We start from the raw sequence: 144179 nt of genomic DNA, 5'->3' as shown, positions 1-144179 counted from the left end.
ACAGTTGAAACCAGCTGAGGATCTGACCCAGAAATTTCATAACACCTCTGAAAACAGAGAAGAAGCTATAAGTTCATATAACAGGAATGACTGGTAGATCGTAAATCATATTTGGGCACTTTATAAATTCAATAAGCTGTTTATTGAACTGAAGTCAATGATTTGGTATGCAAATACACAGGATTGCTTCTTTATTCAGATGTAAATACATAAACACAAACTAAGAATTAGGAATTTCAAAGAAGCCAGGAGTAAATGACTCTTTGGTACTACATGTTTCTATTTGCCCAGTGAAGCAACTATGGAACCATTTTCAAAATGCCCTGCCATAAGGCAATTCTCATTACACATAAAAAATATTTAGTTTAAAACTTTAGACTTTTAGAAGGGGAATAAACAGAGTCTGATAGCTGACAATCTTTCCTCTGGCCACAGAATAGGTCAGTAGTGGAGCAGGGTTTAGACTTCAGCATTCCTCAAATTCCCTTCCCGTATTCACCCTTCTAGAGCTGGGTCTCCTAATCTTGGAGGAAAACATCTAGTGACATACCATCAAAACAAGTCATTGTTTTTTTCAGGGCAAAATAATGGGACTGGAATTTACAACTAGCAGAACCTTTGCCATGTTTGATCATCAACATAAAACTCTGTCTGACTCCTATAGCCAGATTTCCTCAAACTTGGAACTTTTCCACTAAGTGTAATTGCACAGCCCAGTAAGTCACCCTTTCCTAGGTCACCTCATCTGAGACACTGACTAAACCCTCATTCACCTTCCATTTACAAAGAAGAAAGGGAATGTCTTTCTGAATTTATTATAATCATTACTCAGACATGTATGCTTGACTTTAAACTCAAACCAAAAACATTTAAAAATTGCTTTTAAAAAGAGAAAGACTATCGAAAGATTATAGCTTTTCACATTCATTTAGGAGCTATAAAAATGCATATTTTTTCTGATTTATGACCAATATACAATATTTGGCCATGTTCTGAAGGGCAAGAGAGATTGTCTGGACAGTAACCAAAATGTTATCTCATTCTCTGACTACTTTAAAATATTAATTAGGGTGAACCTAAGCTTGTAAAATGGAATAATCATTTTAGCACTTTTATCATAACTTATAACATGAGTATTGCATGCTAATGAACATGAAATATCATCACTGCTATAAAGTACCTGAGGACAACTACAGTAACTTGGAAATGACTCATTTCAATGAAGACAAATAAGACAGACGAGAGAAAACAGAAGGCATGTGATGGTTATGTAAAAAAAAAAAAAAAAAAAAAAAGTTCCCTTCTTGAAGATTTCCTTCTTGAAGATTTATATTCTATTAAAGTCATCGTTATGTTCTTAACACCTCATTCAGAGAAAATAGGGTGATTTATTCCACTCTGAAGCCCCTTGACCTTGTTATGCTAGGAAATTGTTTCATGTTAGAAAAACCATAAACATCTTTTAACTAATTTCTTGCTAAGTGCATCTGAGCTTCTAGTGTAGACATCTGTAAAGTAGTAAACTCCAGTTAAAACTGGGAGCACATGTAGGGTTAACCATGAAGACGTTGTTCCCTGGAACAGGATTATGTTTATGCTTATTACCATTTTACTTGAAATATACTGCCACATTTGTAGACATGGTATGTTTTCCCAGGAAATATATGTTTTCTGAAACCAAGTGCCCCTTTTAATTCTCTCTTTTCATTAAGGTTGTTGATTCTAGATCCTGTGGGAAAGGAATTCTTGTAGCAATTTTAGCAAGTGCCCAGATCTCATGTAAACATTTATCCTCCTACAAGGGTTGACACTATTTTTTTACAAAGATTTCCATCTCTTTTATTTTCTTTGGTTCTTTGGTGCTAGGTTATTCAGTCCCATTTGACATTTGATCTTTCCCATTTTCCCATTTTTGGCCAGCAGTTCATTTGATTTGTGGGGTCAATGCTGTTAATTTTTGGGGTACCATTCCTGGATTTAGAATTAACAAAATATAAGCAGAACTAGGCTTAATTTATTGTCTCTGCAACAGAATTTCATTCATTCTTAAAGGGAACAATCTGCTAAAGTGCCAGAGATACATTAACAAACTTTAATTAATCTCCTAGAATTTCAGTTTAAAAAAAAAAAAAAAAAAAAAGTTAATCTATTTGCATAATTGAAGTACTGTCTCTGGTTAAATCTCAGGTACTGAACAGGCAGGCTCAGCAAGGATCCTGCATGTGCTTAGGAGTACATTAGTGTGGTAGGAATTAAAAGTTTGAAGACATTTTCTTTCCTGTAAGAAGTAAGTCCTTGTGTAGAATCACTATTCCTTTAAAAGTCGGATATTTTTTGCTAAATTCTCAAGTTAAACTGCTGAGTTGGGCCTATTTGGCAGATACAAATGACTTTTCAAAGCCAAGAACAATTGAGAAAAATCATGAACACAGAGAACTGTTGGAAGGTTTTAAATAATAATTGGTCTAGGTATAATGTCAGATCTACACTTGTTTGCTTGAAGGTTAGTCAAACAAAGAAGTAATAAATGATGACTAGTCCATAACTATAATGTGAATCATGACCAACTGTGTGTTTGAAGAACCTCACTACATACAAATTTATACGTGGCATTTTTCACTATGTCATGATAAATGTGGTGCTTATTTGCCTTTCCTGTTGCCTTTGATATATATTCACTTCACTGTAAGTAAATTTGCATCTGGCACATGGATAATAATGAATGGTCATCAAACTTTAATTATCACCTGAACCTTAATCATCATCTGTTTATAATAAACACTTTTGGACAAAGCTGTGCCTATAGTCCAGGATGTGCCACTATTTCAAGTCTGAAGACTTGTCTTGGATTAACAAGTTGTTATGTCTACTGTGCAGTCTATCACTGTGCCAAGTGAGTGGTAAGCCATTTTAAAGTAAGGCTGAGCAGGAAAAAAAATAAATAAAAAGAGGAGAGGAGAGGAGAGGAGAGGAGAGGAGAGGAGAGGAGAGGAGAGGAGAGGAGAGGAGAGGAGAGGAGAGGAGAGGAGAGGAGAGGAGAGGAGAGGAGAGGAGAGGAGAGGAGAGGAGAGGAGAGGAGAGGAGAGGAGAGGAGAGGAGAGGAGAGGAGAGGAGAGGAGAGGAGAGGAGAGGAGAGGAGAGGAGAGGAGAGGAGAGGAGAGGAGAGGAGAGGAGAGGAGAGGAGAGGAGAGGAGAGGAGAGGAGAGGAGAGGAGAGGAGAGGAGAGGAGAGGAGAGGAGAGGAGAGGAGAGGAGAGGAGAGGAGAGGAGAGGAGAGGAGAGGAGAGGAGAGGAGAGGAGAGGAGAGGAGAGGAGAGGAGAGGAGAGGAGAGGAGAGGAGAGGAGAGGAGAGGAGAGGAGAGGAGAGATGGTATTTCAGTATTTAGTAAAGAGAGAGGGAGAGAGGAGGAGACCATGATGTCATTTAAAAGTGATTCATAAGCTCCTGGAGGTCTTTGCCTATTGTTCAAAAGCCTAGAAGAAAATTCCAGGCATTAAGGCAAGAAAATGTTTAGAACTGTTTTACTGCTGTAGGCAAAAGTTATGAATGACCAGATTGTAAATGGTGTAATTAATGTACTTAATCCTAGTGAAGAAATAACAGAAAATGAAGACTTCCCAAAGATGTGTGTTGAAAAGACCATTTAATAAAGGAGCAGGCTCATCCTCAAAAGCTAGGATTTATGTCCTCTAATTGTCAATATCCATACTATTTACATCCATGGTATTTGTTTATACTTAGTCAGATGAATCTGATCTAAGGTACTGAATGCACGTAAACCAAGTTTGTGAGGCCTAGAAAAACACAGCATCCAGTCAAATACCATATAGACTGCCCATTTGAAATGTCTCATTGATGATAAGAGATTAAAATAATTCATCTGTTAATTAAAGTGAATAGGAAGTAGCTAATCCCTCCACACTTCTTTGCAGATCCAAACCCACCTTTCTTTCCACCATTAAATGCTTATAAGTTTTTTGTTTGTTTGTTTGTTTGTTTTTATCTATGCACCATCTTCCTTGAAATTTTATTTTGTTTTGTTTCATTTTAATCCATAGAATCTTTTTTTTTTTTTTTTTGATCTAGTCATATCCTGGAAAATATGTTATTCACAATCAATTTATTTCATAATATTTCTGTGAGATATTCTGAAATATTTCAGTGAGGTATTCAGTTTAGGCTTTGCGTTTCTTTCTTCTTCAAGAGAGCTTAAGAAAACCTATCCTGCTGCACCACAAGTCTCCATGATCTCAGTTGCACCACAAGACTCATGATCATGAGTCAGGTGATATCAGCTGTAATCACCTCTCCAGGATAGGAAGAAATGAAGGTTCAGCCCTTTCTAGTTTGCCACCCACCCAGGTCCTGGGTGGGGAGGAACAAGAGGAGGTGTGGGAGCAAGGGCTCCTCTCCAACTCTGCACCCGCCTCTAGTCTCAACCCTTGAGTTCTATAAAAATGAGCACTTCACGTTTCCATCCTAAGCTCCTCTGAGAAACACAAACACTTTTAATGTCAATGCTTTAAGGAAAAAAACATTTCTTCACATAGGAATGTCAGTCTCACTTGCACTTTCCCAGGGAACCACCAAAAGTAGGTGCTTCACATAACACAGAAGAAACATCATAATTCCTGTCAGACACATCTAGAGTCATGACAGATAAAGATTGTTATGAACCATTGGCATGAAGCTTATTAAATCTTTCAGAATTTATTAGTATTCACTACTATAAATGAGGATATTCTTGGCTATTATATAAGCATCCAGCTACCTCTTCATCTCAGTAAGTCTTCATCCTTAACAGTATCCTTTGCAAGAAGATTTAATATTTACCTGCTCTATTTGACAATATATTTCTTTTTATCTATTTTGAATTTACCACCTTCTAATTTCATAAAAGTCTCCATATTCTTGTGTTATGAGACAGGGAGAACAGATGCTCCTGATCTGCCTCTTCTATACTGTTTATTATTTTGCATATTTTTATCACATTCACTTATTCATCTTTTTTTTCTCCCAGTGTTTTCAATTTCTCTCATATGAGTTTTTGCACTGCTCTATTCATTGTATACCTGAAGATGAAAAATGAAATAATTTTAAAATAGTTAAATCAGATAAAAAGGCTGAAGCTTACAAAAAAAAAAAAAATAAAAAAAAAAAAAAAGATAAAGTTAAAAAGAAAAAAAAAACTTCTTTAGTGAGACCGAGGACAGAAAATATTAGTGAAAAAATATGTTCTTTGAGAAAGGCCCCAGTAAAGAAAATGAATAGATTAAACATGAATATTATTTTTATTATACTTATATATAAAAATATAAACATACAAAAGCACTTACTCACATACACAGCCCTAAATTTTTAAAGGTATATAAGCATATACAATACATTTGGCTTAGATGGGGGAATTACGAATCCTAGGTCAATGAAACAGTTAAGTCAGAATTGTGACTACAAAGATGTGGCAGTTCATGATATATCTCAAAGTGTTCTGGCAACTGAAATAGATTTGCCATATTATTTAAGTAGAATGGAAATTAATATGATAGAATTTTATATAAAATAAAATGTTTGTGGTATTACAGAGCAAACAACATGGTGCCTATAAGTCTGTTCTGTTACCAAGGAAATTAAAGATGGGTCTTACACCAGCTGCTGAAAACCAGCCTTGCGAATATACACAAATAAGTAACTTCACTCAAACACATTTATTTTGGCCATGTTAGTTTCCTCATCTTTAGTCAGGGTCTCTGCTTCATTTGATTTATTACAATCATTTCCCCCCTAAATCACAGCCTGAGACACCTTTCTGAGCTGAAGTAGATAAATATTCTAGTTTTCTACAAGTAATGCCATATATTTATCTATTTTCTTACTCTGGAGTTGTTCTTTTACATTATAAATGCTAGTGAATGCACTGTATTTGAACAATAAAACTGTAATTCAGTCCAAAATCCCAGCTTCTGTACAAGCCATGGATTATAACATAGTTTACAGTGATAGCACAGTCCTTGACAGCATTAATGCCTTAATTCACCAGTATCTTCCAACCTGTCTATATTTCATCTATATTTGACCAACACATAAATGAATAAATCATAAATAGAAAGAAAGCAAAGATATAAGAAGCATTTTCCAAAACTTTTTGTGAACATGCCCACTTCAAAAAATAGATAAAAGTAAAACCAGCAGTAAATGACATGATTTAATCTCAGCTTCAGTTACCACTCAGCAAAACACTTGGTGTCAGAGCATCCGTTGCGTTGCACCAAGTTCTTAATTACTGAAGTAGAAAGGAACTGGGGAACTGCAGTGAGTGACCAGGCTGGCACTTATCATGACACCTCCACACAGCCCTGGGAGAGCTCAGGAGGGACAAAGCTCCTGTAAAGAAGAAAAGGGAAGACTATGTTTTAATTTATTTACCATCTTGTCTAAACCAAAGGACAGGTCAATGGATTCAGCTCATTTCTGAGTCATTTGTGCGTTATCCTCTTGACCAGGGCATGAATATTCTTGTACTCTGCTGAAGTTAGGGCATCCTTTTCCAGAGAAGGAAAAAATCTTTTATATCCTGTTCTGGTTTTGGCTGGGATGGAGCTGATTTTCTTCCCAGTAGCTGCTATGGCACTGTGTTTGGGATTTAGGATAAGAATAATGCTGATAGCACACTGATGTTTTAGTTGTTACAGAGCAGTGTTCACACAAGCCAAGGTCTTTTCAGCTTCTTGTGCTGCCCTGCTAGTGAAGGTGCTGGGGGTGCACCAGGAGCTGTGAGGGGACATAACCAGGAAAGTTGACCCAGACTGGCCAAAGGGATGTCCCATACCATGTGGGGTCGTGCTGAACAATAAAACTCGGGGAGTTGGCCAGGGGTTAGGGGGAGCAGCCGCAGCTCAGGAAGGGGCTGGGCATCAGACAGCGGGTGGTGAGCAATTGCATTGCGCATCACTTCTTTTGCATATTCTTTTATCACCGTTATTGTTATTGTTATTATTGTTATTGTTGTTATTATTTTCCCTTCCTTTTCCATCCTATTAAACTGTATTTATCTCAACCCATGAGGTTTTGCTCTTTTTGTTTTTTCCTGATTCTCTCCCCCAGTGAACAGCTGTGTGGTACTTAGCTGCCTGCCAGGTTAAACTCCAACTGTTTCTCTGTTCACTAGCACCAGAATCAGCATGGTTTGGTTAGTCAGCAGCATCTGTCCACTGTCTGTCCAGGCAATAATGCTATACAACAGCTTTAACTGGAAAAAGATGTGATTTTTTCAAGCCCAATGACAGTGAAGATAAGGCCAATTTTTTAAAGCTGCTAGTGAAGAATGATGCAAAATTGGTAACGTTCTGCATTGTAATGACATTTCTTTGACAGATAAAGCTCATTTTCCAAAATATGGTGTAATGTATACTGAGCCCCTATCCATTACTATACCAGATCTAAAAAATAAGAGTGCTGAAAGGGAAAAAAAAAAATGTTAGTACTGTATGAATTCTGAAGATTACCTATTGACACCTGGAGATTTTCCTATTACAGATGATAAAGTAAAAAAAAATGGCAATTTTTAGGAGTCAAACAGATGCTAAAATTTAATTCTCCATTTAAAAAACTGAAGATAGATCAAATTTGTTTTTAAAATGTAACAACATGATAAAATTACATTTTTGAAAGTTCACATTTCTTCAAATGGAAAATATACTAAAAGTGATTCCTCTAGCAGTTTCAATTTTAGTTTAAAAAAAAAAAATTTTTTTTGAAGTTCAGCTGTGGAGATGATAGTGTTGATTTATCCCTGATAGAGCAAATGGATGAATTATTGAAATCCAATGCAATGTTTCAACTTTGATGAGTATGAATTCTAGAAAATACAGGTCTAACCTATATTTATATTTACCTTATTCACTGTTCTTATATGGTCAAATATTTCTACTTGTGCAAGGAAAGCAGGTGTTTGGCTGTGTATAAGGAAACAGTGTATGCATATCCTTCCAAGATCAGATTTCACATGAAGTCAATACGTTTTAGTATCAGAGGAGTTGAAGATTGACACATTCTTGCTAGCAGATTTGGGGACTGCACATTCAAGGTATGTTCAGCTCCACTAGAAAGGAGCTTGCCAGCTGCAACAGCATGGCAGAAAGACCATTAGTTTGCATATGTGATATAATGAAGAATCTAAATCTTTGAATCTAAAAAGCCAGTACTTGTGTTGCCATTTCAGAGCATTTTTTCACACAGAGGATCAGCAGCAAAATTAACTCATAGCAAGAAGCTAATTCTAGTTTGACTCACCCGCTCCTGTCCACAGATGCTCAGCAGAAGGATTATCTGAAGGTCTGCTGGAAGTTCAAAGTCTGATCCAAAGCCCATTAAACCATCAGTCCTTTGGGCCCCTAAATGAGAATGAATCATCCACCCTGCAGCATTTTCACACTTACAAATTTGCTCAATTGATATTAACTGATCAAGACAAGGAGCCAAATATTTATCACACATTGCCCTACCCAGCCTTGACGTCTGGTTCAATAATATGTCTGTGCTGTATAACAAAAAACACTAAAGCCTGAGAAGTTATTTGAATTCAGGTTTCTGGTAACTCTTAGTTAAACATTTGGCAACTGTTATTATAGAACCTGACAAGACGTCATTCTTGACAATGAAGAGAGAAAACCTGGGGTTCTACACAAGGACCTGTTTAAAACAATGACAACAAACATTGAAACAACACATTTAAGAGGTTGCAACAAAGACTGACTTGGTAATTAAAAGAACTTTCTCAATTCAACAAATTATATCACTTTGAGCTTCGGTGTCAGCTGTTAAAATTCCTCAGAGGGACATTTTTAATAGGGAATTTTAGTGCTTTTAATAAATGGCAAAGCTGGCTACGCTGGAGACCAAAGTACAAGACCAGCACAAGCTGTATCAGAGCTGGCCCCTCTCAAGCCCTGCTCTCTCTTGACCAGGGCAGACAGATGACCATTAGAGACGAGAGCCTACATGCCTATCCCGCTCTTGGTCTTTCTGTCTGCTGACATTGCCAGAGGGTCGTTTTCAGATAGAGACAAGGGTGCATCACTAATGCATAAACATGTCAAAACTAGACTGCTTAAAACTCTGTTTTATTACACTGGAGCTTGCAGCAGTGATCTGGAATGAGTGATGAGTCTGGGTTTTGGGTTTGAAGATGGCCAAGTTTTCATTAATTTACATCATTTTTGGCCTTGACCATTCACTGTTATGTTTTTTATTTTTTTTTGCTGGCACAGTTCTGATTGGTCCCCATCCAACTACCCATCTCAAATTGTGTTTACCTCATACTTTTCAAGAGAGGTTTTATTAGCATTGTCTAGTAGTGAGAAAGGAAAGCTCAAAGAGCCCAATTTAGTTTTTAGTCAGAGAATGCCATGCCACTGATGTATTAAAAACAACCATAGTAGGTCCTTGGAACAAAAACAGAGGAAAATAAGAAATAAAGGTGATAAAATAAGAAATGAGAGAGGAGATTCTTCCACAATTAATAGAATACAGGACTCACTACTAATCTAAATCCAGTTCAAATACCTCTGTGTTCTAGATGAATTTATTCTACACATACAACATTTTTTCACTATCAGCTGTTCTGTCACGTCTTTATAAAAATGTTGCCTGTCACAGATCTATCTTACTCTATGTCCTATACAAAACATTTGCCCATTCTAGGTGCTGAATAGATAATGAAGTCATTATTATAGTTTCTGGTCCATTCTGTCATAGAGTTACCCAGTTTATTTAGCACAAAAGTGGCTTGTGGACATAGATGCCACATTCTTGCAACCCTTCCTGACTGCCTGTATTTTTGACAATGAAGTGCACAAGCCACATTTCTGTTGGTTCCTCTGTATGCTGCCTATAGGCTGTGCATGCTATCTACCCAGGCAAATAATTATGCAGACCCTCCAATAAACAGTATCCAACAAAGATACCTGTTCATGTCCCCAGGCTGGATGGCCGTGCTCACTGGTCAGTTCAGAACTTAGGGTCCTATTCTGTCAATCTTTTTCAAAGGTATTTTTACAGTGATGTGTTCCTAATGCTTTCCCCACCGTTCTAGTCTGAACCCTATTTTATATGGAAATGTTGTCTTGTCACAGAACAGATCCATTTTTTTTTCCAGAATACTTAAAAAAATGTCTATGCTGTGTAATAAAACCCAGAAAGAAAGCCCAGCTATGGAAGAAAATGGGAAAAAGGGATCCCAGAAACCCTGTAATATACTACCAATATACTACATTGGCACATGTAGTTTGATGTTTAACGTCAAAACAAAACTGAATGGACTCATTTTCACTTGTGAATGTCAAGATGCATATATTAGACTATATAGAAATAGCCTGTGGCGGAAAAAAAAAAAAAAAAACAAAAAAAAAAAAAAAAAAAAAAAAAAAAAACCTATAATGATAGTTAAATTTTTGGATTAAAAATAATAATATATGTATATTTTTTAAAAGCTGATATGCAGAAGCTTCCCAAAAGAAAGAAAATCTAATTTCCATTTTGTTCTAATCTCAAAGCTTACAATTAAATCTCAAGAGATTTCTATCTGGTGTAAAAGACTCCACAGTGTCTACTACAGGATCATATATTGATGTCTTTTTACTGGCTATAAGAATTAAAAATAGCTGACAAATTGAAACAGCTTCATAACAAAAACATTTTATATCTCTGCAGGTTGAAAACATGATTGAAGAAAGCAAGTAAATGTATTTAGAATTTCAATTGATGTTCAGGGAAAAAAAAAAATAAGCATTTAAGTATGTGCTTAGCTTTCAGCAGGACAAAGCATGAGCTTTAAGTTAAATTTGGTTAATATGCTTTCCTGAACACAGATAATTTTCTGCATCAGGTTGTTAATGAGCAAATGGTAAGTGATACATTTTTTCCTTGCTACAAGTACAAATGTATCATGATAATTTCAGACTAGCAAGTAATAAAACTATATTGTGAGAAATACCTTACTAAGAAAATCTACTTTGAAATGTTATATAAAAATAACAGATTGTTCTGCATTTGATTTCTCCAAATGATCTCATTTAAATGTAAATTTTAACTAAGTTATGCTTCCCTTGGTGGTATTACTGTTTAAACTAATTGCTGGCTGTTAGAACTCAAAATCATGTGTGTATGCAGCTGTGAATAATGAATTTCTATCATCTTGCTAAAGAGCACAGGTTTTTCTTTCTTGATATCTCTTTGTCTTCATGGTATCTATCAGAACTAGTTTTTACACAGAATGAAATTAAAGAACCATCTGAGAAACATTAAAAATAGATTTTGGAAGAGCTTAGGTGAATCTCTTCTGAGGGCAACGATGGTAAACTTGCAAAATTTGTCTTAAAAGTCATGTTAAAATCATTTACTTAGCAGAAAATGAACTCTAAAAAATATTTGCTGTCTTGTTTTTATTTTTTTTTCTTAGAGATAATCAATTTGGTTTTGACATAATTTACAATACAGGGAGCAGAGTCATCTTCACAGATTGCAGATAAATGGTATTACTATATATCTCATGATGGTGAGAATTTCACAGATATGCAGTGAGGGAATACCTCATGTTCAAGGCCTTAACAGATCAGTTCTTAGGTCTGTTTGTGCCTTTCAGGTGTGACCATGTGCAACGACCAAGATTTGCCCCAGACAAACACAAGTGTAAGTCCATTTCCTTTTGTGGCTTTTGCAGAACTGTTCATAGTCAGACAAGTGTGCAGTCATTCAGCATCAGATCCAGATTTGCCTGTTCACTGCATACCAATGCATGAGATTAACTGGATGCCCGGTGTGCTGTGAAAGGAGAGAGCACAAATACACATGGTGCAAAACGTGTCCTCTAGATAGGTGTCCTCTCTCTTTATTTTGTTTTGTTTTGTTTTGTTCCCATAGTACAGTGATTTCTTTCCAAAAGAGAACAGCATCTATTACCAGGAAGTATAGCTTACTGCATGGGATGCATGTGCATAGTAAGCGTAGACCCACTCTTGGGATCCCAGGTATAACCCTTCAGCCATTCTTATCCAAAACCACACTGCTGTGCAGGCTGACCTTGGAAGCTCTGCCAAACATCTGGACATGAGTTTGGTTTCCCTTTTTCTGCCTTATAGTCCTTCCCTTTATAATGTGTATCTGAAACCTACCTTGATCTTCCACTGATCTGGGTTTACAAAATCTGCCAGCACTCCTCTTGGCTCTTCTTCTCTCTTTTGGTTATTAGTAAAAACATCAGGAAAGAGAAGCTGTTGGTCCATCACTAATTTCTAAAAGGATTTTAATGTTGTGCCTGAGAAAGAAAAAAAGAATTATAATCAATTGATATGATATTGAAATGACATATGATACAGTCAGCGAGTGGCAATGATATAATCTCTTTTAACTTTTTTGATTTCACAATATGGGTGACCTTGGAGATTTTTGATCTACATTCCAATAGTATATTTGCAAAATGCAGAAAATATTTCCTAATAGGATTGTTTTAAGTGTAAAATTCAACCTTGTAAGATTTATGGTGTCTATTTTCCGACCCCTCCCCCCTCAAAAAAAAAAAAAGAGAGAGAGAGAGAGAGAGAGAGAGAGAGAGAGAGAGAAAGAGAGAAAGAAAGAGAGAAAGAGAGAAAGAGAGAAAGAGAGAAAGAGAGAAAGAAAGAAAGAAAGAAAGAAAGAAAGAAAGAAAGAAAGAAAGAAGGAAGGAAGGAAGGAAGGAAGGAAAAAGAGGAAAAAAGAAAAAAGAAAAGTGTAAATTCTGACTATTTGTGAGACTATCACTTTGCAAAAAACTTGTCACTTGAAAAAACAAACGAATGAACCCAATGTACAATTTGCATGTATTATTTAAAAGCCAGACTACTTAAAAGCACAGCCTTCCTTTACAAAACTCCTGCCAGCAAAGCTGAAGTATTTTACTTTGTCCAGTTTCCATTTTTCTGCCAAAGCTACAAAATAAATTAATTCATTTCTCATGCTGCCACTTTGCTTTAAATTAAGTTTCCAAATATTCATTTAACTTAAAATACAAGCTGATGATGATAAGTTTAGCTCAGAGGTGGAAGCTTTAATGATATAGGAAACTAGTAAGTGGGCAGAATCTTTCAACTTGGATTACTGGTTCAAACCCAATCAAACTAACCTCTTACAGGATGGTTATGACATTCATTGACACCCTGCACCTCATTCCTTGAACAGGAAACCACTTACTGGCAGACATGCTGGCAATCTAAGCAGAACAAGTTGAGATTTAAGAGGTTTGGAAACTGAATCTTTTCCAAGTGTCGAAGAGCGCAGAAGGTCCTGTTGTTGCTCAGATGACGGGCTCGGCTCCCAGGCTGGAGTCACTGGGAGTACTTCCACTTCCCACACAAGCTTGGGTTCACAAGAAAAAGCTGAATTTCAGCTTCTCACAGCAGTTGGTCTGGGAATACTAACAAAAGTAATGTCATTTCTTTATTGCTGCGGTTTGTTAGCTGGCTGTAAGCGTGTTTAAGACTCCTTCACATAGTGCTAGAAAACTCCTAATGTAGTAAAGACAGGGGCCCTCCCTCAAACAGTATAAGTTTTATGGTTGCCAAACATATATAGATAGCTTGATTATGCTTCAGTAGTTACCAGGTCACCATATAGCAAACTTAAAGAACTGCACTCTTTTTTTATGTCAGTGTTTCCTCACTTGTAAAGTGTAAAGGAAAATGCAGATTTCTCAGAGTTAACACTGGAACATTTGATTTAAAGAATAAGGCTGCTCAAAACAAATAAGAACACTTCAGTACTGCTACATTTCTCTGTTTTCTAGTCTTCTAAAACTAATGGAAATGACATGAAAATATATCAGAAATATATAATAAGAGCTTGAAAATGAATCAAGAAACATAAAACTACAGTTCTGACCACAGCATTATATTTTCCACATTACATAATGTTGTTTCTGCATAACTTAAATTACTCATATAAAATCAGGGTTAAGGCAACTTATATTGAAATCTTATTAATGTTAACTTCAAAGGTTCCTATTGACTTGAGTGGCTTGGGACAGACCTGAAAGAGATTTTATTTTATTTATTCTTGATCTTAGCATTGTCACTGCGGTATTGTCTCCACTGGACTACATTTATCAGTAGAGTCAATAATTGTTATATTTTAGAATTAGAAAAGAGTGCAGAAAATCTGTTGATTTGAATGAGAAACCATTAGGTAGGACCTGCAGCAAGGAAACTGTAAACCTCAACCCTCCTTTTGAAGAGTTGCTTGAACACCCTCCATAAATTGTAGTTGAATATCTTTTATGTTTGTTTTTGTGGATTGCCTGTGTAGCTATGGAACATTAGTTAAATAGAACCAATATAGATATATTATTTTGTATTATTGAAGGCAATTTTCTTTAATTAGCATAATAAGAGGAAAATTACATATCTTACTAAGGGCCACTTGTGTCATTTCCCTGTACACACAGGTCTTTCCAGCTGATTGTTTTCAATCAACCTATAAAGCACTATGAACAAAACTGCTCAAGTGTAGCAGTCTTACTTTCAGCATTATTCATTTCATACATGACATATTTTCAAACATGGTTTCTGAGACTCAAACCACATGAAAAGATTTCTTTTGACTCTTTCAAAAAGTTTGTGGTCTGTTTGCTTGCAGTCATCATGGAAAGACTTATTCAACAAATGCATGTTTTTAGTGTATTTTGTTTCCTTTTCCTTCTTGTGAGTGAAGATGAAAGAAGAACCTAATTACTGTAGGATTAAACTTCTTTATATGAAGGACATTTTGCTGTGACTTTGAACATTAATATCACTAGAAAACACAGAGACAATAATTCTCATTTACCATACAGGTTCAGATGATGCAATGTGCTGAATTAAAGAATGTAAAACTATAATTATATACATATGGCTTGTCAGAAAGTAAAAGGAATGTCATAATAGCTGCTAATTAACTTTTACAGGCATGAGCAAAGTTGGTTATGTATTTTGAATTAGGAGAAGGTGAAAAACAGTATTTCATCTGAGCTGTGAAAAATAGTCATATGGGCACTTTTCCTCAGATAAACCTGTATCTGTAACTTGGCATGTCAGTAATGATTAGTGGTCATGTTCTCTGATGCACTGTAACAGACCTGTTTGTCAAATAATGTAGGGTGAGTAGCAGTTACAGAATCATAGCTCTGAACTTTTTAAAAAATGTGTTGTCATATATTCACTTTAAAAGTAAATCTAAGGATCTGTCAATAAAAAATTAATGTTGGCAGTATGGTCTTTCATTTATTATCAAATTTTTTGGTTTTCAAGAGAAATAAAAAAATAAATTTAAAGAAAAAAAAAAAGCCACCAATTATTAAAACACACCAGAAGTTGTAAAGTTTTGTATGAATACTTTCAGCTTATCAAAAATGTATTAAAAAAAAAAAAAAAAAACAAAAAACTTTTTTTTCCTATATGCATAGTTCCTTTCTTTCTGTGTAGTTGAAATTAAATTACATTTCTCAAACGGCTACAGCAGAAAACAAAGAATCTTCTGACGTGTTTTTTTTTTAATACATATCCACAGTTGAGCAGCCATGATTCACAAGCTTACCATAGTAGAAAATAAGGACATCCACACTAGGACAAGTAGCTATGTAACTCTATATTTGGCTAAAAATTCTCATGTAGATAAGCCCTAATTACTTGTCAAGAGCCACACTGATATTTTATCCATAGCAAGCAACACCCAGCTTCACCAGAAATCTTATGAAGACACTGGAGGAATGTTGACCAAAACCAAAAATACAAAAATGTCTCTTGCACTATGAATTCAATCAAATTCTATATGTACCAGTCTGCTTTCTTTTTGAGGAATTTAAATTTAAAGAAAACTGAAAGTCCTATCTGTGTCAAAAGACATTGCCCTTTGTTTCAGGGCAAAATCCTGATTTTTATTTTAAAATGACCCTCCTATAAAAATCCAGACTATCATTAAAATATATATATTTGATCCAGCCAAACTTCCAATACAAGATTTTTTGCAGTTGAGTGTTTTATTTTTTTATTCAAACAATGTTTTCAAATTCTATTTAGATTTTGGATCCTCAATGCCTTTGCATGAAGAGATCACTCATTGAAATTGTGATCACCTAATTTTCCACATTACAAGCAAATCAGTTCTCTTCATGGCATAAGAACATGCAGGATTCATCACAGCTTTGCCTTGTAACAAAATATTCATGACATAAAGCCCAGCATATGTATCAACCACATTGCTTATGTGCCCGTAATTCTGAGATATGATGTTTACATAGCAGTTCATAGGCCTTTGAGCCAAACATTTCTGTTATTCATTACCTGGCTTTCCATTCTGTTCAGTACATGTGCAAGATTTTAGCAATCAAAGTGACATGTTATTTGCTTTTTATAATAACTAGTATCAACATCCCCCTCCAAGATGCATCCTTCCCAAGTAAGACTTGCAAGGAACAAATAAATACTACTTAATCTAGCGTTTATTTTGCAATGACCACAGGCAAGGTCACAGGGAGTTTGAATGAAACCATTTTTCCATACTTGTGCAAATTCAGTGCCCATGCTTTTCTGAGCAAATCAAACCCAAACTGCTTTTGCTTAGAGTTTTTAAACGTGAATTATGCACAAAAAGCTTCTCTGGCTTTGATTCTCCACTTGGATTACCTGCAATTGCTTGCAAGTACTTAGATGCAAATAAGCACCAATTTCCTTTCAAGATCAAAGATTTATTAGATGTCAGATTTTATCTCTGACAATCAGAACACTGTATGCATAAGCCTATTGCTGTAGGTTCTTACATTCAGATTCCCATGTTCCTTGTGTTAAACAGAAAGTAGGTTGTTGCCACATAGTAAGTGAATGAGCATAACAGTATAAGAAATCTATAATTCTCTCTTGAGGGTTCAACAAGGGAAGTAGGGAAAAAGATTGGATTAATTCTCCTGAAACAGTGTGGTTGGTCATTATTCTTTATGTGGATCAATATGAATCGAGTCTGGGCTATTCTAAAATGTACTGTTACTTTCCAGAAGGCAGTGAGCTATTTTGGTGGTGTACTCAAACCATAATAGTTACATTTGTCAGATTATCCATTATACCTCACATCTCCATAAAAATTCTCAGTGCTCAGACATGCTGTTGAAATCATCTTAAGTACTTTTGCTTGGAGGTGAGATGATGTAGTTAGACCTATTTTGGGTGACATTTTAATGATAACAGGATCAACCATTCTTAAATAATAATAATAATAATAATAATAATAATAATAATAATAATAATAATAATTTAAAAAATCCTGAGGACAATTTGGTCATAATTATCCTTAATCGTTTGGGCTATTTTAAAAATTATCTTACCATCTAATCTGAGAACAATAGAATGTTACAGGATTAGACATTCAAACATCAGATGCTTCTTTACTATTACTATCAAAGGTTTTTCTCTTCTAATTACGAAGCTTGCTTTCTTAGCACCAGAATACTCAGTGCTCATACGTATATACTCAGGATGCATCCAGCTATATTCCCAGCTGTCCACTGGGAATAAGTTTAACAGTGGTTTAGATGTCTACCAGTCAGATCCTGTAAAGGGCTGAATAACTTCTGGAACTGTCAAGTTCTTTCTTTTAAGGACTAGATTTTTTTTTATAGGTGTAAACTCTTACTGAAATAAGAAGGAAGACTTCAGTGGATCTATGATAATTGAAACCAGCTAATATTTTACCCCAGCTTTCAAAACTTCAGAAGTTGAGATCTTTCAGCAACATGTTACAGGTTGGAGCCATGAGCAATAAAAGTTAAAAATTCCCTTATGACCTCTACTATGTGCTGAGAATGTATATTTAAAAAAGTGTTTAGAACTGCATAATGTATGCTGTGCAAATGTCCTTCCTGCTTTTGACATTGACACCGATTGTCTCAACCCGTTGCAGAATGTTTCCTGCTTATAGCTAACTTCATTTTCATTTATCTTCACTGAATCTAATGATAGGAGGTAAAATGTGCAGTCATTTGGACCAAAGCAGTGTGCTTATATGCATTCCCAGTAAATGGTGTCAGGGAATGAAACAAGGATGTCCAGAAGCAAAGGAGAACTGCAAGAAAGATATAGAGGGCACAGAAAAGTCAGCTTTTTGAAGGGAATGTGCAAGATTATTGCAATAACCTTTATATGAAGATAAAGCATTTGACCTTTATCTTCACTGCAGCATTTAAAGGATAGGTGAAATGTTTTGTTTTGTTTTGTGTTTTTTTTTATTTTATTGTATTCAAAAGACAAGAAATAAAATGTGTAAAAAAGCAGTTATTTTCAGTGCTAACTGTACCAAGAAAGTAAAACCTATTTTCTTATACAATGTTTAGTAGGCACTGCCGCTCAGTAGATGTCAGTCAAAAGGAGTGAAAAGAGTTGTGAACAGTGACTAAAAATCCCTTCTTCTCTCATTTGTTCAGATTTCAGCCTCTTTTCTCTTGAGATGTCATAATTTCATTGTATCTCCAGTTACCATAGAGTCTTTCAGGATGGACAAGAGATGAATGCACATAAAAGAACAAATGACTAAACGAATGAAAGAAAAAAAAAAAAAGACTTTCTTTTTTCTTTTTTTCAAGATCAGTATTAAATGATATCTTTGTTCCTTCAAAAATAAATGCAGTGGAATAAATTAAAGCAATGCTGACATTGTGACATGAAAATACAAGGTCATTATTCATTTATTATACCCTACTGAGTCATAGAAGTTACGGAAACGTGCACAGTCTCACAGCATATTACCTAAGGTCCTTGATCCTGATAACATGCACTTTAAACACGGAAGTCATTCCATGTAACCATAGTAGAAAAACTGACATGCTCAAACTTAAGCAGCTGCATAAACTTTTGTGGGATGGAAACCCAGACGCATGGCAGCTAATATGAACACAGAAACTAATCTGAATTTCCGTATATTAGCCATGCAGAAATAAATATTAAGTTTACTTCTACTGGAAATGGCAGCTTAATTTCCCTTTATGGATATCGTCACACAAGGAGATTAAAGTAATATATTAAATTGGCTAATGTAAACCCTTTAAATCATAGAAATTCTATGCCGCATAGAAATAATGCTGCCTAAAGGTAATGTAACACACTTCCTCAAGGTATTTGCATTGAATCAACAGGGTGTGCAAACATATAGTATCCCTGTGAACCAGGTCAGTTAGTTAAGTGACTGAATGTGGATTTGGGATTTGGATTTTCAAATAAATCTGAAGGAGTTAGACCATTCCTCTGCCACTCTCTCTTCAAAGCTAAGTGAATAAATGATTTAAATGCCCAATTTTTATTGTCTTTTCCTTTGACTTATCAAAAATCATAGCCTAGTGCTGAAATCCTGGTCCCACTGAAGTCATCTACAAGCCACCCATTTGATTTCAACAATGCCAGGATTGCATCTGGGCCACCTTACTTTCCCCACTCCAGAATGAGCATTTTCTAGATGAGAACTGTTTCTGCTCCCATTAATGATTTTATTTAGAGCCAGATCAAGACACAGGAGATTAGCTTGACTTCAATCCAGCTTAAGGTGAATGACCTTTAAGGGGAACAATCACATGGTGAAATAAGACCTGGATAAAACAACCCCAATAAAAAGCACAAATTTCTGCACAGGGTTTTTATTATGCTTCCAATAGGCAGAAGCCAGTATTGCTGATCTGTGCTGCCACCCTGTGTCACTCAGCACCCTGCCTGCCTCTTGATTGCAGTTGCTAATGGAGTATTTTCCATACAGCTCAAAATCACTGTATCGTCTCCTTTTTCCTTTCTTTGGTATTGAACTTCTCCCACAGCAAACATCCCACACTAAATTTCCATTCAGTCAGCGGGATTTATATTCCAGATGGAAGCATTTGTCATCAGTTTGGTTCAAAACACACGTGTGCATTAATAGTTAAATAAATAAACAAATAAATAAATAAAAAGCTTTCATCGTACCAAAGTCAAACTGATATTTATTTACCGCTAGGGACAGACATTGTCGCATGATAATTGTCAAATAGGTTATGCCCTAATTTAATAGGAAAACCACAACTGAAAATGATGGATAATGTTTTCATTATGTTTATTGCAAGGCATTGCTTAATCATACTTATAGTTCATGATGGGGAAATATTTTAATAGGATTTCACTGGGCCAGTCTGGGGACAAAGACTGTCCTTTCATTTTCATGTGAAGTCCTTCAGGCAAGAAGATTCTGATCTTTAATCATGGCCTTTAAATACAACTACAACTAATAAACACATAATTTATATATATGTATATAAATTTTACTGTAAATTATAACTTTTAACTCATTACAGATGTGCAAGAGCTTGAATGGACATGGGAAAACCTACTCGACTGCTGTCTTATAGGACAGTCAGTGTTTCTCTCTGTTGAAAAGCTGAAGGATGCAAAGGGCAGAAACATATATTTATTTCAATCACAACGTTCTACTTCTTTGAGAAAATATTCTATTAAGAGAAGCCTACAATGTTAAAATTAGCTGCCAGCTGAACTCCATGGTGCCTTCTCCATTTGCAGATAGGAATGCTTTTAATTAAAGTATGATTTTTGCACTCGGCAATGTTCACTGGCCAGTGAGTGCCTATACTTTGCTTGCATCTGAAGCTGAGAGCTCTGTGATCACTTCTAGTTTGTCCTTCACTTCAGATCTGCAATGGCCAGAGCAGGCAGCTTTGCAGAGCCTCTGCAGCTTTGCCTCTGACTCTTCAGGTTGTTTGTTCAAAGCTCAGTCATTTTCCCTCTGAATTGCCTCTTTCTCAGACTGCAGAACAGGACATTTCTCATGGGTCCTCTCTGCTTTAGAGAAATATTGACTAGGTACCTATTTTTTTATAATAATTTGCATTATATGTCACAAAACTATGTTTACAGGCTTTTGAGTGGTATACAAGCACACAGAAAACATGAGATTGTTAACAATTGTTTATTAGATAATTGTTAATTAATGAGTACTGTCTTTGATCACTATTATTTTTTCCAGCATCCTTCAGTGCTAAGAATGGACAGTACTCAGGGAATTTGTATTGCTTAGGACACTCATTGCTGTGATTTTATTTACTGCATGCCATTTAAAGCCTTGAGGTTGTACAGGATTCCCATTTCTTCATGGGCTTTTGTGTGCTATTCACTGCCATTGCTCAGTTTTTCACAAATATGCATTAATTCTAGGAGTACCTGCACCAAACAGTGGAGTGTTCGACAAGCCAGTCACAAAACCAGGACTGTTATAAATGCATCAAAGTCATTTCACATCTATTCCTAGGGAAAGATTTTGGCTATGGTATGAGAATCACATTTTCTGTATCTCAGACAAGTGTCTCGGAATGGTAATGTACTTTGCTGTTTAGCTGTACCAAATCACATCAATTCCTATTTGGAGTGTGTTGTTGTCTTGTACCATGCAACTGTGGCCTTATCTTTGCTATGCTGGGAAAAGGTAGGTATTGGTCTTTGTATTAATGAAAAAAAGAAAAAAAAAAAAAAAAAAAGAAAGAAAGACCATCCATTTTTGTTCCTATCTTGAAATGCCTGAAGCCTGATTTTTCAGGATTGTCAGCATTTTTATGGCATTTTACAGCACAGTTCCCTTTGGCTCCATTTGCAAACCCATCAGATTTTGCTTTAAATTTCAAGTTAAATTGATCTCACCTCAAAACTCTGTTATGCCATGGCTAGTTTTGTGGAAAGGTAAACAAGAAAAACCCAGTCTCAACCACATATTATGAATTTTGCATGGTTTCAGTGGAAATCCATGTCTCAGCCCAGACCTTTTAAAAAGCAAGTTAGAAATTGCACATGCAATAACTGCACTTGGTTTTCAGAGAAGACAATGAATAATGCTGGAGGCATTTTATCATTTTGCAGTGGTGTCAAATTTTAGCTCTCTAATATAATCCTACCTACCTAATGAGATATAAATGCACAGCTTTTCTCACTGCCAACTGTGTCAACAGCAAACTCCTTTTGGCCAGCAGCACGGTCAATAAGGCGATGTGAGTGGAAAAAGGAAGGAAGCTCAAACCAACAGTGTGACCAACAAGAAAGCAAGGGTTAAGCTGAGGCTTTGCCATAAGACGGGGTGATAACATCAGTTTTAAATGAGACAAGGGTAGAGGCAGTACTGTAATACAGCACAAATCCTAATAAAACAGGGAGCATCTGCCCTCTAGAGGATTAGCGACCAACAACCAGCAATTGCTCTTTCAAACTCGCAAATCCTTTGTTGCAGCTTGTGAATGGTGCGAAATGGTTCAAGTTACTGACATTCCCTTCCTCCTCCTGGCATTGGTCCTGCTGTGCTCCCATGACTGTGGAGAAGTCAGAGAGGAGGCGGCTCAGCAGTAGGTGCTTTCCCAGAAGCTGTCACAGAAAAAAAAACTACTATAGGTCTAACCACTGAAGCTATCTGGAAAATGATTCAGACACTTCTGGAGCTATAAACTTGCAAATTGTGACTTTCCTGGAACAAAGCAGAGCAGATGTCATTTTTCAACACAGTTTCTTGAATAACAATTCTGCCAGTCTCCTCAGTTCCATTTAAAGATGATGTTATCACCCTTTCTCCTGGCATTGCCTCAACTTACCTCTTGTTCTCTTGTCCCTTCCCTGGCCAGAGCTGATCTCCTTAGCACAAGAGTAAGCACCACTTACAAGTGTAAGCACTGCTGCCCATGGACTAGGGAAGGTTCTCCTCTGATGGGCACAGCAGGTTCTGGGTGGAGAAGTTTTTCCTTGTGTGGTACCACAGAAGGGCTGCTTTGCTGCCAGAAATGCATCCTCGGTGTCCTTCCCACAGGTGGCACAAGCCTCCATCTGCTTCCTGTTGCATTCTACAATATTCCTTCTACCTCCTCCTCAGTCTCAGAAGGCCTGGAAGACAGGGGAGTTTATGATGTTTTCACTAATTCAACATCTACCATGGTGCAGACCTAAAATTCTCCACTGCCAATATCAGTTCCCTGAAGACTGAACCACTCATACCTGTGAAGAAAGCAAAATGATAGTTCCAAAATCAATAATCTGAAGCAGTATTCCCAAGATCCAGAAGCAAGGCTAAACTGATCATTTAAGAGAAAACATTTGAAAATGTACGGCATGTAATGGCACTTTGGAACTAGTTACTATTTTTATTTTAGAAATATGTGCAAATTCAACTAAGGTTCCCAAAGGCCTAAATTTTAAGGCTGAGTTGAATTTTAATTGCTTACTAACAACATTATGTAATTCTCTTATTAATCTTATCTCAAAACAAGCTTACCCATGAGATATATTCCAAAGCCAGTTTGTGTAAAATTGATATTTTTGAAAATGAAAATATATTTGATTTCCTAGCTGGAGTTAACCTCTTCTATACTGAACGATGTATTATGCAGTGTTAGAAAATATGACTGTCTGGTTCTGCAAATAGATACGGCCCTTCTTGTGATTACATCAAGCCTCCCTCTGAAAGTGACGTACCAGAAGAAGATCTGGGGCCAACATTAAGACAGCAGAATCTATAGTCTAAAACTGTATGTTTAGTATTTTATTTAACGTGTTTACATGTGTATGATCTATATAGGGGTGCTTGATACAGTACATAACACACAGGTAAATATTTTATCTTAGCCAAACACAGCTAGCTGAAGGCAAAACGTGTGCTTGGTGAGCTATTAAAAGAAAGATATCTGTAAGCAGGCCTGGGGCATGTACATTCAGGGATTTTTACATGTACAGTGATTTTTCTAATGATAAATGTCATATTTCACATTCAGAGCATACATTATTCTGTCTATTGAAAGCCTTGTCAGTTCTCTTTTGAATGGCAAACTGCACATGCTTGAACTATCACAATGGCAAAGCTGAGCATAATAACGGGACACAAACTGCAGGGGCAAAAGCTCTAGCCTAGAGGAGCACTTCTGTATGCCAGGGTTAGACATTGCCTCATCTGAGTGCAATTGTACCCTAACACATACTTAAAAATTGAATAAGTCAAAGTTATTATCATGTTCACTTTTATGCTCAGCTGTTGCTGTAGGATATAGTCTTCTGCCACTTATGTGCTGCCCAGATGCAGTTTTTTTAGGTATTCATTTTGTAAGGTTTCAGACATGTTAAGTACAGGAAGGTGAAATACATAGTATGGCTAAAATGAAAAATATTATACATATTTTACTGACACTAAGTACTGGAGATCACCTGTGGGTTCAAGGATTCAGTGTTCACAGTTCCACATTTTCAATTAAAATCTTCTACTTCCTTTTTAATTCCCTTTCGTCAAAGCCTTACAAAATGTCAAAGCATGCAGGATTTTTTTTCTATTTTTTATTTTATTTTATCTGTGACTACATACCTTGTAGTTATAGTGCAGTCCAGTTCTGGGTACCATTTATCCTGATAAAATGAAAGGAAAAAACAGCATGCAAAACCTTCCTGTGCTGGTCTTATTTGCAGTGGTCCTTGATCTGATCAGCAGTTTTCACATCCCCTTCATTTTCTGTTTGTTTGTGAAAGATATGAAGTGACAGTTTATTCTCAGTATAGGGAACAACCTGAACTCTTGATAAAGCTCTAGGAGGGGTTTCTGCTAAACAGTATCCAAGATTTTTAGTGGGAGGTGTCCCTGCCCGTGGCGGAGGGGGGGTGAGGGGGGTAGAATTAGGTGATCTTTAAGGTCCCTTTCAACACAAACGATTCTATCTATCATTCTGTTATCCAAACAGATAAAAAGCTGTGACATATACATTCCGCATACATATGGATTCAAGCCAAAGTGAAGTAGAATTTTTGGTTGCTAGTTTCTAAAAATGTGGGAGATTGAAACTAGCATGTTAATTTCATGAGTTCTTTTTACATAGGTTGCTATGATTTTGGACAAAATAAGCAAACGTAGTCTTCAGAGAATTTGATGGTCCAATGAAAGATTCACTCCTGAGTTAGCTTTCATGCTCCCAAGAAAAGTAACTTTAAAAAAAAATAAAAATAAAAAAGTCAAAATATATAAAACCACACAGGTGACTAAGAAGTCTTTGTTCAAACTATACTTATTTGTTTGGAAAATCCATTTAAGCAAAACAGATACTTGTGAAACTGTCTTGTTTTGAAATTCATCATGTAGGGTTAAGATAAAGACATTTGAATTTCAAATACATACAAATAGATTTGTGTATCCGTAAAAAGTGTCCCAATCCTACAGGAACTTCAGAGGAAGTTTCACTCATGTATGTCAGGGAGGGATTTACTACATAGGTGCTGCATGATTATGACAAAGAAATGAATCTTTTTCCTGACTCCCATTGACTAATTAATGGAATTCCATTAACTTATCTGTAAATTAATAGTAGCAATCTTAATACTTTGTCCAAATGCAAAAGTGAGAGCTGGTAACTGAAGTAGAGATTATAGTGATGTACAAGTCACCCTTAATCTTAGCAAGGCCTTTTTGTAAGTCAGTGGCACAGTTAAAAGATTCCTGGAGTTGCAGTATAGAGTCTTCAGTTTTAATAACTACTAAAGCCATCAAAAATAATAACTTGGTTCTTTTTCATATTATTGGTGCAGGCTGCTATCCAACACTAAGCTTCTGTAGTAGGCTGCCTTCAATTATTAAGCAGTAAGAGGTGGCAGGTCTTTATCAGGAACAGAGATGAAAGAGAATACTTTGCTTTACTACAAGATGGAAAAGACATGTTGCTGAACATAATGAACTGTATACTATGTGGAGTACATCATAATGGGCTCTTTATTTGGGTTACATGTGGAAGATGAAACAAATATGTTCATACATTCCAGAGACATCTTTTCAAAACTTCAAACCACCTCATTTCATTCACTTTGGATAATATTTTACATCTGACAAAGCATAGGATCATTTAGCAGATTAGGTCACATTGCCTATTTGAAGCTTTTATGGATTATTCAAAGGAGAGAGTCTTACATGTTCTGAAAAATGTAAGTAAAAGTAAAACGTGCATGATAAAAACTCTGGCTCAGTTCTGCAACCTTACTTATGTAAATCTGCCAGTAACACTTAGCAGAAAGCCACTGCTATGGGAATGAAAGCTACTCATACCCTTGCCTAAATGCAAGGATTGCACAGACTGCAGCTGTCCTTACGCAGGTATGCTCTTCTGCCCTTCTGTGAGTACAGTGGCGGTAACAGTATTTGTGCACCTCCCTTTCCAGATGGCTATTTGTACAGCTGTGGATAAGTAGAAAGCACCATAAAAATAATAATAATAATAATAATAATAATAATAATAGTAATAATAATAAAAGCTATAGGGCAAATCTTCAGTGGTGTGTGCTTCATAAGATACTATTTACTTCAGTATGATTGACTACACCATATGCAAGTTAGAAGATATTTTTCGCCCATGCAACTTAAAAGATTAACTGAAAACAATCTTATTGAGCAAATTGGGAAAAAAAAATGCACCATCTTCAACATTTCTGAAGTGTTTTGACTCTGAATCTTCATAAAAATTACACGTTTTAAGTTTTACTTCAATAGCACAAGATGATAGCACAAAATACAGATATTTAATAAGTCTTACAATTGTGTCTCATGTCTAGAATGTGATTATAAGAGTTGGCCAACTGCAGCATGATGTAGACATTAACAGTGGAAGATACAGATGGTTTCTGTTTAGCACTTGTTTATAATAATGAAGTGTAAGTGAAGTTGCATTTTGTGCTGCATGCTAAACAGCTGCGTAAGAGCCAGTAAGAAATTTAAAACCAAGTATGATTTAAATTATAACATTGCGTTGCTTTTCTCAGAAACAGCCATTGAAGTGGAGAATGTTTTGATTACTTTAACTTTATGTCATTTATACACTTGTTTTTAACTTGGTTTTCTAGGACAGTTAGGTTTTGCAGCTCATGCTTTTCTTGTCTGTCATTGTGTTCCCCTCTCATCCACCAACTGACTACTTGTAATGGAACATGGTGAGAGCAGAAGTCTCGGATATTAAATGCCATATTTTGTTAAAAGAGACAGATGAGCAGCAGAACAACTTAAATGTTAAGATGATGGAAAAGCAGGAAGAGCTCATCCATTTTATACTCAGTTTTTTGAGCAATCTGTCCATGCATCATCATTCCAGATCAAGTACAGTATATGATTTTGTCCCTTCCAACTTCATCCATTCTGTGATTTTATACTGCTGGTACCGGCAATGGAAAACCATAGTCAAGATGAGAGGCTCCTGAGACCATCACAATACGGGAACAGATAACAGGAATTGGTTTACTTCATTGTACAAGATGTGGCCAACAAGAAATGATATTTGGTTTTTCTGCTGCTCACAGAACAACTTTACATTCCTACCTCTTCCCACAACAAACTTCTGATAGCTGAAGCAGCCAGAGATGCAAATATGGCATTTTTACTCTAAGCCTGTCAGAATACATCCAGCTGAGTACACTAAGTGTTCAAATAAACATTCAAATAAGAAAAGCTGAAGATTAGCAAATAATTGATTCTCTGGCATTTGGAATTCAGAGCTGGCTACACCCCATTTATTGTTCACATCACATACATATTAATTCACTCTCAGAATCTCTTTTGGAGTGTACAGGTTTGTCTTGAAACAAAATCAGAGTGAGATTATGGATATGGCTTGCTCAAAGACCTCTTCTACAGGCAACTGGAATAAGACTTAAGATGGTTAACCTGCCATCAGCTTCCACAACTCAACAGCTTAGTCATGGGTTGTTGCACACTCAGATTTCTTCAAGGCCCTTCTCCCATGCACAGGGGCATGCAGCACAGTTTTGTATTATAAAATCACTGCCCCAGTAAGCTGTAATACAGCTCTCTCACTACTTCAGGTAATTGAAACTAAAATTCCTCTCACCTTAACTATGTTTTATGGCCTTATAGGGATCTGAAGAGACCAAGGGCCAAGTGTGGACCTTAATTTTTATGAACCTTCTCTGGCTTTATATTTAGAAGACACTTTTTATCATAGGGGTGCCCTGCTACCGACACTTAATTATGTTAAAAAAGTGTAAGAAATCTGAGGGTTAAATATTTTTTACCTTTCTTCCCTCCTCCTCCCAAAATGAAAGGTAAAAGATAACAAGAAGCAATTCTTTCCTGCATGTGACAGCTGAAATGTTTAAAGATGCAGAGCAGTTTTCAAACTACTCTGAACAGAATCAGACATGTATTAAGTCCCACCTCTCCCCATAATGTGTTTTACTCTACTAAAGCAAGACATAAATTTAATTCTTTTCCATTACTATGGCTCTACAGGATCTAGAATGTGGTTTTGTAGGTGCGGGCAGATAGCTGCCTTAAATTAAATTTTTAACTCTGCATAAACTCCATAACTCCTTTACGTAGGAGAATACACTTTGGCATGTATGTGTACCTGCACTCTTAAGGTCTTTGTCAGCAGTGTGACAGGAGCAGGACTGAGGTACCTTATTAGAGCTGTGTGAAAGACCATATCTACACAACATTAATCTCTCTTGTGGCTTGTCTGACCCTAATGCAACACATAAGTTAAGAAATGAAATAAAACCCAGCTAGGGCTAAAAGAAAATTCATAAAGTGGGGACACTCCATAATAAGTGTCAAGAATGGAGCAGGTGACAGAGTTTTCTACTTGCTTATCCTCTTCTTGTTTTTGTGGATTATCATTTTTTGACAGGTCTAAGAAGATAACAGCAGAATTTATTATTAGTGAGGATTTTGTTTTTCTTCTGTCGGCAAAGATGGACTCTGATGATTCATTATTACTTATGTTACTGTTACCTTTCAACAGCAAATGGCATTACTAATGGTTAAAGTGAATTTATTCTAAAATGTTTGTAAAGGATGAATGAAAAGACTGATAAAACTATGTAAGTGATGTAGCTGAATATTTCTGGGTATTATAAGCAACCAGCAAAGGAAGATCCTTCCAAACAGAATTGCCCTTAGAAAGAAGTTCTGTAGCTTATAAATTTTTAAGCCATATTAAATGGAATAAAACTCTGCCACTTCATAATTCATTGTTTTTCTTTGTTAACCCTGAGATTGATTCTCCTTCAGCTGTCATTGTTAACAACTTCCTCATACAGAATTCGGATATAGCATTAAATTGCAATTTGAAGGCAGCACACAACAAGATGTGTATGAAGTTCTCTTTACCTTCAGAGACACTGAAATGTATTTCCTTTCTGTAATACATACACCATAGATGTTTGTTCATTGTCCTTTGTATTATAAAACAAAGAGTTTTATTTGAGGAGCAGGTGTTGCGAAGGTTTCCTGCTGAAGTAAGGAGCTGTATAATGCTTAGCTAGACACTATGAAAATTCCATTGCTTAATGTAACAAAAAAGGAATCCTCTCCCCTTCCCTCCTTCTGCATCTCAGTAGCCTCTTTTGTTCAGAAAACACAGCTGCAAAGTTCATGTAACCATTTTCTGATAAGTTGTTAAACTAGTGTATCAACACCCTGCCTTCCTGTCTCACGCTGGGCCAACATGACCAAATAAAGAAAGAAGTTGAACCACAACGCCGAGGAAGACTACGGCCTTCATCTTCACGACCACCAGAGGGACAGAGACGACCCCCTAGCAACAGTGCGCGCAGTCGCAGAATACACCAAGATGTGCTGCGTAATCCTGAAATCACCAAGATATAAAAAGGGACCCTGGGGAGGGGTAAGGTGCGCGCCGTTGGCGGAGCCGAGACTCCCCGGCCGCCCAGCGCTGTTTTGCTTGCTGTTGCTTACTCAATAAATTCCTTTCTATTATTAATGCAATGCTCTCTGAAAATTAATTAAGAGGGAGCTTATAACACTTTCCATTCCTGTATTTGTGATTTTCTATAACAAAGTCTTTCACTTAATGATAATCCTTTGCAATATCCTTTTTCCTACAAATAATATTGATGTGACACTAGCTTCTTTCACTTTTGTGCACACATAAGAACCAAGACATTTTTTTGTTAAAGAACCAAGAATTTTTTTGTCAACCTTCACCTAACCCCTACCTTCCCTCTATCTTTCTCTCTCCTTCCTCTACCTGAATTCTTTACCGTTACAGTATTGGTTAGCAGGGCAAGCAATTCTAATATTTAAATCTTCTAATAAAGATTTAATAAAGAAAAAGATGTGAAGGAGGATAATGAAACCAATCAAAGTGTAACCTGTTAAGTAAGGTGTTCATCTTGACTGTCACCAGGTATTCTGGTTTGGTTAAGGTAATACTAAAACACAAGAAGCCCTTGTGTTATGCTACATTAAACCAGGATTTTAGCAAGACACAAGATTTTCCTCTTTCCTTCTCTCATATAACTGGTTGGAGACAAAATCTATTCCTAGCACTGCAGCAAAGGGAGGTATCTTCAAATCTAATTGTGTGATAAAAAGTCCAGCATTAATCCTGCACAGGGTCCCATAGCCCAATGCAGGGTGTATTTCTACCTTGTAGGATGTCTTTAAGAGAAAGCGTAAAAAAAAAATCACACTGAACATTACCTGTGGTTTTTATTCCCTTTCCTACTGTAAAGTCTTTGTGGTGAACACACTTTCTTCACTCTACCATGTACACATTTAATAACCTTCCACCTGACTCTGACAGGCTTCCTGCTAACAGGCAGGCACTCTTTGCGTACCCCCAAGCCTTAGCTTCAGGCTAAACAGGCATTTCTGAAGAAAAAGAAGAAGAAAAACAAGGGCAGCAGCACAAACATCAGTTTCTGCCTCCTCTGTCTTTTACTACAATTTTGTCTAGAGGGAAACACAGGCAGAGCAAATTAGGAGGCATGCTGAGGCCTGGCAAACCAGCTTTGTAAAATACCGATTTTAGTGACTTGCTGAATATTGGATGAGACCTGTAGTGCAGAAACCTTGGCTAGCTAATTTTTCTATTATTTTTATTTTTTATTGAAGAGAATACTTTCAAAAATATTAATATGAATAGTTTTGGAAATGAAATTGATACACGAGCAAAGGGTACAGCGATGTTCAAGATAAAGTTGAAACTGCAGTCATGCTAACATCCTCTCAAAGAACTATACTCACTAGATCCTTTCTCAGAAACACAGAAACATGATGGGTGGTGTGTGAAGGGAACAAGGGTATTTGGGATGCTGAAGTTTATTCTTTTCAGCTCAGTGGATGCCTCGCAATTGTCATGAATTCCCTTCACAGAGTCTTTATTCATGGCCTTCAGACAAGGGTTGACAGACAGTCTTCTCATTATTCTTTCCACTGGCAAAGCAAAATTTCTGAATACAAACTATATCCCCTTTAAATTTCTAAATTTTATTTTATTATTTTTTTTTCCCTGACCTTTATAGGGAGTTTTATGTTTCTTATACAGTAGAGGGCTATACAGAAAATCATGTCTCTTCCCTGGGAGTGTGAAGCAGTCTCCTTGGTTTGGTTGGGACAGAGTTAATTCTCTCAATGGAAGCTGGTATTGCACTGTGTTTTGGATTTAGGATGGAAATAGTGTGGATAACACACCAATGTTGCTAAACAACTCAGTCTAGGACTTTTCAGCTTCTCACAGTGCCCTGCCAGCAAGGAGGCTGGGGGTGTGCCAGGAGCTGGGAGGGGACACAGCCAGGACAACTGACCCAGACTGACCAAAGGGCTATTCTGTACCATCAGATGTCATGCTCAGCAGTAAAAACTGAGGGGGAACTGGCCAGGGCATGGCTGCTGTTTTTCTTTTCTTTGTGTGCTTTTTTTTTTTTTTTTTTTTTTTTTTTTTCTTTCTTATTAAACTGTCCTCCTCTCTCTCAATCTGCGAGTTCTCACACTTTTACCTTTTTCGATTCTCTCCCTCATCCCATTGTGGGGGAGTGAGCAAGCAGCTGTGTGGTGTTCAGCTGCCTGCTGGGTTAAACCACAACAGGCAGTCACAAGGGAAATAATTTTTATTAACTTTAGCCCTGGGAAAACTCTGGAAGAAATGTGAAAATGCAGTCTGCTCTGTGCAGGCAGAAATTTTGAGATCCAAGCATGTTTGGTACAGGACACCATAAAAATACAGTTATCCAGTTGCAACAAGCACCTACTCTAGGTGTTTTTCAGACATTTTAACTTGGTAAAATTTGGGTCTTATTGGCCAAAAAGCTAAGAAAAAACACTCTCAAGGACCAAGGTGTATTTGGTCCCTTTCAGGACCAAACTCTGCCCCAGAAAATAGAGTGAGATTTCTTAGTTAAACCCAAACTAGTATTTTAATTCTTGAATAGTTTTAGATGAATCTTTTGAAATAAATAGCTAGTACAGGCACAGGAATCTTTAACTCAACTATGTAATTTAGGTAAACTTGTAAATGATTGAAAACAAAATCTTTTGAGGGAAAATAGCACCAAGTAAAGGTATCCCTCTACTCAGACATTGAAGATGAAATTGTCACCTTACTTTCACCAATTAAAAACTGATGTAATTGCAGTTAGTTAGATTTTACATTAAATAAGTGAAAGCAAAATCTGATCATGGTAATTCAAACGGTTTTAAGTGATTTGTCAAGATGAACCAACTGAGATGATTTTATATCTGTTATACTTTTACATAGCAGTGAGATTTTTCTTAATTGAGAATTCTTAAGATGCAAAAGTCATGTTTAAGAAATTAATACATACATATGTGTGTGTGCGCCTGTACATTCACAAATAATATAGTGTTCTACTATTATATTACCAATGCATCAATAATCTACACAGTAAGAAGAAGAAGAAAAAAAAAAAAGGACAAAATAATAATAATAGAAACAAAACACACATCACTTTCTGTTCCATTTCCCAGAAGAAAAGTTCTGATGTGCAAAATACATCATAGACAATAGCGGGAGAAAGAAAAATATTTTAAAGTTGTCTAAGAGGTAGTATGAAAGTCCTCCATTTTGTGATTAAATTTTAGTTTAGGAGTGACTTTTGATAGATTTTGAAACTCTGCCCAATCAGACTGGTTAAGTTTGTGAAAGGTTGCTTGTCAAATGCTAGTCAGTGATACAAAAACAGACAGCCAGTAAATCATCCTTGCAATATAAACATCAACTAAAAATAAATAAATGTCTGCAGCAGAATGTCAGCTTGATTCTCCATTAAGATGAATCTTACAAACAATGAAGCAAACTCAATAATGATGACAATAAATCTGTAAAAAGAGACAGTCACTCATGGCCAAATTAGGAAAGTGTTAGTAAAACTAGGGAACTGAATAGTCAACAGGAAAATAAATAAACAACTATATAAAAGACAAAAAAAAAAAAAAAAAAAAAAAGCTGACCTTTATAATAAACATTGATGCAACTTATTTTTTTTTCTAACTATAAGTTCTCACCAGTACTTGTTCTTCATGGTGTTAATCACTATAAACGTGTATACTGAAAGCAGCTCCCGCCAAACTGGTGTGCCTTTAGTTTAATCTGAAAAAAACATACAGAGGACAAAAGGACACAGGAAAGAAAAATAGAAATGCAATAGGTTAAATGAGAGGAAATCAGGTATAAAGAAAATAGGCAGTGAACAAATTACACTCACTAGTACAGAGTTCCTAAGCTTTACAAGTTTTACTGAATCTTTCCACTAGGCTTAAAAATGAATGAGAAAAAAAAAAATGTAATTAAGATAGATGATAGGTTATATAGGTTAATGCACAGCATCTAAACTTTACCTAGAGCAAGTTATTGGCTGTGTTATTTAATTTAAAAATTAATTAAATGGGAAAATTATATGGAAAACGCAAAAGAGAAAAACAGGAAATGAAGGACCAGAAGCCACATCGCTAGAAGGGAGATGGACGGTGTGCATTAGGGCAGCACAACCAGCAGCAGGGGCAGAGAAAGTGAAGGGCAGTGAGAATCATGCAGTGATGCTGAAACCTGCAGTGAGACTGAGCACAGGCAGCAGCGGGAGGCAGACAGCAAAGGGGAGGAAAAGGTCAGAGATGATAGAGACAAAAATTCCCTGGATGCTTTAAATTCCTACATTTTATTTTATTTTATTTTATTTTATTTTATTTTATTTTATTTTATTTTATTTTATTTTTCAGTCTACATTGAAGCAAAGATGTGAAGACAAGCAGCTTGGAATGTGCCAAGCATCCATTGCTCATACGGAATTTATTTAAAATCCCACGTACTCTCTGCTTTCAGAATCAGGCTTCTGATGTCTAAATGGCTAACCAGACTTACGTTTAGGAAGGCGGGCTTGGTAACTTGGTGGCCGAACTTTGCAGATCCTGTCCTTCTTTGAAACCTCATGGAAGTGAGATATGGAATCCATTATGAAGCTATGACCTACAAACCGTAATAATGTGCAAAATGGAAGGAATAGAAACCTAAGCACAGACTTCCAGCATACCAGCACTTTACTAGTGGGTACAGTGGTGTCTGCTGAATCTTCAGAGGCCCCTGTTACCACACAGACTGGAGTACATTTCTGCTAGCCTCTTTATCTAAGGTGTACCATTCCTGTATGAAAGGTCTTGTGCAGGAGATAATGACTCTGCATACACAAATACAAATGCAGGATTCAGCCCTGGTTTTGTTTCCCCCTTGTTTTTTGTTTGTTTGTTTTATTTATTTTTTTGTTTGTTTTTCCCTCTCAAATTGGTGGAATATGAAATTCACATTTGATATCCATGGGCAGGGACACCTGCAGAGCCCTTGAAAGACATATAATGATGTCTTTGTTGTTGTTGTTTGTTTGTTTGTTTGTTTGTTTCAATTTGAAAAAGCAAACAAGCTTTTCTCAAATATTCCCTTTACAGCCATCACAACGTTTGATTTTCCTGAGAACTCCCCAAACGTGCAGAGACACTACACAGACTCGGTTTTATTTTTTTTATTTCTTGTCATATCCTCCCCCCTTATCCCCTACCCCCAAAGTCTCTCCTGCCTCTCCCCAAAGTCAAACGTTTTCGGGCCGTGTTCCACCACCACCACCACCACAGTCCAGGACCTTCCACCCGCTGTCCCAACGCCGCCAAGGCCCCCCCCGGGTCTCCTCACGGGGCTCCCCCGGGGCGGGCCGGGGCTGCGGGCGGAGCCTCCCGCCGCCAATGCAGGCCGCGGGGCCGCGGCGCCTGCGCTGCTCCGGCTGTGAGCCCCGTCCCCGGCCTGTCCTCCGCTCCTCTCTCGGGTCCCGTCCTGCCGAGCCATGTGGAGCCGCTACCGGGCGGCCGGGGGGCTGCTGAGCCGCGGCCGGTGAGGGTGGGGAAGGGGCTGGGGGGAGCGGGAGGGAGGCAGGGAGGCTCCGGCTGCGGTCGCGTTTTCAGCGGCTTGCCCTCCGCTGCCCTCACCCAGCACGGGAAAAGGCCTCGCTCCCTGGTGCGGCGCTGCCATCAGACCGTGTTTGCTTTAACGAGAAGTGTTGTTTCAGGTCTCTGAATCAGAAGTCGTGGAGGTGGAAGAGCGTTTCTGCCAGCGAAAGAGCGCTGCAGTACAGGGTAGGAGAGCAAATCCATGGCTTCACTGTACGTCAGGTAGGCATTGCCTTTTCTTTGCGTTTTCTCTTGGTGGGGAAGTGTCAGAACGAGGCCAAATGCCTGCACACAGTGCAAATATTTACATAGATGCTTTGGTTAGTCTTTAAAAACCGATACATTAGTTTCTTATATTTATCCGCCTGCAACTAAGTTCTCTGGATACCATTAACACATGATCCTGTAGGGACTTTGTTGTCATAGAGTAAATGATGCGCTGTGGGAGTATGTGTGTCTGTCACAAATGTTAAATGTTGTGTGGTCTTCTAAAAGTATGGGCAGATAATTGATGCTTCACCGTGTGTTGTTTCATAGAAGACATTAAAGTAAATTTTATTCCCAGAGTTGCTTTTGATTGCTTTGTTAACAACTTGCAATAGCAATAATATGTGGAATTTCTTTTTACTTCTTTTAAAGAAAAAAAGCAGAAGCAGAGAACTAAGGTAATCTGCAAACAGTTACTGGTAGCAACAGAATTAGTAGTAGAATTGAGTTCCTTGATTCCTTGGTTTTTCTTTTGCTGCCCTATCCACTGATACTTGATATGCCTTCTCTTTTAATTTACTATCAGATTTTTTTTGTCTTAATATCTATACTGGAAGGGTATAGTTCTCTGATTTTAGTATAGTTTATTTGTTTTTATTTATATACAGTTGTTTGTTTTTTTTTCCATAAAACACAGAAACAAAGACCTTATGTAATACTGTATATGGTGTCATTATGTACAGGATCAACAAACTGATCATTGCTATATTATTCTTAATTTATTTGATCTTATGGAAGACACACTCTAATGTAGATGTTTTCTTCTAATACAGGTGACAGCTGTTCCTGAGTTGTTCCTGACTGCAGTCAAGCTTAGTCATGACAGTACAGGAGCCAAATATTTACATGTGGCTCGAGAGGACTCCAATAATCTATTCAGGTAAAACATTAGTGTATGTATAGCATGTTCCATCTCAGCATCAATCTGTGGTTTATAAACTGTAATTCAACTTTGTAACTGGATTTTTCTGTAATAACAAAGATAGTACTTACTTTGTGGAACTTCCTTAGAATTATTCACATTGGAACAAATGTTTTGAGAGCTGTTGTTAAATATGCTGCTCAAAACAGGGTCAGCATTTAACTCAAATGAAGTTCTGAAATTTATTCAGGTAGGCCTTGAAAACTTCCAAAAGCAGAGATTCTAAAACCTCTGTGGGTAACTTCTTATCAGTGTTTGACTGACCATATGTGAATTATTTTTTTTTCTTCAATACCAAGTTGGAACCTTCTTTGTTTTTATTTATGAACGTCATTACTTGGCCTTCTCTTGTGTGTACCTATGGAAAGAATCTGTCTCCATCAGAACCTCCTTGTATGTATTGGAAGGCAGCAATTAGACAAGATTCCCATGTCTGCTGGTACAGTCAGTCTACCAGATTAGTTGGGCACAGGTGGTCCTTGGTGAAGCCATAATTAGAGACAGCCTTGGTTGGCTGTCTCTAATCACCTTCTTCTTTTCTGTCTGATTCCACGTAACTTCTGGGAGGATCTCTTTTATGGTTTTACCAAGCACTGAGGTGAGATTGACTGGTCGGTAGCTCCCGGATAGTTCCTTATTACTATTTTTTTAAAGAGTAATATTTTTCCTTATTTCTCTTTAAAAATGGGTATGATACTTCCCTTTCTTGAAGTGTGATGGACTTTGCCTGTTTGCTCTGACTTTCCAAATATGGTGGAGAGTGGCTTAACAATGGTCTGCCAGTTTCCTTCAGGACACTGGGATGTTTCTTATCATGTCCTTTGGAGTCATGGATGTTCAGGTTCCTCTGAACTTGATCTTCTCTTACGATTTCCTGCCTTGAGGTGTGGGAACATGAGAGGTGTGGGAAGAGGGCTTGCCCTTGAAAACAGGCAAAAAAAAAATTGAGTACCTTAACCTTCTCTATATCAGTTGCCACTAATTCTCCTGTCTTATCAGTGAGGTGCATTTTCTTTAGTCTTGTTCTGATCAGTGGGCTTGTATTCTTCATGTTCCTTGCCAAATTCAGCTCCAGTTGTGCTTTAGCTTTCTTTATTTAACCCCTACATTCCTGACCAGCATCACTATATTATTCCCAGGGTATGTGTTCCTGCTTCCACTGCCTATGCATTTCTATCTTCAGTTTGATTGGGAGGTCCTTCCTCAGCCATGCAGGTCTTCTGCCTTCCCTTCCTGATTTCCAACACATGGAAACTGAGAGCTCTTGCACTCCAAGAAAGAGTGCCTTTAGGAGCTGCCATTTTTTTCTGCTCTTTTTATCCCTGAGGAAGTTTTCCCAGGTAGTCCCATCCATTAATTCCTTAAACAATTGAGAACTTGCTCTCCTAAAATTCAGGGTCTTGTGTTTACTGGACTAGCCCATATCCCTCAAGATCGTAAATTCCACCAGATGTAATCACTGTAGCCCAGGCTGTCACCGTTCTTGACCTGTCCAATTAGTTCACCTGTGTTGGTAAGCAGTGGGTCAAATAATGTTGCCCTGTGGTCATGCTGTCTGTCATCTGGATTAAGAAGTTATCTTCAGTGCACTCCAAGAATTTCCTGAGCTGCTTACAGCTTGCTGTGGTGCTTTTCCAGATACCAGGTTGATTGAAGCCCCTCAGCAGGATCCTAAGAGCAGGATGCTTCCTGTACTTTAAGTAAGAGTGCTTCATCAGCATCCCCCCCTTGATCAGATGGCCTGTAATAAACACCAGCCATGAGGTTTCCTTTGTTGGTTTGGCCTCTGATTTTTCACCCATAAGCTGACAACCTGTTTTTCATTGCTGTTTTTCAAAGGCAGTTCCATGCATTCAATTTTTTTTTTTTTCATAAAGGGCAACCCCCATACATCTCCTTTTCTGCCTGACGCTTTTGAATAGTTTATAGCCATTGATTGTGTGCTTCAGTTGTCCCACCAAGTTTTAGCAATAGCAATTAGATCAGTTTTCCATCTGTGCAATGAACTCTACCACAACCACTCTCTCAATCTCCCTCCTCAAAGAAAAAGGAGGAGACAATACAATGGAAAGAGCTCAAGGGTTGAGATAAGGGCAGGGAGATCACTCACCAATTACTGTCTTGGGCAAAACAGACTTAGCATAGGGAGATGGATGTAACTTACTGCCTATCACTAGCAATATAGAACAGTGAGAAACTAAAAGCAAAGTAAAAACACTTTTTTACGCCCATCCGCCCTGTTCTATGTCCTCCCCCTGAGCCATGCAGGGGAATGGGAAATGGGGGCTGCAGTCAGTGCTCCTTCACAGTCTCTCCCTCCCGGTCCCTCTCTGTCCCTGCTCCACGAAGCGTCCCTCCCATGGGATGCCATCCTTCCCAAACTGAGCCTGCAGGGGCTGCCCACAAGTAGCAGCTCTTCAGGAACTGCTCCCACACAGCTCTGTCCCACGGGGTCCATCCCCCAGGAGCAAACTGCTCCAGCACAGGTCACCCACGGGCGGCAGCTCCCCCCAGACCTCCTGATCCTGCGTGGGCTCCTCTCCACGGGCTGCAGCTGCGGCCCGCGGCCTGCTCCTGTGGGGGCTCTCCATGGGCTGCAGCCTCCTCCAGGCCACATCCACCTGCTCCACCGGGGGCTCCTCCACGGGCTGCAGCGTGGAGATCTGCTCCATGTGGGACCCATGGGCTGCAGGGGGACAGCCTGCTCCACCAGGGGCCTCTCCACAGGCCACAGGGGAACTTGTGCTGTGTACCTGGAGCACCTCCTGCCCTGCTTCTGCACTGACTTTGGGGGCTGCAGGGCTGCTTCTCACTCCCCTCTCCCAGCTGCTGTTAACACAGCAATTCTTTTTTCCCTTCAATCTGCTCTCACAGAGACCCAACCAACATCACCCATGGCTTGGCTCTGGCCAGCAGCAGGTCCCTTTGGAGCTGGCTGGAGCTGGCTCTGATCTGACATGGGGCAGCTGCTGGACTCTTCTCACAGAAGCCTCCGCTGCTACCAAACCCTTGATGCATAAACCCTTGATGCATAAAAAAAGAGAGAGAGAAAAAAAAAAAAAACAACAACAACTTTTTTTCAGCTACTAAACTGAGTAGTAGGGGGGAAAGACTGTATTTCCCAGTAGGATGTAAATCTAACTGTTAATATTGGCTACTGTTGTAGGTTTATGAATTACTTTAGTTACACAGGTTGTCTGCTGAGCCACTTCTGGCTCTAGCGCTTAGTTACGTGCTGAAATATTTTGCACTACTTACAGAAATAGAAGTGCAGAAGTGTTACCCCTTCTAGCAGAGATGGCTGAGCACTCAACTCAGTCTTTCATAAAAGCTCTCTAACTCTGCATCCCACTGTAAATCAGGTTAATTACTAGACAGTGATAATATTTCCATAAATCTAAGCTGCAGATGGGAGGTGGGTGCACTTCTCATCGCAAATAAATGTGTTCATCTCTGTGCTGTCTGTCTTACAGTATACAGTTCCGAACCACTCCAATGGACAGCACTGGGGTCCCGCATATCCTTGAGCACACTGTGTTATGTGGTTCTCAAAAGTATCCTTGCAGAGATCCATTCTTTAAAATGTTAAACAGATCGTTGTCCACTTTCATGAATGCATTCACAGGTGAGCCTGAAGTAAATAATACTGTTTAAATTGAATATGGTTTTACTGCAGCAGAACTTTCTGTTGGCTCTCTTTATTTTCCCTTTGGAGAGCCATTATTAAGTGTGAATGAGAGACTCAAAATTTTGAGTGAGGGAATAAGAAACTAACAAGGCAAGGCAACAAAGTAAATCTTGTTTGTTTGGCAGTTACAAAGGCCCAGTAGAGCTGGATTTTTATAGTATACTGTAAGACATTTAAATTTTTGTATGTTTGGCCAGCACAAAGTTTTCTTTACAAATAATTACTTCATATGTCAATTAGTAAATTTCTTCTCTTCCCGTTATTTATATTGATGAGTGATTAAATATAAATGAGAGTAAAATGCATCTCAGTTGTTGAAGTTCTGTTCTTTTACCTTTATTTGTACACAGCTAGTGATTACACACTCTATCCATTTTCAACACAAAATCCCAAGGATTTCCAGAATCTCCTGTCAGTGTACTTGGATGCAGCTTTTTTCCCATGTTTGCGACAACTAGATTTCTGGTAAGTTGTGGAGATGTATGCAAACTTTAGATCTAAAAAAGATTTTAAGACCAAAAAAACAAAAACCTCTTGAACTCTCAAGCAACATTTCCCGTATTAATGTTTTTCAGGCAAGAAGGCTGGAGGTTAGAACACGAGAACCCAACTGATCCTCAGACACCTTTAGTCTTCAAAGGAGTTGTTTTTAATGAAATGAAAGGGGCATTTGTAAGTTTTGTGCGTTTTTTTTTTCTTTAGATTTTCTACACAGCTTCAATTACAGGTTATCAACAGCTTTATTGCACCAGAGATTTCTGTTCTTCCTTTATGAATCTTAAGTCTTAGTAAAGACAAAACTGTTACTTGTTTATTCTTGAAGGTAGCCCATTGAAAGCTTGTTTGCATATAGAAGAGAACCTTGTTAATGGGTGTTATTGTAGAATTTTTCTTTTAAGTTGACATAACATAGCTAGTTTTATGAAAGTACATGGGTATCAAAATACTGCATAACAAAATGCTTACGTAGGGAGTTCTTGTGTAAGTTAGGACTGAGGTCTTATTGAGCACCTTTTATTTTTAAAATATTTTGATGACTTGTACTAAAATGTGGTGTTTTCCTCTTAAGACAGATAATGAGAGGATATTTGCACAGCACCTGCAAAATAAACTCCTTCCTGATCACACTTATGGTGTAGTATCTGGTGGGGATCCGTTAAGTATTCCTGATCTTACATGGGAGCAGCTCAAACAGTTCCATGCCACACATTATCATCCAAGCAACTCCAGGTATCTGAAATTTGTGACTAATTTACTAGGTTATATAGTGACTTAACACTGTATTTTTATCTCTGTGAGGGAGCAGTATTTCTGTACTCATTGTCAGCATTATAACCTGTACCCTCCAGCTTCAAAGCAAGGAATCACATCTTCAAAGCAAGGAATTTGCTTTAGGAAGAAAAGTAAAAGGTGAATTGGAAGTAGGGACTTCTGAAGATAGGTGGCTGATGGGTGTTTTCTAGACTCCTTTTGCCTGCTGGGTTATGAGGATTTGTTTGAAAGTTTTTATTTACAGATAATTTACCATGAACTTCTGTGGTTTGGGGGAAAATTGAACAAATACAAAAATACAAAATGGTAAGTATTTGGAAGTAATGGTGGAAAGTTACCGTACAAGCAGCACAGATGAGTCTAGGGGTTCCTAATCCCCTTCAAATCAACCCAGATTAAAAGTTAAAAGACATTACAAATGCATGGCTCTTTATTTGCTCCTGAATCACATTACTGTATTGGGCTCTAAATAACAGATATCCATTTGAGTTAGACACTAATTCTGTTGGTACTGATAAGGTCATTAAGCTAAAAGTCAACTTACTTGAAATATGAGGTTGATGTGGAGGGAAATCTATAGTATTCTTTCTTCTGTACTAATTTTGTGGTAAATCTCTGCTGAGCCAGAGATTTAGTTTAGTCTGATCATTTATGGAGCATCAGCTTATGACGTGATCGTGAATTTATCATCCTTTATTTTCTCATCATCTCAAGTATTCATTTGTACCTGAGTTTAGATTTTAATCAAGTAATTAATTAATTAATTTACCTGAGATATACCCCATGCTCATATTTAATCCAATGGAAGTTAGCAATGCTTCTCGTAGGTACGACACTGTACTTCAGCAGTGACCTGCAGAATCCAGCCCTGTTTTATGGATAAATTGAGAAATGTATTATAGTATTTTATACATTGTGTGAGGACCATAAGAATCTTGTCTTCTGAAACATTAGAGCGTTGGGATTCTGGTTTCAATTACTAGTATTTTTTTGTTACAGGTTTTGTATATTGCTGCAACTAACTGAATTCTTGTCTTGTGGACGCCAAAGAATAAAACAGAAGCTGAAAAGCGTTGTGAAATTTTACCAGCAGATCTGTGGGTTTTATGTATGTGGCAAAATGCGGTGGGTCTTAGAACTACAGACCTTACAAAGCATGTTGTCTTCTAGATGTAACTGAATCACTGGAAGTTACATGAAATTCAGAAGAAAAAAAAACACCATGAATAAATAAATACGTATAAAAGCTGTTCCTACAGAGTTCCTGTAAAATATGATGTTTAATATCAAACTTCCATTTCAAATGCAGATTCTTCACTTATGGTAATTTTCCACTGGAGCAACATTTGAAACAAATTCATGAGGAAGCATTGGTAAAATTTGAAAGAATTGAATCGAAGACTGACATCCCAAAACAGAAACTCTGGGAAAAGCCTGTGAGTATTTAAAACAAATAAAGAATAATTTTTAAAGAAGTGCACGTCCAATCTTGGAGTTGCAGAAACTGAGTATAACTGAACCCAACCTGCTGGGGTTATTTTGTTTGTTTAAAAGTGTGTTCGTGTGTTTAAAAAAAAAACACATCATTGTATACTTTTCAATTTCAGTAATAACTGCATACAGTTGTTTGTTTTCAGTATTCAAATGTACTTGGCATTTGGAGAACAAGCATTTATCAATTTAAAGCATCTGGAGCTAGGTATTAAAAAAATATATTCATACTTATATTGATACTTATATTGATACTTATATTGTCAGCAAATGTACCCAGCAAATTTTAAATTTTACCTAAGATTCCAAACATTGCTGTTAAAATAACTTTTTTTTTTTTTTTTTAAAATAACTTTTTAAAATAACTTTTCCACTTCATTTATTTATTTATATTCATTTCCTCACTGGCTCACTTAAGCTTTTCTTTGAAATCAAGCTTAGAGTGTTAACTATGGCCGGATTTTCTTAATCCTCTTCTCTATTTCTGCACTTGTAAAAAGTGGAAATACCACTCTTAGTTTTTCAAGATATACTGAGTAAATATCGCGCGTTTATGTATTTATCTATGAGAATCTGTGAAATTATTTTAAATCTTTGGAAAGAAGATGCTATGAAGATACAGTCATTTTTTTATTTGTAAGTCTGATACAAGTTTAGTCTGCATCATATGTACTTATTATACTTTACAGCGAGAACACCGTGTAACATGTGGCTTAGACTCATTTGCTGCCGATCCTTCCAAGCAGACGACTGTCAGTGTCAGCTACTTGTTGACAGAGTAAGTCTATGAAAATAAAATTTTCAATCAAAAACTTGTTTTAGAACTTTCAGGAAGGTGCAGGTGTACGTAACTGTGCCCCCATCCCTCTTTGCAAATGCCACCTTCAAGTTAAATAATATTGTGGGTTAATACAAAACCTACTTTAGTAAGTGAAAATTTAAGTACCAGGTAAAACATGTCTTGTCCTTTTCTTTAGCAGGTAGAGCTGAGGATAATCAGCCATTATATTACAAAACTATTCAGTGGATTAGGCTTTGGGAACACTGGCTTCTTGTCTTTGAACTGCCTTCAATGTGCAAGCTTTTTCGTATGACCCAAATTCTAACTTCATCCATCCTCATAGCCTAATTGAACTTGCAGAGCTTTACTGCTTGTTATGATGAGTAATTCAAGTTTATGAACACATAACTCAACATAAACCCGGAACTCTCTTGGATTCCTAAATTTTGGTCTGGTGTTCATAGGAGGCAGTTATTTTTCCCTTGCCTCCCCTGTATTTTTTAGTAGAAGTAATTATTCAGAAATTAACTCGGTGTTTGGTGTGACGTATTTCGAGCTTGATGTTTTTTAAGAACTAATAATTTTTCTTCAGTATTACAGACACCTTTGAAACTTTCACACTAAGCCTGTTGTCTTCACTGTTGGTTGATGGACCAAATTCTCCTTTTTACAAAGCTTTAATCGAGTCTGGTGTTGGTACAGATTTTTCTCCTGATGTTGGGTAAGTGTTACAAGTTTCATTTCATCCCTATAAGCAGTATTAGAAGAGTTACAAATTAATATCAAGTTGGGAAAAGTCATCTCTCATGCAGGCAACGTAGGCCACACCAGAAGAATCTTAAAGGTTTTTCCTGATGAACTACTATCAAGTGTAATTTTTGGCTTGTCAAAATAATTCAGTGGAAGCTGTGTTAGTGATAACAGTAGTACAGCTTTGTTTAATGTTTATCAGCAAGAAAAATGCATGGATAAGAACATGCTATGCTTTCAGTGTGCTAGTTGCTTGTAGTGTTTTGATCTTGTGCGTTTAGTATTACTCAGAAAACTGTTAAAATTAGTTCTTGCTCTTACTGTGTACTGTTACATTTGCTCTTTTGCTTTAATCCTGTGATTTAGTAGTAGGTAGGTTTGGCATAAATGTGCTTCTGTACAATTAGGTGATATTAATTTGCCATTGCCAGAATATGAAAGGATATGTCTGCCAGTATTTATTTGTTCAAACTGCAGCTTTTGCAAACAGTCTTCTGAGCTAGCTCTCCACGGCAAACTAGATGGGTGGATTCTCTTAACCTAACTGTAGGCTCGGTTGCTCATTATAGTTGGACTTCAGTGTCGGCAGAAAGAAAGAATCACTTTCAGGGTGTGATTCATCTGATTAATTTTAAAACTGAGGATGACAAAAATCATGCTTTGTCTCTGCTGTCTCAGATGTTTGAGTGGGAAACCTAAACCTACTAATCTAGTATGTTTGTAATGCCTTGGGGTACTCTACATGGCTTGAAATCGTCTCTATTGGGAATGCTACAAGACCTGTGTCATGAATTCCAATGCTATGTACGCGTCTTAATACCACAGGGCATTATATCTGTTTTCAACCAGTGAAGTAGTGATTCAGTTGTTTTATAGTTCCTCAGTTAAGCCTTTTTTGGGCTAACTATACTAATTTGGTGTTGATTTATGTAGTGAATTGTCTAATATGCATTGATAACTCTGCAGATGAGTCAATATAAAGACAAATTTTGAGTCCACAGATCCTTAATTTGATATCTGAGTCTGTCATTGAACTCTTCTGTAGTTTTTAGATGTGGAATAGTGAATGCTTAGCATTGAACACCTATTGCTTTTTGTTTGTTGTCCTTGGTCTGAACAGCTACATGCTGCATATTTCTGCAAGTATCAGTTTGTCTCTCTATAGTGGAGTTCTTATTGTTAACTATGTCTGACAGGGCTACAACATTTTGTTGTTGTTGTTTGGTAGTATTGAAAATGATTGCAGCAAACACAGAACACCTTCACCATTTGCTCTGCAAATAATGCTTTAAATGTACTAATTTAAAAGTTCTGTTTCACTAACTTGCTTAAGTAGAATATATATGTTTGGCTTTACAGGCAGCTACAATTTTCGCTTAACAAAAGAGACTTTATTACCTGAAAGTACTTACTGATGAACTGGAAGATGAACAGAAAAGAATAGAGCTTTTCTTCTGTAGTTGTTTGTCTTTCTCTAATATAATATGCCATATGTTTTCCTAACAGTGTGCTACTACTACTTAAATTGAACAAAAAGCGCTTTAAAGTTCAGTTTCTTGTCTCTTTGGTAATTATTATTCTGTCTGGCTTTTAAAGTCCTCTTTTTATGCGAAAATGATGAATGAGTGTGTTTCCCCTTCTACCTTTGCTATAAAGTTTAATGCTGAAGTTCTAGTACTTGTAACTGAGTTTAATATTTTGTTCCAGGTTTAATAGCTCAACAAGAGAAGCCTATTTCAGTGTGGGTCTACAGGGTATTGCTGAGACAGACATTGATACTGTGAAACAGATTATTGCTGAAACAGTTGATGAAGTTATTGCGTGAGTAATATTAAATTTATAAGAATACTGTTAGTTCTCTCATACAGTCTTTTACAATTAGATATTTATAGTAATATAATAATATATTAATGTATATATAATAATACAGGCACACATATTAATATACCTTAAAATTGTAGGTACGTTTAAAAAAAAAAAACTTTCTTCAGTACTAAATGCACTGAAGAAAGTTATATTGCTCAATATTCTTAAAATTTTTATCTGCTACTTCCTCTGTTGTAGCATATTCATCAGCATAACCTTCAGGAGTTTAATGATATTAGTGCTGTTTTACTAAATGACACAGCATGATAAGATTATTTCATATCGATTTTAATTCAGTATGAAGGTCATCATGTTGTAATGCTTCCTTTATTGATGTTATAATTCATTTTCATAATTTTACTTAGAGTGATTAGTACTAATGGATATGATTTCCTTTTCTCTTTACCCCTTCCCAAAGGAAAGGATTTGAGGAAGACAGGATTGAAGCTCTACTGCACAAAATTGAAATCCAGCTGAAACATCAGTCTACAAGTTTTGGACTTGCCCTGACATCAGTAAGTCTGTGTGTGTGTGCTTGTGTATGTTGTGCGTGGTTTATTTGTGTTTGTTTCAGACATAGGCGTGGAATTTGCATTCTACACATTAATAAAATATGGGGTCATTTTGTAGGCTCTTAATACCTAAAACTTTTCATTTTATGGCTTTTTTTCTCTTTGTCATCTCTTATACATCTCTCCATTATTTTCAGTAGTCTTCTAACCATTGCTAGACTCTACTCTGTAGGACTTAATCAGGCAGTTAGCCTGTTGTCTTTGGCTGAATAGTAGCTTTGATTGCAGTAGGACTGATTACTTCTGTAAGAGAGGAATGTCATGCTGGCTCTTGGTATGTTTTGGCCAGTTGCCCATGTATTTTTATAGAAATCAAATCAAATGACTGTATTTTTCTTTGGAATTTAGGGTTGTGCCACTATAATTTAATATAATTGCTAGCCCTACCATTAGAAGGACCTTCTTCTCTGTGATTTATTTATTTAAAACATCAAGAGGAGAATTCAGTAAGCCTGGAGGTTTCCATTTGTTTCTAAATTGATCAAAACAGTAGAAATTGCGTTCTTGGATGGTGGCCTGTTCTGGCTTGCTTACTTTTTATCTGTGCAACTGTTAAAAACAATCAGTCTCCTGATACTCTTTTGTCCTTTTAGATAGGTTCCACAAGAAAAGCTTATGGAGACTCAGGTTTCCAGGTAGAAGAGATCAGCACTTCCCTCTCCATTTTCCTTCCTTGAAAAGTTGTAAAGAGCAATGAATTCTCCTCTTAGCCTCCTTTTCTCCAAGCTAGACAAACCAAGTGTCCTCAGCCTCTCCAAACAGAATGTGTTCCACCCTTTTTACCAGCTTTGTTGCCCTCTTCTGGACGCATTCAAATATCTTAATATCATTTTTATATTGTGGAGACCAGAACTGTCCACAATATTTAAGGTGAGGCTGCACCAAAGCTGAATATAGCAGAAGAATCCCCTCTTTTGAGCAGTTGGCTATTCAGGGTTTTATGCACCCCAAACATGATTTGCCTTCTTGGCTGCCAGGGCACATTGCTGGCTCAAGGTGAGTCTGCTGTCAGCCAGCACCCCCAGGTCCCTTTCTGCTGAGCCACTTTCTCTAGCCACTCCTCTCCCCATCTGTACTTTGTCCACCATTTCTCCATCACAGGTGCAGCACCTGGCATTTGCCCTTCTTGAATTTCATGTCATTGCTTATTGCCCAATGCTCCAGTCTGTCTAGATTCCTCTGTGAGGCTCTCAGCCCTCCAGAAAGTTAACAGCACCTTCCAGTTTAGCATCAACTTGCAAAGCTGCTAAGGATGCATCTTAACTCCTGTGTCCAAATCATTGATAAAAATATTACACAGAATCAGCCCTAGAATTGAGCCCCGGGGAATACTGCTAGTGAACAGATAGTTTCATCTGACTGATAAGGTAAATGAGGAAACTGTTATTTATATACTGTTTTGCATACACCTCCTGTTCCCCTTTTCCTTCTTTCCCTGGCTGAAAGTGAATTTACTTTGAATCTGAGAGAGGAAAGAATATTCCAATAAATTTCCAGAATACAGACATACACACCTATGCAAAAAGAGGAAACGGGGGGGGGCGAGGGGGGGGAAAGTAGTTTGGTATGGTAAAATTCGAGGAGGGAGTGGAGGGGACAGAGGGACAGGTGATGATGACATAGTCCTTTAGTTTGAACAAACACTTCAGCAGCATCCCCCTCCTCAATCTATTAGAAGTATGCAATAGCTATTACTTATCATCTATATATCGATAGTAGATAAGGTGGTTTTGGAACACAGATGCTGCCAGTTACAGAAATATATATGAATTGTCCTGCCTACTTAATTACCCTTGCCCTTCAGTATATAGCTTCCTGCTGGAATCAGGATGGGGATCCAGTGGAGCTTCTGAAGATTGCAGATAAAGTCTCTCGGTTCAGGCAGTGCCTCAGAGAAAATCCCACATTTCTTCAAGAAAAAGTTAAAAAGTATTTTAAGGTAGGAAAACTTGCAGGAAAATATCTGCAGTATTGATTTTTGAATCACGATTTTGTATTTAAAATTAATTTGAAGGGATCTGAGTTGTTCATACTGTCTATTTTTAGATGTAGATGAACAGCAGCACTTTTGAATAAAGCATGTTCATTTTAAATAGTTGAAGTGAAAACTTTTTAAAACTGGAAAAATTGGCCATTGGACGTTTGGAAACACACACATTAGAACACTGAGAAAATACTAATGTTTTAATGTTTAAAATACTGTGATGCCTGATGTTATAGAAAGACACATGAGTCTTTCCTAATGAGAAACTAAGATGTGGACAGCAGTGTGGACCTAGTAATGTTCACTGACTGCTGTGTGAATTTTGCTGTCAGCACTAATTGCTTTTTGCTCTATTTTCTTGTTTTCCTATCTATATGTTCTACTAGAGTGCTTTTAGATTTAAGGACGGTAAAGGTATTATGACATTGGATACTTCTGAATCCTTGCATTAGCTAATGGCAGAACAAAAAAAAAATCCAGTGATAGCAGTGCAAAAGTGTCTTCTGTTGTTTTTGTTGGTGGTTTTGTTTTGTTGTTTTGCTTAAATTCTTCGGGTTGTTTTGAAGGACACATCTATTATATGGAACTGCCAACCTGATTTACTAGTGAGTGAATGGTGGTTTGCATATACTCAAAGGCAACAGGACATGGTGGCATCAGTTGAAATCTGATTTCCTAAAGGCATAATTAGTGTCTAGAAGTAGTAGGAAGCTATTAAGCTTTTGGCTTTTGTATTAAGAAATATGGGCATGGTATTTTTAAGAATGCCCTTTACTATGCAGTTCTGCTGAGGGGCCTAAGACAAAAGCACGACTCCTCAGGAAGTAATGAGGATAGTTGGGTGTTCTGATATCCAAAGATTATGTACTTTATATTACACACTGTGCCTGGAGATTAATAAAGCAGGAAGGCTGTGAGCAAAAGAGATGCTGTTCATCCTATCCATTCAACTGTGCTTAGTTGATTTTGCATTTCACTCTCTAACTTTGTAGTCAGTTTCCTTAGTATTTCCATATAAGCACAGGGGAGATAAGCTCATAAAACAGAGAATCCGATTACATTGTCCCAAATTATTGGCAGTGAATCTCTATGACAGATGTTGCTGTTTGACTCCTACTTTTAAATGGACATTTTTGAGGTCACTGTCACTTGAATAGCCTCCCATTATTCTCTAAAATGGAAGGTGATTGAGTAATTTTGTGATTAAAATTCCACAATACAATATAAACAAAAAGAAATTCACCAACAGTTCTAATACTTGCATAATGCATGGAGTTCTCTAGCAGCAAGACTGATGTAAACCATTTCTGAGCAGGATAAGGCATGCCCCTTTTACATCATATAGGATTTCTGTGCACTCAAGCTTGGGCAGGTTGAATGAGGTGTTTAATGAAACCCTGCTGTATTTAACTAGATTCCCAATCTTAGAACATTCTCCAGATATAACTTCTGGCATACTGCTCTGTAGCCTTATATGCAGTTGTTTAACCTTGATTTAATTAAACTAATAAGTACTGTGTGTTGTTAAGGGAATCTGACTCCACACTGAAATTTCACAGAAGGTTGTTCATGCTTGTTCATGTGGTAAACTGTCTCTCTTCCCCAGCCTAGCAGCAGACTGCTGTTCATTAATTGAGAAGTTTAAATTGCCTATTTGTGATACTTTTGATAATACATAAACCAAATGATGCGTATCTTTTCTACTTCTGATGAAGCAATAATCTGAGGCAAAACAGGTGAAAGTAGACCTCAGAATTAATAATGCTTTGTTTTGGGATACATTTCTGCAGGATAATCCACATAGATTGACTCTGTCAATGAGTCCAGAAGAAGACTACTATGATAAACAAGCAAAACTGGAAGCAGAAAAACTGAAAAAGAAGGTCAATGCTCTTTCTGAAGAAGAAAAAAAGCAAATCTTTGAAAAAGGTTAACATGCTTTTTCATCTTTTTGTTTGGGTAACTGTTTAAGAACACAACCTTTTTTTTTTTTTTAATGTTCTGTAAAATGCCTGAAATTCTTAGATATATCAGGCATAACCCAGCATTTGTTCTGAAAAGGATGGTATTTTTTCATTGGTGGTGGAGGTTGGAAGTTTGTGTATATGTGTTATGGGGCTATACAGTTTACTGGTCATTCTAAATTGTATTATGGTTATACTCCATTAGTTCTAACACTCAGAAAACAGAATGATCAAAGTCTCCAGTAGGACAGAAGAAAGGAAATTATTTTAAAATATTAACCTGGTTCTTTCGTATGTTAGCTGCACTAAGTACAAGATGTATGCCATGATTTATCTTAAAGCTCTTTATTTTTGAGTGTATGATGTTTGTTCCATGCTCCTATAAGATTTACATTTTGTAACTGTACTTCTCTTTTCTACGTAAAGAGCTAACTATAGCAATAGCTTTTGACTTCCTCTGAGGAATAACTTAAACTTGGAAATATGGAGCAGTTATGTCATTTTGTAAAAACTATGTTCTAGTCACAGAGATTGTGTAGAAGAAAGGTGGAGTTAATGTTTAGAAGCAGTGTTACTGGGAGGGGGAATAAGGGAGCAAACTTCTTTCAGAAGAGGTCTCCTTCTTACAAAGGTAAGTTTGAGGCTACTTATAGGCAGCCAGGTAGAATCTGAAAGAGGATGAAAGTTGTGAAAACACAACTTAGGTGCATTGGTGTACAGACTGAGAACTTGAGAAAGATTTCTAATCGGTTAGATTTTTACTGCAAGGTCTCTGTTGCCTGGGTGGTGTCTACAGAGCTGGACAACAGGGCAGGCTGGCAAATATCACTTCTTTAGGGTTTTAATTACATGTAAACAGCATGCAAAAGGAGATGGAGGGGCTGGAAAGAGGATTTACAAAGGTACACTGTTCTGTTCGCTGATATATGATAATATTCAGAATTTTTCAATACAGTGTTTGAAAGAAGAGTTGATAGAAAATGCTGAACTTCAAACTCTTATGTTTTTCTGATCTGCATCATCTCAGTAGGTTTTGACAGCATTTTCACTAGAAGGTAAAAGTTACAAACACTAGTATTCTGCTTTCTTTATTAGGTTTGGAATTAATTGATCTTCAAAGTAAACCTCAGGATACCTCTTGTCTCCCAGCTCTAAAAGTGTCTGACATTGAACCCAAAATCCCATTCACTGTGCTGGAGACAACACTCACAGGTTGGTATATTTTGTCCTGAAAAGAACATTTGTATTGTTATCTGGCTACTTGCCAAGTTGTTCCTCTTCTTTGCTCTTTAAGAAATGTGTGTACCTGCTAAGCTGTAAACAAACACTAAACAGGAGTAGTTTGTGGAGAAGGAAAAGTCAGTCATTTTGGCCTGAATTGTTTGTTTTTGCTAGTTTGTCAAAGTTGAGCTAAATATGATATCCAAAACAAACTGTGATAACACTGTGAGTCAAGTAAAAGCCCTGACCACCTAGCTCCTGGCTTTGTTGTCAGTGTTAGCTTGCCAAAGCCAAGCTTCCAGACTCTAAGGCTGTCTTTTTTATTAGGTTTCAGAGCTATACTGGAGTAAAGTTTTAAACACAGAGTACCTAGAATCCTTTGAGTGAGATTAATAAAAAAATAAAATAAAATCTGAAAGTGAATCCCACTTTACTGCCCATAGCTTTTCATCTAGTCCATCTCCTTTTCATCTAGTCCACCACCTGGGCAGTACACAGTTTGCAGTGATCTGCAGAAAATTCTTGCCATCACCTCTGAGGGGTGATGTGGGGCTGTTTCCAGCTGCAGTTCAGCTGCCTGCTCTTCAGTAGGAGTTTGGCAGTAACACTCCTGATGCAAGCTCCCTGCCTTCTGCTTTCTCATTGCCTTGCCTGCCCTGCCCTGCAGTTAGAAAAGTCACTAGGTGGTATGCTCAATTACTCTTGAGCAATCCCCTTGCTTTCCGAGACTTCAGCTTGTTACAGGGTGCAGCTCTCCTGGCAACGTGTGCATCAAGCCTTTGGTAGTGTCTGCTTTCCCTCCCTCCCTATTTTTACAGAATATGGTGTGAAGGAGCCATGAAGAAAAAAATGGTCATCCATCATAACATCATTGACAGTCTGCTCTAGTTTTGCCAAGGCTGTCCTGTGAGTTGATAGGAAACAAGAAATTTTAGATCTCAATTTTGTTATGGTTCTGTCAAAATCTTGCAGGTAATATTGCTCTACATTATATTTTTAACAGATAATTTTCTGCTAAAATTAGCAGCAAGTGTCAAGTGCTGCATAATTCTGATGCTGAAATGACCTATTTTGTGAAAATCCTAATGTGTATTCCCAGTACCCATTGTTACCCAAAGTTAGAATAGAATGTACAGTTCAGGAACTGTTTTTCCTCAACTTTTGAAGTGATGAAGGTGAAAATATGGGAGGAAAAACTACTTGAGCTGTTCAGAAACAAATTACCATTCCATTATTTGAATATTACCTCTAAAATGCATACTCTGTCAACAGAATTCTCATTAAATTGTCCAGATATCCTTTACTTTACCATGGGCAGAAACAAACAAACAAAACCAACAACCCTTCAGTCCATCATACAGTGCAATTTTTGAAGCTTAAATAAGTGGCTCTGAAGTTACAGAAAGTAACTCTGACAAGAAATGCTTTTGTTTTTCAGAAGGAAACTGTTGGTTGTTCTTTTCTTGTTTTTTGATCCCTAGCTGATGAAGTTCCTGTCCAGTACTGTGCTCAGCCAACCAATGGTGTGGTATATTTTAGAGCTGTTTCCAGCTTGAACACTCTTCCTGAGGAGCTCAAACCATATGTGCCGCTGTTCTGCAATGTCATTACAAAGTGAGAGGTTTACTTTGCTAGAAGCTAAAGCAGTAAGATGTAATACAACTTACTGAAATAATACTTCTTTTAATAATTGAGGTAGTTGTCCTTTAAGGAAGGAGGTGCTGATAAGTTGGTGTGCTGCTGAAACAATGGTTCTTTCCTCTCTCCACTGAGTTGCCATCTACTTTGCCATTTTCCTTTAGTCTCTGCTTTGCCTTGTTCCCTAGTGTCAACACAAGCATTCCCCAAATAGATTGGAAACTTGATCTAAATGAAAAATAGCCCAGGAGAAATTGAAGTTTTCACTTTTTGGGGGGGGTGTAGCGTCACAGTGGTCACAGAAACACTGACCTTATCATAGGAGCAAGAGTGGCACAGGGTAGATGAAGTGACATGGACCAGAAGGAATCTGTTTTTTGTTTTTGGTGGTGATACCGGCTTATGTGATGTTGCTACTGTAGTTCAACATGGATGTTGGGTGAACAGTGTTGGGGTGTTGTGAAGTCTGTACATAAAGCACACTTACTATGCCATTTTGAAATAGCAGTGGGTTTTAGCTAAAGAGTTTGTTGTATTACTTCTTATTTTTTAATATAAATTGCGAAGTATTATGTTTGTTTGATAATGCCCCAAATTACTTACTTGCTAAATTTGTATTGGCCTAAGCAGTATCCTTTGCATTTGGTATATGAGTTGTGGTTTTGCCATTTAATGAAAATAGAAGTAAATCTCTGATTATTTTTCACAGGATGGGTTGTGGAGCCCTTGATTACAGGGAACAGGCCCAGAAAATAGAGCTTAAAACAGGTGGGATGTCTGTCAGCCCACATATCATTCCAGATGATTCACACCTGGATGTGTATGAACAGGTAAATTAATCATAAACATCATGATGTTAAATTACAATAACAGCTCTGTAGTTAAGGGTCAATCACGGCATCCAGTAGAGGGTCAGCTAATGTGCATTGAAAGCAGTGTATAAAAGGGCTTGTACCTTTTTGTGTAAAATATACAGTTGACAATTACAGTATCAATATTTTGTGTTAAGGGAAGTGTTTGCAGTTATCTCTTTTAAGATAGTGTTTCACTAGCTTTTGTCAACATGTTTCTGAATGCTGCAAAAAACTTCGGAAACAAAGCGCAGAGGAGAGAAAGGCATAGTATTGCACATAGAGATTGCTGTCAATGTGTGTATGTCACAATCCTGAATGTTTTCAGTATTGTCAGATCTTAGTATTGGGCATAACAGTTTTAGCAACGTCTCTTAAGATTTTTCAGACTTGCTAGGGTCTATTTCCTGTAGCTTGCTCCCTATGGATTGTGAAGTTGAGTTACGGGGGATCCTTTGCAGAAAGATTCATCCCCAGAATAGTTTTACCTGTACTTTGTGGAAAAATAAAGTCTGTTTCTGAACTGCTGCTTACTCTTGAAAAAGAGTAATTGACAGGCTTGTTTTGTGTGAAGATCAGTCATATTTCATGATTTTAGTAGCACAGCCTGTATTAAAGTCGTTTTATGTTGTGAAACATTGGTTGGTACCACTGCATCACTTCAATTAAAAAGTTCTTGTGCATTACTTGTTCCATTGCTGAAGTTTTTTTTTCCTGTATGTGTTTCTTTTTTTCCTTCAGGGTGTGCTCTTTTCATCTCTGTGCTTGGACAGAAACCTGCCAGACATGATGAATTTATGGAGTGAAATATTTAACAAGTACTGTACATTGGGTTTCCTTTTTTTTTCCCTTGTGTGTTTGGGGTTTTCTTTTTATTTACCTCTCCTTCCCCAACCATTCTCAACTTCTTAGAGATTCTACTGTGAGATTTGCTTTCATGACTGTATCTTTGAGTGGCTTCTACTTTCTAAATTACAGATTCACAGACTAGCTTATGTTGGAAGGGACCTCTGGAGACCATCTGTTCTAACCCCCCTGATTAAGCAGGGCCACCTAGAGCAGGTTGCTCAGGACCACGTCCAGACAGCAAATCTAAGCATGTCATCCTTTGTATGACTATGTAGTGGATTAATTGGAAAAATGGTGGTCTAAAAGCTCTTTGTTGAACTTGGGATAATGAACGAATGAGTCAGCATTGTGAAAACACATTGGCGCGGTTTCGCCTGAGATGTAGAGAACTCCTTCTACTCTTTTTCAGCCCGCGATTTGAGGAGGAAGAACACTTCAGAGTGCTGGTTAAGAAGACTGCCCAGGAACTGTCAAATGGGATTCCAGATTGTGGGCATTTGTATGCCTCTATTAGAGCCAGCAAAAACCTTACACCTTCTGGAGAACTGCAAGAAATGTTTAGTGGGATGGATCAGGTGAAAAATTAATGTCGTCTTTTAGTGAGGCCCAAATCCTCCACTTTGGAATTAGAGTGCTAAATTTTTGCTGGTTCTTTCTAAGTGGCTTCATCTGTAGTCTTTCTGCCTTCCTGCACAGGTGAAGTTGATGAAGAGAATAGCAGAAATGCCTGATATTAAACCAGTACTACGCAAACTACCACGCATTAAGAAGTATCTATTAAATAGTGACAACATCAGGTGAGTTCCAGCTAAAACAAAAAGGGGACGTTTGGTTAGAGAGAGGCAATGGCCTATGAAAGGGCATTTCTTAACGTGCTTTATGGGATGTTGGGGTTTTGTGAAACAGAAAACCCAAGGAATTCATAAAAAAATGTTTTTAGTCCACATTTTCCTACCTTAAGAACTTGGTGGTAGTTATGGTTTATTTTGTTTGATTTTTAATATGTTTATGAAACTTACGGCAAATTTCAGATGTAGCTGTTGCATCAAAAGTGATTAAACAGTTTGTTGGGTTTTACAGAAATATTCCATCAACATTTCTGCTTTTTTTTTCTTGAAAAGTGCCCAAGATAGAAATACTATTATAGTGTATTATATCAGTTGAATATAGTTTTTTGTTTTTCTTCCTTACAGAAAATAGTGATATTTTGAAATCTGCTTTATGTATATATTGGAAAAAGTAAGAGGACGTGTTTAAGTGCTTAGTATCAGAAGCATTAGTTTGAAAAATACTTCCATTTGAGGTGACATCAAATTGCAACATATTGTTTGCAAAGAATAAAATGACGAATAAAGTTACTGAAATACCTGTGCTGTTCAAACCCATGGGACAAAGGAGGTCATTAGTTTCCTTATGAGATGTTCCTATTTTGTAAAATCTGTGTAGTCTTGTCCTGTGCAGAGAAGGAGGTCACAGCTACTGCTGTCATCAATAGTGAAGTTGGTTTGGGCCAAGCAAAGGAACAAAGTAATTTGATTTTTTTTTTTTTTTTTGCATGCCAAGTGCTACATTATGAGTATTTTTTTTTTATTTCTGTGATAATGATTATCAGTGATCACAGATCTCACATTCTGACAATTTAACAAAGTATTTAGGAAGACATAGAGGTGCAAATTATATTGGACTATACAAAACCACAAAAACATTACAAAAAAAAAAAACCTCAATATGTGCTTTTAACAGATGTTCAGTGAATGCAGCACCTCAACAGATATCAGAGGCATCTAAAGAAGTAGAGAAATTTATAAAGGGCATAACTAGAAGTAAAAAAGAGAGAAAACCTGTTCGACCCCATGTGATTGAGGTAGGAAATTACTTCATTTGTGACTAGTGCATCAAATACCGTTGGATTTGATGTTGTGTAAAGACAGTTGTGCAATCAGAAGATCATTCGATCTAAAATATTGTATCCATGCATAGATGTCTGAAGAAATTTGCAAGTCAGCTCTGTGATAAGCTGCTATGTTTCCCCACAGTACCTGTCTTCATCCTATAAAATTGACAGCTGATCTACAGGATTATTGTTGTCTAATGTTACTCTGAGGTGGTTGCTTTTGCGTGGGATGAAGGAAAATAAGTTTTTCTGTTCTCTGTCACATAAAACTGTAATTTCTTTTTTAGCTTTACTTGGCATGTTAGCCAAAGGAAAATAGGGAATTGTGCAGTTCCTTAATTGTTTAGGAATCTGTTTCATTATCTGGATGGACATTTGGCACAGAGGGTACTTGGCTCAATCCAGTTGACAAAGGATCTGCTTCGTGAATGTACATCTGTATTAATTTCTGAGACTTGAATAGGCTCCCAGTTCACTACCCATGAAGGAAATAATTGCCTGAAATTTTGGGGGGCTCTTTAATCTCTCTCTTGGTGTCTTTCAGTACCAAATTACTCTTCAAATGAAATTTATTTAGCTTTGAAATATAAATGATCGAGTAGGTTGCTTATGTGTGTGAAGACACATGGGCTGATGGTGGTTTCAAAAGCTTACGCAGGAAGTTCAAGGGAGTAGGGACTGTATTTATTGTAATCTTAGTTTCAATTGTTAAATCACCATTTAATATGAGGGCTGTGTCTCTTGTAGAAATCTTCAGAAGTCAAACCGGTGGGAAGCAAAATGCTTAATTGTTTGCAGATCACAAGGAAACTAATTAACGTAAGTACATTATCGGTTGAGGATAGTGCTACGTGCCCTTCACTTCTACACTCTTACTCTATTGTTTCTCTAAAAGATTCATCAAACTTCTTCTTGTTTCTATGTCATCCTTTTTGTTGTCTTCCCTTTGGTTCTGGTTTGAAGATCATTTAGCTGACTTCCTATCTGTGCATGCAGGAAATTCCCGCTTATGCTGTTTCTTGCAAGTAACATTTACAAGATTTTATTTTTACCTTGGTTTCTTCCACGATCAGATCCATGTGGTGTCACTCCCAGTCAGCCCTTTTCCTTCCTCTACTCCCTAAATTATTTTGAATGTGAATAACACCTGATAAAAGAATATCTGTGACAATTAAGTAAAAATGAAAATTTTTATTTGACTATATGGGAGAAACACAACTTGGTGTATCCTGAGCATTGAGCTAAAAGGCAGGGATTGCTCAGCCAAGGTGGTTCTTGCTTACAAGTCCAGCATGTAGTACTGGGCTGGGCCCAAGCAGCCAGAGATGTGTGAGGGGCTGGGGAGCAGTTTTGTGGAGTTAAGAAACATTTGGGAGCATTGAAATGAAATTTTAAGATTCTGGAGGTGCTTAGGGCTCTGCTTATGCTTAAGTAAGCACACAAGCAGGTGTATGTGTGAAAGAGACAACGAAGCGAGTGCTGCAGGGACCTGGAGACATGAGAAGGACTGCAAGTTTTGAACTGGGAGAGTCCCCATCCCTGGAGGTATTTCAGAGGCATGTGGACATGGCACTAAGGAACTTGGTTTAGTGATGGGACCTGGTTGGTCACGTTGATGGTTTGACTTGATAATCCTGAAGGTCTTTACCAACCTAAATGATTCTGTGATTCTAAGTAGAAGTCAAGTTTATTGCAGGGGATGTGTGAGCAGAAATTCAGGTAGCTGCTGCTGCTCATAAAACAGTGAGGGAGGGTGTCTTTTTCTGGATCCAGTTGCAATATCTAAAATTGAGTAGAAGGAGTCAGATATGATGGACATAGAAGTGGAGAGTTATGAACGCTTGGTTCAGTCCAAGTAAAGACATGTTAAGAAGTAAAGACATGTTATTACCAAAGCTCTTTGGTAATAACACAAGGCATGGACAGCTGAGATGCTGGTGAGCAGCGATGGGTAGCCAATGTACAATATCCACATACTTAAGTTTTCCTAAGGCAGTTGTATTATTGGATTGCTAACATAGGGGCAAGATGAATGTCACTGATTGCAGTGCAGGTCAAGTGGCAGCTTTACCGTCTGTGTGTTTGGTGGCACTTCATAGTCCTCAGATGGCTAAATTGTCTCCTATCTGCTAACTGTGCCAATAATACATTTTTCTCTTAGGATCCTACTTTCAAACCATGCCAGATGAAGACCCATTTTGTACTTCCTTTCCCAGTGAACTACATTGGGGAATGCATTCGTACAGTTCCCTACACAGCTACAGACTATGCAAGGTAGGAAGCAGAATCAGCAGGGAGCTTTGTATGTGTGTCGGGTAATGCAAAACAAAACAGGACTGCTGAAAATGGAGTGTCAATAAAAAAAAAAACACATGCTTTGTGGTGTGTTTGTGACAAATTCTTTTCAGACCAATCTTCATGTTGCTAGGTCCATAAATGCGCTGTTTTGCCAAGTGCTGAGATTAAGTAACTAGGGGTTACTAACCCCTAGCTTCCAAATAACAGCCCTGCTTACCTGGATGTGTCTGAGGTGACAATCCTATTGCACTAACAAAGTTACAGGTAGGAGGCTGCTTTTGTATTTGATTACAGTGACATAAGTGGAATAATCGAGCAATGTTCCAAAGTAGCAACAACTCTTACAATGATGTGACATTGCTCAGCTGTTACTAAATACTGAGTATTGTTATTGTTGTAGATTGGAAGAAGCAGTGCATAGTAAATGGGGATCTTTTTGAACTTCAGAGGCAGTTGAGAATATTACTGTTATCCAGTTCATTTAACATCTTTGCTGTTAATATTTCTCTCATTACAGCCTTCGAATTCTGGCACGGTTGATGACATCTAAATTCCTACATAGAGAAATTAGAGAGAAAGGAGGAGCTTACGGTGGAGGTGCTAAACTTAGCCACAACGGCATATTTACTTTCTACTCCTACAGGTAACAGCATTTGTTCGTGTTCATGTCTGAGGGAACTACTGACTGCACTTGTGTGTATCTTTGTTTGAATTTGTTTTGATTTCACTTAGTCTTGAAAGAGAGATACAACTATGTTGAATCAAAAGAAAGTGATTCAGCACTGATGATGTTGAGATTAATTGCTTAATGTATATCAGTTTTGTTAATAAACCCCTCCTCTGGTTTCTGTCCCTGGGAACGTCTAACTTATCTCTGCTGGTAGCAACCATTGTTGTGTCTGTGTACCAGGTTTATGTAAGACTGGTTTTCATTTATTTCCTCATGAGTTAAGGATGTCCTTCATATTTATTTATTTATTTTTTTAAAATAAATAAGAAAATACAAGGAGAAAAAAAAAATGAGATTTTGTTATGTTTGAGACCATGGAGTAGAAATGATGCTGTTTCCTAATGCCCTGGTTTTGAAAATACACAGCTTCCTTGGCAGTGTCTGGAAACACCAGAGATTCAGCAGAAAGAAAGCATTGCTGGTGATAAGCTAAAATGGAGAAAGTCTCTTTTTTTATGCTTTTTGTTGTCAAGTCTGGAACAGTTAACCAGCTTCGGTCTTACCAAACTACTTTCAGATGAAATTTAAATTGAAAGCATTAAAGACTAGTTATAAAATCCCCCCTGGAAATGTCATAGAGTCCTGGCTTAAATAATTTTCCTAGACCAAAGGTAGTCCATCACAGTACTTGGACAGTATTCCTGCCTAAAATCTGAGCAGTGTTGTACCTCTGCGAAGTTTCAACGTGGTGGGACTTGTCCTGGTTAGTATTTCAGTAGTTGTCAACCTGTTGCACTTGTTTTACAGAGAGCAAAAAGAGGTGTAGCAGGAAGAGCAACTTAGAGAAGATAAGGTGGTATACCATAAATATTACTGTTGTTGTTATTAATGGAAGTTAATGCTTATTAAGTTGCAACAGTGAATTGATAGTGCATTATAAACGCTGTTGGCTTACTATCTTTTGAATACCACTTCTCTGCACACTGCCTTGAAACTACTTACAGGCAAGTGAACTTGCTGCACTTGTGTGTTTGAAAATTCAAAAAATGTCTGGTTTGTTGTAATACTTGCTTCCTCTAATAAAAAATCTCATAAACAAAAAGTAGGTTTCTCATTTGATATAATCCACATGTATCTATGTTTGTGTAATGAATAGTAAACTCTAAATTAAGAACAAAATAATTACAGTATTTCACTTCGTAAGACTGAAGCCCTTAATTTTTACCTTTTTTTTTTTTTTTCTTTAAGAGACCCAAATTCATTAGCCACCTTGAAAACATTTGAAAGAGCAGTTGAATGGGCCAAATCTGGAGAATTCACACAACAAGATATCGATGAAGCTAAGTTAGCAGTATTTGCTGCTGTAGATGCACCAATAGCTCCTTCAGATAAAGGTACGTTCTTAAGTTTTAAAGGAGAGAAAACAGTTAATTTGCTAAACTGAATCATATGTTAAAATTTGTACTTGGCAGATGTAAGACAACTGTGGTTTCAACAAAATACTCAGTTCCTGTTATTCTCTTTTCAGAAATAGCATACATTCAGTCTCTCCACTGAAGTATTCATATTCATGCTTGTCCTTGATGTCAGGGGAATACAGTTAGAACATGGAGGTATATTACAGAAACAAATTTAGGCTTGGAAAGGGAGTCAGATGCTAGCAAGCAAAAAAATTAAATATTTTGTCTTTTGATTAAAAAAAAAAATAAAATTTAAGAATTATTTTCCTGACACAATTGTACATTTTGACTACAAATGTGTAACCGTCTGTGCATGCTTTTTTTTTTTTTTTAAATAAATTAGAGCATAGCAATGCCACAGTGGAGGGTGTTACCTTCTTTACATATCTGCACGCATATCACAGTTGGTAGTATCTTCACATCTTCTTTTTAGTTTGCCTACATGTTGCATTGCTTTCCTCACTTTTCCCTTCCTTCCCCAAGTCTCAGCTTAAATTCAATTCAAAACTTGCTAATTTAAAATACATTCCTTTCCTTTAAGTAATTATAGGAATAAAATTAATGTTATTTTAATATGTATTTGTATTAACGCTAGTTTGTTAAATAACACTTGAAAACGTGTTGAAAAGCTGATTTCGTGTTCTTTGAAATGAATTTGGTTTTGGCCTGGGCAATTTAATTTTAAAGAAAAAAGTAATTATTTTTAGGTGCAGATATGAGTGAAATGAACACATATTGAATGTTGTAATTTGTGAGAGCAGTGATTTAATTTTAACATGTGCTGTAGCAGCTGTGACAAATTTAGTGAAGAACATTGTTCCATAGACCTAGGATCTGTTGCAGAGACAAATAGCTATCCCTTAATACTACCGTTATTTATTAGGTCCTGCATAGGGTCTTCAACAACCTTATCTCATTTTATCCTGCCTTTGGCAGAAGTTTGGATGAGTTAGCTGTCTCCAGATGTCTTCCCCACCTACTCTTTTTTTCTGTAATTATTTTCATGTTTAAAATCTTTGCTATGGTTATTCTGGAGTTCTCTGGTTATAGCTCCGTGCATAACATTCATGTTAATATTGATGCTAAAATACTGTAGGTAAGTATTCCAACAAAAGCAATAAATATTTGTATGCAGACTTCTTTCTGTATGTAGCTTGATCAAAAGAAGGTGATTAAACCATTGTCTTGGCATGTATATTACAGCTGATTGAAAATTTTAAGAGGTTGTTCATACAAGCTGCATGAAATCCAGTTTGGCTAAAACATTTTAGAAAGTATTGAGACTTTTTAGAATGAATCTTGTTAGCATGTTTTGTTTTGCATTGGTTTATTTCTTTAGGTTTTCTGGATCCCAATTACATTTAGGTTTTTGGCAAACTTGCCAGACTATAATACAAATTCTAAATAGCGAACTCCTACTACCTCAGAAAAATAAACTTATTTACTCAATTCTAACTTTTGACATTTGATTGACAATTAATTTGTCTCAGAACAATGGTCAAACTTCTTCCCTTCCAGTACATCACTGCAGTATGTGGCTTTTTTTGTTTGTTTTAGGTATGGATCATTTCTTATATGGGATTTCAGATGAAATGAAGCAGTCACACAGAGAGCAGCTTTTTGCTGTCAACAGTGATAACCTGGTTGATGTATCAAACAAGTAAGTCTATGCTCAACTTCAGAGAAAAAAAGATGCTTGAAAAACTGAACAAATCAGAGAAGTTTGTTAAAGTTACCATAATTAAGTTCTTGAATTTCCTTGGTCTTCTGTACTACTTCCACTATTTGTTTTTGTAACCTTAGAGAGATGTTAATTATATTCTGATCATTGAATTTTAGCAGATGTAATTCACCTACAACTTCAGAATGTAGGAGGGATTATTTTACTTTTCAAAAGCCTGGAAAGGGCCTGAAGAAAGAGTACACTCAGACTTCCAGCTCCTGGCTAAAGGAGCTGGTTCTTCTGGACTCCTAACATAGTGTACTTCTTTGGACTTCTGACTTGCACTTTAGAGTTAAAAATTTCACACAGAAGAAGATATGTTTAAGCGGATTAGGCTAGTTATGGCCAGATGCTATTGACTGTTGTACCATCATTAATGAGGGGAAAAAATGTAAATCCAAAAGATGTTATAAAAGCAAACAATAACAATAGGTGCATATCAGACAGCACTTTTTCCTGAAATTAGTCTTTTTAATTGTGTAACATAGTTACAGATAACCAAACGCATTAACTTTTCTTTTATTTCTTTTTGCAGGTATCTTGCAGTTGGGAAGAGCACGCGGGGTCTGGCGGTACTTGGCCCAGAAAATGCAGATATTACCAAAGATCCCTCATGGGTCAAACGATGAATTGCTGCTGAACATCCAGGCTCATTTAAAACAACCAACCTTTGTGACTAAATTAATTATTTTTTTATATTAACTTTTAACTGGCCCATGTTCCAACTTAAATGTTCATTGCTGCTTCTAACAACACGCAACAAACCAGTTAAAACCATGTTGTCAAATCTTCTAACCACACAGTATTTGAGAGCAAGAATTATTTGCTCTGTTAGGACAAAGACCATAATATTTTACTCAAGAGACTCATATGGATACTATATAAATTAAATATTTTTGTATATGTAGAACTCCAGAGATTTAAATGGTATTTGTTTGAAATCATGTCTGCTGTTGGATATATAAAAAATTTAAAAAAATGAAAAAAAAGTCTCTCAAACTACAGCTTCCATTCTTTGGTATGCTAATTCCAGCTGCCTTTGCTGGAATTAATTCCTTTGTAGGTGGAATAACCACCTATAGCTAGAAGAGCTTTTGACAGTGCCTTCCACCTCACAGCAAGTTTGTAGTGAATGGCAGTGTAGTGGGCAAATTACTAATGAGTCTGTGTACAGTGCAGATTTTATCTTGTTTATTTGGGGAACATTCAGTCAACTTTTGGTATGAAATGGTTTAGTACTTTTTTGGTCATTATCTAGTTAACAAATCAGCATAAGAAAAGAGTTTGGTTTAATTTTAAAATTAGGTTAACAAATAAGGTTATTTCTACCCTTTGCCCTCATTATGAAGAGTTTCTATAGCCTTAACAAAGGTAAGAGAAAAGAAACATGAAACAAGTAAAAGTAGAACAGTTGCTTTTTTTCCCCCCTTCACTAGGTAGGGAATTAAGACTGGTGCTTGTTTTCCTTCATTAGTCTGTAAAGAATCCTTCATGAAGGATTTTTGCTGTTTGTGGTTAGAAGCAGGTGAATATGTTTTGACACATCAGACTTAAGATGTTTGCAACAGTACTTTATTTCACTTCAGATACATTAAGCACATCCTGTAACTCAACATAAAACTAGCCATCTACACTTATTTTTGGGTGTAAGTACTCTGAAACGAAGTGCAGTAGGTGAGTAACTTACAGAGTGCATAGAACAGTGTTGCACTTTTTTGTTAAAGGATAGTATGAGTAAAATGGTGCTTATTCCTTAGATGCTGGGATTTGTTTCAAACGTAACACAAATATAGGACAAAATTCATGTGACGTGACTGTCTTGTTTCACATAAAGTGCTGGTACAATAACTTAAATGTTACAAAACAAAGCTGTAACGATTCTAAAGCATTGTTACTCACAATGTGCATCTATGACAACAATCTAAAAATGATCTCTTTAGATGGCTCCGGTTTCTGCTTCCTTTGGGCTGTGCATAGCAACATGCTCCAGCTGGCCTGAATCTGAAACATCATAGCTGGTCTTGTATTTGGCCAGGATTTTCATCAGTGGTCTCAGCTTCAGCCACCATTGCTCCATGGGAATCCTATGTCTGTGGTGTGGCGGAAGGAAAAAAAAAATACTTACTTAGTAGCCATGGCAAACAATGTGTAGCTCATTTGAGAACACTAACATTAATACTCTAACAAAGAGGATCAAATATTGCTATTTATTGGGTTGCATTGGGTTGGTGCATATAAGCAATAAGTATTATATGCACCAACCCAAAATGGGAAGAAACAACAACAGAACACTGAAGAAAAAAATTGGATTTTACTGGATAGTTTTTCATAGATAAAATGCCATCTAAGGCACAAAAACACCACTCTACTATTCTATTACATTTTATCAGAAGTAAACCAATTCCAGACATTAGAGCAAAGATGAAAAAAAGACAGTGGGCTCCCAGAATTCATAGAAGAAAACTTCATAAAGTATAAGGACTAGAAAGCATAAAGGGAGTTGTTCAAAAAGACAAGTGAACAATCACAGTGAATCACTGGCTGAATATAGGCCAGAGACAGAAGCACAATAAAACAGTTGGCAAATGCTGTGTGTCAGCACCATGAAGAAGATGTTCATTTGATGTGGTGAAAGAAAGCCTGTGCTGAGATGTTTAAAATGTAAGCAGCATATACATACACAAAGTCTGTTTCATTCTTCAGCTCAGCCACTGGTTGGAAAACAAGGTTGCGTCTACGCATTCCCAGCAGACAGACTGAGTCATCAGTATTGGCAAATACTTTTCCTAAAAAGAATGAAATAATTCAAGATTTTTTTTATTCACATTTGTATGGCCAAATACCCTTGTTCTGTAATTAAAGTGAATGGGGTGCTTAATTTCAGTTACTGAACATTTAACATAACATTAAAACATCAATTAGTACTTTAATAGGGTTAGGAAATCTTCACTTTTTACATTTAGCTTTGATGATTAGCCATGAAAACAGTGTAATTAATCAACAAGACTGAATTTTAACATCCAGTTTTAAATTAGATTTTAGTAAATAGTGTTTTATAAAAATTCCCAAAGAAGACATATTACCTTCTTCTGTCTCCCATGTAGCCATCATGAAACAAAAAGGAAGAACAGATGTAACTTAGGTAGTCATCAATTCCTTCATGCATAATAAACTGCAATCATACTAGCATTTTTTAAAGGCAGGTAAGAAAATAGCTATCTAAAATACTGACCTCACTTGAGGGGTAATGGCTATCTAAAATACTGACCTCACTTGAGGGATAATATAGCAGGAAGCATAGCAAGACGTTACTGAGTAAGATGGAAAGAGGTATGTTGACTAAACCTATCATGCATTCATGTGTTTGTGTATGGCAGTAGTCATATACTAATATCTAACTGAAGGCAGTAAAACGAGAGATAGGACCAAGTGTTTCTGCACCTTTCCTGTAGGTTTCTTTCAGCTTTTTGGAGATCCACTGCATAGCTTTTGCAGAAATTTTTGTCCCAAAGTTTCTATCAAATGGCGAAGGCGCACCACCCTGTGTGGAAATTTAACTGCAGGTTAATTCAGTTATCGAGTCAGTATTTGTCTTCTTATTTTACTAGTTTAATGGCCTGCTCACATCTCCCCCACTTTAAACAAACAAACCAACCTACCACATAAACCAAGATAAAACACTTAAAATTTGTGTTAAGCCAGTGTAGAATTCTCACTGAATCAATACTACTTTTCACTTAAGGTAAACAAAGGCCACTGATTTCCCTTTCCTCCATTTTCCCTCAGTGCTGATCATAAAGCACCGCCTAGCTCTCACACTGCACTGGGCAACCCAGTTTCAGCATAATATAAAACAGGAAACAGTTGAAGAAGGTGTCAGAATGAGTGTAAGAAACTTAAGTGCTGACTGTAATCTAGGAAGTTGGGGAAGCACAACTCTATTGCAGCTAGAACAAGGAAGGCTAGAATGTTGTGTACATAAAACTAGGATGAAACAACTGGGTTGGGAATTTTTAAAATAGTGCATTTTTTAATTAATATTATTTTTTATGGCTGCTTTCATTCAAAAGTATTAAAACAGCCTTTATACGACTCTGGGAACGACGTTATATTTTTTAAGCTGTCTATATATGAAGTCTGATTTTTGTGTTCATTTTCAATGCAACAGATGGAACTGAAATCATTGAACTATTCAGAATAACTTCACAAACAGTAGATCATTTCATCAATGCTGCTCTTGACCTTAAAAATAAATTGTTAAATTTTATGCAGAAAGTGCCAATCTCCGTGTTGAAGAATCTAAAAATAAGTAATGGTAAAAGGACTATGCATACAAGTTTAAATGACTTAATGTGAACAAGAGTTATTTCACTACTAGCACTTGAGAAATTTAGCTCTACATGTGTTTTTACCTGTACCTCAGTCTTGGTAATTACCATAGCCAAATTAGAAACTTATTATCTGCCCACTAACAATCAGCATAATGAGTTAAAGAGAGGGAAGCTACAGAGACCACAAGGAGAAGCTGAATGCTGTCTCTTCTACCAGAATAATCCATCTGCACATAAAATTCCTTAACCAAATTTCTTCTCTTCCAGAGAGTTCCAAAGCCAGATACATTATGTAAGGGTAGAGATGTATGTTCTAAATATGTATTACAGTAATAATGATAGCTGTAATGTCTATGATTTTTTTTGTTAACATAGACAGAGGGAGAAAAAATAATTATTAAGAAGCTAAAGGTTGTTTTTTTTTTTCCTACATTTTAAGGAAGGAGCTGCAATAAATTGTGATGCTAACAAACACTTCAGAGCTACCTATGAGCAAAAATCCACACACTTTTTAATTCTGAGTCAGACTTACTTGAAATGCTTGAATAGTGTGGGCCCTTTGTGCATACAGTTAAGCTCGTCTGTAAACTCTAAAGTCATTTTTACCTGCTGCATGTGGCCCAATACATTTTTTCGACAGTCAAACACTCCTTTTCCTTCTTCAGAATACAGCTGATAGATGAAGTCAGTTGTGTAGTTCTCATTGCAGTTCTCATTTCTGTAACAATTCAGGCCAAATACTCATAGCTAATCAACTGTTAAGTAGTCAATGTCTTTACAGATACTGAATGGCAAACATCTTCCCAGTTTCTTGATAGCAGCGGTCACTGCTTGGATAATTTCATCTAATCCCATAGGTTCACTTCGATGTTTCATGAACGTATTTCATGTAACACATTCATGATTTTAAAACCTGCATTACTTCTAGTATACCAGCATTACTGGCGGGTCAGCTGGAATCCATTATTGAATAAGGTAGCGGAAAATAAAATGTATGTCTGACAACTTAACTATGCAGTGGAAAAACTGCACAAACAGAAGTTATACATACTGGCAGTAATGTCAGTATCTTGCCATTTATAAAAGCATGGATGATGAATAACACCTAGTCTGCTCCTTATCAGTACTTTAAATGTCAAGTATTTTTTCACCCTAATCACCACAAGCAGAAAAATGTAAATAAGTGTAATAGCTTCCTCATACAATTTATTATAGTACTAATTTTTCAGCCCTTTGCTACTCAGCACACTGAAGGTAAATGCTAATGAAAGAGAGAGAGAGAAGCTGCAGACTGATTCAGGATGCCTTAGAATGGATAACTTTAAAACATGTTAAATAACAAGTTTTAAAGTTTTTGGTCTTTGAAAAATGGTTTATCCTGTGTTATCTTGTAAAATCTAAATAGAATTTTTATAGTAAAGGCTGTATGTGTATGCTAGTTTTCACTGTCTTTATTAATAATTACAGTTAAAAATCGTTGAGAAAATAGGCTGAAAAGAGAATCAAGTATTAGATTATAGAACAATTATATTTACAAAGAAAGAAGGACGTTTTGGGCTTCAGCTCCTAGACAGCTCCCAGACTTGCCTTCTGGAGCAACAGCTTTGCTAATAATCTCATGCTAAAGGAATAATCAAGGAATACAGACTTGAATTGTCTTCACTAGTGGCCAAACAGCCTTGGCTGTGAGTGCTCAGCATCACAGATTTCACTTACTACAACTATTTTTGCTTACCTCAGCACTAGACCACGCTGGATACTGGTTTTCATCTTTTCAGTTAAGTGTTCCACATTAGCCTAGGAACAACAAAGGTATTTTTAAAGCGATAAGCACAACTTTTTAAAAGAGCTTGAATGAACCTACGAGCTTATCCTGAGAGCTCGTGTAAAGACTCCACATCAAATAATATGTGCAAATTCAAATAATCAATTTTAGAGATCCAGGAAAACATATTGAGTATGGCTATTCATCTTTGGTTAAAATGAACTTCTTCCTCTGCATCACAAATTTAAATTGTGATTTAAATTCAAATCACAAATTTAGATTTTAGTAGGCACATTAAAATGTTATTTTTTTAATGCCATACTGATAGAGCACCAAGTTGGATTACCTTGATATACATAAAAATACATTGTCACATAAGGTCTAATCCTGCCCTTACATATCCTTACAATCCTTGCAACAGTCCTATATGGATCCAGCAATGTATTACCACGTCAGTACTCCCGTGCATGACATGAAGAGTGCATGCCACTGCAAAATGAGTGGGGAGGAACTACAATTCACTTTCTATCTTTTAGGAAATCTGTATCTGCTCAGGTTTGTATTAGTCCATGACAGCAGCTAGCACTTCAGAAGTGTAAAAGCCTTGTAGTAGACAAGTTTCACATCAGCTTACCCTCTGCAAAGTCATATCCTAATCTGTAGCCCTTAAATCCTAAAATCTTTATTTCAATAACACTTCAAAAATGCTCGTAATATCAAAGTCAATATCTAATCCACCTTAAATCCTGTTCATTCCCTGACCTGAGCAGCCTTCTGACACAATGAGCTGAGGCACAATTATAATGGAAAAGGTATTTCTTTTTATCCTATATTTGTCTGTCTTTTCAAGCTGCTGAACTTTTTTCATTTACATGTAGCTTGAATTTCAATCAGAAGAACAGAAATGAAATGATTCCCTAATAATATTTAGTGGTTAATACAAAAAAAATCATCAGTTAACTGACCCTGACGCCAAGAACAACTGGGTGTATGTTCCTTTAGCTAATATGGCATAAAAACTGGAACTATTTGACGGTGCTACTGACAAGCACAGCTTTTAGCTATAGTATAATTAAAAATAAACTACAACAAAAAACAACTTAACTATCTACTTCAAATATATACACGTATGTTCAACAGTTTTAGGATCTACTTAAAAATGAGGAAAACATTTCTCATTTTGCATACCTGGAGCTCTCGAATATCAAACTGTTCTTCAAAAATATAAGCAGCGTCAGCTCCTGCCGCAAGGGCCCCCATATTGGCCAGGTATCCACAATAACCGCCCATGGTCTCAATGATGAATACACGACGTTTGGTACCACTAGCTGACTGTTTGATGCGATCACATGTCTACTCAAAGATAAGATATTAGAAATTTTAAATTCTGAATTTTTATTTTATGTCACACATTTTTGTGTCACATTTTGATTTTAAGAATTTTATTAAGAGATACATTTTAAAAGGCTCCAATATAATATAACCCATTTAACTACCATAAGTCATTTTCATAAGTAATATATTGAACATCACACTAGCAAAACATTTTATTTTGACGATCAACACTTGTTTCATGCAAATACTAACAAGAAATGAATTTGTCTTGTGCATGAACATAAAAATTGTGATAGTTTTCTAACAGAGATATTAATACATATATTAGAGCTTTTTAATCAGTTTGAGCATAAGTAAGTTTCTCGTCTTTACTTTGCTCCATTCATTACTGAAAAGTTTTTATCATTTTACTATTGATTTTAAAATTTACTGCACTCCTGACTATGCTCAAGTTTAAAAAAAAATATGTAACTGTTCATACTCTTGGGTATGTTCTGCTCTGTGGATTACTTTCCAACAAAGATATCCACAGAAATACTATTCAAGCACTACTGGAGCTATTGTTCCTTTTTTATTTATTTGCATCACACTCTGAACAGCCTAAGAAACATTCTCTACTAGAAGAGTTGATGCTCACATAGCACCAATACTACCAGTATTTACTACGGTTGCTTAAGAAACTTGGGAAAGAGTAGCAGAGAAAATCTTCAGGGTTATAGGACCTAGGAACTGACATTACTATGCATATCCATGCTATAAGAAGCTAACTGACAAACTCTCACTTCCTGGAATGAAAATATTTCTACAGCAACTGTTCAAAGTTATTTTTAAGTCATTGGACAAAAATACTTCCTTTCAGGAAGAGATTAAGAAAAGAAACATATTACTTCCTCCTTCAAAATCAAAAAAAATTTATGCTAGACTTGGTAACAAGAATAATTTTGGAAAGTTGATGTATAGTCAGTTCCATTTGGTAAAAGTAAGAAATTAAAGTACTTAGCAATTGCATAATTTTGAATCTTGAATTATAGTTTTAAGAACTCCTCATGCCTTACTAATTTTCTGAATGACCAACTACAGATCCTGTTAATATTTATTTGTTTCACACATTTTTACAACCAAAAACTTCATTCAGATAGCAACAGGACTTCAAGAAGAAATTGTGAGCTATAGGAGCTTCAAAAATATACCAAACAGACCACAATAAATACTGAATTGGTACGTGAGGAAACTTAAAAAGACTAAAACTTTTATCATAGTGTTTAAAGCATTCAGAAACTAAAACTAGTATGCATTTATTTAGGTCCAGCTACCAAAAGATGCATGTAACTTAATCTATACATCTTTATATTTTCACACATATGTAAACGTATACCTCCACCCCCCATGAACCCATACACACACTCAAGTGCAGAATTCACACAGATGTATTAAGAATACTGATTAACACTCTGTTATGGAGAATGTTTCTGAACACTTCTGTTTATCATAACCTAAACAAGTTTAGATAAAACTTCATTGTTTTTTTCAAGGTGACATTTTCTTTTACCCGTCTTGGATTTTAGTGTCCTCAAGCTTTCCTGTTCCAGATGTGCTTTTGTAATTGTTGCAGAATGCTGATACTTGGTATATGGTAAACAACAAATTTATAAAAGTCCCTATTACTTGTAACAATAGCAGGCACATTGATTTTAACTCAAAAAAAAAAAAAAACCAAAAAAAAAACAACACACCCACCCCCACGTGCCTAGAACTGGATTGATAATACATTGATTTCCTTCTGTTTGAGAGACCTAAAACATTTGTAAACTTCAAGCAAGTTTTCCTGCTGCTGGTACAAGAATGAAATTTTCTGCTTTGGGGATTACCCATTTTAGATGTATTTAGAAGGATGTCTCTTGTAATAGTAATGCAGAAGAAACTGTCTGCTATTCTTGTTGTCTCAGAATGACTGTGACAGAAATACTCAAATGGCACTGATAGATTTTAAAGAAACTCAGGCAGCTTTATAGGAGATACAAGTGTTCTTATTCAGTTAGCAGCCTGACTCAAGACTTAAGAGGATTAAGTTCGAGGACCCAATATGCATGAAATCAGACTGGATGAAATGTGATCTTTTCTAGCCTTAAGACACACAGGTATCTCTGTATGTACAGATGTTTTTATTTAATATGGTTAGCAGTAATCTTCTGCAATCTAGTAGCCATACATTTCAGTCTTCTACATGCCTGCTCTAGACAGACAGACCATCTTTATAAACTGTTGCTGTGTTGCTTTCTAAGCAATACCAATCACCGTAATGGCAAATGGTGGTGTTAGGTACTAAAACCAGAAGGCAATTCCTTTTTATGAACGTCTCATGTTTTTTACTGCTATGATATATGGATTATCATACAATCAGTTTAACTTGTCACGTTGCTAGCTCCTTTTATCTCAGCTTTTTCATGGTAGAATTTCAAATCCTTACTTTAATTGACTATGATGAGGAAAAAAAAAAACACATAGCTTTTTACATTGATGCTGTATTTCCTGTTTTAGAATAACTGCCAGTAAAAACTTTGTGTGTACTTGTCTACACAACAATGGATTTTGACATAAAACATTAGCATAGATTTTTATTTGCTACTTTCAGGGAGAGAGATTTGTAACTGGTATTAACCCAGGAATTTTTAATGCATGGTTATGGGGTCAGCTTCAACGAAACTGAGACTATAATAGCAAAGACTACTGCTATGGTAGAAGCCCTTTGTTTCTTGTCCATATTTCACTGCCTTGACACTACCTTCTGTGAAACCTTACAGTGAGCTTGGTCAAGTAATTGATCAGGATTTTAAGTTACCTTTCATTTTTTTCCTCCCCATTGCCCTGTCTCTTAAATAAGCTTCCCCTCCTTAAAAATCTAGGATAAAAATTGTTCTAGCCCTTTTTCCTGATGGTCTTGGAAAAAGTAGAAGTGAACCTATACAAAATTGGAAAAATAACATTCTTAGAAATTATATTTACCAAATTCTGTCTTGGACTTCAGTCTTGATTCTGTATTTTTAATTCACATCCTACTCCATAGGCTAGAAAGGCCAACACTCAAGAGTCTGATGCAGTTTCAGGACTCTTAAACATGGAGGTATGGTGATTCTTTCTGGAGAACTTTTTCAGATTCCATTGCTAGCTGTGTTGTCATACAGACTAAACCAGCTTCATGAAAAATCTAATATTCAAACCTCCAAATCAACAATCTTTTATCTTTTTAAATAAACAAAACTTTCTGAAATTTAATAGATCACTTTTTTTTTTCTTTTAAACTGAGAGCATTACTGAATGCTGTACAAATTGCAATTAAAAGTACTTAAAGCAGTGAACTAAGAGGAAGCAGTAGTATGTATATTTTTTTTTCCATTGTGTTGTCGTGTTTTTATTTTTACATGTGCCTATCAGCCACACTTAGAGGCTGGGTAAGGCAGAAGCAGCTAATGGAGTGACTAGAGGACTTGTGTCCTACCTGTGAATGTGCTGATGCTGTTTACCCATTCTACATCATAGGTTGTCTTCATTCCAGGGATGTAGTATTGCGTCTCCTACTGACCAGGTCATACTATATTCTGATGCAGCTATTTCATTTAGCTACAAGAGCATTTTTACTCTAATAAATAAGTAATTCTGTACCGGAGCAGGAAAAAAAATCAGTTTTCAAGATGATTTCTCAAACACCAGGATCTCCAAGCAGACTTTCTTGGCCAATTGCATAATTATTCGTTTAGTTTCATAATAGGAGGTTTGATAGACCCCAAAGCTATTCAGTCATTTGTTTGCATTAGTCCTCAACCAGTTCCCTTTTTTGTTACTCCAGCAGACTTGATGAAATGGTAAAGCACTAAAGACTTGATATAGTAGTTGTACCTGAGGAAAAATGCTACAGCAGACTAAAACTAGAAAACTGATTGTTCTGATCAAAATGGAGAACTTCACCCATAGCAAGATCTGGCTTCAAATCAGCATCAGTGATGAACTTAACTGCTTACACTATGTTTATACTTGATCTTAAACCTATGTAGTCCATAGGATTATTCACGTGTTTAGTGTTAGCACACACACAGATGTTCTGTTATGCTAAGTTCAGTCATTGGCCCATACAATAAATATGGTATTTATAAAACATGTGCTTTCTTCTTTCAGCTAAATAATGTTGAGAAGCTACTTAGGATTAAAAAAAAAAAAAAAAAAAAAGAAATTCACAAAATCTTTTATTTTCAGTAAAAGCAAATGCCTTAAGCACTAATGCAGTAGTCTTGGATAACAAAATAGAATCCCCGAAAGCTAAACACTGACTATAATCAACTTAAATTAGGTTCATATTTAATCAGTCTTGGTAAAGTTCTTAACTGTAAAACATAAAAATTACAGTGACAGAATTATTTTAGAACACTAGACATTTCAAGGTCTTTAGGTATCCTGATGTTATGTATGTTACCATATTAACTTTTAAAATATACACGGTCTTACCTCCACAATAGCATTCAAGGCAGTGTCAGCACCAATGCTAAAGTCTGTGCCTGGCACATTGTTGCTAATAGTAGCAGGCAATACACAGATAGGTACGCAAAACTCCTCAAAGCGGGAACGTGCCTCATGTAGCTGCAGACAACTTTCATAGGCCTGAAGCAGTGGTACAAATATGAGTGATACATTCCTTGTCTTTGGATTGCTCTGCTAATGACTCCTTGCATGTGATGGTAAATTTGGCTGTCCATTGGCCCAAGTGAGTACAATTGGTGAGATTATTGGGGGTGCATCCTGTACAGACCACAACAGTGCACTGAGGTTGCATTGGCACAATGCTCTTTGAAGAAATGCAGATGATTAGTGCAGGTAAATATGGAGTGAATATGAAGTGTGCACAGCATTAGAGGTCTGAAGCAGTTTAGCAGAAAGAAGACAGCACAAAGATGGACTAGAAATCATTCAACAAAAAGCCACTTAAAGAACAAAGTTTGATACGTGTTAAGAAGTTCAGAAAGTTAACTAGGAAAACACCTGCAACATGAAGGAAATGCTTAAAAGAAATCTGTTTTTTAACACTATGTTATCCTACAAAGTCAAGACACACCTATTTCCACTGAGAAAAAAAAAAAGAAAAAAATTGCCTTTGCCTTCCAAGGTTCTATCAACATCACACATGTGCTTCTATTCATGTAGATCACACAGAGGTCCAGAAAAATCCAAGAACATGTGCACATGGATGAGCTAAAGTTTGCAAGTACATTTCAAAATTGCTTTGTGAAGCAGCTGTAGGTATTTAGGAAGATTCCAAATTACAAAATAAATCTGCATGTGAAAAGGATTGTGTTCCTAACAGATGTAAAAATAATGCTTGAAATTCAAGCTGTTTTAAGTCAGTAAATTTTTTTTTTTTAAAAAACTTACATTATTCCAATTCTACCTAATCCAAACTCATTCAGCATCTCTCATGATGTGTGACAACTTTTTAAACTACCTATGTAATGACTCTCCACAAGAAAGTCTAATTACATAGTATGTTCCCGTTTTGTTAATCCTTTTCCCAGAAAAGAATGACGTTCACAGAAGTCTCATCTTTTTTCAATTTCTCAAATCAGTTCAGAGAAGCAAACTATGGCAAATCAAATTATTAGGTAGCTATTTCCACAAATATCTCCACAGCTACTAATTTAATCAATGACTTGGGAGAAAGCGATGGGAAAAAATTCACTCATGAGAGCTCTGCTTAAAGGCTCTTTTCCCCAGATGGAGCAGATCCCATTCAGTGAGATGACAGATCATATGTCATCGGGTGAATGCAGTGCAAATTAAGTTTCTAAAGTCTATGTTGACTTCAGATAAATTTTGGAAGTGCAACTTTAAACTCAGCTCAGTGCTAGGATGCATTTCCAATTTAATATCTCAGTCTAAAAAGCTGCTGTTTCAGATCTGCAGCTCTGAGTAGTATAGCCAAAACAGCGACATTATTTATTTATTCCAAACATTCTGATTTGTTTATTATTTATTTTTTGAGTGGATGAGAATGAATTTTCACTGAGAAAATTTCATTGAGCAGTAATTGCTTAGCTTAGCTCAAGTCAGTCAGTTGCATTTTTTGTTTCTAAGGAAAGAAAGTGACGTCAAAACCATAAGGTTTCTTAGAGATCTGCAAAGAAACGCTGATGAATTTCTCTGAAAAGTTTTACAATGAGACTTTTGGGAAACCATGTTGAAGGGAAATTTAGAGCAGTAACTAACACAATTGGTTAGTTATGATATGGTAAGATATGTTTTTACTTGCATTAAATTTTGCCATTTCATTTGATGCAAGTGATTTTAGCAAACATACCCAAAGATTGTACCTCCACCAAGCATAAGCATCAGATAATTATACACAGCATCTTAGCATCACTGCAGAAAACACAAAAACATTTTCAATAAAGGGTAATTTAACAATTTTGGAAGGTAAATGATGGGTGGTTGTAATCATTGCTTTACATTTTATTTTTTTAATGAGGAAAACAGTAAGATCATAGAGGAATACTGTACCACATCAATAACATGTTTTAATCATTTCATATCCATTTACTGTATTATTATTTAGAAGTGTATTGGCAGAATCAAATGTGTTTTATAAAAATACAAGCAGTCAAGCACAGACTGTTCTGTTGACTTGTGTCCATTAAAAGGGATGGATTTACTGCCCCAGCTCCATATCCACATTGCTAGGACCAAGCTGGATGAAAACTGAATTGGATAATTAGTTTGGCGAGGTTAATATTCAGCCTGTTCAGCTGCCTGATTCAGATTAATGTACAATCACGTATGCTAGCACCAGCATAGGGATGATAACAGGAGAGTGGTCCATTTTTATTTTTTTTTTTCAATGAAACTGCACGGACAATCTAATAAACTTTCTTCACTCCAGTGAGAAATTGTCTTCTTGTGGCTGTTTGCTATTCTTTTTCTCATGACCAGTTGATCAGCTTGCACACCCTTCCCTTTGAAGGATGGAATGAAAATGCAGACTGTCAATTCTCTGAGCATATCAGAAGATTTCAGCCTCCTCTTTTTTCAAGTTCCTTCATTCTCCATCTCTAGCTGCTACCTTTACTTTTCATTTCCACATCTAGTTCTATATGTCCTAAATCACAATGCATATTCTCCCATACATTGTTCTGGATTATTGCTCTTTCCGTCACTGTCCTCTAGCCTTTGTAGGCTTTATTTTCAAATTTAATTTTCATTTTTTCCATATGTTTTCACATTCTGTAGCTAGAAGTCTGACTTTTTATTCATTCTTCTACTTACAGAGTAGATTTCAAATTTTTTAATTTCACTCATAAAAATGTGTTGATAACCTCTATTTTTGATGGTTATTCAATAACCCAGTAATGTATAGGTTATTTCTATGTAAATATGAAGGCTAACACATTTCTTGTCATATTACAGAAGTCTGATATCCAAAATAGTACTCTACTTATTTCACTGAGTTAGCAACATGAAATTAAGAACACAGGTACTTTTATTACCGTGGTTAATTTACTGCTGCTTCTTTTCAGAGGAAAATTCAAGTTAACGTTCTCATCCTGTAATTCTAAATAATTTATGTCTACCTAGATACAGAAAGCCTAAAGGATACCCTATTCACATATTGAAACTTCCACCTTTCCCCAGGTATTCCAGTACTGTGGAATACTGACAATTTCTCTGACAATTGTTCTCACTGATACTTACACTGAAGTGAAAATAGAGCATATAGGCAAATTTAAAATGCTACTCAAGAGACAACCCAAATTCTACCACTCTACTGATTAAAAGTCTAACATTGTAAAATACAATTGGGAAAAAAATAATCAAGAGCATCAAAGAATCTGTCACAGAATCCAAATTCTAGTTATTGAGAAACATACCATCCACTATCATGACTTAGGACACAGCATGCTCTTGCCTAATAACTCATCCAGAAGATCTGTAACTGTTCAAGTATTTATAGATCATATACCATCTTTAATGCCAAGTTTAGGTAAGTATAAAACAAAGTAGTCTGATTTGTGTTCGTTTATTTTCTTTTTTAAATGCAACATCACCACATTTGCAAATGTCTCAGGGTACTATTTACATGCCTTGACAACTCTCAAACAACCTAACACTGACAAACATCTATTAATGCCAAAAAGCAACAAGGCCTCCTTACCCAGAAGAGTTTACTTACCTTACTGAACGTTGTTGAGAACATAGAATTGTACAAGTACCACAGAAAAACTAAGTGTGGTAACACTTTAGTGTGCTAATCTGAGAGCTAAAAGACACTAATCTGAAAACACTGAAAACTTGACACATTTACTCATCTAACAGTGTCAATAGGAATGAAAATTATATGACTTGTATTGAGCCTATCAGTCACACTTAACAGGGGACAGCATCGCTATCGAACCTGATCTGAACATGTGACACAGGAATGAAAGGAAACATTTTTCATTACCAGTCTTAGTGGATCATATTCAAACAGTCCGAGCAGAAAACTGAAAAAATACTAAGCAGGAATCTTTCCTTAACACAAAAGTCTGCTCCTTTCCAAGGAAAAAAAAAAAAAAAAAGAACAAACCTTAACCTTCTATTGGCTTGAAACTAAATCCTGCAAAGCTATCAAAGCTATTACATTTTGTATATATTTCAGAGAAAAATCTCAACAAAGTAAAATGCAAGAACAAAACGAAGACTATCAGTAAAATACAACACAAACAAGTTTTCAACTACTGCATTGAAAACATGGAGACACTGTCAATTTTTTACCTAATGAAGTCTAACAGTATCTAGAAACCTAAGTATAAAGCAAAACACATCAACAGTATAGGGAAAGGGAGAGAGAGGGAGACCCTACTCTACATGAAATAACCTATAAAAAGAAGGTAGTTAGGTAAACATACACAGGTTATGAAAAAAAGGAGAAAAGAAAAGTAGGTGTCATGCACAGTCATTTTACTCACCTCAATTTATGATCAATCATTTTGGATAGATATTTTTATTTACCAGAACTGGAAAAAAGTCAACCTTTATAAACCTACAGTCTTGTTCAAGACAACAGTTTGGAAAACTGAAATTTCTTAACTCAAATGAGAATTATCTTGAGAAAAATAAACCCCGATGTTGGTATGGTAAACAGAAATAAATAGGGCAAAGTTATGTTAATGCTCTTGAGGTTGATAGCTTTTGAGGAATCATTGAAATTTTTCGAAATATTATCATGATTAAAATCTTCAAACAAATCTATATGACAGAAGAACCAATATTACATTTCAAAAGCAATCTGAGATTCTTTTCCTACTTTACACAAGCATCATGGTTATTGTTTTTAGTTTGTTTGTTTTTAAATGTAGCTCAACATGTATAATCAATGAAAATATTTTGGCTCCAACACTACTGGATATGCATCCACAGATTATACTAAAAAGAAAAATAAAACCAAAGGAAGCGTAATGTTCCCATTGTTATTGCTTGGATAACATTATCTCAAAATATATAGGAACAGTATTGCTTTTCTTAGAAGGTGTATCATTGATTAATGCTTCCTAAGTGATTCAGGTGAACTGTAAACATGCGTGCTTGATGTGTTATTTGTGTGGCACCTGATAATTCTCTGAGAATCCAACTGAATTTACTTTTAATTGATCCATTCTTAATTTACATTATGTTACTGTTGTATTTTGCTGGTTTTTTGTTTTTTTTTTTAATATAATATGTCTCAGCTCTTTATGTTAAATCTGTTTCTTTTATTAGTAGTGTATACAATTCTTATTACAGAAACGGTTACATAAATAAGGATTCATTTCTGAGCAGAACAATATTCGCTTGGGATTTGTCACAGCTGGGTATACTGACACTTCACATATAACAGGGATTTTTTTTTCCTTATTCTACAGTGCAAATGATCATCAAGTCCTAGCTTTAGGTTTCTTTCTTTCCTATATAATAAATACATGCCATCCTATTTGGTAGTTTACAAATTCAAAGGTCATTGTAGTTTTGGATCTACCTCTGAGATCACAAAACTTCTCTCTTTTAACGAAGTATCATGAATGTGTCTATACTGAGTAATTTTATTATTTTCCAGATTAGATTTCCAAAGTTCTGGTCTATAAAAATATCCAGTTCTAGCCAATTCAGTCAGTTTTAACCAGAACTGCTGTATTAGTAAGCGCACACACCAGAATAGACTTACATCAGTTATAGTGTTCAGAGCAGTATCTGCACCAATGCTGAAATCTGAACCCGGTACATTGTTGGATACTGTTGCAGGAACCATAACCATTGGAACACAGAATTCGTCATATTTCTCTCGGGCAGCTGACAATTCCAGGAGTCCGAGGTATGCCTGTTGGGCACAGGCATTGGATGAAAAATTAGGACAAATAAAATAAAGACAAGGTTGGAATGATAAAATGGAACGGGCCACAGGGGGAGCCATTTCTACCACGACACACTTCAGCAAGTCAAAGCATTAAGAATCCACTAAAATGACAGATACACAAAAAAAAACAGAAAGGGTTAAAAACATGTATGCATTTGAAAAGAAACAATAAACAGAATACTCATTCATTTCAAGAAAATATGTAATTTAGACATGAAGGTGCTTTGTACAACAAATATACAAAATAATTCCCCAATCTTCAGGTACTATTACCTGTTGTTTCAAATCATAGTATTCCTGAAACAAGACATCCTTAAAAAAATCACTTTGGTAAAGTAAGATGAACTTGAAATATGGACAGAAAACAAAAAAGAACGCTTATCTTCATTTATTACAGATTTTTAAATGCACTGTTTGAGAAGAGTGGCTTAAATAAGGGACCACAGTACAATTATGACTAAAGCTTAAGAACTTTTTGATTTGTTCTGAGTAGTGATATGGTATATAGACTTGCTTGTACTGCTGAAGTTATTACTTTTTTTAAATATAGAAACAGCATCGCATCACCTCATCTTATTTATCCATTTAGCTTACCTGTTTTTTTCAGTTATTAGTCATTGCCTTGAATGCCAACTTTCCACAGAAATCAGTGATTAGTAAAAACTGATCCTAAACGCTATATTGTGTATAAAATACAGCAAATCAAATGCACTTTACATGAAGATTGGGTGAAAATTAAAATGGTCTATTTCTTTTGTTAGGAATTCTATTCTACTTAGACATCAAGTTGAAACTTAATTGTACCTCAAATCCACCAATAACCATAAGAGCGTTAATGTTGTTAGTGCGCATCTGGTCAGCGATCTTCTCCAAATACTTAGCAGGAAGAGTACTGAAAATTATTAAACCAAAAGAAAAATAAAAACAATTTACAGACTCTGCAGCAATAAGAATTAATTACTAAGCCATAACGGTAAACCCAGCAAGCAATAAAATATTTTTCATTTTAAATACCTATTCATAAATATATTTCTTTCTGGCTGCCTCTAAGGAATCACATCAGCTATGAGAAAAATACAGGTTTGCAATACTTTTAAATAATTTCCCTAGGAAATTTTTCAGTTGAAGAAAAATGACAACTCCCATTGTCATTCTCTCCTCAGAGCTGATACAGTACCATCAAGATACCCAGATTGGAATATAACATTTAAAAAAAATAAAAGAATTAAAACATTCAGTGAAAGGAAAAGAGAACTGAAGTATACACAGGTTATATAACATTCTAGAATTCACCATAGCGATTGGAAAAATATTGATGTTACCGTTTGGTACCAAGAATCGATCCTCCCTGGCCAGTCCAGCCTCCAACATCTCCCCAGCTGATTTCCTTTATCTTTGAATTAAAGTAAAGGAGATTTTGTTACACAATTATTCAATTACTTTTCTTGACATGCAACAAACACAAGGTACTACTTAACATAAAGCTGTTGGACCGAGTTGTTGGGCACTTTGGCAGCACCAAAAATGAAATTGGCAGAAGTATCAGTATCAAGAGGTTAAATAACTTAAATTCTCTTTAATTCTTACCAGTCCCTTCTCATTCTCTCTCTTTCTCCAGATCACAATAAACTTTGCCTCCTTGATTCATATCATGGTCCTGTTTTCATATCCTCTCTTACTGAACATGAAACATACAAGTCTAAAACTAGGTCTTTGAGGTTAGTTTTGGGACCTACTGCTCCAGCTAATAGGTAGAAATTGCTAATCTTGTATGTATTTTCTCCTTACGCCATTAACTGATGCATAACATTTAAAACAGAGGAGCAGAAGAATCTGACTCACCTGGAAAAAAAACAAAAGCTTCCTTCCTTAAAAGGCATCTCTGCAAGTTTCTTATTGTAAAAGAACACAAATGCAACAGCAATTCTTCTGTTATTCTGTGGAAAATCTACCATATGCTAAACATTGACCATCACCTGAACTAATTCTGTAGCTCTGAAGCATGTGATCAGTAATATTTAAGCATAAATGAAATAAAGCAATAACAAATAAATAGGTTTATATAGTTGAGAAATAGTTACAATTTGGGTTTCATATGTCTTCATTAAATAACTTACTGAATTACTTTCCATGATAGTATCACAGAACACGCAATTATAACAAAGAGCATGCCTTATAACAAAGGCAGTAGAGTGGGATGAGGTACATACTACTGTACTATCCACACAAAATACTGACCTTCCCTCTAGAAAAACCTTCAAATCCATCAATGACAGCAAACATTTTATGGCCTTCAGTTATGCCAACTCTCACTGCAGCCCTTACTGCAGCATTCATTCCAGCTGCAGGAGCACCAACATTTAAGACTGCCACATTAAAATTAGTCTGCAAGAGAAAAATAACAATCTTTAATAAGCACTTTCTTTTTTTATCATGCTTATATTTTTCCCATTTTCAGAATGCCACACAGAGACATAAAAAACAATCTGTTTTTTTGAAAGTCTTATTTAAAAACTTCTATTTGCTTTGCAGTTTGTTACGCTATTTTTTTTTTATAATCTAGCTCAGCTAGGTTCAAGAAAAAAAAAAAGAAAACAAAATAGACTAAGTTATTCAACCATTTTCATATTATCCAAACAGTTGGATTTTGCAAAATAGAATATCCTAGAAAAGAGTAGGAGCTGATGTATTTCATTCAATCACTGTAGCAGTTAGTGTCATCAGTAGACACACAAATTGGAACAGATTACAACTTTAATTTAAAAGTATCTGCCAGACTTTTAGAGCAGCTAGCAGCAGTAGCAGCAGTAAACAGGATCATTCAGCATCTTCCACATTACCGTAGGTAATGTAAGGTTTCAGATTATGGCAGATTTAAAGCATTTTAGTGACTCAGAGTAACTGTTTATATATAGTGTTACCTCCTCCTGCAAGTTTAATATGTGTTCCAGGTAAGTGTCTCATCTATTCAAAGGGAAAAGTCTGAGATATCAAATATACATTTGTAAACTAAAATACACGCAATGTAAGAGAGAAAATGTTCTGCTTAAAACAAGACGTGAAATAATATTTTGCTACGTAATATATATTCCATGATCTTGCATTTAGATTCCATATGTATTTGTTAGTTATTGTGTCTAAATAAAGCAATTCTGTAAATGTAAGCATTACTGACTGAACAATGGAAAGGACCACAATCACACGACCTAGATATAAAATAGGATGTAAAACTTCTATCTCATTACAGCAAGCCCAGTTCTAAAGACAAAATAATTTTCAAATTAAGAACACTATCCTCAATGGAACTATGTCTTCACACTGATAAATCCAAAACCTTTCAGACCACAGATTCTTTTTCAGAGTTAAAGCTTCAGTACTTGCATTAAAAATAAAAAGAAAAAACGTGTATGGGTAAAAAAAAAAGCAACAGTACTACTATGAGTAAATGCTAGCAAGCATCTTTCAATTGAACTGCAAAGCATGAAATGCAAATCATACATGTATGCATTTACCAGAACAGGCTTTAAACAATAGCAAACCTAGAAAAATGCAACAAAATTTAACAGCCTGAGCTTATACACCAAAATTCATCACAGCTCAATGATCTTAAATTGTTTACAATCATTAACATGACAAAATTGTAACAACTTAGTACTGGAGCAAATTGCTTTACTCTGGAAAATGGGAATAAAGAACAAAAAAAAGAAAACCAAAACAAATGAACAATAAATACAGAGCAGTTGTTAGGCAACAATCATTGAATCTTTTCAAATAAAAAAAATACAGAATTTTTATTTATTTATTTTTAAACTTCAGTGCAATCAAAGAATTGTAAAAAAGACAAAGGAAACGTAAGAGCAAAATATCTGCATGCAGCAACACTTCTGAAGCAGAGCACTGAGTAGGCTCTAGTGATCTGATCAGCTTAGCCTCTTCCTCAATTCTTGTGACAGGCTCATTTTATCTGCTTTTTAATTCCCCTTTTATTGAAGCACAGATTTGGCTGGTGTGGTCATAGCCAAGTACTTCTGTTAATTATTGCAAGTGACCTACAATTCCTTCCATCACAAAAAGACATAGTAGAACTACTGTGAAACGAAATAGACTAATAGAAATAGACCAATGCTAACAATCCTAAAATTACACTGCAATGTAAACAAATAGTCTGATCTGGCAAAGCAAATGCTGAATATCCACTAAAAATAATCCTGAATTCTTTGGTCTCTTGAAAATCACTAATTTAAGGCCTAATGAAGGTCTGTGTGTATGTGTGTGTGTGTGTATACATACATACACAATACACACACACACATTTTTAAATTAAGTTTTTGACAGGTATATTTGAAATAACGTCAATCTATATACTTATTTTTACTTATATTTAGATAAAGTAAAAAAACAATTTAAATTAAACTACAATTTATTTTATCCTCTCTAGTAGCTTCTATTATAACTTTTAATTTGCAATCAAGTTTTCTTTATTGTGCAAAGATTTCCCTGACAGATTACACATTACTTTTTGTCAACCAAAATGGCTATTGTGATGATGCTATTACCTATCCACAGAATTTCTAAATCAAAATGAACTTTTCCTATTTTCAATGCAAATTTGTGCTTAGTAATATGGAGAAGGTACTATTAATCATTACTTAAATATTTCATTGAAAAAAAATCCTCAAAACATAACAGTAATATAATCATGCAAATAAGGCAAAAAATAGTCACAAACCACAATTAAAAAGGAACTAACCAGTGAGGTGACATAGTTGCAAACTGGTGAAAAACAGAATTACTCAATAAACCATTAATAGGGAAAAATTAAAAAAACAACTGCCTGAAATTTATTTCAGACACCATTTATCGACAACTTCCTAATAAATCCAGCTTTTCTCAGTCTGTAAGTTGTATAAAGGAAATAAGAGGTAAATAGCCACTACTGCCTTGTGCACAGTGACTTACTAGATCAGATAACCATGTGTCTCATCCAATCTGTTCAATGAATTCCTGTACTTGCCTCTGTTCTTGAGTAGTTTTGCCCCTTTGAAAGGAAAGGCTAGAATTTTTTCCATACTGTACCCTTCTTTCTACCAAGATTTTTAGTCTCTTAATTGTGATTACATCACCTTTCCTTCTCTCCATGTCTCCTAACACAAGTGATGACAGTAACCATTAGGACCAGATACTGTAGCAATTGGGAAAAGAGACATATCCAAGACATATTCACAATAGAAATTGTCTAGGATAAAAATTTTTTAGTTAGACTTGTATCATTTTAAAAAATGTTAGCTATTATAATAATCAGGTGGTGTGTTACAATCACCTTTCTGCCATTATAATATTTGACTAATTTTATAAAATAACATACGATATAGAATTGAAGACAATTTTTAAGGGGGTGACGAAGAAAAAGTTGATTTGTTAATATACCCTAGGGGCAGACACACATTACACACTCATAAAAGAACTCTCACCTTTGGAAGCTCAGCATCTGGTTTTTTGTGTGACAATAACTTGTAGGTGTTAAGGTTGTTTTCAAAGCTCCTGAAGAATAAATAAAATAAACAAACCCAGTAACACAGTATTTTTTTTGAACACAGTTACTTTAAAAAGAGTAAACTTTTTCATAAGCTGATATAAAGAATAAGAAGTTAACAGAACATGTTTTTAAAGATAATATGCAAAATCTTACAAATGTTAAAACTAAGTCAACTCCCAAGTAAGAAAGTTTTAATATCAGTGTTCTGGCTTCACAAAAAGCCTTTAGAAAGCGAGACAACATAGTTCCCATGAAACTTTGTTATCACAAAGTGTATTGGGAGGGTGATAGGTCTTCTAACAAAAAAATAATAATAATAATCTTTTGGAAAAAGGTTTCCTTTTTTTTTTTCCCTCCACATTTTGTTTAGCCTAGACCTTGGTTGAATGCGAAGCAACACTACAGCAAAAAAATAAATAAAATAAAATATAGCCCCGTTTTCAAGAGCATACCTGCCAGTTCATAATATGAATATGCAAGGCTTGTCTATCTCAAACAAACAAAAATAAAGCATGCATCCTGTATTAGGGTAAGAATTTCAAATTCCACTGCTAATCTCAAGACACAGCACTTATTTGAAATAACTGTATATAGATAATGAAAAAATAAATAGAAGATTCTAGAGGAAACATGCCTTAAATACTGAAGGTATTCAAGGCACTGAATTTGACAATGCAGCAACTTCAGCTACAGTACTAGATTTGAAAAGTTTTTTTTGTGCAACTAGTAGCAATCACATTGCTTTGTATACGTAATACAATATTACTGAGTAAAACAGATTTCTGAGAATGAACACTTTCTGTACTTTCTAAACACTTAATTGAAAAATATTGTTTTAATTATAAGTATGAATAATCAATCCTCACTCTAGCAAATCAAAGTAACTTAAAAACAGCTATCCAATATTAGGACTAAAGTTATTACAAACGCAAAACATGGTAATAATTGAAAATGAGGGAACACAGAAAAACACTCTGTGTTACACACTTTGTAAGATAACATGAAAACATAAAATAACTATATGTAAGGCAAGACAGTTTTATTAGATGGGTGATAAAACACTTTACTATTAAGCAACTTGAAACAGAATATGCCCTTTTGACACATAAGGGTGCAGAAGGTCTTTCCCCAACATTACTGTTGGAAAACTAATGGCTGCTTACAAATAAATTCATCTTACACAGGATTGGTTTCAAAATCTTGAATAAATAAACATGTGGTTGCTACCAGCCAGTTCATACATGACAGCAGCTCTTTTCCCTGTGGCTAGTTATCCTAACATCAGCCACTAGAGTCTCACACGGTACCAAACTAGTTTTCTTTGTTTTGTGTGGCAGGATTTTTTGTGTTTGTTTTACACAGATAAATGTTTCTATTATTCTTTTTAAGCAACTCTTCTTCCATCTTCTCTACTATATTATTCTAAATACACAAAAACATTTATAAACTGATTTAAATGTAAAGTGCCAGCAGAACAGCAAAGCAATTCAGCCCTTCTAGAGCAAATAAATTAATGTGTTATTTGTCATACCTTCCACGAAGCCTCACAGCCTCAACAAATCTTCCTTCATCCATGGCTTTCTGTACTTCTTGAGTCTTGAAAGAACAAATTGATTATTCAGTAAGTTTAAAAAAACAACCCAGGAGATTGATTATCAATATATTTCTCTAAACAGGCACTATGAAATAGCTTCCCAAAGTGAAATATGAAATACCAATTTTTCATTTTATGACCTACATTTTATCACAGCATAATTTATAGTACACAGGAGAAGAACAAAGTAGAAATTGACCCCTCAAGTCTCCCTGGAAAATCAGCGTATCTATTTTGCATTTTCCCTTTTTATTTTAAGCTGAAGTAACACTGAACAGTTTTGGTGGAGAAACCAGAGTGTTGTATACAATGTGCAAATGGATACAAGCATTCTTCAGATGCTTCCATTGCATGGATGAATATATTTATTTATATATTATTTATTGGTGGTTCGCAGTTATTACTTAGTACCAGAGAACACACACGAAGCTCATTTTTCCCAGATCCGGGTAAGTGTTGTACACATTCCCATCAGCATTTTAACGACAGACCACTGATTATAGTACACAGTGGTCCGTTGTAGTTAATGAATAACGATGAACTGGCTTTTTGCCAGAAACTCACCATCTGCACACACTCCATCAAAGGCAGACGGACAGCCTGGTTTCCAGACAGCGACACAACGCAGGCAGGAGTATCTGGAGTGCCTTCTAAAAGGGCAAGCACAGCTTCTACACCCATACGGCTTGCCTGAAAAAAAGAAAACATTCAAGTGTTCAAGCAAGTGTTTAAAACCTAAAAGCCTGCACTCAAAGAAATGGTCAAGATTTCTCTGAAAATCAACCTGAAATTAATTCTTATTTTTTAGGTGAAACTGTAACAGATTGTTCTTGCAGTTTTGCTTTTTAACCCTACTACAGATTATTTTACATAAAGTGCTTCACTATTCTGAATTTGACAGACAATTAAGATCACCCTCTCTCCAGTAAATAATCAGATATCTCTATGCAAGGTGGAGTTCAGCTAGTCATCAGTGTGAAACCACCACCAATGATAAACTGTGAAGGAAGTAAAAGCAAACTGTGCATTTGTACCAAGTGATGCCATGAAAAGTTATTTTAAGTAACTCACCAGGATTCTGTCAAAGGCTGAAGGGGTTCCTCCTCTTTGCACATGACCCAAGATAGTCACACGAGTGTCAAATCCAAGCCGCTGAACCACAAGCTGTAAAGAATTTCAAAATGTGTTTTTATTATATGTAGTTTTATTAGCATAACTAGTTTATGTATCTCTGCCAATGAGTGTTTTTGAAATTCTTTTCCAAAAGGACACTTTGCAAATAATCAGCGATTTCAGCTCAAAAGTTTTGTTTTGTTTTTTTAAATCTTAGAGAACAATGAAAATTTTTGACAAAGATCCATTTAAAAAAAAGACAAGACTGTCCAAAGTAAACATTATTATTTCACAATAAGTGGGACATATCAGGATTTAAGTTTTACAAGAAACAATGTATAATATACCTGCAATTACTGATTTAAGCAGATTTCAGACTTTGTATCAATGAAGGTACCAATGAAGTAAATGTTTCAGACTGTTGTCTTATATTGTGACTAGGAAAAGTCCTAATTAACAGCAACTGAAACAATTTCTCTTTAAGTGCACTTGAATAAATAAAGCACAAATTTAAAATACAACCAGCAAAGTGTGTTAGAATCTACTTTTGAACAGACTTACTTAACAGAAATGTTAGTGTTAGTAAAAAGATCTCTGGTATGGACAAAATAGAAACTGCATCATAAACGTATCGACACTTACATCCTTAACCTTCTCTGATGTTATAGGTTTGTTGTGGCAATCAATAGCTCCTTCAGCTACAATAATAATATTCAGCCTTTTCTTTCGTGCACGATTCTATAGTAGAAAAAAAAAGCATATTCATATAGTTATATAGAAAATCACCACACAATTTCAAAAGAAATTGTTTTGCATTAAAAAAATATTCCGTCTCCTTGCAGTTTATACTCAATCACTTCAGAGTTCTCATACATTTTATTTTCATACAGGTCTTTTAATTGATGAACCAAAACATCTTATCAAATTAACAAGGAAAGGTGCTAAGAAGTCTGATTGTATTGCTAAATCACTGCTTTCAAAAAAGGATCTACAAGAAGTCAGGAAATCCAAAACAGAGTAATTTATTACCTCTGAAAGCTTAACACACATTGAATCCTCCCATCCTTCTTCTGGTGGGTATTCAGGAATAAATACCCAATCTGCACCACAAGCTAAGGCACTGACAAGAGCTAAATACCTAATAAATATAACAAATACTTAGTTATTTATGGTTCAGATTTCTTGGTATTTCATATTTATATTTCTGTGAAACAAAAACTATTGAATATAATACATACCCACAGTGTCTCCCCATAACCTCCAGAACAAACGTCCTCTGATGGCTGTAAAGATGAGAAAACAAATTAACTGCAGCTCAAAAATCCCATCCAGGTTCTTGAAATCAGCAGCTGGTATTGGGAAATAGGCTGTGGTCATGTTACCAAACACAGCATTCATTAGCAAAATAAAAGGCCATATTAAACTACGTATCTTCTACAATTTAATTCATTTTCACTACTATTTCATTCTCAGATTTATAAAAGCATTTACAAGAGAAGAGATGAGCACTCACTAGCAATGTAAATGATGAAAACTCATAGTTACGAATTGTAATGATACTGCTGTAGGTTTTGTAGTTGTTGTTGAACTTCATAAAACTATCATTTAATTACTACCACTTTACCTGTGGAAAGCTTACATAAAGATGTTATTTTGTACTATTCAACGCATGTCTGAATCTTCTCTAGAATAGCATGTCTAGGAAAGACTAAAAAAGTATTAGAAAAATGAAGCTTGCCCCTAAAGCTGATAAAAGCTGTGCCCCTAGATCTCTACAATCAGATGTTTGAAATTCTGCCATGACAGGAATGAAAAAAAAGCAGTTGCAAATTAAAAAAAGAAATTAAGACACATGAAAGATGTGGTTAAAAGTAGCTTATATTCACACTCAAGAAATACTGTGTGAGTCAGTTACCTAACTTCTATTTAAGATGAACATATATCCTCCATTACTGCATGACAATAGGAAATAAGACATGAAACAACATGTTTGTTACAGTTGTCTATAACATGCACAATTACCTTTGAGCAGTGGTCATAATGGCATCCACGACTTCAATGATTCTGTGCAAGGCGGAGTCAGTACCTATGGTCATATCAGTGCCACAGAAGTCATTATCTATGGATCCAACCATTCCCACAATGTTAAGATAAGCATATTTCTTAACAGCCTCTTGATCAATCTTTCCTGTAAAGAAATATCCAGAGAAAGACGTGTAAGTTTAAACTTCAAAAAAAATGCATAGTAGAAATATTTCTTGCGTGCTCTATTTTTGTAAATTAAACATATCCAAACGTTAAATAATGTTTAGATATTTTAGGTAGCAGGGTTAGTCAGAAGTACAAAGAAAGGCCAATCAAACAACCAAACAAAAGAATCCTGCACAGAACTCCTTGCACTACAGAAGGAAACAAGAGCTTTTCAGTCCATTTCAAAGCGTCAACAGATTATCATGTTTTGTAACCAACCTTAAAATTGGTGGTTGGGACACAATAGCATCCAAATTGTAGGCTCAGTGTGTGACACACAATGTACAAGCAAAAGGATGCAAACTGGATGTAAGGGGGCATACACAAGTAATCAAACCCCACATTTAAGCTTCTGAAGACTTCTCTTCTGCATCACTGAAAGGCTCTGATTTCATGATTAATAAGTAAATAGAATAGGAAAGCTCCTACTCTTAAGTTTTCATATACGTCTCCAAAGACATCAGTGAAAATGCTGAGTCACGCAACAGTTCTAAAGGATCTCAAGGATGAAATGTCAGCTGTTTAAGTGCTTACAACTACTTTAGTAGCTGTGGCAACTAAACTGTAGCAAATATAACACCAAATTTTTCATGCAAGATTCAAGAACTATATATCTGTTTAATGACTATATTAAAGAAAATATTATAAACCATAAGGAAAAAAGATAACTAATGTTTGTACAGATAATTACAGCATTCTGAGGAAGAGTCAAAGTGTTTTCTGTGAATATATATAATGCTTTACAAACCGTTTCTAGTGTTCCTAAAGTGACACAATAATAATGCAAATAAGGGATATCTGGTTGATATATTCTACTTAGATTTCCAAAAATTGACAAGGATTTTCAATCCCCAAAGGATTTTGAGGAAACTAAGCATCCACAGCATAAGAGAGAAGGCTTTTGCATGGAGTAAATGATACGAAACAAGAGCGTGAAAAATACATAACAGGGCTGTAGTAAATGCAGATTTTTATATCTCAGGAAGGTAACCAAAGTAGTTTTAAAGGGATCTGGACTGTTTAACATATTCAGCAATAACCTAGAACAGGAAATGAACAGTAAGGTGCCAAAGTTTATTGTTCATACTGAATTACTTGGGTTCTAAATGTGTGGAATGTCTGTGAATAAAAAGAAGACTAGCAAGACATGATGAGCATCAATAAAGTATCAGATGGAATTCACTGTAGAGAAATATTAACTAACCCACATGAAAACGTATCCTAACATGAAAATACTATTTTCTACATAATTATATAATAAAGCTGTTTTCATTAATGAATCAGCTTCAGTGCCCAGTAGCAGTCAAAAATAAAATGAAAATATTAGGAAAATATTAGGAAAATATCAGAGAACAAAACAAAGATCATTATACTACTGTGCAGATCCATGGTTTGCCCTCATCTTGAATACTGCGTGCAGTTCGGGTCCTCCCCACCTCAAAAAGGATATGGTAGAACTGGAAAAGGTTCAGAGAAGGGCAACAAAGATGATCATAGGTACAGAACTTATACATATAAGGAACTACTAAGCAAACTACGACTCCTCCATCTAGAAAAGAGATGATGAAGGAAAAAATACAACAGCTGTAAAATCGTAAGTGGCACACAGAAAGAAATCAGGATTGATCATTCACTGTTTGTTCTAACAGAAAAGTCGGAGGACAACAAGTAAAACTAGAAACTAACAGGATCAAAATAATCAGGAGGAAAAGATTCTTCACAATCTTCATAATTTGTTGAAGCTGTAGAATTGCTTGCTACAGTGTTTTCAGCAAAAATCTCTATCTGTTCAAGGAGACCGTATACATTCATACAGGAGAAATTCATTAAGGACTGCTAACAGCATCTGGTTCAGGAAGTCTTGAAGACAGAAACTGATGAAACATATGTGAGTACTTATATATTCTGAATAACACAGAGCATCAACATGGCCTTGTGTAGGCTTGCTCCATTCTTTTTCTTAAACATTCTCTTAGATGCCATCAAATGAATACTGGGCTGGATGCATTTTTATAATGTTCTGATCTTAAACAACTAGGCAGGAAAGCAGTAATAAATTATTAACAACCAAATACTGTAGGAAAATCTTGCTTATTGTAGGAAAAAATGCCATCTCAGTTTGCATTTGAGTGAAGGGGCCTTTCAAGCAGAAGGCTCAAAGTGTAGACACTGAAATCTGTTCATAATGGGACAAAAGCCACACAGACAGATGCCCAGTATTTTTGGGGTGTCTTTTTGAACATTTATGGTATATAGGAAAGGATGTACAGAAATCAAGAACTAATACTTTATGAAGAGATGCATAATTTCCCAGAATGCATGTATTTGATTTTTAAAGTTAATAAATATCCTCCGAATATAGTTTGTAAACGTATAGTTAAGGTATATAACCACTCTGGAGATTGAACTAAAAGTCTAGAGGGTCTAAACCCAAACTTACCTTTCTGTGCTAGTTCTTCTAGAAGTCCACTCCATTCTTCACGGAACAGATTGGCACCAGTTAAACTACCATCTCCACCGATCACACACAGATTAGTGATTCCTCTCTGAACCAAGTTGTAGGCTGCCTGCAGGCGGCCCTCCCGAGTACGGAAGGATTTGCACCGTGCACTACCAATAACCGTACCTCCCTAGAAAAAGGAAATATAATGGTTTTAATTTATAACCTAGTATATTATTGTATTTTTAAGATGGATTAATGATGAATGGTTATTTTGTAGCATAACCTCCACCTTTAATTCTATAGTGAGTAAAAAGTAATGAAAACAATTATCGAATTTGTTGGAAATTATGTTCACGGGAGTCAATACATACAACAGAAAAAAAAAGTAACACTCAAAAATTTGACTCCTTCTCTGTCCTTGGCCATAACACCTCAATTTTCTCTTGGTTATAGATGCTACAAGATAAAAAAAAAAAATGCATTTTTCTATCCTAACCAAATTATGCTTATTATATTTGCATTACAGATAATCTCAAAGAAACACTCAGTTCACCTGAAGGGAGTTTTCAGAAAGCCTAGCAAGCAGCAAGGCCTCTTTGCCAAACATCCCATCTGCTCTGGAAGAAGTAACAGTATTACCATGTCGAGGAAAAGCATAAGGAGATCCAAATGGCCACCTTGCAGGACATTGTAATACAAATGCACAAAATCACTGGTATTATCTGAGCTCTGGAGAACTGTAATTACATCCACTACTATAATTCTAAATTCGCTTAGACAGGAAGCCAACAGGGTTTTGTAAGAAAACACTTGCCTTACGAAATACAGTTATTCCTTATTTAGGCCCTATAACATCTTTGCCAATATATCTTCAGGAAGCTAATGACATGTGATATTGAAAATCTAGAACAAAGGTTTTCAAGATTATTTTTGTGCACCAAAAATGAGATCCCACAGAGATCATCTTTAGAAAATGTCAAGCAACCGTATCACAGAAATTAGGCTCTGCTAGAAGTGGTATGTGATCACTTCAGTCATCACAGAAATAAAATTCCATAATTGCAGTTGTTAGCCTGGATGTAAGATTTTGGTTTGTTGTTCAGAGAGATGCTTGGTGTTCCCACCCTTATACTCTAACACTTACTACTTGCAGGATACTTGAAACGCTTTCCCATGAAACTTCAACAATATTATCACCTCCATCAACCATTCCTTGGTAACCCTAAAAAAAAGAAAAGTAATTCAAGAAGGCTGATTTGAAAAGCTGTAGCATTTCCACTGTATTCACCATATAGTAATATTCACATTAAATGCAACTCTAAGTAACGAGAAACATTGAATTAAAAGATACTTAATTCAAATGAAATAATGTTCAATCAGAAAAATCTACCTCTGTAACACTTTGTATGCTTTTCCCCCAAGGTATGGATAAGCAAAGCAAAATAAACTGCAACAAGCAAAAAGTTTTCATACAGGAAGAAGAAATCAGGTTATTCATTCTTATATGCCTTAGCTCAAATTGTCTTCAAAAACCAGTGCATACTCTAATACAGAAAGAACTACACTGAGCTGAAAGAAAGAAAATTATGTAGTTAGCAGCTACAGAAAATTGTTTTGCTTGGTTTTATTAACTCCCTGTATAAATATTAGCAGAAAGATGATAGTTACAGACTGTTTTCCATTACGTGATATTGTAAACACTAATGAGAAAAGAAAATACAGCAAATTTTGAACCTGCAAAAAACTAATTGATACAGAGAGAAGACTAAAACTGGAGTTACTATTCGTTTTTTTGACATTTCTCTAAATTCAAAGGGAAACAATACACCAATTTTAAAAGAAATGTGTATAGAAGGAACTAATTAACCATTCTTCCATATCCAGTTACTGCAAGGCAGTACATATTTATTTTTAGGGTTCTCTGTAATAAGTCAATTGGAAGCTGCAATAGAAAGCTTGTAAGACAGCAAAACTGGAAACACTTAATTTGGGATGATCCAGAGGAAACAAAGGTTTTAGCCATTAAGAAAGTTCATTTCCATTCACAAGCTTGCACTGGCTTAAGAAGGTGATGTTGGAATACAATATAATACGATATGATAGGAATATTCTATAAAATTTATATTCACATTCTATCATGTGAGTCAAAGAAAATCTCAACTCAATCAAAAGTATGAGTTACATGTAAGATAATCAAGTAATAGTAAAGAAACAGTTAGGTAGAAGATAATCTGTCCCTAATTTCTGTCCTTAACAGATCTTTTCATTATTTTGTATACTCTCTAGATACCTTTAATATGTAACATACACACATACAAAATAAGACATCTTAAGGCTCAGATATTATTTGCATAATTCTTTCAAAATTAAAGATCAAGCTGGGAAATAATAAATCCTTAATCTGTTTAATTTATCTACAACTTTATTTCTAAGAAAGTGCAGACCCTCAGACAGAAACATTCCATTATATCCAACTGAGCCTGATGAACAAATTGCGGAGTTCAATTATCAGAGAATTGTTAAAAGAAAAACAAATTAAAAAAAAAAGAAACCAGAGTGTTACTCATATCAATAAATAATGGATAGAAATCTTCTCCTATCCACATTCCTATTGGCTACAACAACACTGAAATACATAGCCTATAAATCCTGAACAAATAGCATGATGCTATACCCTAACTCTGCTTGTAACATAGACTATATATAGCAAGCTGCACTACAAGCTGACAAAAATGCATACAGTCCACATATTTGCTCAAATCATTCACCTTCCCTTTCTACCTGAAAGGAAAAATAAACAAACTGGATCCAATAAAGTATTCTAAGTATTAAAGGCATATCAGGAGACTCACAGATGAAAATTGCTAATTCATATTTTATTAACAGATCTAAAGCATAGAAAGAGCAAAGGAATAAACTACTACTTGAAGTTGGCTCTGTGATTTGAAACACTTTACAGCAAGGCTAAAATGAGCTCTGACTGACTCACAGGATGGTTGAGTTTGGAAGGGGCCTCTGGAGGTCATTTTGTCCAACCTGCTCAAGCAGGGCCATGTAGAGCCAGGTGCAGCCTCAACCAACCATTCTGTAACTCTGCGTGACCATGAGCTTCTCTGTGTTGACAAGCAATAACAATTAATAATTCCTCTAACTAAAAGGTAGCTTTTGGAACAGGCTAGATGCATATTAGCTTTGTTTACATTAGCTTTTACTAACTCAGTTCTGCTTGCCAAGTGGTGCATGTAAGCTAGCTCGGAACAACATAACTACAATTTCAACTCTGTTCTTCCCTGCCATTAACAGGTACAAAAAACATAGAACTTAAAAAAAATCTTTCTAGAAAAGCTACAGAGGAAAAAAAAGGATCAAGTAGAATTTAAGTATTAGTAATAAAAATGATTTCCATATATCATTTTACCTACTTAAATGCTGGTGTTAACCTTGGGGACTGGGCAATTCATTTTAAAAGTAGAATTCAAGATTAAATATTTCATCAAATATTGCAAACTAAACCTGTTAGATTTAACACTATCATAGTTGTCTGATTACTACTGATAATCTCTGCCTGGCATGCATATAGACCTTAATAAAAACATGGTGGTAATTTGCCAATTTACCCCCAAAAAAATGTTTACAGTTTCTAAAATAGCAGCTTTGGTACTAACATACTCGAGCTATAAGGCAAACATGGAAAAAAAAAACAAACTGTAACAATACATATTCAAAGGTCAACCCCTCGTCATGCTTCCTTCTTCTAACATCTGATAATTTAAAGACAAACTAGAGGAAATCTGTGGGTCACACGTTCGCAGGGCACATGTGCATATAGCATAACTCTAGAGGAGAGCAGCAGGGACAGCAAACCTTGCTTCTGATCTTAATTCCACAAAAAAAGCTATAGGGAAAGAACAAGTTATCTTCTGATATGATTCATGTTAAATAACTGTTGAAACCCAAAATATATGCTTAATTACTCAGTTTTTCTGGTTATTGCTTATAAAAATATCACCGGGTGCACAAAACACCACATAAAAGGCATAAAGATTTCCACACAGAAATCCATGACTGCTGTACCACTGAGTTTCCAATGCTCTTGGAATGCCTCTTTAGAAAAGGTCTCTTAAGCAAGGCAAAGAACCTAAGGGCTCCACAGCTTAGTGGTAAGAGCAAACAGCCACTGGGAACTATGTGGCCTGCTTCAATTGAGGAAAAAAGGAAAGTTATTTATATAAATATTTAGGATCTCAGTTTCTAAAATTGATAGCCATATATGACAGCTAACACTTCTATATGAAAAAAAAAACATTTCTGATTAGTAAAAATAAATAAAAATAAAACAGCTTCCTTGCGCAGCCTGGTTCTTTTACACATACTTACTACATTTTCACAGCATGAATAAGTCCATGGGTATTACAATTTTAATTCAGATTGTGTAGATATGGGAAATAATGTGATGGTTTTCTATGATGGTAGCTACAAACTGTTTAAATCCTAATATTAAGTGCTAAAAGATGCTAACATAAATAAAATATAGAACCAGAGCAACTGTGTAGAGTAAGCATTATTTCCACAAAAGAACTGTAAACATTATTTCCACAAATGAACAGCGTAATTCTCAAATGTGCTCACTGCAATTACATAAAATACGTGTGTTAGTTTTTTTTGTTTGTTTTGTTGTGTTTTTTGTTTTTTGTTTTTTTTTAATTTTTATATTACAATTAATTTTAATTTTGTCTGTTTGTTTTCCTCCTCCTTTTGGGAATTAAGCTATGTCCAAACCGCATAAGAATTCCAATATCTAATGTTTTCTTTATTTGGGCTTTGACAAGATCAACTTAAACTCTGTAAAATTAGGTAAGTCTTACTAGTCTTACTTCATTGCCATTTTCTGCTTATTTATCTTGTTAGTCTCTCTTACCTCTAAAAGAAGGACAGAAAAATCGAGCTGTTTTATATAGAATATTGACCTAGCTTTGGACACAGCTAGAAGACAGTGATTTTTGCAATGCAGAAGTTCTTATGAGAGAAAGCAATAGTTACAGGGAAAAAAAGAGCAGACAACTGCAGCAAAGTAGGCTTCAGAAGGCTGAGATGTTTAACTCCATTTTTGGCTCCGAATAAGAAAACATTGCCAAAGTAGGGCAACAAAGATGTTGAAAAGACTAGAGGGCATGACTTATGAGGAACAGTTGATACTTGGTTTGTTCAACTTAGAGGAGTCTGAGGGGTGACTTTGCTGCTGTCTACAGCTTCCTTGGGGAGGACGAGGAAGGGAGGTGTTGATCACTTCTCTCTGGTGACAGGACGAAAGGGAATGGCTTAAAGTTGTGTCAGGGAAAGTTCAGACAGTATCAGAAGAAAGTCCTTCACTGAGTGTGGTCAAGCACTGAACCAAGTGGTTACAGCCCCAAGCCTGTAGGTATTCAAGAAGCAAAACTCCAACAGTAACTTGGTTTCTACAAATGACTTTCATTCAGATGCAGATTCATTTCATGCAGATGACACCAAGCTAGGTGCGTGTGTCGATCTGCTCGAGGGTAGGAAGGCTCTGCAGGAGGATCTGGATAGGCTGCACCGATGGGCTGAGGTCAACTGTATGAAGTTCAACAAGGCCAAGTGCCGGGTCCTGCACCTGGGGCGCAATAACCCCAAGCAGAACTACAGGCTGGGAGAGGAATGGTTGGAGAGCTGCCAGGCAGAGAAGGACCTGGGAGTGATGGTGGACAGTCGGCTGAATATGAGCCAGCAGTGCGCTCAGGTGGCCAAGAAGGCCAACGGCATCCTGGCTTGTATAAGAAGCACTGTGACCAGCAGGGCTAGGGAGGTGATCGTCCCCCTGTACTCGGCTCTGGTGAGGCCGCACCTCGAGTACTGTGTTCAGTTTTGGGCCCCTCGCTACAAGAAGGACATCGAGGTGCTTGAGCGGGTCCAAAGAAGGGCGACGAAGCTGGTGAGGGGCCTGGAGAGCAAGTCCTATGAGGAGCGGCTGAAGGAGCTGGGCTTGTTCAGCCTGGAGAAGAGGAGGCTCAGGGGTGACCTTATTGCTCTGTATAAGTACATTAAAGGAGGCTGTAGCGAGGTGGGGGTTGGCCTGTTCTCCCATGTGCCTGGTGACAGGACGAGGGGGAATGGGCTAAAGTTACGCCAGGGGAGTTTTAGGTTAGATGTTAGGAAGAATTTCTTTACTGAAAGGGTTGTGAGGCATTGGAATGGGCTGCCCAGGGAGGTGGTGGAGTCACCATCCCTGGAAGTCTTCAAAAGACGTTTAGATGTAGAGCTTAGGGATATGGTTTAGTGGGGACTGTTAGTGTTAGGTCAGAGGTTGGACTCGATGATCTTGAGGTCTCTTCCAACCTAGAAAATTCTGTGATTCTGTGATTCAAAAATTATGTGACTTCACTCTTATCAAATTTTAGCAATTGATAGAGAAGCATGATAACTTTCACTGGGATTTTGACAAATTCAGAAAAACAACAGCACTTCTATGGAAATTCATCACTGGATACACTGCATGATACAAAATAGCCATTAAAAAGCAAACAAACTCAAAGATAAATTACAACGATGATAATTCTCAATTTATATATAATTAAAAAAAATCTGGTCTTTCAGAACAGCCAAAAAACCTCCTTACTTTCTCAAAAATATTTGACCTATTTCAGCAATCCCGCAGAACAGCTGAACATTGAAAGAATTCTAGAGATTGGTCATGTAATTAGCACACACACAGTATTCAGGGCTCCTTGCTGTAGCAGTGTAGCACAAAAGAATTCTGGAGCACAGTGCTCCACTTATTTGCATTTCAATGCACTTCACCTCTCTTTAGTAAATGAGCTGTAGGAATAAGCAGACCAAGAAAGAAGATGGATAAATAGCTGCCTTTAAAAACTAAATTGTATATTTTGCATACACAAAACAGAAAATAAAGTACTTTCATAACACCTCTATGAATCCGAGTACTCCTTTTGTTAAATAACTTTAAAAAACAAAAACAATTTTGATAGGAGTACTGACTACTGAGTTTTGCCCCACAGCAAATGTTTTTTATGATTTGTAATCACCCCATACTTTTAAATAGTTGTAAAGGAATTCAAGTACAAACAGAATGACTTTTTGCTGGAAAAGTATTTACGGTATTGTGCAATCTGCACATTTTATAACTGAAGGTGTCTTTCAAGCTGGAGTCTAACCTGAATTTAAGTCTTCCGATAAGACATGCTCAGATAGTATTCTTTTGTCATTTACATTAAACTTGTCTTCTGCATGTTTCATGTCAGAGGATTGTTATGTTTCTTATGTAAGTTAATAGTCTTCATGCACATGCAGTCATAATCTTCAACCACAAAATTCTGCTGTCTGGATATGCTATGTTTTTGTTTGTTTCTTAAAAAAAAAAAAAAAATCCAATCTTTAAACCAGGAAAGATGGAACCAGCCTAGCAGAACTCTTACAGAAAAAAAAAAGAAACGGTGTTATTTGTGAAATTGTGACAATGGCACATTCTTATCATACCCTGGGGAGAAATAAGAATTATAAGTTTAACTAGGTTTATTTATACATCACAATAATTGAGACCAAATCCAATAATAATAATTGGGGACAAACATCTGACAAGTACACAAATACCTAATCTCACTGTTGAGTGTCTACCACCTCTGTTTTCTTAATGCTTTCAGGCTTCTGGTGCAATATGGATTATTCCATTTATTTAAAAATGACTTAACTTTATCATATATCATGTCAGAAGTGCTTTACACACACACACACACAAAAAAAAAGTTGATATGATTAAAAGGGAATGATATCTACAGCATTTTTTTTCCTATTTTGTTACTCACGCTCTATGAAGTTTCCACAGTCAGAAAATTACTCAAATACAGTCAAAAGAAATACAGAATGAATAAAAACCACTAACCTCATAAACAAAATAGACTTTGGCTTTTACATAGATTCCCATGCGTACCACTGCACGTACAGCAGCATTCATACCTGGTAAGAAAAAGCAAAATCACATTGTTCCAGGTTACCTTTTTTTGTGTGTATAGTGTAAACTTTCAGCGTCTTTGAAAATAAATAAAAATAAGAACAACGATTAATTCATTCCTAAAGGAAGACAATGATCAGCATCTATTAAACCAGGAATTTGCTTAATGATATTGCAATCAGTCTATAAATATGAAGGTTGCAGTAGTATTTACTTTAATATAATAATGATATGCCAGTATGCATATCGGTCTGTGATTAAATTGCTGTCTATTGTAAAACAGCATTGTAAAACCAACAGCTACTAAACCAGAAAGAGAAAGGAAATTCACAATGAAGATTCAACCAATTTAACATCTTCAAAGGGGATATTATGCTACAATAGCTCTTTTTCCCGAGCTCTCCAAACAACATGAGTATAGAGTATTCTATCAGGAGCACAGCCAAAGCTCCTGACATTGAAGAAAAAAGGAAAGAAAGAAATAGCTGGAAATTAACACAAGAAATGTTTTTTGGACACATTTCACATAAAAGAAAAGTGCCTATATGCCACTTTGCTTCCCTGAAATGCAAATTCACACTGGAACTCGCTGCTCACATATCTGACAAACTATACTAATATAAAGTATTACATGCAAGCGTAATGATCAAACACTTGATCTCCTCAGAAACAGTGCAAGTTCCACTGGTCCCCCTACATTTGTTAAATGAGTTTCTATCATAATCCATCACTTCAGGTTTCATGTTACCTTTCTCATTAATCAAGAAGTTCACGAAAGTAATATGCTAATTACTTCTATATCACTTAAAAAAGGCATGAGATTATCCAAAGCCTGAGGACAGAAGCTGCAGTTAGGCTACACTGAAAGATTAGCCTCTGCACATCAGCTGAAAAGGGATGCCAGAAACATGACAAATTCTCCAAATCTGCTGCATTCAATATCAAAATAGCAAAGCAGTAGGTCAGCTCTGCTGTTAACGTAGGTGTTTCATGCTCACCAATCTGGAGATTTGAGAACATGATAGCTAGAATACGTAAACTCACAACACAGTAAGCCATAATGACCTATCCCCACAATGCCTACCATTACTGGGAGAAAAAAAAAAATAAAATACTGAGCTATAAATGCCTACCTGTCTAAATAAAGAATGAGGCTGAGGTATTCTCAGAGATTGACTAATGAGGAACATACCAGAAAGTTCCTGAAGTTGGCTAATGTTAAAAAAAAAAATCCAAAAAGTTTGCCAAAATCATGTGGACAGCTTTGTTGATGTATAATTAACAAATAGTAATATAATTTGCATAACGTCACTTCACCTTAAGACTAAAATCTTAAGTAACCATGCTTTCCCCCAAAATCTGTATTAGGAAATAAAAGCAAGAATTGTCTCTTTGTCTCTCTGTCTTGTGGCAGAACATGGAAAAGTTCTCAGGTGCCAAGAAAGCTAAAAGCACAGCTCTGGAACAAAAGCTGGCTAATGCCAAGGAAAAGCTGAGAACTTCTTTTGACACGCTGTACTGAAAAGAAAGTTAGCATGCTACATTTCAGATTAAAACTAATCTATTACACAGAGTGAAGGTATCTCCTCAATTAAGCAGTTCAAAAAGAAAATACAAATAAAAGAATAACATCCCCCCTTCCAAATTCCTCTGGAAAGCAGAGACAAAGACCTTTAACTGTATAAAATCAACCGTTCTTCACAACACTGCCGTTTTCTGCAAACCAAGAAGACACAGGCACAAGCTACTCCTTTCATAAAAGTCCACCGCATACTTAGCTCGTTCTGTGCACAACTGTTTGTTTGTTTAAGAGATGAGGACAACTTTTTGTACTATCCCTATCACCACACAGTTTTAGAAGAGAGCTGGCAAGCTCATTTTCTGAAGGGAAGATGTCCATTATCACTCAGAGAGGAGTACTCAGAACTGCCCTTATAAGATTTGTTCTTGAGGTTCAAATGTCACCTTTCCCGTCTGGCACCTGAGGGGACACAGTAACACCTCTTTGGTATCTAACAAATGTTTGGCTTCAAAGACTCTGGTGTCTCACTCATTAGCTGTCTCTGTTCTCCATGTATCCAAGTAAAATAAAAAAAGGTGTCTGTGATTCCAGCCAGCTGAGGCAGAATTGTTTTGTCAGCAAAAAGAGTATTTAATAAAATAAGAAGACATTAAATACAAACATCCAAATCTACTAAAGACGCGAACTTGTCTTTTATCTTATGTTTCTGCTTTATTGGTCCTGTACCATATCTCTATATCTTTAGCATAAATCTCTTAATCAGTGTACTTTAAAGAAGGATTCCTCTGTTCCTATTCCAAATTCTCCAGATCTGCCAGAACTTTTTTTTTTAACCAAAAAATTAGCCTACAAATGTTGATTAGGCTTACCTTTCACACTTCTAAAACAGAAAATTTAAGCATTTATTTCTTAAAATGGCAAATCCACTAACTCTTTAACCATGAATATATTCTTAATACAGTTGCATATGTTTTTAGTGAATACTTCCTAGTTTCCCTGTCTGACATGAAAAACTGGTGAGACTCACAATTTACCTGTTCAAAAAGACAGTAAAAGCTCAAGAAAAATGCAGGAACTACAGACAAAAAGCATTTTCTCTGTACCACCACTAAAACTTTGTAAATTCACGTAACAGGCATTATTATTGCTTGGTGATGCAGGCTTTATTTCTTTATATAGGAAGAGGATTTGGGCATCTATTGGCAAACTCCTAAAGAAGTGGCTGGCATTTCAGAAGGACTGAAGCACATTATAATTCAGTATCTGCAAAATACAGGTAAAACACTGAAGCTTTAGATTTTATGTTGGCTTTCTAAATCTGAATAGACTGCATTGCTTGCAGTGATTCAAGTATGTAAATACAAAGGATTTCACAAAGTCTCCGCATAACTTGTCTAACAAAGCGCTGCTCTATTTCATTATCTGTGGAGACTTACAATAGCGTTTGTGAATTACTGTAATATCTATGAAATGTAATTACACGCTTATTACTGAAAAACAGATTTATCCAGTTAGCCATGGATTTAGTCCTGAATAATAAATACTGTGCCGATAAACGTAGGATTAGAATAGCAGCTTTACAAGTAAGCTACAGATAAAACCAATCTATTTTTTTTTGGTTTAATGCAAACACTTTTGCAGAGAAGCCTTTGAAGGAAGAAAATATTTATTTTGTTCTTTTGGACTCCGCACAGATTACGCTACCTGCAACGACTTAGATGGCTTTATGTAATGCCTAAAATTAATTTCAGAGTGGATGATTTACTGTCCTTCTTGATATTCTCTGTTCAGTTGTCTTTGAAGAAGCTGATTTTTCATAGCAGAGTTACAAACAGTACTGCAGAATTCTTTAAATTATTTCAAAGACACTCCCCCCAGAAGAATATTTCTCTCTTGTGCCTACATACTGTTTCATGTGTATGTGCAAAATTACAACAATGGAATTTGAGTAAAATTAAAACACTGTTTTGTGTTTAGCTATCTGTTTTCACGTTAGTCAGCTCAAACAGGCCTTTAAACAAGTAACTATAACACTAACCATGTAAAAGAAAATGTAAAACTATGCATCTTGCTCACATATCAAGAAATCCTTAAGTTTCAACTATTTTAATTATAGGTATTGGCTTAAATGCATGTTTAATGCCTTAACACATGAACTACAGAAATGTCTTAACACTGTTAAACAGAAAGAATTTATCCAAGGACATAAATGGATATACCTGTAATACAGTAAGAGGCTATAATCGTCAAATGGAAAGATAAGAAGCTGTAGTCAAATACAAAACACTGAACAAATCATTAAAGCTAAATGGAGAAAATTCAAATTGCTTTGTTAATTACATAAAATTTTAATGCACATTAATGATTCTAATTACCTGAAGAGAAATACTATACAGTTTAAGCGCTTAGAAAAACTGTATCAGATCAGAGCTCTGTACTACACAAATATTTACATAACATTGAGACTGCAAGCATATCTACTTCTTCACAATTTAAAGGACATCTGAAGAGACTACTTTCATTCACAGATTCTGCAAATAATAGATAAGCTTCCTCCAAAATATTAAATGTCTTGAAACAGTTACAGTCATCCATTAGTAATCACATGCCTTATTTTTTTTAATATATATTAAAAAGTGGACACATGGTTTGTACATCGATGTCTCTACACACACAGAATCATATTTGCTGGAAAAGATGCCTTTATTCCACATGATTATCTTCATATTACGTAAGTGTTAATAAATAAACTGTACATTTTGGATGTCATGGAAGAGTGCATATTTTATTATTTGTTCAGTGGCCAAAATTCTTTTTTCCAAAGGAAGTGACCAGGACAAGAACAGTACATCTACACTACTATATTAAATATGCCTTGAAACGTCATTGGCAAGCCTGTAATGTTTCAAACAGAGAAATGCAAATCTTTACTTCAGCAGCCTTGGTCTAGTATATTCTAGAATATTACCAGGCAATCCAGATTTCTAGCTCCCTCACTTGCTATCTTCCACAACACTAAATCTTTGAGTTAGTATCAGAAATAACGTGATCACCTCTAAGGACAATAATCCTGAGCAAGTAAATGGGAACAGCTCAAAGGAACCACAAGCTCATCCTTTTTCAACAGCATGCAATTGCCTTCTGTCAGATGCTTTCAGATGATATTGCTCCTGCTGCTGAGACACACCTATCATGGTTCTGGAATAAGCAGATTGACTGGAGGTTATATAAACATGAAAGTGACCTACAGCTGCCCAAATCGTCTGTGGTAGTCATTGCCAACCACCATAAAATACAACCACGTACCTGAAGCAGATCATGGTGAATCCCACTGAGTAATGATGGAAGCATGAATAAAACCAATTTTTAGTCTATTTTTCTGAGCTTCAATCTCTACCATTTGTAAATAGTCCAGGAAATGAACTAACCCCTACATTTTGAGAGTTGTCAGAATTTTGCCTCTCAAGGTAATTGTGATTAAGGTAGAAAGTACTTACTCTAGTTTACTAGTTAGCTGGCTAGCTAAAGCGATGGAATGCCAAGTTTACACACATTAGTGTACAAACTACACCTTTTTGATGTAAAATAAACCAGCAATACATTCTTTAACCCCACCAAAAACAATACTTCACAAAGTGTGGTGACTAAATCATAACAATCCCAGCATGGCATGTACACATTATATAGTGCTTAATGTTTCTTTTTTGCCAGCTGTGAAATAAAAAACCTTACAAGGAAGTACCACAAAGGTGGGAAAGTGATTTACACTTTAACACATCCTATAAATAGGAAGGCTTGTTTGTTTTACATAATGCTACTTCTAAATTATTCACAACAGCAGTAAAGGCAGTAACTTGTATTCTAAAACAGTATCAAGCATATTTTGTTCTAGGATAAGATTTACAGCCCACCTGTCTAAATCCAGGCACCTATTGGGTTGAAGATATGTGTTTATTGCAACGTTAACAGGTATTCTTTCCACTGTATTTCCTGCTGAGGCTGGTTTGCATTACAGATAATCTGACCTTTTCTACATCTACGTAAAACATTTGAAAGAAAACCACAGACTGGAACTTTTTTTATATTTTCACTTTTTTGTCTACGTCACAGTTTGTAGTTTTACCTGCTCTACCATTTTGCTTTAAAATTTATTTGCAACAAGTTCTGCAGCAATATCAGCATATTTCCTTCTGCGTATCCTTCACAGTTTCTCTAGAACATTTGCCCTACACAGAGCAAATGACCTTGACAGGGCATGACTCATTCTGTCCCTTGCTCTACGCCTAACCCAGCATGCAAACAGACTACAGGTTGTATATCTTACACATCTCTGTCATTCAGGATAGTAAGGCTTATGAACCTCAACTGCCTCGTGTCATTTGGTCCAAATGATCAGATCCTAAAATTGCTTTTTTCTTGTTCTAAGTTAGGTCAACAAAGCTGCCTACAAGATGTCTTGGAAGACATCCAGCTTGCTTTGTTTAGTCTTTATGACAACCTCTCTCCTCAGACAGCAGCTTTCACAGGCTGTTCATCTTTACCTTTCAGTGGAAGTATGCTGCAGTTGCAATCTGCCAGATAATGTCTAGATGCTATCCACTCATTCTGCGATTTGCAGAATGCCTTAATTCACATAGTGACGAGTGGAGATTAATACTTTATAAAAGGAGATGCATCTGCCGCTGCATTATATAATCTCCAGACACGCGGAAGCGAGCAGCAGGGTTCAGCCTCTTGCTGAACACGCTACTGCTGCTTGAGGCAATGCCCTGTCACACTTTAAAGTTAAAATGGCGATTTGGTGACCTGACCACTACAGCAGAAAAGCCTTTATTCACAGTCCCTTCTAGAATCACTTGTCAGTGGAAGTAATGAGAGCAAACAGTGGATAAAACTTGAACAAATGTAACCTGACTGCAGAGGAAAAGAGAAGCCATTTAAGGTCATCAGCTTGCTTTTTCTCTGGAACTGTTTTCCTTCCTGGTTGGCACTAGATCAACCCCAATCAGAAATATTCCCGAGGATCCCAGGTAAGACCGGGGACTCCCCGTTATTCCTGCGGAGGGAGGGCGGGAGGATGCTTCTCCCAGCCCAGATGACGCAGGGAGGCGGAATCTGCAGCGACTCGCAGTGGATCACGTACACACCGGAGGGGGGGAGCGGGCAGACGCTGGTCCACGCGATGGGCTGCCAGGAGGGCGAGCGGCAGGCACGGCTCTGCCCATACCCACTTGCCCGTTGGGAGAGCCAGGAGAGGCTCCACCATGGATGCAGACCGGTCCCTGCACGTTTCCATGTGCAACGCAGCGAGCAGTGGTCACTGAGCTGCCAAGTATAAAGGAAAGAGAGGGAGGCTTTTCTCTTCCTCCTCTCTCTTCAATCCACAAACGCGAGTAACGTTTCTTCTCGAAGTTAAAGTACTTCCGAGGCACTCTCCGGGGAAGGAAGAAAAAAAGTAAATAAAGCAAAGGAGCTAAAAGCAATCATCACAAAACTCTCCCAGCAAGCATGGAGAGTCCTGTGAAGCAGCACGAAAAGCTGGAGGTCTGAAATCTTAATTAACTGAAACTTCAAGCTGTTAGCGTAAGTGAGGTTTTCTGGTAGAAAAGGGGAAACGAAAGTGCGGGAAAAAAACTACTTCACGACTAAGTACGTTGAGATCGAGCCTCTCTCTTTCCCCCGATGCCCGTGCGCCTTTTGTTCCCCCTGCTCCCGCGGCTCGGGCTCCGTCTGCACTGAAGGCATTCAGGGAGGTGGAACACGCTGCCAGCACGCTCCTCCCGACAGCAAGCCACCGCCTGAGCTTCCTACACCACGGCCGGGCACACGAACGTGTCGCCGGGGCAGCCTCCCCCCGCCGTGAGGCAGCACGACCTCCTTCCTTCCTTCCCCCCCCCTCCATTTATTTCCCCGGGGGCGAAGCTGTCTCGGCGGCAGGAGTTGCTAACGCCGCAGCGCTGCTTTCTCTCCCTCTCTTCCCCGCCCGGGGCAGGCTGAGGGGAGGCCACGCGTTAGGAAGCGAGGGTGAGAAAAGGAAAGGAGGCACGGAGGATGAGAGGCCGTTTGCGGCCAGGCCGCGAAAAAAAAAAAAAAAGAAAAAAAAAAAAGAAGGGTTATCTTTTAAATGGTCTTACTACGAGATAGCAACAGGAGGCGCAGGACCCCCACACCCCCTCCAGGCTCCCTCGAGGCCGTTCGCGGAGCCTCTCCCCCGCCGTGCCCCAGCCCGAGCGGGGCCTCCCCCAACCACCCCGTCCCTCCATCTGCCCCCCGGGGAGGGGGAATTCCCCCCTGCTCGCCCCCCCCAGCCTTCCTCCCCCTCTCCTCATCCTCCCTCCGGGCTCACCCTGGGCATCGCCGCCGCTGGTGAGCACGCCGATGGCCTTCCCGGTGCCCGAGAGGTTCTCGAAGAACTTGGGCTGGTGATCCATGGCGCCGGCCGGGGGGGGACCGGGCGGAGGTCGCTGAGGGAGCCCCTGGCCTCGGGGCTCTGCCCTGCTGCCCGGCGCCTCGACTCCGCCGAGCGCTCGGCCTCCGCGGAAAACAAATTTAAAATAAAATAAAAGAAAGGATAAAAATATAAAGCGGTGCTGGTGTGGCTTTACAGACGGGTGTATGAAAAATAAGGGGTAGCTGGGTGCCAGAGGGCGGGGAGAGAGAGAAAGAGGCGAAGAGAGCGCGAGCGAGACCAGAGGAGGCGCAGCGCACACCGCAGCCTCGCCGCGCTGCCTCCCCCGGCTCCGGCTGACAGCGCGGCCCGGTAACGCCCCTAACGCCCCGCCGCCACGGGCGGTTGACGGGCGGGCCGGGGAGCCAATGGGCGGCCGAGGTGCCGGAGCGAGCGGAGGCCGTTACGGCGGCGGGGCGGGGCCGAGAGGGGTGGGGGCGTGAGGGGTCTGGGGTGGGGGCTGAGGCGGGGGAGGGGCTGCAGGTGGGGGCGGGAGGACCTTTCCCTTCCCTTCCCTTCCCTTCCCTTCCCTCTTTCCCTCTTTCCCTTCCCGGTGGCAGCACCTCTGGCTGGTCTCGTGTCCCAGGGCCTGCTCGGTGTCTGCTCTGTCAGGTCTTTGTCCCTCTTTCTGCCCTCCCCATCCCTCCTGAGGTATTTATTGCTGCACTGCAGGCACTCAGGCACACGTAGGGAAGTGGAGTTGTCGCCTGTGAGCGTGCACAGCTCGCAGACAAGTGTTGAGTCTGAGGGAGCAGTGGAGGCCAAGCAGATGGCAGAAGTTACATAGGAAGCCCCTGTCTTTCTGCCCTGCCTTCTGTTCCACACTGATAAAGAAGTGCTCTCTTAAACTCACTTCATTATAATATCTCATTGGACCAAACCAGTATGATTATGTTCATCGCTGTAACATGCCCGTGATTGTAGCAGAAACAGCTTAAGCCCCTGATTTTGTTAATTCAAGTAGATACTAATGTGTTATCCCATAAACAGTTCTGTCTGGAACTTAGCATGAGTAAAAGTATTTGCAGAATCAGGGACCAAGTTACTCGCCCAAAATTATAAAGCAAGTCAGGGAGAGAGTCAGGAACAGAAGCAAAATGCTGACTCAAGTTTTATACCTTAATAGCTGTAATAATTATTGTTTTTATTCAACATCTACATCACATCTTAGACTTAATTCTCATTCTAAAAATACACGTTCTCATCCTGTCAACTTTCACACAGTCACAGGCAGAAGCGCAGTCATTTAAGTACTTCAGTCAATATTACTCATAGGTAAATGTTTCAAGAAATTGTACCTGCAAAGAGATATCTGCACGTACTATATGGGCACCGCGTATGTGCAAATCTTCTCAGAGGCTAAAATGAGTGTATAATTTGACAATGGAAAAGACACGTTTCCAAGTAGTTTGCATACCCCGAACATCTTTTCTGTGTAAGTAGCTGCAAAAACTATTCAATAGGGAATGTACTGTATTATATCTGAGGAGAGTTCTGAGTCATACAGTGTAACAAAGATAAACTTTTATTATAGAAATATATAAGCCCTGTAAAGTCCTGCTTTGATCATCTCTGTTTTGAACTGGAGTTGCATCAGTTTCTTGAAGAGTAGCTCTGCAAAAGCTAACTTAACATTTTAAAATTCAGGGCTTGATACAAAGCCTGTAAAATCAATAGGAAGGTCTTAGGCTAATATAAAGTATTGCAACAACTTCAAGATAATGGACCAGTGATAATTTGTTATCTGAACAATAGCCTGAGGAAGTTTTGCATTGATTCTTTTTGCTTTGGTGCAGATACTTAGCCCATCTTTGGAATTGATTCATTTTGCTTTATTCTTTGTAATTAAAGCATTCACACTTTGTCTTGAAGGAGACTTGTCCCCTTTGCTTCCAGATATACCCTTGATGCTGTGGAGTTATGACTTTCTGAAAACATTTTTTTCTCCAATAGCCTTATGGTACATAAAGAATTCAGTCCTTGTAAGTGATGTAATTTTCCCCTCCCTTGTGGAGGGGCCTGTGATTTCACTTCATCATTTATTATAGCTACTCATTGTTCTTTAGGAGAGCTCTCAGGAGAGAGTTATATTTTGTCTGTGTAAAGTCTAATAACAGAGGTGGGAGGAGAGGAAAAGATGTGGAACTGTTTGTTCTCGAGGCTGTCTTGATGTACTTAAATATATTCTGGTACTACTGTTGCCAATAATCTTAAAAGGCTTGGCTTGAATATTGGAGATTGTTAGGGAAAACAATCTCGTTTAACCCTGTGGAGTATAGTTGCAATGTAGTTAGGTACAGGCACATAAATCTTACTGACACGGAGATAATAGGCTTTTGTGAGATATGCAAACCGATCATGAAAAAAATGCATATCTGAGTAAAATCTCAGCAGTTAAGCTGCACACTACATTAAGTGCTCTAATTGTCCTCTTACTATAACACTTAATACAATCAGTTTACATGGATAAGGGCAGCACAGGTGGGTTTTGACTGTTCCCTGATACTGACTGTTGCAGGTAGGCAAGAGGAGAAGAATGTGGTTAGACTGTGTGTTCCCCAGGCCATCTAGATCAAGGCTTCTTTAAATCCTGTCACTACCTAAGAAATCCTGATGGATCCTTTAAAAATACTTTCAGTTGCTGCCTGCCTCAACTTACTGTGCAAATATTGTTAAACAATGTTGTGACTTTGAATTATAAAGTTGTTCATATTGTGGATGTAGTATCATAGATGCATCCAGTATTTCATTTAACTTCCATGGAAATCAAGTTAAATTAAGAAGAAAAAGCCTTTCCAAAAAGATTATTGCATAAGTAGCGTAGCAGACTATAATTAATTTTTAATAAATTTCCAGCTTTTAGTACATGAAAACTGAAGGTCCAATTGACATAATTTTCTACTGCTAGATCTTTCTTTCATATGTGGATTCTCTGCCGTCTAGTAGTATTTTAGCCCACACTTCAAGTTTTTATAATGAGATTATAGAAGCTGTCTCTTCTGCTCAGCTACCATGAGACTTATGGATCATAAATTCATTGATTTATTATTTAATAATAATCATTTATTATTATTAAAATATTGTTTATAAAATATTAAAAACAGGCAGAAAACAGAGGATGGGGTGGAAAGATTTATAGAAATTACGTCACTTAAAAATGAATCAGGATAGACACAATGCACAGTTTGGTGTGAAAAAGGAAGGAAGGAAGGAAGGAAGGAAGGAAGGAAGGAAGGAAGGAAGAAAGAAAGAAAGAAAGAAAGAAAGAAAGAAAGAAAGAAAGAAAGAAAGAAAGAAAGAAAGAAAGAAAGAAAGAAAGAAAGAAAGAAAGAAAGAAAGAAAGAAAGAAAGAAAGAAAGAAAAAGAAAGAAAGAAAGAAAGAAAGAAAGAAAGAAAGAAAGAAAGAAAGAAAGAAAGAAAGAAAGAAAGAAAGAAAGAAAGAAAGAAAGAAAGAAAGAAAGAAAGAAAGAAAGAAATCATTGGTTTGTCATTTCTGGGAAGAAGGAGACAGGGATTTCTGTTAGAGAACAGATTACTTTATTTCTTTAATACTGTGGTATTCCCTCCCTATATCTTGCATACAAACCCTTGTGCTTCTTAGTCTGTCTTTTTCCAATTTGTTTTCACCCTTCAATTGCATCATTCTAACAGTGTAAATGTAGTACAGCAGCTGGATTCCCGTATTTTGTTTGTTTGTTTTTCATTTTTCTCTTTCAGAATGACAGTACTACTATGCTGATGTCCATAAGTCTTCCTTTATGCTAGAAATAAAAGGTGTAAATGAAAATAAATCTGGAACTAGTATGGGGCAAGAGGTATAAGAAAATCTTCAAGAGATTTGAAGAAAGGTCTTGCTGTTAGGAATAGCTGAGGATGAAAGAGAGATGAGGGCAATGGAAACTAACACAGATTTGAGAAGGGGATGTGATTGTATCCAGAATAGTTAAGTCTTCTAGTAAATATTCATATGATTTTTTAATGTATTTTTGTGTTTTCCATCTCTACCTGGTAGTGATTTTGCTAGGTGGAGAGTTGACAGAGTCATGGAGAGGAATGTACTTAAAACTCCGACGTACACAGACATTATGGAAAAGGTAATCAAAATATTAATCTGTTACTTCCCAGGAAAATGCAGTAAAATAATTTTCATTATGAAGATAGATAATGTCCTGAGTCACTATAATATCAGCTTTTAACAGAGATAAAGAGTAGTATCACTGGTTTGTGAATATGCCCATTTTACGCAGGGACAAATAAAAACCTTATACTAAGTGTAAGCTATTTAAACTGACCAAAGTCAGCTGAGGAAGTGGGAGTGGGAACAAGTGTCAACTATAAAAGTATGTTATCTTATTTTCAGAGAGGGATAATAATATAAAGTCACTGTATTCATCATGAAGGAAAGTCATTTACTGAACTTCAGCTACAACTTTTTTTTTTTTTAATGTCAAATGGTTGTTGCTTTGAATTTCTTGTACCTGACTATTCACTTGAGAGTTCCGATACTAATCTAAAGCATTAATGAAAGTCCCAGTAAAACCAAGCAACAAGACGTTTTGGTGGTACTTAAATCAATCTCTGTATAAAGGAAAACACAAATCTAATCCCTAAATTTGCTTAAATATAAGTGTTCTTAATTAAAAATTAGCTTATTTCAAAAAGCTAATAATCTGATAAAGCAATAGCAAGTTAATTCCTAGAAGAAATAGCTTTAATAAGAATATTGCTATATCACTTCAAAACCAAGAGATATTGATCAACTTTTACTAGCTTTCAACTGGTAGTTTTTTATAGAAGATACTGTATAAATGGCTATATGGAAAAAGTGTCAGTTTGGTCTTTACACCAGAGAGTTATTTCTTCCATTGTAAAATCACGTTTTCTTAAATAACACATACTAGAGTTTGTAATCCATGCTCAGTTGTTTCATTATGTGGCACTGTTTTGTATTTTGTTTGTTTGTTTGTTTGTTTGCTTGTTTTTCTCCTGCTTCAGCTGTTAAACTCACTGTTCAGTGCCACCATCAAACAAATACTGTTAACATGATATATATTTTTAGGTTATCTAGTTTATCTACCCTTCAAACTTTGATTCTTGAAAAACATGTTTTAAGACCTTAGAAATATATTTTCCATCATTTTAACATGATCCATGTAACTCTGGAGCCCACTTCTTAAACTAAAAATATATTTTATTGTTTTATTGGGAAGGAAAATTCAAGACTATGCTAAGCACCACCCAAAATATTGCAGATCAAAGAGGATTTGTGTTATGAAAGACGTGTTGTGTCAGATATACAAGGCTTGGAATGATTGAGCCACGCTAGTCATACATGTATCATAATTGCTCAGTTTAAAAAAAAAAATCAGAAACAGAAAAAACTGCCTAAGAAGCTTCTTTAAAAGAAAACACTGTGGTAATTAAATGGTTGGTGAATCACACAATTGACTAAATTATTTCTTGTATTTTGGGGAAGAAGAATACGTAAGTTTGTCTTTCTCACCTAGAGAACTTCCACATTGAGACATCATTTGGTGCCACAGGATAATTTGTAAGCTATGAGCCACCAAAGGTACGTGTCTGGTTGGGAAATGACTAGGGTCATGTATACATGTTCATAGTTCACGTGAAAAGTATATAGACTAATGATGCTATTCTTGGAATATGGTGAGTCTACAGTTTTCTTTTAAGCAGCATGAATTATCTCAAGTTATTGAGGAGAAATCTTATCGTCTATGTCATGTGAATGACATGCTTATGTATTTTATTGCTCAATATAAAAATATAAACAATCCTTAGAACATTGTCTGGTACAGAGGACTTCTTATATATGAGTGTCCTAATTACTTGATTATTAGATGGTATTATCCTTTGAACAGTATTTCTGGATTAGTGAATCTTTGTAACAGCTTCAGAATAAGAGTTAGCGTCCTCATCCAAAAAATAAATAAATAAAAATATCCTCCTGACTCTCCTGACTGACAGGTCAGATTGTGGTGAAAGGCTTCAATGTACTTGGGCAAAAGAGGGAGTTGATCTTAGTTCAGTTTCTGGTCATGTGCTGTAATTGTAAGGCTATATTATATGAGAGGTAAGCATTGTGGAATTTTATGTGGAGGTCACTTCTGATACAGATGATATTTAAGAGTTCTCTGAAAATTTATTCTATCATATTCTTCAGACGAGTTTGGCTGGAATACTGCTTTGGCTTTTGTTTCCAACAAGGTATGAATACAGGAGACATCAGCGAACTGCGTATGTGGATTGGAGCCAAATTGGTAATTTAGCCTGAGGCTGTTTCTGATTTTTTCCCTCAGCAGACTTCATGGAAATAACTGCAAGGGGGAAAAAATCTGGAAAACTAGGTATAAATCAGGGTTGCTTAAGGAAAGAGTAACCACTTCCCCATTTTATGACACTGGGGGTCGTTAAAAACAAAAACAGATTTGTTATGCTCCTTTAAAATTATGTAACGTTTTTATATTTCAAGAAATAGACTACAGTAAGTAATGATCTGATTTAATTCAATTCGTTTGGTAAGTGTAACTTTGTTTCTTCCTTAATATAATATCTGATGTCCTACAAACATCAAAATTGTTGTTACCTTTCTCAAAGACTTGAATTTTATATTTTATTCTCCTAAATTAACAAGACAATGTAATTAGTGTAATATAAATTTGATTATACAATTACTAATCAGATGAATTAAAACATGTAGTTCTCCTAAATATTTGTAGGCTACATGCAGCAGTTTCCATGTTACTAGATAATTTCAGTTTATCTAAAATTTAACTAAAATTAAACTAATTGACACTAGAATAATGCAGGTTGGAAGGTACCTGACAAGATCACCTGGTCCAATCTTTTGTGGAAAAGGGGACTTAGATGAAATTATCTAGTGCTCTGTCCAGGTGCATCTTGAAAACTTCTGGTGTTGGGGACTCCAACACATCTCTGGGGAGATTGTTCCAATGACTGATTGTTCTCACTGTAAAATATTTCTCTCTTGTATCAAGATGAAACCTTTCTTGGTGCAACACTTACACCTGTTGCCCCTTGTTCTTTCCATGTGGCTCCTTGTGATGAGAAAGCCTCCGTCTTTGTAGCCACCCAGATGAATAGAGTGGGATGATCATTTCTCTGCCTTTGCTGGTAATGTCTTTGCAAATGCAGCCCAAGAGCTGATTTGTTTTTGCTGCTGCAGCAGCACACTGCTGACTCATGTTCAGCTTGTTGTCCACCAGGACCTCAGGTCCATTTCAGCAAGGCTGCTCCCCAGCTACACAGATCCTACCTAGCCTGTAGCTCTTTGGTTATATCATCCCAGGTGCAGGACCTTGTACTTGTCTTTGTTAAACTTCATCCAGTTCTTGCTTGCCCATTCTTTGAGCCGATCCAGGTCTCTCTGAAAGACAGCTCTCCCTTCTGATGTGTCCACCTCACTGCCCAGTTTAGTGTCATCAGCAAACCTGGTGAGGGTTCTTTCAGTCCTATCATCTGGATCATTTATGAAGACGTTGAACAGTGCAGGGCCCAGTACTGAACCTTGGGGAATTCTGGTTATAACTAGCTGCCAGGCTGAGTAAAAAAAGCGTTGATCACCACCCCCTGAGCACAGCCTGCTAGCCAATTTCCTACCCACCTTGCAGACCACCCATCCAGTCTGTGTCTTGCCAGTTTGTCTAGAAGGGGGCTGTGGGAAACAGTGTCAAATGCCCTGTTGAAGTCCAGATATATAGTATCCACTGTTTTCCCCATGTCCACAAGAAGTGTTACTTTGTTAAGCAGGTGGTCCAGTTAGTCATGCATGCTTTGCCTTTGGTAAATTGTTTAGGCTTTTCTCAATCACCTGTTCATTTGGTTGGGAATAATTTCTAGGAGGACTCACTCCATTACTTTCCCAGGGACTGAAGTAAGACAAATGTGCTTGTAGTTTCCTGGGTCCTTTGGGGGGACTTGTAGATGAATGTGACGTTTGCCCTCTTTCAGTCATCAGTATTACTGCCTGATCTCCACTACTTTTCAGAAGTTTTAGACAGTGGCTTTGCAACAATGTCAGCCAATTCTCTTAACATCCTTGGGTGGATTTCACTTGGGCCCATAGATTTATCTGGGTTGAGCTCCAGATAAATCCTCCTATGAAGAAAAGCTGAGGGAGTTGGGGAGACAGCTCCCTTGACACCTCGTTGTGGCCTTTCAGTACTTAAAGGGGTCTTATAAAAAAGATGGAGAAGGACTCTACTCAGGTAGAGAATGATAGGACAAGGGGGAATGGTCTTAAACTAAAAGAGGATAGATTTAGATTAGACATTAGGAGGACATTTTTCACTGAAAATATAGTGAGGCACAGGCCAAGAGAAGTTGTGGATGCCCCATCCTTGGAGGTGTTCAAGGCCAGGCTGGATGGAGCCCTGGCCAATCTGATCTAGAGGGTGGCATCCCTGTCTATGGCAGAGGGGGTGGAGTTAGATGATCTTTAAGGTCCTTTCCAACCTGAGCTATTCTATGATTCTATGAGCTTTAACATTCATATATATATATTGCTCTTAAGCACACCCAAAAACTCATTGTTAAACCAATATTGTCTCTAGTTCTGCTATCTTCCTTTCCCACAGCCTTCTTCCTTTGCCCTCCATGAATTCTCCCCACAGAATTCCTCACTGCTGGACTCTGAGCATGTTGAAGTTGGCTCATCTAAGTACTGGCCTTTGGTGTGCTCAGCAAAACTATAAGCTTCACAATGATATGATTGCTGTTTCCAAGGCTACCGTTGGTAGTCATGCTGTCTAGTAAGTCCTCTCAGTTTGTGAGCAGTAAATCTGGCAATATGCTGTTCCTACTCAGCAGGTTCAGCGTCTGCAGCAAGAAGCAGTCCTCAGTGCATTCCAGAAAACTGATGGACAATTTGGGCAGTACCTTGTTTTCCCAACAAATGTCCATTTGAAGTCACCCACGAGGACCAAATTTTGTTGGCCCAAGACTTCCTTGAGCAGACAAAGTAAGGTTTTTTTTTTTTTTTTTGACTTCAGACAGCCATAGACTGTTCAAATAAAGTGGTATGACTGCACTTTTTATTGTAGCTGCAGTGACCTTCATCCTTCAAAGGCTCTTCTTATTCATTGTGGTTTCTTACTGATGGATTGAAAGAGAATTCTAAGCTCAAAATGTCTGAACTTAATGGAAACATTAATTCTGGGGTTCGAGAGGCAGGGAGAGAGCATAAATGGTCACAATGGAATGCATTCCAGAGTTTACAGGCCATCTTTGTCTCCTCTACAAACTCTCTGTGGAGCAGAGCACCACAAAGTTGTCTTTCTGCAGGACTGAGGAGACTAGAAAAGGAATTTTGGCAGTAAAGCAGACAGTGGGGATCTGCATTACAGTTTGTGTATTAGCAGCCCGCAGTTTCTGAGAGAGAGATCGGAAGTACTTAAAAAATCAATAAAGTTAGATATTTGCTCCAGATAATTTACACTTCAAGAAGCAGACTTTATCTTTGATTTTTTGTTGTTGTTTTGCTATGGTGTCATGAATAATGTATAACAGCAAAGATTGTTTCTTCGAGAGAGCATCACAGTTCTTACTTATGCTGTTTCTTGATCAGTCAATATTTCTTGTTCTCAGCTGTGTGCTTTTTTTCTTACTCCTTTTCCTCCTTGCTACAGTTTACTTTCATTTTTTTCTCTCTCTCTTTTTTTTTTTTCTTTTTCCCTACCATATATTTTTCTTTTTTACCTTTCTTGTTATCTTTTTTGTTTCTTTTCTTCCTTACACTGAAGATGGGAAGAAACTCAGATTTTTCAAGTCAAGTCCAAGCATAGTATTAGTGTAGAGATTAACTGGTACAAATAGCATATTTCTAATATGCTATTAATATGTCAAATATTTTTTATGACACTGATTGGAGATCATAATTGATGGTGAAAACTATGTAATATTTCCATATGTGGAAGAAAGAAATAGCCTTTAATGACTAGCAGAGTAATTTCATTTATCAGATGCCAATCTGGATGCCTTATGCAATGTGGTCTGTTTTCTTCTTATGAAAGGAATTAGTAACATCTCCTTTCTCCTTTTCTTAAAAATTAAAATAGTTAGATGACATATATTTAATACTAATTCCTTGTAAAAATGCATTTATGTGTATCCTTTGCTCAAAGAAATACCAGGAGTTTTATCCCACATTCCGCCACACAGAACAAAATAAACAAACAATCAAAGAAAACAACTGCATAAACATAGTGTCATATGCCAGAACCTACAGATAGAAATATTTTGGCATCTTTGAGAAATTAAGAAACATGTAAGTTGTTGGAGCAGAGTTAGGGTGGTGGATGGACAGGTTAAAAAAAATGTATTTGCTTTTCTTATAACATTGTAAATTTACATGGTATGTAGTATTTAAAAGTATGTGTTAGATGTGCTCATGATAAGCACATTTTAATATCTGGCTTTTTACATATATACATGTGTGTATATATATATATATAATTTTTTTTTCCCTGTAATTGGTTCTAATTCTTTGGAATGTCTTAGCAATGCGATAAAGTGCTCTTTGACTGCTTATGCAAGTGATCAAAGTCCTTTTATGATACGTTTGAGTAATACCATTAGGAACATTATGTCAAAATAATCATATTGTTAATAAATTGAATGGTGACTGTTGTGATGAGATGTGGAGCATATTTAATGTTTACAGTAAATTATCCTAGGATCATATTTTCTCTTCCAGAAAAGCACTGTTTCCTTGATTTCAAATACCAGTATTTGCTGCTGAGATTGAATGCCTCCCACAATCTCTTGTCTTTAAAATATGGATGGTGTGCATCAAATAGCTTTTTTTAATGAAAAAAAAGTAGAATGCTGAAAAACAGGTGTCATAACAACAGCCTGCTGGAGAGGTTTTTCTTTTCAAATGAATATCCTTCTTATCAAGAAGAAAAATGAATTTTCTACACAGATGCAAAATTAACTCTTGTTAATCAACACCATATAAGATATTACATCTGCTGGTATTTGGCTTTCATTACTGCTTTCATGAATTTAGACCTTGATCAAATTAAATTTCACTATCAAATCACGAAGAACAAAATATTAGGTGAGCTCATAGCAACAGCTAACTCAGTTTTGTGACATGCTGGAATAGCTTCTAAAGGAGTAAACAGGAGTAAGAGAGATTAGTTAGAGTTTGGGAATTAATGAGTGGTAGGCTAGAAGGCAATCAACTGACTCCCAGGGAAGAATATGCCCTACAAACTTAGTAGTATTTTAGGTATTTCTAAGAAACATTGCCTGTAGCCAGTGTAATTTCTCCATGAGTTTAGGATCTGCTCCAGTGAAGCATCATTCCATTTCAGTAGCACATAGTGATGTTCACCAAGCATTAATCAGACACCTCTGGCAAAGTGATTCCATTTTCCTGAGTGACTGGGAGGGATAAAAATGTCCATTCTACTCCTGAAACACTTTTGCTGCAATGCCATTGTCCTTATCTTCGGATCCGTATGTGCTTGTGGATCACACATTAAATAAATCAAGTAGGTGTCTGCCTTATGGAGAAGACCTGATGCCTTACACTACCTAGGGTCAGACTATGGTGGGTCACTGAAAGTTAAATAAGCAGAACAGAGGACAAAATTAATTACATAAGGGTAAATAAGACAGGAAGGGAGAGAGCAAAGATAATACTTGTTAGCAAAAATATTTTAATGTCTTCTTGACTATCGTATTGACACCAATAAAAATAATTAATCAAGAATCATGATAGAATGAGAGCTGCTATGAGGAACATTCACTTATATGTTGGATGTTTTCAAGACCTGTTTGTACAAAGTCTGGAATTCAGTGTTAACCCTGCTTAGAGGAAGAGGTTGAATTTAGATGTTCTTCCAACCCAAATTATTCTATGAGTCTATAATTCCAAATTTTACTCAATTTACTAAGTAAGTACAAAGTACTAAGAGAATCAATCTATGTAATGTCTGGAAAACAAGGTAAACTTTCCTTTATCTCTTTAAGTGCATTTACAAATAAGCAAATGATTGAAGACAATTTTCTGAACAGATCTGTTTTGGGAAAGATACAAGCTTTAGTTACTAAAAGCATTCAGAAAGTATTGTTTTCTTCTTGTTTCCAAAATTCATTGTTTCTGAAGAAACAGCTCTGGAAAACAAACAAACAAAAAACAGTGGTGCAGAAAATTATTTCCAAGACAACCAAAAAACTACTGCTCAGAGTCTTGTTCTTTATACTTCTTGTGATTTATAATTTCCTTCTGAGAATAGATTTCTTTTATTATTTCATTACACTTCAGTCTTTAGCTGCTACTGACACCAGTGATTTCACAGTCAGGGCAGCATGAAAATGAAACTGAGGATAACTTTTAGGGTAGGTCTGACAGCGCTGCAGCCAAGTCTGGAGCAGCGATGCATTGCATGGCACCAGTGAGTCAGCAAATATGTGGACAGAGCTTGATCTGTTGGAGTCAGAGACAGCTGAGCACGTGTCCAGCACAAGGATAGCAGTAAGAGGACATATGGGAGAGATTTGTCCTCTGTTAATTTATGATGGAGCTAATTCAATTTTACAACCATTCAGCCCTTGTTATGAGATAGCATTGTAATGTCTGCAGTATAGGCAGTGCTCTGATGTGGGTTAGGACGTCAAGTGAAACGTCATTTGCATATGATAACAGGCACCTGAAAGCTATAAAATATTTTTTACTGTTCCTTTTTCCCTTTGGCACCTGCAATACAAGTGCAATTCAACACAATCATAGTAGTTGGAGGTAGAAACAGTTGCATAAGCCACCTATCAGATATCACAATACCGTATTATTTTTTCAAACTTTATTTTGTAGTAACTTGTTATTTCATTAGCAAGCACAACTGTTAAAACTGATATCTTTCATCCCCATGTTTACTATTGCTTTGAGTTGTTATTCAGCCAAAATACTGTTTATTGTTTAGTGTTGATGTGCTTCAGATCTTTTTTGCATTGAATGGTAAGTGATTTTGCTAGACCCTTAGAGTTCAAAAAATTCAGTGATTTGGTTCACCATATTTTTAACAGCATTAGCAGCTACTGCAAAAAAAAATCTCTCAAGCATAAAGAATAAAGCAGTGTATGGTCAGATATGTAATGAAGCCAGTGAATAAGAGAAACAAAGTCTTATATTTTGCATTTTTAAGGTATTTTATATGAAATATTCATAAACTGAAATAAAAAGCTTCTGGGCTTATGGCTGAAAATGAAATCTAAGAGTACATAGGCATGAAAAAGTATTAATCTTGGTTTAATGAAATGCAAGGATAGGAAAGACAATTTTGAAAGAGCTTTTCAAATTAGTGTAAAATACTTTACTGTATACAGCTTCTCTACCATATACACTGTATGCATCATTTTGGTATCTTATTTGTAATGACAGAAATATGTAGAACATCTTAATTCATTATTTATTTATTTGCAAGTTATCAATTAAATTAAACTTGGACTTATCAGATAGGGTTTTTTTGTTTGTTTGTTTGTTTGTTTGTTTTTCCTTCAGTTAGAACTGAATAATTCACCAAAACAAATCAAGATGCATTTCAGACATACATTTGGGACTGTTTTTTTAGCCAATACCAAGCAAGCTATATGTCACAAAGTAGATGTTACATATTATTGAAAGCACAGAGACTTTTACATTCACAGAGTATCTACCAGACAACTTTCATAAGGATGGGAAATCCTTACACATCACTTGAAAAATATCCTAATGCATTAATTGTTTGAGAGAAGTGGGTAGCATTGCAAAGTGCTAATGTATTGAGATAGAATGAGGGCACTGTGACGCACTTACTTGGGATCTTGTGTTGCATGACACTTTTTCTTTCTATTGCTGTATTATGAACAGCAATATGTAAATTATGAATACATCTTGATCAGATCTAGTAGCTGCTATGGTCTTATTTCCCCTTCTTTATATTTGAATCATAGAATTGTTTAGGTTGTAAAAGACCTCTAAGATCATCTAACCCAACCTTGTATCCAGTACTAAAGTCTACCACTAACCCATGCTACTAAATTCTAAATCTACATCCACCACTAAACCATGCTAAGTTCTACATCTACATGTTTCTTGAAGCTCTCTAGGGATGGTGACTCAACCACTTCCCTGGACAGCCTATTCCAATGCCACACAACACTTTCAGTTATATCAGGCTTATGTGGCAAGGTTTTAGTAGCAGGGGGCTGCAGGGGTGGCTTCTGAGAGAAGAATACAGCAGCTGTCATGTTAGATAAGAGCCAGTTTCAGCCGGCTCCAAAGGGACCCACTGCTGCCCAGAGCCAAGCCAATGAGTGATGTTGGTTGGGCCTCTGTGAGAACAGACTTAAGAAAGGGAAAAAACAAACAAACAAACAAACAAAAAACTACTACACAACAGCAGCTGAGAGAGCGAGGAGTGAGAAGCAGCCCTGCAGCCCAGCAGGAGGGCAGGAGGTGCTCCAGGCAGGCAGCACAAGTTCCCCTGCAGCCCGTGGAGAGGCCCCTGGTGGAGCAGGCTGTCCCCCTGCAGCCCGTGGGTCCCACATGGAGCAGATCTCCACGCTGCAGCCCATGGAGGAGCCCCTGGTGGAGCAGGTGGATGTGGCCTGGAGGAGGCTGCGGCCCATGGAGAGCCCCCACAGGAGCAGGCTCCAGGCAAGTAGAAGAAGGTGGATAGGGGGAAAGTGTTTTTAGTTTGTTATTTTTGTTTCTCACTGCTTTAGCTTGTTAGTAATAGGTAATACATTTTATTAATCTCGCTGTGTTGTCCGTTTTGCCTGTGATGATAATTGTTGAGTGAACTCTCTGTCCTTGTCTCAACCTTTGAATCCTTTCCATTTTATTTTTCTCCCCCATTCCCTTGGGGAGGGGGGTAAGGGTGGCGTGGGGAACGGGAAGTGTGAGAGCAGTTATGGTGGAGCTCAGCTGCCCAGCTGAATAAAATCACCACATCAGTAAAGAAATTTCTCCTAATATCCAACCTAAACATCCCTTGGCACAACTTGAGGACATCTCCCTTTGTCTTATCACTTGGTGCTTGGTCAAAGAGCCCAATCCCCATCTTGCTGCAACCTCCCTTAAGGTGACTATAAAGTACAATAAGGTCTCCCTTGAGCCTTCTTTTCTCCAAGCTGAATAACCCCAGCTCCTTCAGCTGCTTCTCATAAGACTTCTTTTCTAGACCTTTCACCAGCTTCGTTGCTTTTGAATTGAGTGTGGGCTCTCTTGTTCTTAGATGAAGTCCATCTATAAGATAGCATTTGCATGAAATCAGAATGAGTTTAACCAGAGTAAGGACCTATTGGTTGTTTTCCTGATTACTGAAAAGATTAAATTTGTATTCTAGAGGATGAAGAAGCGTTAAATACCTATGAAATATGTTAATCTGTGTAACTTTCATATGTATAGCCTTTATATATCTCTATATGGAACTGTCATAGAATTAAATAGTTTGTAAAGTTCCTCTGACAGGTACAAGGGAACTGCCTTAGTTATGTACCAGAAAATGATATGAATTGTATGAAGTTGATTTCAGCTTGAAAACATGTTAGTCATCAGAGGAAAACAAGTTAATCATCAGAGGAGTTTAACACTACCAAGTAGCATTAAAGTAATTATGGTGAGTATTGCATCTGATTGCAGAGAAGGATCTGGGAGTATTGGTTGATAGTTGGCTGAATATGAGCTAGCAGTGTGCTCAGGTGGCCAAGAAGCATCCTGGCTTGCATAAGAAACAGTGTGGCCAGCAGGGCTAGGGAAGTGATTGTCCCCCTGTACACTGGTGAGGCCACACCTCGAGTACTCTGTTCAGTTTTGGGCCCCTCGTTACAAGAAGGAGATCAAGGTGCTTGAGTGAGTCCAGAGAAGGGCAATGAAGCTGGTGAGGGTTCTGGAGAACAAGTCCTATGAGGGGTGGCTGAGGGAGCTGGGATTGTTCAGTCTGGAGAAGAGGAAGCTCAGGGGCGACCTTATCGTGCTTTACAGATACCTTAAAGGAGGCTGTAGCAAGGTGGGGGTTGGTCTATTCTCCCACATGATTGGTGACAGGATGAGGGGGAATGAGCTAAAGTTGCACCAGGGGAGGTTTAGGTTGGATATTAGGAAGAACTTCTTCACTGGAAGGGTTGTTAGGCATTGGAATGGGCTGCCCAAGGAAGTGGTTGAATCACCATCCCTGGAGGTCTTTAACAGATGTTTAGATGTAGAGCTGAGTGATATGGTTTAGTGGAGGACTTGTTAGTGTTAGGTCAGAGGTTGGACTCGGTGATCTTGGAGGTCTCTTCCAACCTAGATGATTCTGTGATTGAAAATGTTTTTTTCTAAGAACCCTGTTTCTCCTGTTTTCACTTGACATTGTTCATTTTGTGTGTGAATAGTAACATATTTATTACTAGTGATAAGTTAAGGATACCTTTTTTTCTCCTTTTTTTTTTTTTTTTTTTTCTGTAAGAAAGACGTTTTTTGTCAGTGACGTAAATACATAAATTTAGGGCCTATGTTATAGTCTTATTTCTTCTTTTATCTAAATCTATAAAATACACTATGTTCATCTAAAAGATTCTTCTGTATTGCTGTATTCAGTCTTTATTCCTTTCATTGAAGACTACTTAAACACTTTAAGCAGTATTTCTAGTACACTTGAATACTGCTTTTTCCTAATTTTGGTGTCAACGATCTGGACCACCATCCATGTTCTTGACCCTTTGGAATCACTCTAAGGTAGGTTCATCTTCAGGTCACCTTGTTCTTTGTAGCACTGATTATATACAAAATGTGACAAGAATTGCACCACTTTCTTTATAAGATATAAATGTAAACATGGAAATAAGATGATAGTATCATATTGTCGAGCTTTATTTGCTTTGCCTCTTGTATTCCGATTGTGAATGTCCTTTCCAGTAATAATCTGTGGCATGCACATACATGTTTTAAAAATTCTGTATACCACAGCTTTATGTTTCAATGGACTTGCTTGAAATAGTTTCCAAATGAACTTAAAATAAGTACTGTTCTCATGTAGATACCATTCTTAAAAATATAAAAGTGGCATATGTGTTTGTTTTGTTGTTTGGTTTTTTTTTTTCAAGGACTTGGGAGTCTAGAAATAAACTTTCTTCTACCAGAAAGCAAGAATTCAGATGTGAGAAAATACCATATAATGTTCAAGTAAAAATTGAATTAATATAGTGTTGTTTTTTTATAAATAATTCATATTCGGGGGCTTTTTAAACTATTATAAATCTAGAGCAGGCTGTTGCTTAGATTAAGAGTATAAATACTAATAAGTTTCCAATATCTATCTGTTGTGTAATATACTTTAGCAATTTGGCCAGTGTTGTCTGTATAGTTTCTTAAAAGTAAGTTGTGATCCACAAAATAAAAATATGAACAATGGATATAAATAAATATGAGGAGGATTGGCTGAAGTAATATTTTCATCCTAGCTAACAGCATTAACAAGTCCATGACAAAAGAGAAGAGACTTATTTTTGTATAGAAATTGAGAGCCATGCCAGCTTCGTGACTGAGTCTAGAAAGAATCTGACAATCTGCTCTGCTGGACAAAAGTTAAAAGTACTCTTCTGCATTAGACTCTCCAGTCTAAAGGAGAAAGCTGGAGTTCCAGGTGAGCTTGACATTTCCTGTGAGGCTGTCCTATGAACTCAGATTGCTGATGACAGAAACTTTCTCAAGACTCAGAGCTGCAATAACCAGACTATGTAATCCTGACTTTTCCATTTTTTTATTTTTTTTTCCCCTTGATATGCAGCTGTGGTACATATGGGGAAAATGAATGTGAAGCATGAAGACAGATGGTGTGAAAATCAGAGTTATAGAATGGTTTGGGTTGGAAGGGACCTTAAAGATCATTAATTCAACCCCCTGCCATGGGTAAGGACACCTCCAACTAGACCAGGTTGCTCAAAACCCCCATCCAACCTGGCTTTTAACACTTCCAGGGATGGGGCATCCAAAATGTCTCTGGGCAACCTATGCCAGTGCCTCACCACCCTCATAGGAAATAATTTCTTCCTTACATCTAATCTAAATCTCCCCTCTTTTAGTTTAAAGCCATTCACCCTTGTCCTATCACTACATTCTCTGACACAGTCCCTCCACAGCTTTCCTGTAGATGCCCTTTAGGTACTAGAAGGCCTCCTCCATAAGGTCTCCCCAGTGCCTTCTTTTCTCCAGGCCGAACAACCCCAACTCCGTCAGCCTGTCTTCATGGGAGAGGTACTCCAGCCCTCTGATCATCTTTGTGGCCCTCCTCTGGACTTGTTCTTATATTTCCATATCATTCTTGTGCTGGTAGCCCCACAGCTGAATGCAGCACTCCAGGTAGGGTCTCATAAGATCAGAGTAGAGGGGGAGAATCACCTCCCTTGCCCTGCTGGCCATGCTGCTTTTGATGCAGCCCAGGATATGGTTGGCTTTCTGGATTGCAAGTGCACATTGCTGGCTCATGTTCAACTTCTCATCCGCCAACACCCCCAGGTCCTTCTTTTCATGGCTGCTCTCAATCCATTCTCCACCCAGTCTGTATCTGTGCTTGGGATTGCTCTGTCCCAGATACACAACCTTGCACTTGGCCTTATTGAACCTCCTGAGGTTCACATAGGCCCATCTGTCAAACCCATCCAGGTCCCTCTGGATGGCATCCCTTCCCTCCAGTGTGTTGACTCCACCACTCAGCTTGGTGTCATTGGCAGACATAACCAGACAGGAAAGAGCTTTTACCACGAAGTGCAGCCTTAATGTTGCAGGATTACTTTTCAGTTTGTCAGAAGCATCATTACCTAAAAACAGTTTCCATTATAAGGAAAAAGCGTAATATTCCAAACCAGTGACAGCAAGGCTGTAGCTTGTATGTTTTCTCAAGAAGCAGAAATGTAGAAAAGTTGCAGTATTGTTGTGAATGAAGTAGTAGAAATAAATTGGAAAGTGCAATGTATTTGTCATAAAATCCTAAAGATCTTTTTCTCTCTCTTAGAATTTTCTAAACTTCGATTTAGGATGGTCATGGTAATAATGATGTCACTTGTGTATATTGTTAAATTCCAATAAAACAATACAAAATTAGCCCTTCAGCAAAGCACCATAGAATATTAGAGTTTTGATATATAATGTAGAATCTGGTTCATGCTTAAGCTCTTTAGGCTAAATGGCAAACTCTCCATTATGATCATTGGAGAGAAAGAAAGAGGTTTCTCCAGAGTGTGATTTGGAGCAACCTTTTTTTTTTTTTTTTTTTTTTTCTGCCTAACAACAGATAGCTTCCCTCGTATGTGGTAGTCCTTGCTATACCATACGTTTTCTCTTGTATGTCTTAGAGTGGAGATTACTTAAAATGACAGTGCAAGCCTTCTTCCTTGTGTGTGCTGTGGTTAGCTCAGAATGCTCACAGCACTCGGGTCTTTAAACTAAAAGCCATGCATTCTCATTAAATTATAGAAACTGGTGTGTAGTGCTCATTTCTCCTTGTTTTCAGCTGTAAATTCATGATATAAAACTACAGTTTTCCTAATGTTGCCCGAACATCTCGATTACTGTGGCTTGATAAAGTCACCAGCAGGCAAAAAGTACCCTCTACATGACTTTGTCTCATGCTGTTCTTCCATGCCACTTTTAAAAAGCCTCTGAGCAAAGCAAATGTTTGAAAACTTCAAACTTTAAATAACTAGTGTATATTTTGTTTGTCATGTGTTGATGATGACATAAGTGCCTCGATTTTCACTTCTGCCTGCTATTCTTGCCATTACCATATACCACCAGGGTTCTTTCTCTTGTGTAATAGCTGGGTCAAGGACAATTACGAGTTGTTAACTTACTGGATACACTGAAGTATGCGCACTGAATCTGACTGACAAACCCAGTGATATAAACTACTTCATTAAATTAATTTAGTTCACGCTATGAAGAGGGGACCACTAGAATTTGAATTCTGGCTATCTGATTCTTTTTTCATACTGTATACATTCTGCTTTCTATATTTACCTCATAAATGCTTTCATATTGAAATATTTTGAAAAAATGCACTAAATAAAACAGCATACATTTAATCCTGTAACTTCATTAGACAAAGTGTAGACTGTTTAACATGGTCATTCCTTCATACCTTTATATATCTTCCCTTTAAAAATCTTTCTCCTACCTCTCCCCGTTTTTCTGTTAATACACAATGTGTTAGAAGATGCTGAGTAATTTTTCTCTTTTGCCAAGACATAAAAGGCTTTAACATTTCTAATGTTGTTTTCCAGGGGAAAAAATAGTAATAAAAAAGTCCTCATAATATACATTATGTATTTTTTTTTGGACTTGTTTTGTATTTGTACTATATAAAATTGGGATTGTTGTTGATCACTGCCTAAGTGAAGAACTGATAGCATTACCTCTACCCTGAGTTTTTATCATATTTTATTACCAAAAGTTTAAAAACTAGCTCAGGTAATTCTGTACTACCTTGTGCTACACAGAGATGTCTTTGAAATTATCCTTATTGAAGCCCTTATATCTTTTAGTTCCAAACTTTTTGTCACCAGTCACCATCTGTCATAGACAGTGTATTGTAGCCATGATTCATGATTGTTTTCCTGTAAATAGAAGATAGATGTCTTCATTTCATATGTTGCCTTAATTTGCTAGCATATCTGTGAATACGCAAAAAATTATTTTCCTGTGGAAAGAATACAAGTTGTTCTATTCATCGTAACAGCTAAGAAGGTTAGAATTTGCCAATTTTTCTGTCAGAAATTAAAGTGGCTTTGGCTGCTGCTTGAAACTCACACTAGAGCTGCTGGATTCCTAAAGATTTCCTAATTGCAGTAAATCTTCCTCTGTGCTAGGATATTTGGGTAGATATTGTAAAATGCTGCATTCATCAAATGATTCATTAGCCGAGGCTATAAAGTACAGTGCATCTATTAACTACTTTATTTTTGTGAAGTTGTTTTTCTGTACTTACATTTTCTGCATTGTATATTTTAAGTAAATGTTGTCATTTCTAATCTGATTAAAATGGATTGTGGCTGTTATTAAAATAAATACTCAGACAGATGTATTAGCATAATAATCCTACCCTCCTACCTGACCTCAGTTTACAAATTGATAATCTTAAGTAATAAAACTACATATATAGTTTTGTTTGATTTTTTTTTTTTTTTCCCAAGAAATTCATTGAGAAGGTAATGACTTTTTTTTTTTTTTCCCCTTGGTTGTTATTTTATTTATTTATTTAACTATTTAGTGCTATCGGTATACATAATGTGGGTCACTGGCAACACACCTTCCATCATAGAAGGTTTGGATCCATATTCAAATTATGGTAACATATATCAATATTTTTCTTAGAATGTTGCTAGAGACAAAAGCACTTCCTCATTTCAAAAATGTGTGTTTTTTTTTTTTTTTATATATTTTTCATTATTGTAATATATTATTTGTCTCTAATTAATTCATTAAAAAAAAGTTGGATTCTTGTATTGATAACTATGTGACTTCAAGGTATTAATTTTCTGCTGGAATACTGTGCACTCTCTTTGCACATTGATCTGTGACAGAGGTCTCTTACCATCTACATTTCTCTAAAGATGTAAATTATAATCCAGTTCTTAGAAAATCTAGAATGAGGCTTAACTCACTGCCAGAAGATGGTAAGAACATTGTCTGAACTGTTCATTCATTCATTGTTCATTCACTTCTACAAGCTTTCACATAATCTGTGAGCTATTTGGACAAATGTATATACAGTGCTGCCAACACATATCAGATACTGATATGATACATTTAAAGGTGTTTTGCTATTTAGGACCTTGTCTACGTAATGGAATATGTGTTTTTGTTGTTGTTTTGTTTTGTTTTGTTTTGTTTGTGTGTGTGGTTTTTTTTTTTTTTTTGGATATAAAATTTACATGTGGATGATCAAACTGAAATGTAAGAATTCTCCATGAATAGCTCTGGAAGCCTGGAGGCATGACACTGTGGAAACATGCATATCTTTCCACATGTGAACAGTTAGGTATCCTTGTAATTGCAGTGGTAAAAGTGCAACAGTGTAAATTCATAGTATTGGAAAAACATTAGGCTGATATAAGTTCATATTTCCATCATTTAATGGATGAACTATCAAATCAAGCAGTGTAACTGATATACTCACTGTTTAGCCTGAATACAAGGTTTGGAGGACCATATCTATGACATCTATTTTATGGAAAATATAAATATATATATATGTTTACTAAAACCAATAAATATTGACACATTTACATGTTCTTTTGCATCTTTTTTATTAAGACTACGGTTATTATAAGTAGTTTAGAAAAATACTTTGACAAAAATATCTTGACAAAAATAAATTAAGTGATTTAAAACCTTAAATAGGAACTATGTATATGCTACTTCCTTTCATCTTTAGAAAAATTGGATAATTTGTCTTGATGTGATCCTCAAATTATTTGATTGAAACTGACATTCTTATTGTATTGATCTTCTCTTGAAAGAGTAATTTTCAATTCTTTGAAGTAACTCTCTGGATTGTGCATGGATCTCTTGCCAAGTACAGTGATTATTTTTCTGTGAAGAAAATATTATTAAAAAGCTTATTACTTGTTTTGTAAAAGGTAACATCCATTACCATGGAAAATAAAATATGTTGAGAAACAGCCTGCTTACCTTGGCCACCAACTTATCCATTTTTTTGAAGCAGTCCTTCACTATGGATTCATGGATAATGTTAAGTCCAGACTTCAGCTGTTATTTTTAATGGAAAAGAAAAGAACCTATTAATCTGAACAGTCAGAAGTAAATAGAAGTTCAACATGACTCAGTAAAACTGATAGAAATTGTCACGGCTGAAAGCACTGTAGTGCTTCTGTCATATGCAAGCCTACTGAAGGGGTTAATGCTACAGGTAGCATGTTGCACACGTGTTAGGTCTATGAAGAGATCAGAAAATTAATTCATCAGTGCTCAAAACAAGGTAAGGGCCTGTGGATTTTCCTTCTTTTGTGACAGTACTGTGTTTATATATATATATATTTTAAAGAAAATTAGCTTCAGAATAACTGGTGGTCATTTGACATACTATGTCATAGATGTAGCTGTATGTTTATTCATTAAAGAAAAAAAAGGAAATACATAATGTGCTTAGTTAAGGACCGATTATTACCTGTTATACACAAGTTGTCCAAGAATCTGACCTGTTTAGAAGCAGCAATGTGATTTTGGAGGTCAGCGTTTATATGCTACTGCGCATTCATGGAACCCTCTCTACCATGCACTGGGGGTTCCCTCTTTGGGAACAAAAGGGTGTGTTAGCTGCATGTTTGTATGCCTGGGCTTGTTCTCCTGCAAGTTTCTTAGCAAATCTGACTTCAATATCATGCTGTGGGGGAAAAAATAATTAAAAATATGTGCATATATATATATATGTATGTATACTTACACAAGTCTTGAGCTGAGCATGAGCTTCATACATTCCTCTTAGAAAATTGTTCTTATTTTGAAAAGGTGTGTCTGCTCTCTTGAAAAACTCAGCAATTTCGTGCACTATATGAACAATGGTGGCACTATCATATTTAACCTGCAAGGAAAAAGAGAAAAAAAATATATGAAATGTAGACTACCTTGGTTTCTGAAGTTTGCAGTTAAGTTTCAGTTACTACAAGTGTCTGAGTCGACTCATAAGCTCTTGCACAGTTTTCATCACTTTCTTGTGCTTTTTTAAAAGCTTAAGTGCAAAAAAGAATATATAAAGTAATATGTATTGCAAAGACAGTATTTATTTGGAAACCAGGAATTGTATATGCAATTTCTAGTTGCAAATTTTGCTTCATAAGCTGTACCCTTATTTTGTAATGTAAATATATATTGCATTTTCTTATATATGTTATATATTGCATCTCTTGGATTCAGACCCAAAGGAATACACTACTAATGTGCAGCTCTTTCCTCACAAGCACATAGCAGATTAAGGGGAGCTCTCTCTTTCTTGGAGAAGATGGAAATATAAAAGTGGTTGATAATGCTTTCTTTTTGTTCCCTCAGCCAAGCACCTTCTTATTTTGTGGACTGAATGTGGACTGTGCATATATGTGTTGAGTTGGCATGCATGTGTTGAGTAATGTAAAATTACTTCTGTGCTTCTTTTATAGGATCTGCTTTTGACTGAAGCCAAAGCTGGCATGCCATTCTGGTAGATTTCAGAACACCAGACTAATTCCAACTAACTTTCTGGTTTGAACAGCAGGCAGGACTAGCATCTCACCCTTTTTCTGGTAAATGTAGTAACATAAATAGTAGGAAAAACAAACAAAAGCAAAAACCACCAAGAACTTCTTGCTCTTCACCTCATACTTCTAAATACCCCTTACATTTTCAGGAATGGTTTATGAAAACAGTTGAGAAGTCTTTTTAACAACAATGAATAGAACAATAGAGCAATAGACTGCAGAGTTTGAAATTCAAAAGGGTGATATTAAGGATGAATTTGACCAGTTACTGGCTAAGTTGTTACTTAGCTTAGTCTATTTGATCTCTGCAGACTTGAGCAAAGGGCATACCACAAAAGGTGAAAAATTGGACAAGGAAATGTGCTTCCTATATAGCTGACTTCCAAAAATATGTTCTGAGATTATTTGTGCCCAAAATACTTTGTTACTGTGGAAGTACTTTCCTTTCTGTAAGATTGTGTTCTTGCAAAGCAAACTCTGATTTTATGAGCTTGGCTGATGCCAGTTAGCAGGTAGCCCTGGTTACTGTGGATTCCAGCGTATATGACAAGGTATGTTTTTACTTAGCCAGTAAGCTCTCAGGGAAAAGAGTTTGGAGTGAAAAGCCAAAAGTCAGATTTGCCATTTAAACCTGCAAAGTATTATGTCATAGTTCCAATGTGAAAGACTCGTGACAAGGTGCATAAACTGCGTGAAGTAGGGTTGTTACAGTGAAATACTATCATGCATTTATAGTACTTCTAATAACAAGTATCATATCTTTTCTTACTTACTGCTTTTAGCATCTTCTCAGGGAAACACAAATCTTCACTGTTCACTTCCTCACATTCCAAAGAAAAGCCTCGTTTGTTCTTAAAGAAAATATTAGTTAAAATAGTTAGTTTAAGTTACTTAAATAAATAAATAAATAAATATTTTAAGTAACTTTAAGTTACTTGAAATAGTTATTTTAAGTATGTACAAAACTGGGTTTATTATGAACAATTCATAGAATAGTCCACTAAATAATCATTTGGTCTCTTAACAATGAAATGTATGAACAACTGCGTATGTTCCCAAGCCTGGGAAGCTTCCAAGCTATGGAAGAAATAGATACTTTTATAGTATCTATATATGCTTTTATAGTAGGACTCTTTGCCTATTATATTTTCTCAAATGTTCCAGGTATCTGTATGGTGGTGAGGAAAAGGCAGGCCATGGGGGGGGGGGGGGGGGGGGAGCTAAACTGGGAAAGGAAACATGCTTTCCATACAGCTGATTTCAAATAAACAAATACATAAAATAAAAATAAAACAGACAAACAAACAAAAAACACAAACACCTTAATTGAGTATTTGTGCCTTTGAAGCACTTTTCTTTGGGTGGAATTATATCCTGGTAAATTATGGGGCTATGGTTTCAGCTGATGCTAATTTGTAGAAATCCCTCGTAACTGTGTACTCTAAAATACATGACTTCTGTCAATCATCTGTGGAGGAAATGGAGTTTTTCATAAGACACACAAATTTCATATATTCAGCCAGATTAGTTTGAATAAAAAGATAAAAATAAGATTTTTGGCTTTGTAGAAATAGGGCCATATGTTTCATAATCTATTTTTATAATTAATTTCCTGATTTACTTTTTTTTTTTTTTATGCATTTAACAATTCCTTCCACTTATACTGAAGAAAGGAAACATTACAAACAATGTCTATAGATTATGGTGGTATTTTAAACATCTACTTACCAGTTTCTCAATCTCCTTTAAGAGCTCACTCCACTGCACGCTTTCAAGGCATTGGTGGCTGTTACTTTGGTGATTACCAAGGGACGTAGCAATAAGGCAGACAGATAAGAGGATCAAGAAGCTTCCAGGGCAATACATTGTCTAGTTCTTGGAGAACGAAGAAGTGGACAGGAAGCTAACAGAATTAAGATTGTTTTACAATTCTGTAAAGTCATACAAGCACAGTTGATATCATTTACCCCTGCATGTTCACTTTTATGCTGTAATGATTCTAATTTCTAATAAAGATGAAGGCCATAACTATACCTGTACATGGAGTTTAATCAGTGCAATTGTATCCACTTTAAACTAATAGGAATTTGGCCCAGCACTCCGGGGCAACCATAATGTTTCCTAGGGTAGAAGTCAATGGGAAGATAGCACTGATTATGGATGTGCTGTGGTAAGCCTAATGAGTTAAATTTTTGTGGCGTAACATTTGAAAGTTATATTATACTATGTATCTACAGAAAAATGAAACATATAAGAGAATACAACTTCACATGTTGATATATAATTTATTTAATATGCAAATGTCAGAATGAGTTTTTTTTTTTAATTATATTGTGATTTTCTAAAACATTTGTTTTCCCACCATTTCTATATAGATAAACACATACAGTACATAGAAAACTGCTTTCTGTAATAAATTTGACTAAATGTAAACCGCCAGGTCTACAAAGTAATGAATTAAAAAATAGTTTTTTTGTGTTTTTTTTTTTTGTTTTGTTTGTTTGTTTGGTTTTTTTCCATCAGTTTGCTGTATATCTGTAACTTGTAACATAATTTAAAGCAATTGCTTCTAAATATAAGATAATTTTTAGGAAGACATTAAAATCATTTGACATTGCATTAGTAAAGGAAAAAGGAAATGAGTAAAACAAAAATCAACAATAAAATCAAAGAAACCAACCTTGTGGATATTCTGCTCCTGATTGCACACTTCTGGAAGGCTCCTGGGGTACCATTCTGTCAGCTATCTCAGTCCCTTTTAAATGCTCTTCTTCCACTTCTAGAAATCTCTGACCGCCTCCTTTTAGTAGGTGATGCAGAGTGAAACTTCCTTCTTTCAATATTCATTGTCTTCAGGTACATTGATTTCCAGGCAATAGGGAATTTATATGTGGGTGGCATAGAGGCTACATTTTAACATTTTCATCTAAACAGACAAAAACTAGATAGACAAAGTCTGTAGAACAAAATCTTTATTTTACAAGATTCTATGTCAATAATTAACAATTTATAAATATTTACATACAGTTAATAAAATAGAACAATTACTGTTCTTCTTGATGAACTATTATTTTATATATTTACATTATGAATGCATAAATTTGTATAACTTCCTGTAGTTTTAATTTATGTTTATGTAAGTAATATCAAACATAACAATAAAAAAATCAGTGTGAACATCCAACTTTATAGTTCTGTAAGAACTATTAAATACAAAGTACAAAAACACATGCACACACATGCACATACGTGTTACACATGTACATGCATATGTGCCTGTGCACGTATACATATGATACTTCCCCAAATTACACCAATAACTATGAAGTAATCTGCAGACGTTTTTCATTGACTGTAGGTTGGAGTATTCAAAAGTACTAAAGATGATTGATGTCTCAGACTGCTAATCCTTACCAAATTAGAAAATGTCCTAATAATAATGTTTTTATTACATTTTCTCCCTCAGGCTTTTAAATCCTTTCAAAACTCAAAGCACAGTAGCATCTAAATGTATTGTCCTTGTAATTTCATACCTGTCTGAGACCCTTCATCCTATTGCCTCAAGTTTCTCTGTGATAGAATTTGTTAAGCACTGTTACTTGCAGATAGACAGCATTTTGCACCAGGTTTATGTTAATACAAATACCTTTAAACAGTTGATATTTGTTTCAGATGAGCTTTTGATTCTACATCAGTACAGGCTGAAAAATGTATCTTGTATAGTACATCTTCAGTGGACTTCCTTCAATAGGAGAAGGTTAGAGAAGTGTCTTGGGGGAGTTGGATGATTTCATGAAAATTGCCTGTGCTCTTTGTCTTTCTCCTCCCCTTTCTTCTTATACTATTTACAACTTCTTGAGAGATTAAGACTATGGAAGAGAAGATGCACAGTGATTGCTATTTAATATCTTGTGACTATGTCACAATTATTTTTCCTTTAACTTTATTGTACGTACCATAAAATCCAGTTGGACCATATTGGAAAGGTGAGAATATTCAAGGAAGGAGTACAGTCATAATGGAGCTAAAATGGGCCAGCTTTTAAAATCTTTCAAAACCAGGTGTCTTTCTGATATTTTTCTCCAGAAAATTAAACTGAGCAATCTTAGTCAGGTAAGCATAAACACTACTTGTTGCTGTGCGAATGACAGACTTTTCTTATGAATGGTCTGAAAAATGATTGACAGATGTCTCTGAAAATTTAGCACATCATTTTTTTCATTCTACTTGGCTTTCAACATTAGGTTTCATACTTCAGGATAATTTTATAATTTCATTTTGTGCATTAGAACTACTTGACTGATGACAGCAAGGCATCTGAAATATTTATGCTTCTTCTCTGAATGCTTTTTTTCTCCCTCTACTGTGGTTTTCATAAAATAAAATTAAAAAAAAAGAAAAAAGAGAGAAGTAGTAAAACTTTTGTTCTGTTGTGTTTCTAATTATTATTATTATTATTTTTTTTCCCAGAGGAGAAAGCAGCTATTTTTCTCAAAATAAGGTAATAGGTAATTAAATATGGCCAGTATTACTATGTAAGAATAAAAAAATTATGCTAGAAGATTACATTCTGCATGGGACCAAGGTGTGTGGGATAGGTGTTTCCTGCCCCTCCCATCCTCCCCCACCCACCTCCCCCCCCCTTTTTTTTTTTTAAGTGTGGGTGTGAACTGTGGTTTTTTTTTTTTTTTTTTTTTTTGGGGGGGGGAAGGAAAGTTGAAGCATACCTTACTGTATCAAGCATGTCCGCAGAAAGTGAAAGCCACACCTGACAGAAAGTAATTTCCTGCTGATCAGGGAAAGTATTCTGAAAAATCTGGAAGTTAAACAGCTCACCACATTTCTTAGAATTTCAAACTAGGGTCCTGTAAATGAAATGATATTGTCATAGCTCTTGAAAATTTTACTTTTACTTGTTTGAGAAGGTGCATATTGAGGAAATTAGTAACCCTACACATTACTATCCACTTTAAAGGTTTGTCCTGGCATAAATGTAGGTTTTAAATCATCTCTAAGGCACTACAATGGAACTTGGAAGATCTTGGAAAATCTGAATATTCAGACTTATTTTTTTTTGGTGACCTTTGTGTGGGGACTTTCCTTCAGTGCTTTAATTCTTATCTCTAAAAGAGTAGCCATAGGGAAAGTTAGGATTGTATTGATTTGAAGGAATTTAACAGGTTTGTTATCTGCTGAAAGTTGTTACAAAGTAAAGCAGAAAAACCTAACCTAGAGTTTGTATTGATAAGCACAGCACTCAGAAGACTCAGGAATGTGAAATGGAAAGAAATCCTAACAAAATTTAACCACTTGTGCCATCCTTAGTGGAGGCAGCTGCAGCAAGATGTAAAAAAATAAAATAATTAAAAAACCAAAAACACAGGTTTACAAAATATATGCGGTACTGTTTGGTTTCCACTAGATTCCCTGCAAATTTGTGATAAAAACTCATGATAAATCCTTAAACAAAAGTATTTACCAGAAAGGGCAGAGAATATTAGTATTTTGTGACAGCTATAGGTAACTCATGTTTCTTGGGAAATAAACTCAGGTTGTTTAAAAGTAATTATTAAGTTGTTTCAATTTAATTTATATGAAGTTTTGTAACAGACTGTAATATTTTTGTGACTATCGGGACATTAGATGTATGACAATACAGAGGGTGAATAGTGAGTATTGAATGTAATTTAATAATTTGTGATTAAGATGATCTTTTTAAAATTCTATTTGGCTCTTGTGAGTAATCAACATTGTCCTGGTCCAGCGTGCTATGTTTTAATGTCAACCAAATGGACTTCCATGTATTTAGCAATACAAAGCAATTTTAGAAATATTGCAGAGGGTCAAGAGGGCTAGATTTTACAGGTTACTTAGTACAGTACTTTTAAGAGAAACTCCACTATAGAGGGACCATTTGACACATAAAGTTTTAATTATCATTTTGAAAGTTCACAGCAGTGATATAGGAAAATTTGTATTAACATACAAGCTTGAGAAATTGATGAAAAGGATAATGTCAAGCAGTGTATATCAGAGCTTGAGGCTGGATTTGGTGAATTTAGATTTAAAAAAAAAAATATATATATATATATACTTTGTAAAATGTGGGTTAGTGTAAACATCCCCAGAATGTCTAGCTGAATTGTGATCTGAAATGCAGAAAACAGCAATAAAATAAAAGCTTCCTCTTTTTCAGATGTTCTCAGAACAATATCTACTCCAAATAAAACAACTGTACAAACTATTGTAATAGTTAAATATTCTGAGTTAATCCTTATCTGAGAATAATTAATCCTTACCACTTTTGGTATCATTTCCTTCTACATCTTTTAATGCTCATTGCTTTCTATTCCTGAAGTTTATGTATTTGTTTTAGAATTCTCACTCATTTCAGTGTACAGTTTTTCATGCAATAACCCAACTCCATGTCACAGACATTCCAGAGTTAATATTTGGAAGAACTTTGTGGTTTATATAATCTATTTAACAGTATTGAAATATGAAACATTCTAGTCATGATTACTTTGGCATCCAGACTAAGACACTTTCAAAAGACCTAGCTTCCTGCAAATGCTGATCACTCAGTCCCTGAAAATTGTGCTCTTCATAATTAAAATATTAAAAATTTTCAATGACTTTGAAAATGATGGCCATATCTAACCTTACCCTTTTTCTTACAGTTTAGCTAGTGCTCACCCTGTTTGTATGAAAACATGTATGAATGTAAGCACTGCTTACATGTAGATTGTAACACTGTTCATAATTCCAAATTTAAATTAAGATCCTGTTCAATTAACTGTTTAATTCTCATCAACTTCCATAGTTTTTTTCACATACTGAAAGGTACATGCAATTTAAAAATAAAAAATACTTTCCTATGAGGAGAGGCTGAGAGAGCTGGGACTGTTCAGCCTGGAGAAGGGAAGTTTCAGGGGAGATAATAACAATGTCTATAAATACCTGAAGAGAGGGTGCAAAGAAGATGGAGCCAGGCTCTTTTCAGTGTTATCCTGTGACAGGACAAGAGACAATGAACATAAACTCAAGGGTAGGAAGGTTCTGCAGAATGATCTGGATAGGCTGCACCGATGGGCTGAGGTCAGCTGTATGAAGTTCAACAAGGCCAAGTGCCGGGTCCTGCACCTGGCGCACAACAACCCCAAGCAGAGCTATAGGTTGGGAGATGAGTGGTTAGAAAACTGCCTGGCAGAGAAGGACCTGGGAGTATTGGTTGATATTTGGCTGAATATGAGCCAGCAGTGTGCTCAGGTGGCCAAGAAGGCCAACAGCATCCTGGCTTGTATAAGAAGCAGTGTGGCCAGCAGGACTAGTGAAGTGATTCTTCCCCTGTACTCGGCTCTGGTGAGGCCACACCTCGAGTACTGTGTTCAGTTTTGGGCTCCTCGTTACAAGAAGGACATCGAGGTGCTTGAGCGAGTCCAGAGAAGGGCAATGAAGTCCAGAGAAGGTGAGGGGTCTGGAGAACAAGTCTTATGAGGAGTGGCTGAGGGAGCTGGGATTGTTCAGCCTGGAGAAGAGAAGGCTCAGGGGCGACCTTATCGCTCTCTACAGGTACCTTAAAGGAGGCTATAGCAAGGTGGGGGTTGGTCTATTCTCCCACATGCCTGGTGACAGGATGAGGGGGAATACGCTAAAGTTGCACCAGGGGAGGTTTAGGCTGGGTATTAGGAAGAACTTCTTCACTGGAAGGGTTGTTAGGCATTGGAATGGGCTGCCCAAGGAAGTGGTTGAATCACCATCCCTGGAGGTCTTTAACAGATGTTTAGATGTAGAGCTGAGTGATATGGTTTAGTGGAGGACTTGTAAGTGTTAGGTCAGAGGTTGGACTAGGTGATTTTGGAGGTCTCTTCCAACTTGTGAAGCTAGAAACAAAGGATGTTCCTTCTGAACATCAGGAACCACTTTTTTTACTGTGCGGGTAGTACTGCAACCTGTACTGCACAGGTTGCCCAGAGAGGTTGTGGAGTCTTCCTCCTTGGATATCTTTAAACACCATCTAGACAAGGTCCAGGGCAACCTTCTTTGAGTATCTCTGCTTGAGCAGGGTATTGTACAAGATGACCTGCAGAGGTCCCTTCCGACATCAACCTTTCTGTGTTTCTGTAATTCAGTGATTTAATATAAGAACAAATTTTTGAGAAAGAACAATTATTTTTCTTTACCTAGTAGGTTACAGACATAGAGGGACCTGCATGGACAGACATGATATTCTCACTCATTTTCAGTACATGTGTATTTTGTTGGTGCATGATGATGCTGATCTCAGATATCTTCCAAGAATGCTACATTCACAGAGTGAAGAATTTTTATTTGCTCTATGTTGTCTGCTGGCTGACATGCTCACATTGGTATCTCTCACTCATTGTGGTTGCATTATTTTACAATAATTTTACAACTACAAGATGCTGTGTTCCTATGCAGTGAAGACCATACAGAAGCATACCATGTGTCGGGCACAGGGCAATGGGTTTTGGCAAGTTGTGTGGTGGGTTAAGTCATCACATATGGCATATGAGTTGGTGGATTTTGGAATCTTAAGGTAAATTCCTCAGCAGAATGGATTGTCAACATTTGATATGGATTCCCTTTGCTGAATACTAGAAAGGCTCAGTGTTTCTAAACATTCCCCTATAACATATCAGCCCAGGACCTGTGAAGGTTGGACAGTAGAGATTCTGGACAATTTGGCATTGAATAAGCTGTTGGAGGTGCTATAACAGAGCTTCATTCCAAATTCCAAGCAGGAGTGTAAACCATAACATTAACTTGATATCTCTGTTGCAAACAAATGTATACATGTATGTGCAGAGGAATAGCCAGAAGTATGGGAGATGTCCCTCAGTTTATTCTAAACTATAACCTAGTGATTAGGGCAGAGTGTAGTGACTAGGGATCAATGTAACAATAATCCAGTTTGCGTTAGCTGGTATGTTTGGATAAGCCTTGTGTTTGTCCTGGCTGCTTACGAAGGCAGTTACTGGTAATGCGAGAGATGTATAGCCTCCCAGTTTGAGAATAAATGTTTCCTTTTTTATCATCCAAAGGGTAAAGGACACCTCTGTTCTTCCCCAGATATGCTTTAAAAATAAACATCATTGACTTCACTACAGAGCATATTCACTTTGTTTTTCCAAAGTGTATCTATTAGATTGACTCCCTGGAGAGTTTCAGACATGGGCTTAACCAAGAGAGGGATGCTAGACAGGCTCAGTAGAGAACAGGAGAGGAACATTAAATGGCTGGAATAAATGAAAGTCGAAAAGATGAAGTTTTGTTAAATACATGCATTTCTAGGGCTTCCGGAACTGAAGTTTTGAACCTCAGTGTATAATGGCATGAATTCAATCCTTTTTGGAATTGTTCCCAATTAATCATATTTATAGAAGCAGACATTATTGTTTACTGTTAAAACTTTTTTTTTCTTTTTTTTTTTTTTTTTCCCCAATTTTATATACATAATTTACATTGGAATATCTGGTCAATATGCATCAACTTAAAAAAACTGACATTCATAAGATTCCACCTACCTGCAGGTAAATTTTATGACAAGACTTCTGATATTTTAACAGTGGATGAAACTTGAAATGTACAGTAGATTTTCAGCCTTTTAGAATTTGCTGGTTAATTATCAGTTATTGTGCAGAAAAGATCAAAGATTAAAAAAGGAGAAGCCAGAAAAATAAAAATAAATAATTAAAAAAAATCGGTATGATATAAACAAAAACATTTTTTCCAATGAATATGT

General features: G+C 36.5%; 2 protein-coding genes and 1 long non-coding RNA gene across 7 annotated transcripts; 1 reads left to right on the top strand and 2 right to left on the bottom strand.

The window, feature by feature from the left end:
- The first annotated feature begins 35057 nt into the window (after nt 1-35057).
- Nucleotides 35058-65522, top strand: PITRM1 (pitrilysin metallopeptidase 1). 3 transcript variants are annotated; one of them, XM_068673496.1, is made up of 27 exons: nt 35058-35215; nt 35391-35493; nt 36312-36418; nt 39934-40085; nt 40499-40613; nt 40724-40820; nt 41218-41378; nt 42730-42856; nt 43601-43689; nt 44285-44413; nt 46150-46263; nt 46727-46823; nt 48685-48819; nt 50655-50793; nt 51924-52040; nt 53531-53663; nt 54397-54517; nt 55280-55356; nt 55797-55962; nt 56084-56184; nt 57131-57251; nt 58029-58100; nt 59443-59555; nt 60097-60222; nt 61498-61643; nt 63267-63369; nt 63968-65522. In XM_068673496.1, the coding sequence occupies exons 1-27, from the start codon at nt 35169-35171 to the stop codon at nt 64059-64061; spliced, it is 3102 nt and encodes a 1033-aa protein (XP_068529597.1). In that variant the 5' UTR covers nt 35058-35168; the 3' UTR covers nt 64062-65522. The 3 variants fall into 3 exon arrangements, 2 of the variants coding, with proteins under 2 accessions (XP_068529597.1, XP_068529598.1); XR_011093667.1 differs by lacking the exons at nt 61498-61643; nt 63267-63369; nt 63968-65522 and adding an exon at nt 59710-59843; XM_068673497.1 differs by lacking the exons at nt 35058-35215; nt 39934-40085.
- On the bottom strand, nt 64989-110478 carry PFKP (phosphofructokinase, platelet). Of its 3 annotated transcripts, XM_068673500.1 has the most exons (23): nt 110054-110478; nt 102117-102190; nt 95346-95423; nt 94199-94388; nt 91531-91696; nt 90747-90791; nt 90538-90646; nt 90151-90246; nt 89467-89559; nt 88960-89085; nt 88333-88397; nt 86737-86806; nt 83504-83650; nt 82588-82658; nt 82070-82157; nt 81077-81229; nt 75361-75513; nt 70717-70881; nt 69499-69560; nt 68370-68481; nt 66874-66973; nt 66113-66218; nt 64989-65522 (listed from the first exon to the last, which is right to left on the bottom strand). In XM_068673500.1, the coding sequence occupies exons 1-23, from the start codon at nt 110136-110138 to the stop codon at nt 65369-65371; spliced, it is 2508 nt and encodes an 835-aa protein (XP_068529601.1). In that variant the 5' UTR covers nt 110139-110478; the 3' UTR covers nt 64989-65368. The 3 variants fall into 3 exon arrangements, with proteins under 3 accessions (XP_068529601.1, XP_068529600.1, XP_068529599.1); XM_068673499.1 differs by lacking the exon at nt 75361-75513; XM_068673498.1 differs by lacking the exon at nt 81077-81229 and having other exon boundaries at nt 110054-110476.
- On the bottom strand, nt 66501-66867 carry LOC137852141 (uncharacterized). The gene is made up of 2 exons (XR_011093669.1): nt 66701-66867; nt 66501-66664 (listed from the first exon to the last, which is right to left on the bottom strand). It is a non-coding gene; the product is annotated as an uncharacterized lncRNA (long non-coding RNA).
- Nucleotides 110479-144179: the final 33701 nt, after the last annotated feature.

This window comes from Anas acuta, chromosome 2 (assembly GCF_963932015.1).
Source record: "Anas acuta chromosome 2, bAnaAcu1.1, whole genome shotgun sequence".
In the NCBI taxonomy this organism is placed as follows: Eukaryota; Metazoa; Chordata; class Aves; order Anseriformes; family Anatidae; genus Anas; species Anas acuta.
The sequence above is the reverse complement of the archived record's forward strand: the minus strand, read 5'-3'. Positions and strand labels throughout refer to the sequence as shown.

What these genes read in the sequence shown, in the direction of transcription:
- PITRM1 (XM_068673496.1), top strand. Translation starts at nt 35,169, where the DNA reads ATGTGGAGCCGCTACCGGGCGGCCGGGGGGCTGCTGAGCCGCGGCCG. An exon ending in TTCGACCCCATGTGATTGAG is followed by an intron (nt 57,252 to 58,028) that starts GTAGGAAATTAC and finishes TGTCTCTTGTAG; the next exon opens with AAATCTTCAGAAGTCAAACC. An exon ending in ACAGCTACAGACTATGCAAG is followed by an intron (nt 59,556 to 60,096) that starts GTAGGAAGCAGA and finishes CTCTCATTACAG; the next exon opens with CCTTCGAATTCTGGCACGGT.
- PFKP (XM_068673500.1), bottom strand. Translation starts at nt 110,138, where the DNA reads ATGGATCACCAGCCCAAGTTCTTCGAGAACCTCTCGGGCACCGGGAAG. An exon ending in TTTCAAGTATCCTGCAAGTA is followed by an intron (nt 94,389 to 95,345) that starts GTAAGTGTTAGA and finishes TCCTTTTTCTAG; the next exon opens with GGAGGTACGGTTATTGGTAG. An exon ending in GAAAGAAACCTACAGGAAAG is followed by an intron (nt 66,219 to 66,873) that starts GTGCAGAAACAC and finishes CATTCTTTTTAG; the next exon opens with GAAAAGTATTTGCCAATACT.